Here is a 144,179-nt window from a genome sequence, read left to right as displayed (position 1 = left end):
AAACTAAATCGAAGGAAGATGATTTTGGGTAAAACAAACCAAAGTCTAAAGTATCTTTCAATTATCGAAGAATTTGTTTTACAATAATTAAGTGAGATTCCTTCAGATTAGCTTAAAATCTAGCACATATACAAACACTAAACATTATATCAGGTTGACTAGCAGTTAAGTATAATAGAGATCCAACCATACCTTTGTAGAGCTTAGTATCTACAGTTTTACCATTTTCAACTTTGTCAAGAGAGGTAGTTGTGCTCATAGGATTTCTTCTTGATTTAGAAGAGTCCATGCCAAATCTTTTAAGAAGTTCTTTTGTATACTTGGCTTAGTTAATGAAGATTCCTTCTTCAGTTTGCTTTATTTGAAGTCCAAGGAAGTAGTTCAATTCACCCATCAAGCTCATTTCAAACTCTTCCTGCATAACTTTAGCAAAATCTTTGCAAAGAGAATCATTAGTAGAACCAAATATTATATCATCAACATAAATTTGCATAATAAAAATATTTGATTTTATATTTTTAATAAATAGAGTGAAGTCTACCCGACCTATGGAAGAACTAGATTTTTCAGAAAATTTTGTAGTCTTTCATACCATGCTCTTGGTGCTTGTTTGAGTCCGTACAAAGCTCTTTTTAATTTGTAGACTCTTTCTGGGTATTTCTCATCTTTAAAGCCTGGAGTTTGTTCTATATAAACTTCTTCATTGATGTATCTATTAAAAAATGCACTCTTAATATCAATTTGGTATAACTTAAAATTCACGTAGCTAGAAAAAGCAAGCATCATTCGAATTGACTCCAATCGAGCCACTGGTGTAAAGGTTTCATCTAAATCTATGCCTTTTTATTGGTTATAGCCTTGTGCTACTAGCTTTGCTTTGTTTTGAATGACTTTGTCATTCTCGTCCATCTTATTTTGGAAGACCCATCTCATTACTGGATGATCCTTTGGTCTATCAACTAGATCTCATACATCATTCTGAGTGAATTTGTTAAGTTTTTCAATCATGGCCAAAAGCCAAAATTCATCATCACAAGCTTCATTGATATTCTTTGGTTCTATTTTTTATATGAAAACAAAATTTATAATATATTCTTTCAATTGCCTTCTAGTTTGAACACCACTCTTTATTTCTCCAATAATTTACGCATGTGGATGATTAGAAAGTTCTTTCCAAATCGGTGGAAGATGAATGTTTTCTTGTGAAGTGCTTTTTATCAATGGTTCTCTTTGAAGTATGACTTCTTCTCCTTCGCTTAGAGGTATAACCTGCTCACAATTCTCATCAAATACAATATGTAAAGACTCTTCAATGCAAGAAGTTCTTTTATTAAAAACACGATAAGCTTTGCTTCTACAAGAATATCCAAGAAATATTGTTTCGTCTGATTTTGAATCAAATTTATCAAGATTATCTTTGGGTATTTAATAAGAAGCATTTACTACCAAAATTTTTGAAGTATGAGATATTTGGTATACGATCATAATACAATTCAAAATATGTTTTATGTAAAAATGGTCGAATAAGAACATGGTTTAAAACATAACATGATGTATTTACTGCTTCAGCCCAAAAGTATTTTGGTAAATATTTATCTTGAAGCATGGTTCTAGCACATTCTTGCAATATTATATTCTTTCTTTCAACAACTCCATTTTGGGGAGCTGCTCTAGGAAAAGAAAAGTTTTGAGATATTACATGTAAATCAGAGAACTTTAGAAAAGATTAATTTTCAAATTCTCCTCCATGATCATTATGAACAATAATAATAGAGGTAGATTTTTCATTTGTAATTCTTCTATAGAGTTTAGAAAGTTTAGAAAAAACATCATTTTTGCTTTTCAGAAAATCACCCAAGTAAAACGAGAATAACCATCTACTATAACAAAAGCATATTTACTATCATTCAAACTTTGAATTCTAGATGGTCCAAATATATCTAAATGTAAAAGTTTGAGAGGACGATTTATTGAAATTATATCTTTTGCTTTAAAAGAACTATTGATTTGTTTACCCATTTGGCAAACATCACATAAATGATTCTTTTTATATGATATTCTAGGTAGGCCTCTAACAAGATCATTCTTGGATAACTTAGAAATTAATTTGAAGTTAACATGTTCAAGTCTCTTGTGCCATAACCATTGAATTTCATTTAAAGCAATAAGACATTTTTCATTGAAGGTGGGTAACTCATCATGATAAAGTTCATATACATTGTTCTTTCTTTTTCCTTTAAAGATAATCTTTTTAGAACAAGAATAAAAAATTAAGCATAAATCAAGTTCAGAAGAAATGAGAAAACGTTTGTCACATAATTGACTAATAGATAACAAATTATGCATTAATTTATCTACTAAAGAACATTTTCTATCAAGAAAAATTTTGAATTACCAATATTACCAATACCGATTACTTTTTTATTACTATTGTCACCAAATGTGATGATTCCTCTATCCTTACTTTGAAGGGTGAAAAATAACTCCGGCCTTTCAGTCATATGTTTGAAACAACCACTGTTCAAGATCCACTTGTCCCTTATTTTGTGTACCTACAAAAAAATTGGAAGACAAAGCATTTGACCCCTTTTTATTTTCGGGTCCATGAGAGTTAGTCTTAGGAACCCAAATCCATTTGGATTTTGATTTTCTTCGAGAATAATTATTCTTTCTATCATAAAATGATTTAACATTTCTAGAAAGATATGATGGATAATCATGTCTAGGCTTATATGCATTGGAATTACCATGATGTGATATGTTTCTACCATGATATACATGTCTAGAAAAATGAGTTCTTTAAACCAATGATTGAGAATTTTGACTTTAATTTTTTACCACATAGTTTGGTCAATTTTGAGTATCAGAGAAACTATATCCCAATCTCGTTTTGTTAATCGAGCATCTTTGAGAACCAAAAAGTTTTTCTAGATTTTCTTGACCATTAGTGAACTTAGTCACTATAGAGAGAAGATCATTAGATTTTTCTTTCAAACTAGATATCTCTTCTTGTAAGACATTGGTTCTAATACCAATTTCTTTTATCTTAGATGCTTGAGAAAAGTTTTCCTTCTTGAGATATTTCATCTCTTGAAGTAATAAATTGTTCTTAGAGTCAAGAGTCAAATTTTTTGTTTTCAACTTTTTGTTTTTAAAACTTAGACTCTTAAATTTAGCATATAAATTATTAAAAGCTTCTAATAAGTCATCATAATCAATTGACTTACCGAGTCTTCTTGTGCTATAAAGCACATGTTGGTGACTTCTTCATTTGATTCTTTATCAAAAGAAGAGTCACTTTCAGCCCAAGTTGCTTGAAATGCCTTTTTCTTCTTGAATTAGTCCTTAGGCTTGATTTTGAGAAGATGACAATCTCTTTTGATATGTTCAACCTTTTTACAGTTGAAACACTTAACTTCATCAAGATTTAATGGTTCAATTTTCTTCACCTTTCTTTGGAATCTCCCATTTTTTATGAATCTTTTGAATTGCCTAGTGATAAGGGCAATATCTTCATCTTCATCTGAATCTTCAAAGTCTAAAGTGGCTTTGAATGCAAGAGATTTCTTCTTTGGTTCTTCTTCTTGTCTATCTTGAAGTTGAACTTCATATGCCATCAAATTACCAGCTAAATTTTCAAGAGAAAGGGTGTTTAAATCATTGGCTTCCTCTATTGCTATGGTATTTCTCTCCTATTCAGGAGTTAAAACCTCAGGACTTTTCTAACTAAATTCACTTGCGAATATTCTTTCTCAAGGGATTTGAGAGTATTAATAATATTGGTCATTCTAGTTATCATGTCAGAAATTGACTCATTTTGCTTCATTTTAAATAACTCAAATTTATGAAGTAAAAAGGCAATTTTAGATTCCTTTACCTTTGATGTATCTTCATAAGTCATGATAAAAGTATGTCAAATTTTATTTGCAGTAAAACATTGAGAGATACGATTGAACTCTACTTTGTCAACGACATAATATAGCACATTCATAGCTTTGGCGTTGAGTGAAGCAGTCTTCTTTGCTTCATCGGTACATAGGCTGAAATCAGTTGATGGTGCTTGGTACTTTTCTGAAATGACTTTTCAAATTTCAAGATCCATGGATTGTAGAAATATTGTCATTCTTACTTTCCAATAGCCATAGTTTGTTCCGTCAAAAAGAAGAGGACAAACTAAGGAGCATCCTTCTTTGTACTGAGAAGACAATGTTGTCATGCTAGATGATGGTAAGATCAAAAGATAGCAAACCTTGCTCTGATACCAATAAAAGTGTTGTACGATCGATGCAACGAGCACTAAAGGGGGTGAATAGTACTTTTAATCTTTGTCCTTAAAATTTGAAGGAATTTAAATACTGCAAAGCAATCACACACAAAGAACACAAGAATTTTATCTTGGTTCGGTATTCCAGACCTACATTTAGTCCCTAAGCAAAACTCGCTTGAGATTTCCACTATCACACTTGTGTCACCACAAGATCAACTAGACCAAAACTGGTCTCACTTTCAGCAACAACCCTGCTGAAAGTAAACTTCTCCTTTAAACCAAGGAGACTCTGTCCTTTTACAAAAAAATTAAAATAATCAACTTATGAATCTTTCTTATGAATGCAAATGGAGTGGAATAAACTTCTAAGGTTGATGAAATCTCAACTCACAATTTCACTAACTCACACTTGGAGATGATCCGAGTCTTCTTTGGCCCCGAGGGTCTAACTCATCCATTAGTCTTCAACTTGATGATGATTGAGAGATCCCTTTTGCAGATAGTTAATGGCAGCTTGAACGATTGAAGAGATATTGAGATTGAGTGGATTCTTTTTATCGCACGGGATATTTCTCCTACCTTATTACCAGAAGAATGGTCTTTAAAAATGTGTCATAGTTATGATTAATATCAGTTCACTTATGACTTTTCAACATCATTGAATTTTTCTTTACCGCTCATATCGAGTATTTTTCTTTATCCTTTTGGTTGACCAACAGAAAAGCTTTGAATTTTGGTTCTTTTTTCGCAAGAGATTTATCCTTTTAGAAAGAATACTGAAGGTAATTTGAGATAAATCTTTGTGCAATAAGATTTTTTTGAGATCAACAACTATTTTTTATAGCAAATTGGCAAAATATTCTTGAAATCCTTGGTGAAAGAAATCGCTTGACATCCGATTAACATATCGGTTACTAGATTCTCCTCTCTTTTCCCCAAAGAAGAGACTTAGGCTTGACCCTTACCTGAACGGGTAATAAAAGATGCTTCTTTCTTCCTTGAAGAGGAGGTATTTACAAAATAAACTTTCAAAGAAAAATTAAGTTTTCATCAAAACTCCCTAACTTTAGGCTTCTCTTATGGAAAGGTGGTTGATTGGATAAGATCGATGAATTGTCATAGAGGAGTGAGTCCATTATACTCTCCCTGAAAAAGGGTCCTCGATGACGGGATAGACTAACAAAAAACATTGTGGGGCCACAAGAAAAATGAGCTTTCATCGAAACTCTCCCTAGAAATAGGGTTCCTTGTGTGACAATAAAGATTGTTTTGCAAACTGTTCACAAAGATATGAGTCCCTTCAAACTCTCTCTAAAAAAAGGTTCAGCGAACAAACAATAAAAGACATGTGAAAGGAATGTGCTCCCTTGAACTCTCTGTAGAAACAGGTTCCCTTGCAATAAAGATGATTGATAACTGATATTGAGCTAATTGACAAATGAGTCTGGCACGAAGGTCGAATCTTGGATGACCATGATTGGCGCAAGTGACCCATGGGTCAGAAAATGATTGATTTTGATAAAATTGGTAACTCAAACGCTTGCTTGATAAAATTGGTTGACCCAGAGGTCTACCTGACAAAATTGATTGACCCAGAGGTCTGATTGATAAACATGGGTTGGAGGTCTGCCTGATAAAATGATTGACCCAAAGGTGAGAAAATTGGCATTGAGTCTGAATCTTGATGTGAGACCAGTATGAGGATTGAATTTGAAAGAGCAACCAGTACGAATACTGGATTTGGTAAAAGAACAAACACGAAGTCAAATTTTGTAAAAGGACCAACTTGAAAGCTGGATTTGATAGAAGGACCAACTCGAAAGCTGAATTTTGTAAAAGGACCAACTCGAAAGCTGGATTTTGTAAAAGGACCAACCCGAAAGCTGGATTTTATGGAAGGACCACTGTAAAAACTGGATTTGGAAGTACCAATTCTAAGCTGGATTTAGAAGGACCAATGTTGAACCGAGTTTGGAAGGACCAACTCGCAAATTGGGTTTTGAAGGACCAATTCAAAAATTAGATTTTAAAGGACCAGTGTTAAACTGGATTTTGAAGGACCAACTTGAAAGCTGGATTTTGAAGGACAAATTTGAAAATTGGATTTTAAAGGACCAGTGCTAAACTTGATTTGGCAGGGTCAGTGCTAAGCTGGATTTAGAAAGACCAGTGTTGAATTGGGTTTGGGAGGACCAGTGTTGAACTAGGTTTGGAAGGACCAATTCAAAAATTGGGTTTTAAAGGACCAGGGTAAACTGGATTTGGAAGGACCAGTGCGAAACTAGATTTGGAAGGAAAGTTTGAGTCGAAACTCGAATCTTCAAAGTAAAACTCGAACGATTCTTAGATTTGAAAGGAAGGAAATTCGAGTCGGAACTCAAATCATCAAAGGAAGCTAAAAAATTTGAGTCAAAACTCAAATCTTTAATGGAAAACTACACCAATTCAGATTTAAAGAAAAGAAAATTTGAGTTGGAACTCGAATCCCAAAGGAAAATTAAACCAATTTGGATTAAAAAGAAAGAAATTTTGAGTCAGAACTCGAATCCCAAATGAAAATTAGACCAATTTGGATTTAAAGGAAAGAAAATTTGAGTCAGAACTTAAATCCCAAAAGAAAATTAGACCAATCCGGATTTAAAGGAAAGAAAATTTAAGTCAGAACTCGAATCCCAAAGGAAAATTAGACCGATTCAGATTTAAAGGAAAGAAAATTTGAGTCAAAACTCAAATTCCAAAGGAAAATTAGACCAATTCAGATTTAAAGGAAAGAAAATTTGAGTCAGAACTCAAATCTCAAAGGAAAAACTAGACCAATTCAGATTCAAAGGAAATTTTTTTTTAGTCAGAACTTGAATCCCAAAGCAAAAACTAGACCCACTCGGAGGTTGGGTTTGAAAATTGGCTTGAAAGCTGAATTTTGAGAGCTCGATCAGTGTGAAGAATGAATTTTAGAATAGTTTGAACAATATGAAACTAGATTTAGAATAGTTCGACTAGTGAAAACTGGATTTAGGTGGTTCGACCAGTGAAAACTAGATTTAGGTCATTCAATCAGTGAAAACTGGATTTAGAAAGTTCGACCAGTGACAACTAGATTTAGGATGAGCTTAATTTGAAGGTTAATTTTGATATGACTGGCAAAAATAGTTTCGATAAAAGACTCGACCCGAAGGTCAAATTTGAAAAAGACTGGTGTTTTGAAAGTGCTTGATGATTATAATGGGAGATTTTCAATCTTCACCCTCACGGTGACTTGGACAACTGTCGGGGTCTCAGGATTATCCCTTATCCTGAATGGGTAATGAATTTGATGCAAATTAATGCAAATGGATGCATATGAATGCAAATAGATGTAAATAGATGCGGATGAATGCAAATGAATACCAATGAATGGTGGGAGATTTTGTTTGATTCTGCTTGCATACAAGACGTTTTGAAGTAAAGATAAATTTTTGAAATAATGCCCCAGTGTAACTAGGGAGTAAGATGTTGGACAAAAGGATAAATAGTTGATATTTGAAGAGTGCTCTCTAAAGATAATAAGAGAAAGATTGACGATACACTTCTTGAATGATTCGGGAGGCACTCTGAAAGAGGTCACTCCTCACAAGAAGATATTTTGCCAAGAAGGAGAAGTACAAAAGATGGTGCCCAGCTAAAAGGAAAATTTATTTATGCATTGAAAAAGAGGAATAACAAATCGACAAGAGAACTGAAACTACATTGCCCCTTCAAAATGATAAAAGCAGAATGAAAGAAGTGATATAACATTGGCATCATCCTTCCTCTTTGCATCTAGAAAGGATGTTGACAGGATAGCCGATTGATTCTCTAATTTGCCTCAAGCAAGAAGTCCTTTGTCGATGCAATCCTGCATGATATTCTTGAAGTCAAAGCAATATTTTATGTCATGCCCCAATGCTCGATGGTACTTGTAGAATCGATCCTTCCATTTTTCCAGAGTGACAAAAGGATCAGCGGCCTTCGGAAGTCTGACCATATCTTTTGTGAGCATATATGCGAGAATATTCTCAAGTGTTTGATCTAATGGGGTAAACTTGTGATCATGGCTCCAATCGTTGCGTTGTATATTTCGCTGAAGGCTTGATTTCTATTGTGGCTTGGTAAGGATAGCCAACTGGTCTTCTTCTTCATCTTCGACAAGGAGATCCTTGTCAATGCAATCTTAAACGATATTTTTGAAGATAAAGTAGTGGTCGGTGTCATGTCCTACTATTTGATGGAATTTACAAAACTGATTCAAGAATCTTCCCATGAATGTGGAAGGGTTTGTGGCTCTTGGGAGCTTGACAAATCCCTTGGTCAACATATATCCAAGGACTTCTTTGAGCGGTTGCTCTAAGGAAGTAAACTTGCAGTCATAACCCCAGTCGTCATGCTTTATCTTTTTTCTGCAAGGATTTCTGGTGAGAACTCAACTGGAAAGGCTTGTTGTCTTGCTTGAAGGTATCTCCCTTTTTGCTTCATTCACTATTTTTGTCTAGCTTAGAACCTCACATGTTGTTGCTCTTGCTAGTGATATTTTTGGAGAAGGTGATAGATGCCTTCTTCTTGATGGGAGCCTTTATGGGGTTGTCTTCAGCTTGCTCAGACATCATTTTAATCATCATTTTCTTAAACAGCTGATATGTGGCGGGATCGATGTCATCTCTGTCAGTCTAACTCTATTCTCTGGCAGATCTTAAAAAATTCATTTTTTCTTACTCGCTATTGATATCACTGATGCACTAATATGGTGCAGTCTTCTTGCTTGATCTGGTTTGAACCACTCAAGAATACTGATGCTCTCTGCAGAATGAGGTGGATGGTTAGAATTTGAGGATAACGATTTGGATGAAAATGAATAGAGGGAAAATATTGGGCGAGAATCAGGTTGACAATTTGAAAGATATTTCATTACCAGGAATTGGGTCATCCCTGAAATGGCGATAATTGCGTTGCCATTCTTAATAAAGAAGTGATCAACTAAGATGTGCCTTGTTAACTAGGCGAGGTCATCAAACCATGATAAAATAAGAATTATTGAAAGAAAATGATTTTATTGTTAATAAACTTGACAAAGAGGAGGTGGACAAACAATCTGCCACCACTCAAGATAATTAGAGGACACTCAAGGATCAGGAAAAATAGTAAAGACGACAAAAGAATCCCAGTCATATTTAGTGAAATGGTATGTTTCGGACCACTGAGTAGACTTTAGATCAAACTCTAGAACAATGCCTGATAGTAGCTGAGCATCAATACGCTTCTACCTTCGCAAGAACTGTTTGATGCATCGCTTTGGCTGGTAATAGACTGAAAAGAATGGACCGAGTAACTTGAGTCGCTTGCCATGCGCATAAGTGTATCGAAGGGGTGACTTTTGACGGTCGAAGTAATCCCACACAATTTCTTCTTCATAAAGGCTCTTAATCAAGAATCTATACTGAGGAGTAGGTAGTGGCTCCTTGCCGTTATATCTAAAAGAACTTGCTCGAGTTGGCACATGCCTGAAGAACCAAGACTGTAATGCATAGATGCGCCCTTCTACTAAGATTGAATCTTTGAGCATGAAGTGGTTCAATCCACAGTATAGGAAGGCAAGTACAACCATGGTGATCGAGAGACGGTTGGTCTACCGACTTTCCAATCTTTGCAAAAGTTGTACTATTCTGATGTCGGCGTAGTTTTGTCTGTCTTGGAAGAAGGCTAGTCCTACTGTGCAGAGAATCATTGCATGTTGAATCCTTTATCGCGTTGCTCAGGATAAGGAATTGACTTTTTCAAATTTTTCATACTATCAATATAGCTCAAACAAGTCGACATATTGACTCTCATATACATCTATCAGCGGCCAAGATTTGCATCTAGTCATACGAACTAAAGCGTCTCGGGGGTCGAGTCCCTTGACGTTGATAAAAAATTGTTGCTCTAATGGATCTTCAGGCTGACTAGCTGGCTTAGGTAGACCCATAATCTCTGAAAATTCATCTAATAGTAGAGTCATCTCGCCCCATGGGAACTAAAAGGTACAGGTGTGCAGATTCCACTACTTTGTCAGTGCTTGAATCAAATTGTCATTGACGATCTGCTTGTCAATTGTTGCTACCAGCACTAATTTGCAATCGCTCAGATGGTCTGGGAAAATACGGAAGAAGTTTTTGAGCCAGAAATAGTACCACCGAGGAATGAAAGGTCTGGTGTTCAGAATTTGAAGATTAGAGAGACCTTACCGCACCTTGTAAGAGATATGGCCCTAAGGAAAGACTGAATCAAGTTGACTGGATGTCATCAAGATAAACTGAAAACAAAGAGGAATTTAGGACAAGACGACACAATTTTTTGAAAAAATTGCAAGCAGGATCAAAACAAGGTTGGAATTCGAGATCCAGATAAAGGAAGGAAAAGAAAATCGCCTGGAGTTTTGAAGAAAAATAGGGGATTTTGAAAATCGTATAGGGTTTTCAAAAAAAATATTGGAAAAATATAAGAAAATAAGGAGAAATAACTAAAATACATTCAATCACATCATGCACAATCAAGTATGCGCATACAGCATTCCCTAAAAGGTTGACTTTATATACACAAATTTTGAAATGGTTGTAGGACCCTAACCCTAACTCTAAGGCTCAAATCATCTGTGTCCAATCATGCTATGCCAATTTACCCAAGACAAGGCTCGATGTACGTGGAATAAAAATAAATTCTTTGATTCTAGGCTTGTGTTTTCCAACATCCTTGAGTGTCTGCCGATATACTTTGGACTATGGCCCTTAGTATGTGGCAGAGGGGATCAACCCAAAGAGGTAGCCCAGTTGTGAGGCTTTGTCCCGAACTACGGTTCTAGAAGAAAGCCCATCAACATGGTGGCCAGGTAAAGATAGGTAGGGTTGTTTTTGAAATATGATCAACATGCAAGAAAACAGAAGGCTCTAATGACCTAAAGAAGTAGAATTTTGATTTTTTTTAAGAAACAAATATTGTTTTCAATCAGATCTTAGATTGAGGAGGATTGTATTTGACCTAGGTCTAAGTGAGCATGAATAATGTCTCCTCAATCGGTCCTACCAAACGATGCCTAAGTCTATATGCAATCCATGTCAGCTGGGTTTGATTCTAGGCTCCTAGGTTCACAAGATATAAAGCTAACATTATAGAACACAATTTTGACAATTGAATACAGCCAAGCATAAGATTGATCATGCAAAGACAGGTCCCATCATGGTCGCCAAACCTGTTATCATTGCAAAATTTTACTTTTGTAAGTCAAACTAACCTTTTGAAAAGGATTTTGAAAATAACTCGCCTCCATTTTAAAATATGATAAAATTCTGAAGAATGTGACTTGCCTATCGGTATGAGGTCCAACCGTTCTTGGCACCATAACCAGAGGTAATTGATCCAATGATCAATCTAGTGTTTTGCTTTACTCAACTTGTCTAAATTGATGTTCTATTCCTAAATGCACAAAGAATCAGGCATGTGTTATGACTTGAAATTTTTTTGATTAAAAACATGATGTATGCTTCGAATATTGAAAAAAACTTGAAAAAATGACACTTTGAAAATCATGAATCACGTTGAAAAAATACTTTTGAAGAAAAGGAAAAATGATTTTTGAAGAAATCTTGATGTTTTAAGAAAATTGATTTTGAAAAAAATTCAAATAACTCTAAGAAATTGATTTCTAAACTTGAACTCTGAAATTGGAAAATATTGAAGCTTGGAAAATAGTGAATCTAGACTTAGAAAAGTAATTGAAAAGGGAAATTATTCTGAGAAAATTTATTTCTGAAGAAAGCTTGGATAATTTTGATGTTTTGGAAAATTTGATTTCTGAAGAAAATCTAGGTGACTAAGAAAATCAATTTTTCTGAGATTTGTTCTAAAATGAATCAACAGGGATGGGTGTGTGGCCCTATGAAATATTTTCATGATGTGATCTAAACCTAGATGATGCATGGATGCAATTTGAGAAAATATTTAAAAAAAAAATTATAGAAAATCATTGATAAAAAGATTTTTGTGCCTTAAGAATTTAGATGAAATAAATTCGCCATATATCCATGATTATGGCCACAAATATATATTGAATATATCTCATTTGGTTCTAAAAGAAGAAAATACTTAGAAAAGTTTTGAAAACATTCAATGATTTCTGAAAATAGCCTAAGAGTGTAGGTCGTTTGTAGCTTAAAAGAATATGATAAATCTGAATATTGTTCGTATTCTGTATATGGCCACAAATACGAACTCAATCGAGTTTATTAACTCCTTAGAAGCGAGTGCATGTGCCATTCGTGTAGACCATAGTGAATTTGAATATGCATGAATCATCATCCATCACACGATTAATATTATAAAAAATAAACTATATGCAATGCAGCCCTAATCTAAGCAGAAAAGGAAATTTGTATTCCAATGTTTATATTTACAATTTATATCAATAATTGAATTAAAATCAAGGAAAAATAAAGGAAAATCTAATCTTGAGTGTCCCTGCAAAATTACCAAACTTGTTAGTGGACAAATGTCAGCTTTTCGAGATTTATCCAATAATATCTGGAATTGAGGGATTTATCCAGATATAAGCTTTTTTCCATACTTTTGTAAAATAAACATAATACAAAATGATGCAAAATTGAATAAATAATAAAAATAGACAACTTTAAAATTTGGAATTTTGAGGAAAATAGCTAAAATATCCTTAAAAATTGACTTCTATTACAAAACAGGGTTAAAAACAGGGGTTTTCAGAAAAAATTATCAAACGAATTCCAAACAAAATCAAATCGGGTGGAGAGCACCCTGATATGATTATGAACATGATCAAACTCTAAAAATATAAGACTTTTCCTAAAAAAAATAAAATCTTAGAAAAATATCAAATTTTGCCTGTGTTTCAGTTGAATTAGGACTCTGCGGGCATCCTGTTTTTATAAAATAACTAAATAATGCATCAACTAAATTTCAAAATTCATAAAAATTGACATGGACACTTATAATAACCCTAAAATTAATATTCAATTGAAAAATATAATTTTTGAGATTATTTTGACATAAAAATTAAATAAAAAGATGAAAATATATGATTTTACCTATGGTCACATACCTATTACGGTGTCAGACCCAAATCAGATATCAAACTACCATATAAATTTATATTTTTTGACAGAAAAAAACTAGACAAATTAATTCAAATAATCATTTTTAGAGATCTAGAATATGATCTTTGGTTAGGGAGATACACCTCCGACAATACGTACATGATTCTGGTCTATGCATAACAAGGTAAAACAGGCAGATCCGATTTTGGGCTCAGAAAAATACAGCAAATCAGCATAAAAACTTATAAAATTTCACAGAAGCAAATTAGAAATCATAACAAGGATAACTTATTTTACGAATCAGCAAAACAATATCAGGTGAGGTAGAAATCACTCCGGCAAGTTGAACCATTATTTGAATCAAGATTTTTACTCAAGAAATATAGGTTCTGATTTAAAGCTTCATAAAAATATAAATCCACAGTGAAAATTTATAAAATTTATACCACAGAAAGTAGACATGCATATAAATCATTGGATTTTTACGGATTATCGATACAATCTCCGGTTAGGGAGAAATCATTTCGGCAAGTTGGCCCAGGCCCTAAATCAGGTTTGTTAGTTCAAGAAGTATAGATGTTCTTGTTGGATCAAAAAAGCATAAAAATCTACCATAGAAATTTATAAAAATTTCACAGATTGAATTAAAAATCATGAACAGTATGCTGCTTTTTACGGATCATCGATCTGATCTTCGGTGAGGGAGATATGACCTCGGAAAGATGCTCCTAAATTTTTACAGCGTTTTCCCGACTCAGAAAACCGGTTTCGACTTTGATTTTTGAACATAGGGTTACAGTCTAAAAATCTCAAATTTTTTATTAAAAACTTTAGGCACATTCATGATTTCAGCATAAGAAATTCATTTTTTATTAATGCACGTAAATTGGCAAAATAATTACATTAACCGATGGCCAGATTTGCAAATAGCAAATCTAAAACCTTAAAATGAAATAAAATTGATTATTCATGCTAAAAACATAAAAAAACATATAAATAATGACATGAATCATGATTTGATGCTTGAACAACTAAAATAAGCATGAATATGATGAAATAAATAAATAAAATCAAGGAAGCATGGCTGAGATTTTGATTTAGCCATTAAAAGAGGGATTTGACCTATAAAAAGGTCGAATCTTGATATTTTTTTAGCATTTAGCATAATAATTGAATCACCAACGGTTCTAACGAATCAAAACTTGAAGAACACCTTAGATGATCAGCGGGTCATCTTCTTGAACCGTGAATCATGATTCTTGGATGGGAAGAAAAAAAATCAACAAGAGAAGGGCGGCAATAGGGCGCTAATGGAAAAACTAATAAAAAATTAATTAAAAATAAAAAAAGGAAAGAAGGAACTTACCTTGAGCTGCATTGGGGGCTGCTGGGGAGAGAGAAGCAATGAGAGAGGGATGAGAGAGATATGCTCTGGTCGAAATCCCCATGGACCCTTTTTATAGATTTTCAAAAGAATATTAATTAGGGTTAATTAGAGAGTTTGATTTTTCGAAACTCTCTTAATTAATTCAATAAAGGGGGGGAGATTTCTACATGAACTTCTAACATAAACCAAATACTAATTAACTAACCTAATTGAATCCTAATTAAACTCTAAAAATATCAAATGTGGCACCACCTAATGTGGGCCCACATTTGGTTTTTTAAAACCCTAACTAGAAGTTAAAAACCAAGGTTAAAATGCTAAAATAAAGGTAGAGTTTTAAAATCAATTTTGACTTTTTAAAACTTTTAACTTGAGTAAAATACTAACTAAACCTAAACACCTTCAAATGTGGTGCCACTTAATGTGAGCCCCATTTTATTTTCAAAAAAATGATTTTTAAAACTTGAAAATAAAGGGGTTAAAAACATTTTTTTTCGAAAAACTTCAAAAGGACACCTAGACTCACTAATATTTTTGTATTTTTGAAATGTGTAAAATGTGAAAATGAAATGGAATTGGATAAAAGATGAAAAATTAGGGTTTGCACCCCTGCAGGGTGGGCCCCACTTGAAGAAAATCATAAAAATTGGAAATTGATTTGGAAATCAAGTTTAAAACAAATCCAGATATTTTTTCTAAGGAAAATGTTTTTGAAATAAGGAATGTAAATCCATGGGGGTTAGCCAAATGGCAAATGTTGATTTAAAACCCAGGTTTTTTTTAAAATTGATTTTGAAATAAGGTTTTAAAACTCGAATCTGGATTTGAGATCTTGAAAGACTAGAGTGTTGGATCTCGAGGATGACATGCAATGCGATGAAATGCAATAAAATGATATGACATGACGAGAAATTCTATGAAATTGTATAAAATGATATGAAATGATAACAAAACATAAACTCTGGGAGAGGGATTTGAAGTCTCGGACCCCTGGCAGGAATAAGGAATTAGAAATTCTTATTCGAAGGCAAAAATTGATAATTGGATATCAGACATGCTATTGGATCCGATCCAAATGTGAATAGAGTCACGAATATGGCTAAAATTTTAGAGAAGGAACTGGTCCGAGCTTTGATTAATGGTTGTATCAACTGAGAGGAATGATAAAATGAAGTTTTGGGCAAGAATGATTCGAGAAATTATTTTGCCCCTGTAGGGCATGGAGTGACACTGAAGACTGAGGTTTGAACTGGTCTCTAGGATTTTTAAACTTAGAGGAACTGAAATAACATTGACTCAACCAAACTCCTTAACTAATTGACTGAGAAATGGTGAGAAATGACCACTGGAGGTGAAGTGAGTAACGAAATTGCACTGTGTTTGAGCTAGAATGAAGGTCAGTAATACTGAGATGAACTAAATCTGAAGCTCAAACACCAGCTCAACTGACTGGATTTAGCTCAATTTCAGCTGAAATGGGCTAAAATGGACTCAGACACTATGAAAAATGGATTTAAACTGAAACGGAGCCAATTGAACTCCTAGCGAGCTTAAGTTAAACTCAGAGAGACAAGATTAACTAGAATTTACTAACTCGAAGACAATTGGCTGGGATTCGAGCTAGAAATGAGCTCATTCTTCAAGAAATGAACCAATTTTAGCTGAAATGAATAAGATTTACTCATCATGAGCTCAGGTGAGCTAGAAATGACAGACATTCTAACTATTCTGAGTTTAAAAATGAGTTGGGTCGACTCTGACTGACAGAGATCTAGGGTTGCCTAGGGGTAAAATAGGAATTTTACTGACAACATGCAATGAAATGACACCTGAACTGGGACTGACTTAGGGTTAGACTCCTATATTGACCTATAGAGGTTGGCATTTGAGAGAGAAGGGTTGTCAGAATAGATAAGGAAAATTTGGAGTGTTTACAGTTGTCCAAAAAAAAATTATGAGGTAGTCGTGTAGTCCCCTTGTAGCTCTTCTCAGAAGCAAGTCACCCCATTGGGCATTTAAGGCTGCGAAAAACACAAAAAGTAGGGTGTCAGAATCTAAAGAATCTTGTGTACGAATCCCTCTAATAAAACAAATAAGTAAAAAGAATATAAATAATATTTATGCAATATTTTAGAAGAATGCAATTATGACAAATTCATATATTAATTAAATATTCATGCAATAGGAAACAATTATTAAGCATGAGAGAACACTTAATAAACCATAAGGATCACAATTTAATTAATATAAACATTTTGTATGCATTAAGGAACAACATCATGCATTCACCAATACATAACAACTAAGTGAACAAGTAAATATACATGATCTAATGCATAGCAAGAATATGCATGATTTTAGTGCAATGCATGAATAAATTATTATCTTTTATCATAGTTTACATTTCATATGCATGTCTCTATTAAATGCATACAATTTAAGTTCATCTTTTTATTATTATTGCCCGCGGATACTCAAAACGGATAAGAATTCGCGAGGTCAAGTATGGTTCTCAGGGTAACTTAGCACACAAGTTATATTTTATTACTGGGTTTCAAACTTAGCCCTCAACCGATATCAGGAAACCACATCATCCATCGAAATATTAGAAATCAACATCTAATGTCGAGACACCAGGAACATCAGCATCCACAAGTGTCACTTTCTTGGTATACCAAAATAACAGTTGTGTCTACACACCACCCCCAAGCAAAGTGACAGATTCTCCCTAAAACCGTAGCTAGGAGAAGAACCTCAATATCAGGTTTAAGGGAAACAGCAATACACACGAAGTTTTAGTGTCTTCACGGTCTCCAAACCGCTAAACCCAAGATTACCTTTTCGTAGAAGAAACATCAAGAAAACATTAATTACACTATTTTCTTTCTTATCTTATTGTTAATATCAATTTCATAAATTTGCAAATCAACATGCAAACATAAGCTCGCAAATCAGCATGCACAACTCTTCACGGTCTACCACCCGTGGCAACAATAGAACAGTGCAATTAAAACCATAATATCAAATATGATCTTTGCAATGCATAAGCAGTAAAGCAATGAGAACACCAGCCCAAGGCATCCCACATCCCATGATTATCCACTTTGATCACCCATGTATTCATATGCAAAAATCATTAAGAATATGCTAATGCATTCATTTCATATCGCATGCTTTTCAATGCACAATCATGCATGTCAATTCAAATATATGCATGAAACGATAATATTCAAATGCATGTATTCACTTTTCAAATGCATGTGTTCTCATGATCATGCCCAATGCATATTTTCATTCATGAACAAATTCAAGTATATATGAGAACCAATGCATGCTCTTATTCATGAATCCTTTCAATTAAAGCACATGAATACTCATGCAAATATTTACATGCATTAACATATCAATTTCAAGAATGCACGTGCACACAAGACTGATTGTGTATTAGCACTTCAATTAAGCATGATGTACTAATATGCAAGCATACAAAATTTCGTTGTTTTTTATGCATAAAGCCAAGCCCAATTTGAAATAACAAATCTTGAGATTAACATGCCAATTTAATGTCATTTTTAGATTCAATAAAGCATATCATACGAGCATCACCAAAAATTCACATATACCCATCTGAACCTAGATATGCTAACCATAAACAAAATATATATGATTCTTTTTCTTTGAAAGAAAGAACCCACTATTTCCAGTCGGCTAGGGCTCGGATCTAGCCCAGCCAACACAATCGATTGGTCTGGCAGCCCACTGCACACGCCCAACTCGGGCCTGTCAGGTCAGCCAAAAATATATTGCAGCCATAACTTGTACAAGTAGGATTAATATGGGATTCAAACTTTTTATTAAACCAGACTTCAAAAAATTTTATTGGAATATATAGATTTGGTAGCAAGATGTTGTAGTATAATAGATTTACTCTAGACTTGGTTTGGCTATGTGTGATACCAGTACTGTGCGATTTTCTTCCCTACTCATGAAAAAATGAATTGGCAGAGTTGTTGCACCATCCAAGGAGATCATCCAGACACTGGTAATTGTTGGATGCTATGATGTGGAGACCTTTACCAAGAATCCTGGGTGGTATTTACTCTTGATATATCTTGGTTAAGTCTGGTCCCAATAATGTTATGTTTATTCAAATGCATGACAAAATGGTGAACATTGTAAGTCTATCACATTAATGTTAGTAAAACCTACTGGTCACGAATTCTGTATCAACTTGTATTTCAAGTTCCCTTCTTTTATAAATTCTCTTCTTTTCTTGATTCACCTCTGACACAGTTTGCATATAAGTATATAATCATGTGAGTGCAATAACAATAAAAATTTTGTGATTCATGTTTTCAATACATGCACATGTTCATACATTCACATGCACGAAAAAAAAATAAATCTTTAACACATGTAAACCTTATATCAGTGACCCAGTCGACCCAATCAGCTGGGTCTGGCACACAGCCAAACCCAACCCAACTGACCCAGTCGGCTGGGTCAGTTCTCCCCGCCCAGCTGACCCAGTCGGCTAGGGGCTGACTACCCCACGACCCAAAATAAATAAGTTTTTTTTTTAAACTAAAGACATATTTAGTTGCATGCTAAGAATAACACAAATATGGATTTAATAGGGGTTGCACATGTATATGGAGATTTTCATTTGGTAAACACATATGAACAAATAACTTATAAATACGCATGCGCATATTGATTTTTCAATCAGCTTTTACATAACCCCATTACACAACCATTTGTCATGAAATATGTCTTTCAACATACCATCATATCATGGTAAAAATTTTGTTTTAATATAAAAACATCGTGGATAGCAAATATGCGTAAAAGAATACGTCTACATGCAAAATGGCAATGAAGTTTGCTTTTCAAAACATCGGCACCCTAGATCAGTGTCATATATATATATATATATATATATATATATATATATATATATATATATATATATATATATATATATATATATATATATACATATGCTTCCACACATATTTTTGTTCCAAAATAAATTCGAAGAGAAAGAAATACTTTGATTTCCACCATGAATCTTAGAATAAATATTCAGATTTACACTTTCTCATGGATTTCTATCAAAAATATTGCATGGCGTACAAATCCATGCTCTTTTTCTCATTCAAACCAAGAGAGGAACCCATACCTTTACCGTAGATTAAAAAAGAAACAAGATTAATGGTGAAAATGCCGGATGATCGAAGAAGATAACCCTCTTCTTCTTCCTCCTCTCATTTTCTCTCTTTCTCTCTCTTCCTCTCTTTTTCCTTCTCTTTTTCTTTCTTTCTCTTTTTTTTAATCTATTTATAGAGCTCTAGATGGGCTGGAGAAGAGAGTGCAGCTCTAGCTGGAACTCTCTTCTCTCTTAGAGTTCCGAAAATTTTGAAACTCTCCAAGTGTTGATTTTTCAAATTTGAGAATTTTTTAAAAAAAAAAGTCTTTCTTAAAGCTTCTAAGGCATGAACAAGGGCTCTATAAAGAGTCTTAAACTCTCTAAAAATAAATCTCAAAATTAATTATAATTATAATTATAATTATAATTATAATTATAATTATAATTATTTATTTAATATTTAATTAATTATTTATTTATTATTTATTAATAAATAAATATCAAAAAGCTTCCAAAAATCATATTATTGAACTAGAACACTTCTAAAGTGATTTTATATGAGTTTAAGGGCTCTACTTAGAGTTCTAAACAATTATCAAATTAAATTTTTGGAATTACATTGAATTAATTATTTATTTAATAAAAATAAATAAATAAATTTTTAGAAGCTTTCAAAATTACCAAATTAACCTGAGAGGCTTATTAACATTAATTAACTTTAATTTAAAGGTTTTTGATGAATTTAAAGTTGAAAAAATCATTGGGCATGGATTTAGATTTGGATCTAGATCTGGATCTAAGATCCAAGATCAAAATCCATTTCAAAATCCAAATAGGTCTTGAGCTGGATCAAATCTAGATTAATATGGATCTTGGATAAAGTTCAAATCTATATTAATTTGGATCAAATTCATCAGATCCGGTCTGATCCAAGTCCAGATATGAACTGACAAACTGCTCAATTTTTTAAAAAATGTATTTTTCGGGTCAATCGTAGCCCGAATCAAAGAAAATAAAATATTGTTGCACTCGAAATTTCGAGACACATCCAATGATATATAGCTCGAATTTCGCTTCCAAAATTCGCCCAAAAATAATTCGAATTTTGCTTGAATTTTGCATAAATTTAAAGGTCAAAAATAAAACTTTTTCTTACATTTTGATTGGCTCGTTTAGGCCTTGCCAATGAGACCTGGGCCATGCTCAGATTACAAAGCATCGGCCAAAAATCGAGAATCAAACGATTCTTCTTCTATATTTAGTCAAATTTTTGAAAATCTTAAATTTAATTAAGTGTAAAAATAAGTGATATTACACAATGAACCTCCCGTGATTAAGGCTGCTTGTCTGCAAGAGATCAACTGATGCACCACTTTCCTAAACCGATTGAGCTAAGACCTTGAAAAGAATCTTATATGGGGTGTTCAAAAAGTGATATAGGCCTGAATGTATCAATATCATTAATTACCAAATCATTGGGGATTAGGACTAGCAACGATTCACCCCATCATCCCGGGATGGTTTCGTTTTGATGGAACTCCAATAACACATGCATGAAGTCAAGAATGCTGCAATCCCAAATAGCTCTGAAAAAATCTGCCGGAAAACCGTCCACTCCCTGTGATTTACCCGCGGCAACTCCTTGATTAATGTACCCAGCTCCTCCATTATGAATGGAGCACACAACGAGTTTTGCCCTTCTTCATCGAGTCGCTTGAACTCCATATCCCGCATATCAAAGGTGGTGCTGACTAAATTTGCATAGAACATTTTTTTTATTTTATAACCCGAAGAAACCGGCACCCGGCACGAAGACCTGGTTGCGCTGGCTCAGCTGCCATGCTTGCCCAGAGGGGTGATGCCCATGGGAATGGGACCTTGACTGCCCGTCTAGCAGCCAAGGCCCTCCCTCACCCCATTACGCCAACACCCATGGGGCATTTGCATAGAACTTGGAATTGAAATATTCTGAAACCTTCGAAACAATATTGTCGTGCCGTTAATGGTAAGAAACGAAAGAAGTTCACCCTCCTACGAGCAAATGCAAATAGATGAAAAGACTTACTGTTCGCATCCCATATCTCATCCAATGAGCCCTCGATCTCTATTTCCAACGAATCTGTTCTTCTAATCTTCACTCAATTCGTGTGATGGTTCATTTACATATAGTGGGAGCGACTCAAGTTTTGTGTAGTAGTAATTTGTATGGATTGTGTAGGTAGAAACAGGTTTGTTCCTCAGTCTATAGTTCAGTTATGGTCAGCTGACTCATTATAGATAGGTTGTACAAGAACAGGCAATACTGATATGAGGATTGGGTGATGATGGTGTGAGAGCTTGATTGGTTGGTTAAAGGTTGGATGGACACACTGATGACATTTTGTCTGGTGGATAAGTGGTTAGTGGAGCCGTGTTAAAATGTGTTATAGGATCTTTAATAACAATATCAGATGTGTTTGCTACTAAAGGACTGGAGTGTTAAGAGGTTTGACATATCGCCATCGGTCCAATGATGGATGGGCTTGTTTGTTGGTGCTGCTGTAGCGGTTTGGTCCCTTCGATATTTCTGCATAAGGAGAAATTTGTTCATGAAAAATTACATGACAAGAAATAATTAAACTTTCCTGATTCAAGTATAAGACATCTATATCCTTGATGCATTAGACCATACGCAAGAAATACCCTTCTTCAACAATATTCCCACTTGTATGAGTTGTATGGTCACAATCATGGGTAACGTGTTAAGATCATAGACGGATCGGGCACATCGACAGTTAGCGATAGGATCCTGCTAGTAAGATCGTGTCCGCAGCAGCAAAAACCTGAAATATGAGCTATGAGCAGCGTTGGTAGGCCTAAACAGAGCAGCCACACATGCAGCAGCAGGGCTTACGCATCGTAAGCGAGCGTGCAATGGATGCGCAGAGGACGGAGTGTGTTCCCAAGGCGAAGAATGCGTGTGATGCATGCACAAGTATTGAGTGCAGCAGATGGAAGCCCACAACACAGAATTCTGCAGCAGTAGCGTACGTGCGTGCGAACAGGGTCACACGTAGTGCTGTTACACAAGTAGCAGAGCAGCAGCGGTTAGGGGCACACGTGGTGTGCAAGCATTACGGAATGTTCATAGCAGTGGCGACAGTGAGCGGGGTAGGCGTATGTGTGCACAGCATCGACACACACAGCAAGAGGTGCGTGCAGCAGCCTCACAAGTCACAGCAGGACACAGGCACGCGACAGGGCCTGTTTGGGCTTTCCAGCGAGCTTCTGGTCGAATGGTGCAGATTCGCCTGAGCACAAGGGGCTCCGTTCAATTCTCCCGATAGTTGTGAATCAGGCAGATGTAAAATCGTCGAAAAATGTCACCGGAGCTGGCCTGAATCGCAATACAAACGTGCTGGACTGTAAATGCCTTGAGCGCAGAACAGAGAGTCACCGGCGGTGGCTTTACGCATGCGCTGGGCTACTCGACCAGGACCTGAAAGGGTGCTACAGACTTGCAAAATCACACTGACGGTAGTCTCACCAGAGGAAACTCCAGCGATTGGGCAGAATCAATTAGGAAATGCTAGAAAAGAGCCTGAACGACCAGCTGATGCAGGGAATGCCTTCCGGCACTCAATCTGATCTGAGCACGGTGAATTACCAGGGATTTGTCTCTAGAACTTGAGTTCTGATCTGTGTTCTGCACAGAGAATTGTACGATTAGAAGCTGAATTGGCCAGGTTTGCAACAGATTACACGATCAGTTAGAGGATCTCTACAATCGGTCACTGGCAATGATGCTACTGCAATCTATAGGCTCGGCAGTGCAGAGATTGGGCTCTATAGGTGTTGATCATACCCAATTTAATCGGATCGTGATCTGGAGATGAAGATCTACCAGATCTGCAGTTGAATTGCTGGAGATGATCGATGATCAGGAGCCAGGATCAGGTGCCATCACATGGTGTGCCTCTGCACCTGGCTGCCCTCCATCTGCTTTTGGGGCCCACAACTAACAGACTGTCAGCCGAAGATGTGATGGCACCTTATCCTCTCTCGATGATCAGCCTCTTGTGCACAACTGGCTAGGAGATGCTCAACTAGCCGAATCCACCATGCACAAGCCGAATGGAGAGACGGTTGCCAGGGTAAACATGGTGGAGCTCTACGGACTTCAGATCTCACTCAGATGTAGGGTGGAAGAAGAAAATTTTAGAAGAGAAGAGATAAGAGGAACTCGTTATTTTATATATGCTTATCCCTTTTGGCGCCTCTTGTGAGCTATTTAAAGCTCACTACATGGGCCATGGATCTGTCCTTTACAACACAGGACTGAGCCCCAAAACCCCTTCATACCCTTTATCAGCCCATTACAAGTCAAAAAAAGACTGAATTGAGCAAGGGCTCAAGGCCGCTATGAACAAGCACACTCCAGGCGAGTTCTATCAGTAGGTCCAAGCATAAATTAGTCATAGCTCCAAATCCAATGGCAGCTGATGACAAGGCTTGACAATTTGAGATCAGAAGAGAAATCAACCTGCTTCCAAAGAGGAAAAGGCAAATTACCAAGCTTAGGAAACTAGTTAGAGAGTTATCAAAACGAGTAGAAGAATCACAAGATAGTAATCTTGAAATTTTTTGGAAACTCCCAATCTCGTCATTCTGTAAAGAAATCTCCATCTTGTAGTCTGAACTTAAAAACATCACCCAGGTAACCAAGAATAGGGCCAGACCTTCACTCGGAATCAATAAAGTGGCAACACAAACATTTTCACGACTTATAAAGAGGCTTGTAATCTACAAAGAGAGTTAAAATATCCCCCAAGATGATTAATGATACTTGCCCACCCAAATATGTTTATGTATCTGGACTTCATGTAATTGTACCTCTACAACATGCAATGGATACACATCACGTTCAAAAATGGATCAAAGAATCCAAGATTACCCAAAGATATTTATATTAATTACATGCCATCAAAAGGAAGAAAAAAAGACGGATCAGAATTAGAATGGGCGAAGCTTTTTCATCAACCATCTCTTTCTTAGCTCCGCATTCAGTGCCAAAAAAGTCCTAGCTTTCCTTTCATCCTCCAGAAGATCACACGCAGCTAGAAAGAGATCCTGATCCATGCCCGGTATGTCACTGAGAGCAGAAATATACTTCTCCACAAGTTGAGAGTTTTTGACCTCTTTAAAAGCACTTGCTAAGCCATTAACTGCAGCTGCCATCTGCTGAAGAGCTTTTACCACATCATCTCCAGTAACTGCTTGGGTCTTTCTGGAACAATCTATGCTTGATGGTGTCACAGATAGATGTTTCCTTCGTTTGTTTGGTATATCTCTATCCTCACCCAATTCTGATGAGTCCTGAACACCGTTGGCTGGATGTTCATGGGCAGTAGATATGGGTGAAGAAAATGGATAGGATGCAGCTCGAACAGCTTCCACTGCTAGCACAATTTCTTTGGCGTGAAAATTAGCCCCTGCTGCGCTATATCTTCCATCAGCAACTGTGCATGAAAATATAGAACATAGATCTTCATAGTATGGCAGTGCTTTATCTTTGTATTCACACGCTTCAGGGTGTACCTGTATACATCATGTGTCAGCTACATGCAATTCTATCCTCTTATGTCACTGTTGATTCATGGAATATGAGAAAATAACGCACCTTGATGTAGTCGTCCCACAAACTCTCATCATTAGCTGTAATCATTTGGGTTTCATGGTTCCAACCAAATCCTCTTTGCTCACACAGAGTCTTGATGCCATCATATTGTGTTCTTAAGATATTTAACCGATTTTTCATTGAGTCCCTATGAAAGTGAGTGCCAAATCTTTTTTGGAATTCCCTCTCCATTCGGTTCCAGCCATGGCTGTTGAATGAGTCATCAACCTTGGTGCCTCTATGAACTTCTTCTACCATGAGGCTAATGAAATACCGGTCCATAAGTGGTGTCCAATACATTTTCTTTTCATCATGACTGTTCATGGCTTGGTTTTCTGTTCCTTCACTCCCTGTATAAACATCTATGCTTGCACATAAGCGAGTGAAAGTAGATAAAAAAGCATAAATGCATTACTGAAACAACTAAGTAATCCTTAGAACTACAATGCAATAGTGAAGACAAAACCTAGGTTGCATTAGAAAAGATGAGTTATCTTCACTACTATGTGTAGGTAAAACTGTTTCTGTATTTATTTTCCTGTCCACCCCAAACAGTCCAATCATAGATGCGATCTACATTAGATATTTAGTATTTTAGTAAAAAAGGGTTTTGGATCATGTGATTGCAATGTGCAAGAAGGATTTTAAAGAACTTCAAAAATCAAAAGCACAAAATGTACCAGAATTTTATGACTCAAAGAATTGCTATTTTACTTTCGAGAAACATGACCCATAGTTTGAACCATATCAAAGAAACCATGCTAACCTGATCAAAGGTGGGCGCACATGAGTGTGTACATAGTTACCGTAAGACCGCTTTTAAAGTGGGAAGCGCCACACTTCCACAAAGAGTGGGGAGTGTGGGGAAACTCGCTTCTTAATTCGCTTCCTTATCATTCCCCCTTCATTTCCTTCTGGTTTCCTCTTCATTTCTCTCTCGTTTCTCCCTTGTTTACTGTGTTTTTCAAGTTAATATTTATTTTTTTGCTTGCTCCTTGTTTTCCCATCATTTTCCCCTTGTTTCCTTTTTCGCTTGTCACACACTTCCACAATCGCTTTCACAATGAAACCCCATTCACACTTCATGTTACTTTTTAACACTAGCTTCCCCGCTTCCGCTTCATGCATCGCTTCTTGTATTCATTTTGCTTCCTAGTAACTATGGTGTGCACACTTACCAAACACTATACATACGTGTTTGTGCATGTGTGCGTATTCTACTTAATGAAGGGCAACTTTTCTTCTATTAGAAACTACAATGAAACCCTAGCATCTGGTTTCATGGCATCAGAAGTTGGGGTGCCAAACATTATTCAAGTTAAATCACTCTATAACCGTATGGGACCTTGCAATGGACCACCAATTAAGTCATAGGAAATTATTCAATCCAGCGAGCTAACATCAAAGATGTCAATGTCTCCTCTAACTAATGAACATTTGAAGGATTTTTCTTTTCTCAACTCTGCTAATGTACATTAGGTTATATCATTTAATATTTTTAATGCCCTACCTAGGGGCACTTAGGGACAGGTCGTTAGTTTAACTACAAATAGGTTCTTCAATGTTATTGCATTCTATAGCATAGATATATTTGGATAGGCCCTAGACACCCTCAATTGATGATATGAAGGGTGGTTAAGCCAAGAAAACGGGTGGTGAATGAGAAGAAAGAAGAGAAGAAATATAGAGAAAAAAGAAGCTTGGTAACACAAGAAGATGAGAGGACTAGCAGCCAACCCCTACTTCCATATTACACACAAAAGTGAAAAGATCACATACAAGTATGTAAAATACATTCTTCAGAAAGTAAAACTGTAATATCTTGTGTTTTTTCATAGTTTTAAATTCTGAAATTCTGAAATTTTGGCTAAGTGTTTTATAAAGTTGATAAAAAAACATGGAAAATATCCTCAATTATAGGTGACATCAGCTGGGTCTGGGAGTGGCCCAAGAACCACTGACAAGACCAAAATGAGGCAAATAATATTTAAGAAAACTTTTTGTTTTAACTTTTAAAATCAAGCGAAAATCGAGCAAAATTCAGGTTAAATTCAAGCGAAATTCAGAGGCGAAAATCAGGTAAGTATATCGTTAGACTCATCGTGTAATTCTGAGAACATTGATATTTCATTTTTCTGAAATCGGGTTACGGTTGGCCCAAAATTGCGTTTTTCAAAAATGACCCGCCTCTATTTTTATCATTTTCTGGATCGGATCGGATTTGTTTCATCCAAGTTGATATGGATCTGGACCCAGTACAAGACCTATATTAACTAGAATCTGGTTTAAGTTGAGATCTATATAGATTTTGGATATGGATTTAGATCTTGGATTCAGATATGAAATCCAAGAGTAACCAATTTAAAACTTTAAATTTAATCTAAAGGTTAAATTGAGTAAGAGTTCTACGTTGAGAAGACTTCCAGAGGAGGGAACACCCTCTGGAATATTCTAAAAAAAATAATTATTTAATAATTTAATATTAAATTATTAATTAATTAAATTTCGAAATTATATTTATTGGATAAGGTGGAGTAGAACTCTACCTAGATAGGTGTTCTAGATAGATCTCAAATTAGTTAATAATAAAAAATAAAAAATAAAAATATAAGAGATAATAAGAGGATAATTAAGAGTAGTTAGAGAGAGATAGAGTTCTATATTTTGTAGAACTATATCCTATATACAAAGGACTTAAGAGGGGACGTCACCCTCTCTCTAGAGGATCCTAAAAAAAAAAATTATAAAAGGGTCTAACTCGTCTCTCTCTAGATTTTGTTTTCTATAGAGAGAGTGTAACGCCCCGAAATCTTACCCCAAAATTTTAAGGATTTTTTTTTTATAATTGCGGAAACAGGTCATACTATAAGTAAACGCCCCAAAATTTCGACTTGTGATTTCGAAAACCTTATCGAAAAACCTTTCAAAGATTTAAAGTTTAATATTTAAAAACAACAGCGGAAGACATTTAGAAAGGAACACAAGTCAACAATCTTGGGTACGTTAGCTGAAAAACCATCATTTACATGTACAACATCTTAAAGGAATTAAGAAATAAGGCAATCGATTAAAATCTGCAGTTTATTACAAAATGAGCATTTTATTCCAAAGTTCAATAAATCTAAGAAAAACTCCAAAAAGTCTTAGAGCCAAGCCGCCAGCAGAAAGAAGACAAATCTTGATCCATGTTGCACCACGCCATCGGCTGCCAGTAAAGTCCTACTCCTCACCTGCCCATGAAATGGGTCAGTTTCATAACAAACCAGTAGGTGCACGAAACAGATAAGTAGAATAAAACAAAACAGGGCGTTCATGAGATAAGCAGTTATGATATTTAAGCAATTAAAGCAGTTGTAGTCTATTCTAACAAATGTAATAAGTGCAAAGAGAAGCAGTGTAAGTCTCAGTCATCTATATCTATTCCTGAATATATTCTTTAAGTTCTGATATTAACTGGCCTGTGGGTACGCACAGACGCGAAACGTAGAAACAGCCGAGACCGATCCGGGGGTTTATTATGTCAGATATTTTCATTAACCCGGATGGCTGACTGAGTCCGCTCCTAAGGGGACGGTCAGTGACCAAGAGAGTAAATCCCCAAAGGCATTCGTGGCCCATGGATGCATCCAACTTCTGCAGAAGTGCCTGGGAATTACCACCTAGGATAATTTATGGTAATCCCAATTCCCCTAACTCTGATGACTGGGGAAAACCGAGTCTTTTGCTCGTGGGGTGGTTGTTACCAACCTGTCCATCGGAGTCTTTGTACCATCCATCCTCTCCCTTGATGAACCGTGAAGATCGGATGGGTACGACGGGGGTTTCTTAACCGCCACCCCATCCTACATGCTCTGGTCCATTAGACCCACTCGAGCATCTTGCCTGTGAAGGCGAAATGGTCACTATTTATGTGATCTCAGCAATGTGCTAATTGCACTTATCGAGGTTGCTACAACCTCATCAACCCACCATCGTAACCCACATGGGACGTACTTGTCCAAAAGTATGATCATACCCTCCTAGAGGTACAACTACGATAATGTTTTATGATTTCTTTGGTTCCTACATGACATGTTTTGCTTTTCTGAGCAATTGGCCTGTGGAGGCCGATATTATCACATTTAAAATCAATAAAGTGTAAATTTCACACTTCAATACACTCCATGATCTTACATAAAATTCATACCGTACCTGCCTTAAGGTTCGATTACAATAGCAATTGCAGTGCATTCTAAGTCTATTCACAAAGTCTACCTTAAGTATGCAGTTTCAAAGGAATAAGCATACAAAATAGACAATTATCAGTTAAGTAATCTTACACGTAAACAGGCATGCCAATTAAACTACTTGATGAGTCTACCCAAAGAATTTACATTATGCAATTTCAAAAGAATCACAAAGAGTAAACTTTGACCAGTCAATATTTCTTCAGATACGCAAGTATGCAAAATAACTATTCTATCTCAGAAGTCTTATTTTATTTTGTTCATACATACTATTCGTGCGACTTTCCCCTACCTCGGAATGTCGTGCAGCTGCGTACGTGTACGCGTGTAGATGATACGAGGCTCGGGCCGCGGAGCCAGACCAGGGGTCCGATGCGAGGTCTGCAACAGTGCTATGTTAATTATAATGCGGAGAAATAGAAAAACAAACCTGCTTATAGGAAAAAGAGAGGCAACAGGGGTGTGCCCCTGCTGACCGAAAACAGACAAGCGACGGGGGGACAAGCCCCTGCCTCCGACCATAGCGGCGCGACAGGGGATGAGCCCCAGCCAAAACATAGCGTGGCGGCAGGGGGCCAACCCCTGCCGACAGCCACCAAGTGGCAGGGGCTGAGCCCCTGCCAACAGCATGAAATGGCAGGGGCTGAGCCCCTGCCGACAGCACACAGTGGCAGGGGCTGAGCCCCTGCCGACTGCAAGAAGATGGCAGGGGGGGGCAACCCCTACCAAAAGCACAGGTCGGCAGGGGCCAACCCCTGCCGACAGCAACAAGTGCCAGGGGCTGAGCCCCTGCCGACAGCAAGAAGATGGCAGGGGGCCAGCCCCTGCCAAAAGCACAGGTCGGCAGGGGCCAACCCCTACCGACAGCAAGAAGATGGCAGGGAGGCCAGCCCCTGCCAAAAGCACAGGTCGGCAGGGGCCAACCCCTGCCGACAGCAAGAAGATGGCAGGGGGGGCAGCCCCTGCCAAAAGCACAGGTCGGCAGGGGCCAACCCTTGCCGACAGCAAGAAGATGGCAGGGGGGCCAGTCCCTGCCAAATGCCACAAGGTGGCAACAAAGGAAAAAAAAGGGGGGGGGGGGGGGGGTCGCAGGGGCCTCAGGTCCCCTGCCGGCACTCCGGCGATCCCCAACGAGAGAAAGGGACGACAGGGGCTGCGTAGGCCACCTATCGGGGCCCCGATGGCACAGGGAGGCGATGGGAGGCCGCGGCAGCGGCTGTGAGCCTGCCGGCCTCCCGGCGAGGTGACAGGGAGGGGGTGAGGAAGAGAAGAGGGAGGAGAAGAGGGGGTACTAACCTGGGAGGCGGTGGCCGGCGTCGGCGACGTGCGCAGCAGGGAGGAGACCGGCGTGGAGGGGGGGCGAGGGCTGCGAGAGGGAGGAGAAGAGAAGAGGGAGGCGTGACCCCCCCCCCCTCGCCCTCCATCCTCTCTCTTAAAGGCGCAGGGGGCACCCGAATGGGGAAACCCTCGATGGGTTTCCCTATCCAGCCCAGAAACGAAGGGGGAGAAGGGGGGTTGCGGCGCCCGACTGCTCGGGTTTTTTGAAAACCCTAAAATAAAAGAAGGCCCGGGTCGGGTCCGGACCCGACCCGGGTCCAAACCGATTTTTTTTTGGGGGGGGGTTTACATCCTACCCCTCTTAAAAGAATTTCGTCCGCGAAATATGTATTAGCTTGAAGAATCAAAAATACAGGTCAGGATATTTTTCCCTAATATCGTTCTCAGGTTCCCAAGTACATTCGTCAATTCCATGATGTTGCCACCGAACCTTTACAAAGGAAATGGTTTTTTATCTTAGCACTTGGTCACGACGGTCGACGATCTCCACTGGTCTTTCTTCGAATGTCAAGTCCCTTCTAATGTCCATATCATCATAATAAATGATATGCGATGGATCGTGAACATACTTCCTCAACATGGATACGTGAAAAACATTATGGATCTGAGCATACTGCGGAGGTAACGCCACGCGATAAGCTGCTTCACCAATCCGCTCCAGGATTTCGAACGGTCCGACGTATCTAGGACTTAGCTTTCCCTTTTTCCCGAACCGAAATACGCTCTTCGTCGGAGATACCTTAACAAAAACCATCTCGCCAATATCGAAGGTAAGCTCTCGTCGGCGTCTATCTGCATAGCTCTTCTGCCGACTTTGAGCGGTACGGAGTCGTTCCCGAATCATCTGCACTTGTTGAGTATAGTGTTGCAAGACTATAGGTGCCTCCAATTTTCGCTCGCCAACCTCGTCCCAGTAAACAGGTGATCGACATGGCCTCCCATACAAAGATTCGTATGGGGCCATCCCGATGCTCGCATGATAGCTGTTGTTATACGCGAACTCCGCCAAACTGATGTGGGAATCCCACTCTCCCTTCCAGTCCATCATACAGGCTCGAAGCATGTCTTCCAAGGTTTGAATCGTAAGCTCCGACTGCCCGTCCGTCTGAGGGTGAAACGCAGTACTAAACTTTAACTTTGTGCCCAACGCCAACTGAAGTTGTCCCCAAAACCTTGAAGTGAATCTAGGATCACGATCGGAGATAATTGAGACTGGAACACCGTGCAATCTCACAATCTCTCTAACATAGAGATCAGCGAGACTATCCAATGATTGGTTGAGACGGATAGGTAGGAAGTGAGACGACTTGGTGAGTCTATCGACGATCACCCAAATCGCGTCATGCTTCCTCCGCGTCCTCGGAAGACCGACTATAAAGTCCATGGTAACATCTTCCCACTTCCATAGAGGGATCTCTATCTGCTGCATGACCCCACCGGGTCTCTGGTGCTCGATCTTGATCTGTTGACACGTTAAACACTTCGAGACATACTCAGCCACGTCTCGCTTCATACCGTTCCACCAATAACTGCGTTGTAGGTCCTTGATCATCTTCGTGCTACCCGGGTGAATGGTGTATCTAGACTTGTGGGCCTCCGCCAAAATTTCATCTCGAAGAATCGGGTCGTCAGGAACCCAAAGGCGCTCCTTCAACCATATACTTCCATCCTCCTTCAGACGAAAAGGTGTATCTGCCAAAATCGCTTGAGCCTTCAACTTCTCGTAGCGCGCATCAGTTTTCTGCCCATTGATGATTCTCGCTAGTAGCTCAGGTTGAGCAACAAGGTGGGATAAACCGATTGAACCTTGAGTGATTGCGAAAGGTTCCCATGAGGCTAGGTCTTCGACCAACCTCCATCCAGCAAATAAAGCATTAATCAAAACTTCCGGTGCTTTGCGGCTGAGGGCGTCAGCCACGACGTTCGCCTTTCCTGGGTGGTAGGAGAGGGTGAAGTCGTAATCCTTGAGGAATTGAAGCCAACGCCGTTGTCTCATATTCAATTCTTTCTGCGAAAATAGGTACTTAAGGCTCTTATGATCAGTGAATGCCTCAAATTGCTCCCCATACAAGTAATGTCTCCATATCTTCAGTGCGAACACCACCGCAGCTAATTCTAAATCGTGAGTTGGGTAGTTCTTCTCGTGAATTTTAAGTTGTCGAGAAGCGTAAGCGATCACCTTCCCATTTTGCATCAGCACGGCCCCTAGGCCTGACCCAGAGGCATCAGTATAAATCACGAATCCGCACTTACCAGAAGGTAAGGTCAAAATAGGAGCACTGGTAAGTCGCTCCTTCAACAACTGAAAACTCGCCTCGCACTTCTCGTCCCATAAGAATTTAGTCTCTTTCTTCAGCAACTTCGTCAAGGGTAACGCAATTTTAGAAAAATCCTGAATGAATCTTCTGTAGTAACCCGCTAGTCCAAGGAAACTTCTGATATCACGCGCGTTCTTTGGTTGCTGCCAACCAAGTACAGCCTCCACCTTTGCAGGGTCCACGAACACTCCTTTAGAAATAACGTGTCCCAGAAACATGACTTCCTCGAGCCAGAATTCACATTTAGAGAACTTGGCATACAAACGTTCCTTTCGCAAGGTCTTCAACACAACTGTTAGGTGCTCTCGATGTTGCTCTCGACTTTCTGAGTACACCAAGATGTCATCGATGAATACGATCACAAAGGTATCCAAAAATGGCTTGAACACCCTATTCATCAAGTCCATGAAAGTTGCGGGGGCATTGGTCAGTCCGAACGGCATGACTGTGAACTCGTAATGTCCGTATCTCGTCCGAAAGGCCGTCTTAGGAATATCCTCATTCCTAATTCTGAGCTGATGGTATCCAGACCTAAGATCGATTTTCGAGAAAACCTTGGCCTTCTGCAACTGATCGAACAAGTCTTCGATACGCGGCAATGGGTACTTGTTTTTTATTGTGGCCTGGTTGAGCATTCGATAGTCGATGCACAAACGCAAAGTCCCGTCCTTCTTCTTTACGAAGAGCACAGGAGCTCCCCAAGGAGAAACGCTGGGGCGAATGAATCCCTGATCCAACAACTCCTGCAACTGCTTCTTCAGCTCCTCAAGCTCAGCTGGCGCCATTCTGTAAGGTGCTTTGGAAATTGGTGTTGTACCTGGTAGCAATTCAATATTGAATTCTACCTCACGAGACGGTGGAAGTCCCGACAACTCTTTAGGAAAAACGTCGGGGTAATCGCGAACAACATCTAGCTCACTGATGGGAATGGGCATTGGATCTGACTGGATAACACTAACCAAAAAGGCAGTGCATCCCTTCCGCAAGAAGTTCTGTGCCTTAAGCGCCGAGATCATCCGGCTTGCTCGAACAGGTCTGGGGATTCTGAATTCTACTCTCGAAGAGCCTGGAGGTGATAAAACGATCTTGCCATCACGGCAAAAGATCTTGGCATGATACTTGTGCAACCAATCCATGCCTAGGATGACGTCAAATTCAGTCATCTCCAGCAGGATAGCACAAGCAGGCAAGTGCCGCTCTGCCACAACTACGTCCAATTCAGGTATGAAAGTGGTGCAAACTGTGTTCTTCCCAACGGGGTTATACACGTCTAAAGCATTATCAAGCGTTTTTACCGTTATATGCAATTGTTTTACGAATTTTTCTGAAACAAACGAATGTGTGGCACCACAATCAAAGAGTGCAAAAGCTGCTTGATCGGCAACAAGAATGGTACCTTGAACAAGGTCCCCTTTGGTCAATTGATCGACCGTGGCTGCATAAACTCGACCCGGCTCTCTGCCACTGCTTGATTGTGGTCGTTGTTGCTGTTGATGAGGTGGTCGAGGAGGCTGAGATACGTTGCCAATGCTTGAGGTCATATGCTGCTTTCTTCCGGCAGTCGCGTATGAAATGGCCCATCTTGCCACAGTACAGGCATCCGCCAGTGTCCCGCGGACAAGATTGTCCCACATGAGGCCTCTTGCACCTGGGGCAGTTATCACTCGACGGTTGCCTGGGCGGTGGAGGGCCCTGTTGTCGCTGGCGTTTTGCTGGAGGAAACTGTTTCTTCCTTGCTTCAGTCTTCACTGGAAAAGGTGGTCGTTGCCCTGGGCCGCCGGAAAATGTCTTCTTCTGCTCACCACCTGACGCGGTTGACTTCTTGGCTTGCACACTTTTTGAACGCTCCCAATCCTCGTTCAGTAGGGTGGCTACTGCTACTGCCGCAGAAAAAGTCGCGGGCATGCTGGTGAGAACCCTATGCCTGAGTCCTTCCTTCAGTCCGCGAATAAACTTCCCGGCCCGCTCATGATCATCCTCGAATAGGTGAGGACAATAGCGCTCCAACCGTTGAAATTTGGCGATATATTCGTTCAAACTTAAGGTGCCTTGGCACAGCTCCAGAAATTTCACCTTCTTCTTTTCCCTCGCATGAGAAGGGAAATAGTTTCCGAGAAAAACCCTTCGGAAGGCCTCCCACGGAATCACCTCAGCACCCGGAAACTGCACCTCCCGCGTAGTGTCCCACCATTCGCGAGCGTCGTCCTTCAAACGAAAGGACCCAAACATCGTCTTCTTATCATCAGAAACGGACAACACTTTGAACACCTGTTCCACCTCTTTAACCCAACTCTCCGCCAAGTCAGGATCAACCTTGTCAGAGAAAGTAGGAGGGTCCAGCTTTAGAAATTTTTCATATGTGGCAGTTGGTGCATTCCCAACAAGGGAACCTGGATCCTGATGGGGGCGACCCTGGTTACGAATCGCCTCAGCTAAGGAGTTGAGGGTATCCATCATGAATCCCCTCTGTTCACGCAACTCATCGGCCATGCTGTAGCTTGAGTTTCCCGCCATCCTTAAAAAGCAACCAAGATTAAAGTCAAAAATACTGAAGACGTACAAGTAGGCATAAGTATAGAAGCAAAGGCAAAAACATAAATCTTTATTACGAGAGTCAAATATTTAGAATCCAGCTGTGATGGTACATAAGCAAAAGTTATATTCCGCAATTATAAATGAGTTCACAGACTCCAACAAAACTGGGTGCGTGCTAACTCCCCTTAGGGACGGTTAGAGTACTTCCTAAGATATTCCCTTCTATTGCCTGTGCGCCTGAATCTGCGCTTAGGGGTGAAGGGGAGTGGCTCCTCGTAGGAGGGCTCCTGCCCGTAAAGGGGCGTCGCCGGAGTATATTCCGGTGAGCCAAGACTATAATCTGAAGAATCCGTCGCAGGTGTATATGTGGGTGATACACCCCACTGGGTCTGCCGGAGGTCGCGGTTGCTCGCCGGCAGTCGAAATTGCGATTTTGTCGTCATGCACGGCCTTGTGGAGGCAAGCATCCACGGTGTGCCCAATTTCTCCGCAGAAACTGCACTCCTCAGCTAACTCAGGGGGAACAAAATCTCCTGATGACTCCTGTGGTGTCTGATGGTGCACCCGAATGTGTGAAGGCGCGAAACCACCTTCTCGAGCATGCACTTCAGCCCACGCTGCTGCCAAGGGTATCTGGTAGGCGATCGGTAGTGAGAAGCCTTGCTCATCCGTAAAAATGGGTAGAGGAGGGCGGTTAGCCCAGTAACCAGCCCCGAACATCTCACGTCCTCCCCTCTCCCTTACGAAACGGCCACGTACACTACGCGTGCTCCTACCGCGACTACCATTAGAACCAGTAACCGGATCCATATATCCAACGGTACTACGAATAAAACAAGAATATAATTTAGTCTAAACATGCTATGAAATATCAAAGACTTACTTACAGCGCGATGGGATGCTCAATAGTCAAGATTCACTTCTTTCTGATCTAGCTCTGATACTAAGTTGTAACGCCCCAAAATTTCGACTTGTGATTTCGAAAACCTTATCGAAAAACCTTTCAAAGATTTAAAGTTTAATATTTAAAAACAACAGCGGAAGACATTTAGAAAGGAACACAAGTCAACAATCCTGGGTACGTTAGCTGAAAAACCATCATTCACATGTACAACATCTTAAAGGAATTTAAGAAATAAGGCAATCGATTAAAATCTGCAGTTTATTACAAAATGAGCATTTTATTCCAAAGTTCAATAAATCTAAGAAAAACTCCAAAAAGTCTTAGAGCCAAGCCGCCAGCAGAAAGAAGACAAATCTTGATCCATGTTGCACCACGCCATCGGCTGCCAGTAAAGTCCTACTCCTCACCTGCCCATGAAATGGGTCAGTTTCATAACAAACTAGTAGGTGCACGAAACAGATAAGTAGAATAAAACAAAACAGGGAATACATGAGATAAGCAGTTATGATATTTAAGCAATTAAAACAGTTGTAGTCTATTCTAACAAATGTAATAAGTGCAAAGAGAAACAGTGTAAGTCTCAGTCATCTATATCTATTCCTGAATATATTCTTTAAGTTCTGATATTAACTGTCCTGTGGGTACGCACAGACGCGAAACGTAGAAACAGCCGAGACCGATCCAGGGGTTTATTATGTCAGGTATTTTCATTAACCCGGATGGCTGACTGAGTCCGCTCCTAAGGGGACGGTCAGTGACCAAGAGAGTAAATCCCCAAAGGCATTCGTGGCCCATGGATGCATCCAACTTCTGCAAAAGTGCCTGGGAATTACCACCTAGGATAATTTATGGTAATCCCAATTCCCCTAACTCCGATGACTGGGGAAAACCGAGTCTTTTGCTCGTGGGGTGGTTGTTAACAACCTGTCCATCGGAGTCTTTGTACCATCCATCCTCTCCCTTGATGAACCGTGAAGATCGGATGGGTACGACGGGGGTTTCTTAACCGTCGCCCCATCCTACATGCTCTGGTCCATTAGACTCACTCGAGCATCTTGCCTGTGAAGGCGAAATGGTCATTATTTATGTGATCTCAGCAATGTGCTAATTGCACTCATCGAGGTTGCTACAACCTCATCAACCCACCATCGTAACCCACATGGGACGTACTTGTCCAAAAGTACGATCATACCCTCCTAGAGGTACAACTACGATAATGTTTTCTGATTTCTTTGGTTCCTACATGACATGTTTTGCTTTTCTGAGCAATTGGCCTGTGGAGGCCGATATTATCACATTTAAAATCAATAAAGTGTAAATTTCACACTTCAATACACTCCATGATCTTACATAAAATTCATATCGTACCTGCCTTAAGGTTCGATTACAATAGCAATTGCAGTGCATTCTGAGTCTATTCACAAAGTCTACCTTAAATATGCAGTTTCAAAGGAATAAGCATGCAAAATAGACAATTATCAGTTAAGTAATCTTACACGTAAACAGGCATGCCAATTAAACTACTTGATGAGTTTACCCAAAGAATTTACATTATGCAATTTCAAAAGAATCACAAAGAGTAAACTTTGACCAGTCAATATTTCTTCAGATACGCAATTATGCAAAATAACTAATCTATCTCAGAAGTCTTATTTTATTTTGTTCATACATACTATTCGTGCGACTTTCCCCTACCTCGGGATGTCGTGCAGCTGCGTGAGTCTACGCGTGTAGATGATACGAGGCTCGGGCCGCGGAGCCAGAGCGGGGGTCCGATGCGAGGTCTGCAACAGTGCTATGTTAATTATAATGCGGAGAAATAGAAAAATAAACCTGCCTATAAGAAAAAGAGAGGCAGCAGGGGTGTGCCCCTGCTGGCCGAAAACAGACAAGCGACGGGGGGACAAGCCCCTGCCTCCGACCATAGCGGCGCGACAGGGGATGAGCCCCAGCCAAAACATAGCGTGACGGCAGGGGGGCAACCCCTGTCGACAGCCACCAAGTGGCAGGGGCTGAGACCCTGCCAACAGCATGAAATTGCAAGGGCTGAGCCCCTGCCGACAGCACACAGTGGCAGGGGCTGAGCCCCTGCAGACTGCAAGAAGATGGCAGGGGGGGCCAACCCCTGCCAAAAGCACAGGTCGGCAGGGGCCAACCCCTGCCGACAGCAAGAAGTGGCAGGGGCTGAGCCCCTGCCGACAACAAGAAGATGGCAGGGGGCCGGCCCCTGCCAAAAGCACAGGTCGGCAGGGGCCAACCCCTGCCGACAGCAAGAAGATGGCAGGGGGGGCAGCCCCTGCCAAAAGCACAGGTCGGCAGGGGCCAACCCCTGTCGACAGCAAGAAGATGGCAGGGGGGGCCAGCCCCTACCAAAAGCACAGGTCGGCAGGGGCCAACCCGTTCCGACAACAAGAAGATGGCAGGGGGGCCAGTCCCTGCCAAATGCCACAAGGTGGCAGCAAAGGAAAAAAGGGGGGGGGGGGGGGGGGGGGGTCGCAGGGGCCTCAGGTCCCCTGCTGGCACTCCGGCGATCCCCAGCGAGAGAAAGGGACGACAGGGGCTGCGTAGGCCACCTATCGGGGCCCCGATGGCACAGGGAGGCGGTGGGAGGCCGCGGCGGCGGCTGTGAGCCTGCCGGCCTCCCGGCGAGGTGACAGGGAGGGGGGTGAGGAAGAGAAGAGGGAGGAGAAGAGGGGGTACTAACCTGGGAGGCGGTGGCCGGCATCGGCGACGTGCGCAACAGGGAGGAGACCGGCGTGGAGGGGGGGCGAGGGCTGCGAGAGGGAGGAGAAGAGAAGAGGGAGGCGTGACCCCCCCCCCCTCGCCCTCCATCCTCTCTCTTAAAGGCGCAGGGGGCACCCGAATGGGGAAACCCTCGATGTGTTTCCCTATCCTGCCCAGAAACGAAGGGGAGAAGGGGGGTTGCGGCGCCCGACTGCTCGGGTTTTTTGAAAACCCTAAAATAAAAGGGGGCCCGGGTCGGGTCCGGACCCGACCGGGCCCGGGTCCAAACTGATTTTTTTTTATTTATTTGGGGTTTTTACAATAAGGTCAAGCATTCTGAAACATTACATGGGAAGCAAGCCAAAACGTTAATTGCATTTCATTATCAATGAATAATAACATCAGAGTTTCTCAAACTATCCCTAGAACACTAAATCCAAAATCTCGATCTGATGCCTCATCCCGCAGCCGCTTATAAACTCTACTTTTCACTTGAAAAATGATAAATTTATAGGAATTAGACTACAATTATCTAAGTAGGAATTATTGTAATTCTTCTTGTAGGTATATCATGTGTCAAGTATGTGATGCGGGTGTCGAGGGTGATTTTCAGCATATTAAAGAATAAGTAAAGGTCTACGCTACGACAGTCAATAATGTATCAGAAGCTAATTGGCAGGTAACATCAATAGCAGCATTTAAATATCTCATAACCACATATACGAGTTCATGCAATAATTCAGAGGAATGCAATTATGACAATTATATAATTCAGGTAAGCATTCATGCAACATGGTCCATCTATTAGGCATAAAATAACATTTAATCAATACCCTGATCCACAATTTTAGTAAACAGAACTTTTATCATGCATTAGAAATTAAATATCATGCACCCATCAACATGTAACAATTATGAGAACAGATATTATATGCATGTTCTAATGCATAGCAGGAATATGCATGATTTATGTGCAATACATGAACACTTTATTATCTTTCCTCAAGGTTTTCCTTTTCCATATGCACGCCCTATTAAATGCATACAACTTTAAGTTTCCTCTTTTTAATTATTGTTGCTCGCGGATACACCAAACGAGTACAGTCCCCGAGGTCAAGTTAGGTTCATAGAGTAGCTTAGCAAACAAGTTGTAATTGATTTACTAGATTTCAAACTTAGCCCTCGACCGATATCAAGAAACAACATCATCCATCAGAACATTAGACCTCTACATCTAATGTCGGGGACACAAGGGACACCCCACGCCCACAAGTGTCACTTCCTTAGTACAAAAAACAACAACAGTTGTGTCTAACATATCACCCCCAAGTCAAGTGGTGGATTTTCCCTAAAACTGTGGCCAGGAGAAGGAACCTCAATATCGGGTTCAGGGGACAAAATAAAGCACACAGAGTTTTTGTATCCTCACAGTCTCCCCAAGACCGGATCTCTAAGATCCTCATCCTCCAGATGGGAGATTCCAAAACATATATTGCATTGTTCTTAATTATTATCTTTTATTAAAAGCCAATTATTGAGTTTTGCAATTCAGCATGCAAAAACAAGGCAAAAGCTCGCATCTACCCCTGCGAGAACCATCACGGAACTCCAGCCCGTGGAAACACATTGAACAGTGCAATGAAATTTCATTTGCAAATCAATATGCAAAGTTAATAACATAGGCTTGCAAATCAACATGCAACCATAAGTTCGCAAATCAGCATGCGCAGCTATTCACGGTCTACCACTCGTGGCAACAATAGAACAGCGCAATTAAAACCATAGTATAAATGTGATTATTGCGATGTATTTAAACAATTAAAGAAAGAGCAAACCAAAGCTCAAGGCTCTCCAGACCTGTAGTGATTCATTTAGACTATCGATGCATCGTATGCAAAAATCATAACTTGCAATGTATGCAATGAGGTCAACATGCCTCTAAATGCACATCCATTCAAACTAATTTAACAATGTGCATGAGTTACCACAGTCATATGCATGTGTTCACCATCCATGTGCAAGTGCGGTCATGTAATCACTTAACACACATGCATTCATTCGTAATTCATAAGTACTGAGAACATTTATGCATGATTGTACATGCCAAACACACATCGATTTCATGTATGCACATGTACTTGAAACCAATTCATAAATGCACGATAATTAAACATGTCTCATAGTTGTAGGCACATGAAACTTTTCATTCATAACATCTGTTAACATCCACACACATAAATATAACCCGGATCTAGAAATTGAATTTTAGGACAGCACACATTCATATCATGTATGCACCTGTACCAAAACAAACTTTGCCATAACATGTTAACAGGCATGCATTCATATCCAACATGTCGTATAGGAAATAAACCGCATGCTTTCTAAATGCACATCCATATATGCAAACCTTTATCATGCATATGAAACAAAAATATTCATTAGCATGTATTTACTTAATTCATGTGCAACTATATCAAGTGCATGTTTTCATTTTAGTATAACACGTATCTACTTTGGTGTATGCACAATAGTGTGTGCAGCAAAAGTGTGAGCAGAAATTTTGTTCTTATTACTTAGTCTCAATACCACGCAGCTCATAGGTCCACATAATCTGAAATTTTACTGTCAGATTGTTTTCCCACAGACTTTACTTATACTAGAATAAAATCTCCAAATGGGTCAGGACATGATAACAGACTAAAAATCGCAATACGCACAAGACCAAATAACAGTAACAAGTTCCAATGATGTATGTTGGTGCACGCATGCACTACCTATGGTTGATCAGTCACACAGAGATGGTGCATAATTTATAAACTAAATAAATAACAAAGAGTCTGAACAAGAACTTTAACTTACAATCTTGATATTACCCAAACCACTAAATATCCCGAGAATCGGTGACAAAAAGAGAAATCAGCAGAGATTATGGATATCTTTTACAGTATGCATGTAGTTAATTTTCACATATTCAACATGTAAGAATAGGTGATACAAGGAAAGGCAGCATGAATACAAGTCACTATACAAAATCGTTTACTTAACGAATGCATACAGATTTTTATTCAACTGATATCTAACCCTTCAGTCGATAACAGAGTGTACAAAGAAACGAACAGAACATAATCCAAATAATAAATTTTTGCATCAATAACAGAACTTAACACAACAATTTACAGAAAGAATAGCACCCAACAGAAAAAGGCACACAAATGTCCCCATAAGAAAGCACAAAGCTTCATCCCCCTCAAGTCCACAAAAGGTAAAAGCAACAAAACAGGATCCTAACAAGAAGCTGGAGCTACGAGGCAACTGTTCAAGAGAAATCCATTTTTCTAAAGAGTTCTTGATGACCAACCAGTACAAATTCCATTTTATTAGGTAGCAAATCAAGTTCGATCTGGATTCATATACAAGAAGAATCTCAAGTATCATTTTTCTGACAAGTTCTCCAAGTTTTCGCAATACCATCAATCACAGTTAACAGATTTGCAGCGCTCGAAGGATACCCCTCCCTGCAAACCGTCCGATTTGGGGTTTCAGACAACCCACACCTCACACGAGACCATGATCAACTTGAAAGAAAAAGTACAGAAACCCTACCTGTCCCTGCGATTGAAGGAGGAGATGGCTGCAGCGAGAGGGCGTCGGTTCCTTGCTGTGAGAAGGAGGTCGCCAGCGATGGCGGCAACAGCAACAGTTCTGCCGGCGTGCACAAGAACGCCAGAGAGGGAAAAGAGAGATGAGAGGTGAGAGAGCGAGAATTTCCCCCCCTCCCCCCACCTCCTTTTAATGTTGCGATCTCACCTCCTCTCCGAAAGAGATGGAGGAGAGTCGGTTACGATTCGTAACCTCCCCCCTCCCCCCCATTCTTGATTTTTAGCAAGAATTGTGCCCTAGGCACGATTCTTGTAATCGGTGCTTTATTAATAGAGGGTCGGGTCCGAGCCCTGCGATGCCGGATCCACTCTAACGTGGATCCGGGTCGGCCAATAATGAGGGATCCACATGGATCCGGGTCATAAGGGAATGGTGGATCCACATATTGGATCCATTTGGGTCCAACCCCAATTACCCAATATTATTACGTATATATTTTTAATACCCATTTATATATTTCCTTTTGGATCTGGGTAACGGATCCCGAGCCCGATATGTATAAAATCACTCGAATTTTTTGGGTATTACAGAGAGGGAGAGAGAGAAGAAAGAAAAGAAAGAAAGAGAAAAAAAAAGAGAAAAGAGAAGAAAGAGGAAGGAAAAAGAAAACGAAATGAGGAAGATCTATCATTTCCACCGTTTATCCGACGATTCTTCAGTCTATTTTTCAGTTCAAACTAAGGTACGGGTTCCTCTCTAGATTCGTAAAGAAAGAAAGGGTTTTAAATCAGGTCCACGTAAAAGTTTGGGTGGAAAAACAAAATCTGATTCTAAAAACATGTTAAACCCATGTCTTGAGTTTCGATTTCGTACATTCTTGGTTGATGTAACCATGCCAATGATTTTCCTGCTTAAACATGTATTCAACATTAAGTATTCTTCGATTTACATACATGATATCGATTTTTGCATCCAATCCCTTTTTTTATGTTGAATATGTATATATATATATATATAAATATATATATATATATTTGACCCTGTTGATTTTGGCATTGGCTGGGTTTTAATACTCATGTTAAAAAAATATATATGTATATGCTCATGATATAGATTCGGTTGTTACATCTGAAACATGCACTTCACTTACATGTATAATATTTTTTTTCATATGAAATCAACATATACTTGTTCTATTATCTTTTTGACAAAAAGAAATTGGTTTAAGTTCATGATATCAGCCTCTTTTTGTTAATGGATCTTACAATTCATGCATGCAGCCTATTAGATACTTTTTATGTCCTGTTGTCACTTACCCTGCAGCATATGTATGCAGATCTGGAACAGATCTGCAGCATGTAATTATGTTTGCAGATCTGCAACATATATACAAGTATGCAGATCTGACCCAGATTTGCTAGTTGTTTCAAGCATGCAAATCTGGAACAGATCTGCAACATGTAATTATGTTTACAAATCTGGTTCAGATCCGCAACATATATACATGTATGCAGATCCGACCCAGATCTGCTAAGTGCTCCAAGCATGCAGATCGGGTACGTCTGCCGATTTTCCTCTCGTGGTCAGATCTGACTGGATATGTTGTGATCTTGAACATGCAGACCTGGACTGTGTGATACATTGGCTGAAAATCAAATTCATACCTACACCTATGGACTATTAGTAAACTCTGATTTTTTTTTTTGCTTTGATCATCAATTTGTTTTGATGTTGTTTGATGATTGACATCAAACTATATTGATACAAACTGTTTTAGATGTCATGAATATCAAAATTGTTTTTGATGATGTTATGCATGTCAAAAATGTTTTGATTTAGTGTTGAATTTGGTTTTTTTTTATGCTGACATGTGGATAGTTTTAAATGTTGAAAAATATGTTGTACATACCTGTTTTGTGGATTGTTGTTGGGTGTTATGGTGTTGCAAATTTTCGTACATCACTGTTTCGCTGTTCGCAGCACGTTGTTGTATGTTCCTGCAACAACATGCTGCCAGCAGCATGCCAATGCCCAGTGGTAGCATGCTGCTGCGCATGTGGGGCAGCTTAGGTATGGCCTGTCAGTTGGAGCTTGGTTCGATAAAATCTGGACCAGATTTGCCCCTTCTCGACTCTTGCGCAATCTGATTTGATTTTTATGATGTGTGGCACATGGATTTTGATCAAATTGGTAATGGTTGGTATGTTATATTTTTCTGAACAATGTAGTTATATTCAGATTTGATTTGTATGGACTGCAGTGTACTTGTGCTGAATATGTTATCCATTTAATTATCATGTTATTTTGTTGTATGCATAAATATGATCATGTGCATGTTTGAGAGTTTATGAATAAAATGGATCATGATAACGTAGGTTGCAAGCATTTGTTCGCATGCGTACGCAAATTGTTTTATATGTGCATTCTTGTGGTGCGTGATGGAATGTGCATTGTATACATGTTTTGAACCAATGTGTGCATATTCACTAAGTTTTTATAAATTGTAAAATTCGTTATGAAATTATTAGCTTTCTAATTTAATTACACTGTTAAAAACGGTAGCGGGTCAGGTCCCGAGTTGGGTTTTGCATGTTGATTTGCAAAACGGTTATTGTGTAAAGAACTTGAAATTTGTTTAAAAAGATAAAAGAGTGTAATTAATTTTTTTTCGGGATGTCCCTTCCACAGTGTAAGAATCTTGGATGGCGGTTTTGGGAAAACCGTGAGAATACTAAAACTTCGTGTATGTTTATGCCCTTGAACCCGATGTGGTGGTTCACCTCCCGGCCACGGTTTTAAGGAGATTTCAGCCGCATTGTATGAGGGCAGAGGTGTTGACACAATTGTTGTTATTGGTATACCAAGAAAGTAACATCAATGGATGTTGATTTCCGTAATGTCTAGACATTAGATGTTGATTTCTAATATTCTGATGGATGGTGCTGATTACTGATATCGATCGATGAACAAGTGTAAAACTCAGTAATAAAATAAAAATTGTATATTAAGCTACAACTGGGAACCTAATAATAAAATGTGTTCTTGATGTCATCGGATCTAGATCTGATCTAGATCCGTGCGTCTATTCATATTAAGAATGGGTTTCTTTATGTAATGGTAATTCTGTAAATTATTTGTATTTTAAACCTATTATAATATTTGATTTCATATATGGGATTAGGGCTAGGCATCCTTTACGGATGGCTGCTGATTTTTCTACTATGTATCTCCCTCTCTCTTTCTTTTTCCGTCTTCCAACTGAAATGCATTTGTGGTATCCCACACGAATCTGATATACCTTTTCTTATACCTAACTTGGACTTCAAAAAAAAATTTGCCCATTTTGAGTATCCACAGGTTTAATGAAAAGTGAAACTAAAATTATGTGTATTTAATAGGGACTTACATGCAAAAAAAACTCTGATAATAACTTAATAAGTTATTCGTGCATGTATATTGAATCATGTATTTTTATTGTTCTGCATTAATTCATGCATTTATACTTATTTTGTCTCATATGAAAATTGTTATTGCATAGTACTTATTTTAAATACTTGAATGGTAAATTGATTATGAAATTGTTGTTATATTCTTCTGAATCTATGCATGAATTTAGTTTATGCTCTTTTCTTTCTGTTTGGATTTTTAGAGGAATTCATACAAATAATCTCTGGTTCTTACCCTATATTTCAAAATGTTTTTCAGGACTTAGAGCTCAGTGATGGGAGTGACTGTTACATGGATCCTATGAGTTTGCGTGACCTGTTTCTGATGTTTTTGACAGAATGGCTCTATGTTACAGACTTTATTTATTTGTGTTTTTATAACATTCATTATATTGGTTAATAAAGTTGGTTATCCTTTGTTGATTCAACGCACTATCTCTATGGTTTGGTAATTATTAAATCCTTGAGACCCTCGCAATTGGTTTAAGAAAAAATTCACTGTTCATTAGGATAAGTTGGGGTCGTTACAAAAACACCCTTGACTCAATCAACACATGTTGGGAACAAGGTTGCCAAACTGGGAAGTGGAAGCGAAAAATGATACAGGAAGCAAAAGCGAGAAGTGAGGCATTTGAAAATTTATAAGCAGCAGGAAGCGAAGTATCAATTTGAAAGCAAAATATGAATAAAAAATGAACCAATATGGTAACTTAATAGGAATCAAACAAGAAACAAATAAAAATAAAATAAAATTGATCATTCTTATATTTCATGATTTTTCACTAAAAGAGTTAAATTTTTGTTAAAATCTAACAATAATGGTTACCAATTTAAAGAAAGTACATGGGAAGTGAGAGGAAATACATGAAAAGAAATGTGAGAAAAGCATATAGAAAGCATAGACCATGTATGTGGGAAGCATAGAAGAAGCATGGGGGAATCGAGATTCCCATGAAATTTCGAAAGCAAGGAGTATCGCGCTTTCGAAGCGAGTTTCCAGAAAGCGAGCTTCCAACCTACCTAAGAAGCTTATGGTAACTCTGGTTGGGTCTTATATAACACACCCTTTCAAATTGGGTTAAAGATGTTCATCCTCCCCAATTCGCCCATTAATTCTCGGAAGCGGATCAGGTCATGCTAAACATGAGCGTTTTTTCTCATGCTGACATCATGGCCGTCCGATTTGCATTTTAAAAAGCTCAAAAGTCAACAAAACTACGTGGCATTCATCCAAAATGCAAACAGACGGCCACGATGTCCGCATGAGCAAAAATGCTCATGTTCAGCATGACCTGCTCTGCACCCTTAATTCTCTATGTGTAGTTCTCAATTTGTCTAGTAATTCCATACGTGTAGCTCTTCCTAAATTGCCTATTAATTTGAATGTGTAGTTCTCAATTTGTCTAGTAATTTCGTACGCGTAGCTCTTCCCAAATTGCCTATTAATTCCATATGTGTAGCCCTATTCAGACTTTGTAAACACATCAGCAAATTGATTTTGAATCATCAAGGAACTTCAATGATCGCTTGTCAATCTTCTCATGCCAAGTAATGGTGGGTGTATGAAGCCAATATGTGCATGCTGCAAGTCATCGCCATATGCAAGACGTCTTTATGGCGTTGAGATACTTTAAGAAGAATCCCAAAAAAGGGAATTTTATACACTAACCATCATTATTGCAACCTATGTCACATAGACTCACCTAAAGGGTTGCTACACCCATGTCGACGGGATGTAGGTGTGGCTTCGGTGTGGCTGGACGTGGGGTCCAGCCGCACCCAGTGTGGTCAACGCACAACTGGGATCATTTTGGTCTAAAGTGGACTCTATCAACTCTGACCCAGTCCACTTTTGTCCAAGATCAAAACTTCAAAAAAAAAGAGGGATGTCGGATTAGTGCACGATTTCCCCTCCCCCCCCCCCCCCCCCCCGCTCCTCTTTCGCTTCTCTTCTCCTGCGTTGTCGCGCTGCTCCCCATCCTTCTTGGTAAGTCCCATCTTGCGCTCCCTTTTTTATTCTTCCTTCTCTACTCCTTCCTCCTCCTCTAGGTTCGGTTGAACCCATACAGCCTTAGGCTAGTGGGTGGGGTTCGGTTGAACCCACTATTGGGACATGATATATCTTGGAACCATATTTGGATCCAGATCCATTGTAAAACATGTTATGATCATTGTATTTTATCTGTCAATTTTACTGGGGATGAAGGTAAATTTTGAAACTTGGTCCCTTATTTTGGAAAAGATAGTCATTACCGAAGATGGTACTCGACATCCCATCATTAGCATTGGAAAAGTCGTTGTTCCCATGTCTAATTCCAATCTTCAATTGTCAAACATATTCTTTGTTCCCAACATTAAAAAGAATCTTGTCGTTTCCAAATTAGTTGATGATACGAACTCGTGTTATTTTTATGTCTTTTATTTTATGTGAAGGATCTTCATATGAAGAAGGCGTACACTGAAGGTCAAAGACAAACAAATATCTACCTCTTCAAAAAAGACCTATCTATCGAAGACAGGAATAAATCTGTCGAAACGTCTAAGAGTCATCCTTTGTCCTTTATCTTTTAATGTGTCTGAGTTGAAAAACTCAAATATTTGGCATAGTTGTCTTGCGCATTGTAATAAAGCCTTTCATTAGAAAGCTCAATTCTAGTAACTTAATTTTTGTTTCCAATGTAGACCAAGAGTTGAAGAGTCATGTTTGTCCTAGTTGTCAAGTGTCTAAGAGTCATGTATTGCTCTTTACTTTTAGCAATAAAAGAGCTTTAAAATTGTTTAAAATTTCTTTTTGCAATAGATGTTGTCCACTAGGGACAGTTTTGCTTTTTTGTTTTTCTTATTTTATTTTTTATTTTTTATTTTTCCTTTATTGCATTGTAGGGGTTTTATGGTCATTGGGACCATAGAGTCGGGAGCCCCAACGGTCACATTTATGACCATTGGGAGCTCCCAATGGCTTTAGGCCTTGGATCCTTTTGTATATAATGGCACTACTTGTGCCCATATTTCTTAATGCATCTCTTAAAGCATTTATGCGCAATAAAGATAAATATTTTCTATGTTTTGTGTTTTTCTATTTAGTTCTTTGACGTCTTGTATGCACTTAGTGCTTGTGATGTTGTCTTTTGTTGGCTATTGTAATGTCTCATAGTGGACTTGTGCTTATGCATATTGTGATTGTGATCTTGTAAGCCCTTAATGGCATAGGTTTATGCATGTGCACTTTTGTGATTGTGATCTTGTAAGCCCTTAGTGGCATTGTTCTTGCATTTTCCGTTATTTCATTAACTCACCTAGCCTTGGGCTCGGTTCAAGTTGAACCCAACCAGCTCCGAATGGGCTGGGGTTCAGTTGAGCCCATCTAACCCTAGGTTGGTTTCGGTTGAACCCACCTAGCCCTGGACTGGGTTCGATTGAGCCCACCCACAGGTTGGGTGGGATTTGGTTGAACCCACCCAGCCTTGGGCTGGGTTCAGTTGTTAAACCCACCCAAGTTGGGTTGCTCTGGGTGGGCTGGGGTTCAGTTGAACTCATCCAACTCTGGGCTGGGTTCTGTTGAACCCACCCAACTAAAACACTTTAATAAAAAAATTATAGCTAAAAAAAATTTAATTTTGTTAGAATTGAATAAAAAAATTATTTTTGTTTGTTTTAAGGACAAATGGCGGATAAAGGGAAAAGAATCATGAATAAAGGGAAAAGAATTGTCTCATCTTCATTTGCACGTACAAGTTCTTCTGCTAATGTTAGTGCTCATTCTCCCAGTGGTGCTAGTGCCCGTTCTCAACCTTCAGTTGCATCATGTGAGGATGAGCCACTATAAACAAAAGTAAAGAAGCTTGATAAACCTGGAGGAGGTGGTGGTGGACATATGAGATTTAAATGCACCCTCTTTTAGGCAATTTTTGTTGGGTCCTATACGCAAGTCAAAGCTCATTTTTTTAAGGTGTTCGATATGGCATTTTGGCATGTAAAAAAGTTGATGAGGTAACACAAAGACAATACCGATAAATGTAAGATGAATATGAGAAGAGTAAGGGAATGCCTGATTCTTATGCAATCAACATACCTCTTTCAAGTCACAAAGAGGGCACTCAAAAAAAAGAAAAGTGGAGGTAGGAGGTAGAGGAACAACACAACGACCATTAATACATATGGAAAGGAGGAGATTGATAGAAAAAATAAGAAGCTACTTTTATTCTAGTTCACTTTCATTTAATATAGCTAGAAATTCTTATTGGAAGGACTTAATTACTTCACTAGCAAATTGCAATTTGATTGGCAATGTACCTCCAAGTTTAAAAAAAATACGTACAACAATTCTTGCAGAAGAAAGGGCAAATGTTTAGACACTGCTAGAAGTTAAGAAATTTTCATGACAGCAAAATAGAGTCTCTATTGTCTCTTATGAGTGGACGAATATTTAAAGGCGCCTACTAACTAATTTTATTGCTTCTTCACTTAGTGGATCAATATTCTTAAAGGAAGTTGATGCATCTAGGCAATATAAAAAATGTTGAGTATTCAAAAGGGTTGTTTATAAAAGTAATAAAAGAAATAGGTGATGAAAAAGTAGTGCAAATCATTACAGACAATGCTCAAGTTTGTAAAAGTGCAGCATTGAGTTTGGAAAATGAGTTTCCTCACATTTGTTGGACTCCCTATGTAGAACACAACTTGAATCTAGCCCTCAAGAACATTTGCAACCCAAAAGAGAAAGAAGATTCACTTGTATATATGTAGTGCACGTAGTGCACGTGGATTGAAGAATTAGAGAGATATATAAAAAATATTAGAAGTTTTGTTGCCAACCACCATCAAACTAATGTCAGATTTAATGTCATTCTGATTTGAGAGTTGAAGGTTGCTGAAACACATTTTGCGTCTATCATTGTAATGGTGAAAAGAACTAAGTCAGTCAAAAATGTGTTGATTAACATGCTAACTGATGATAATTGGTCATATTTTATCATTCAAATGATATTGCCAAGACCCAAGAGAGTAAAAAATGCATTATTAATGATGAGTTTTGGGATAGAGTTATGCACTTCATTGAGTTTATGCAACCTTGAGGGAAGTTGACAAGGATGAGCCCATGCTTTACAAAGTTCATGAAAAGTTCAAGATGTAATTTTTAAGCATGAGGGAAAAGATCCTGCACTTGATTATTTAAAATTTTTAATCATATACATTCAATTTTAGTGAGAAGATGGGATAAATGCAACACTCCTCTACAATGCATAGTGTATTCTCATTCAAAATATTATGGCAAAAAGTGAGTCATATAGATTTGAAGGGGCACGACCAGAACCTCTTGACTGTCACTTTTTTTCATAATATTTTGTATTGAGAGAATGTGTCATACATTGCAGAGGAGTATTGTTTTTATCCCATCTTCTCAATAAAATTGAATGCATATGATTGAGAAATTTTGAATCATCAAGTTTAGTCTTTTCCTTAATGCTTAAAAATTATAGCTTAAACTTTTTTATAAACTTTGTGAAGCATGGGCTCATCCCTGTTAACTTCTCCCTCAGTATTTCTCAAATAGGTTGCGTAAACTCAAGAAAGTACACAACTTTATCACAAAACCCATCATCAATAATGCATTTTTTAATTTATTGGGCTTTGACAACATCATCTGAATGATAAAATGACCAATTCTCATTAGTTACCATGTTAATCAACATATTTTTACTTGATTATTTTCATCATCACAATGATAGACGCAAAAATGTTTTCAACAACTTTAAATTAGAATTTTATTAAATAAGGCATTATCTTGATGATGGTTAACAACAAAATTCCTAATATTTTTGACATCTCTCTCTACCTCTTTTATCACTTCCATAAATAACCCCTTTAAATACTCAACATTTTTCTATTGACTAAATGCATCAACTGCTCTCAAGAATATTGGCCCACTAAGCGAAGAAGCAAGGAAATTAATTAGTAGACGCCTTTGAATATCCGTTCACTCATCAGAGACAATAGAGACTCCATTTTGCTCTCATGAAAATGTTTTAACTTCTAACAATGTCTCAACATTTGCCCTCTTTTTCTCAAGAATTGTTTTACGTAGTTTTTCTGAACTTGAAGGTCAATAGCCACTCAAATTACAATTTGTCAATAAAGTAATTAGGTCTTTCAAATAAAGCTTTCTAGTTGTATTAAATGAAAGTGAACTAGAATAAAAGTAGCTCTCAATTTTTTCATCCATCACCTCTCTCCTATATGTATTAAATGATCCTTGTATTGTTCCTCCACCTCCTACATCTATATTTTTTTTAGTTTCTTTGTGGCTTGAAAGAGGTATGTTGATTGCACATAAATCAGACATTCCCTTATTCTTCTCATAATAATCTTGAGTTTTTTGTAATGTCTCCATGTTGTCGCATCAACTTTCATGTCCCAACAACTTTAAAAATGAGCTTTAACTCGCATGTAAGATCCAACAGAAATTGCCTCATAAAGGGTGCATTGAAATCTAACATTTCCATCACCACCTCCTTTTGTTTTTTTTTTAAGTTTCGATTGTGGACAAAAGTATTAGAATACGGAATGGATATGGATCCAGTAAAGGATCCATATCTGATACAACACCCACATGTTTATATTTTAATGTAATATGTATTACTAATACAGGGCAATTTCATCCATGTAAAAAATATTGTAACCCTATTAAGCTTAATGATCTATTAGTGCAATCAAGAAGAATTAGAGTGGCTGCCGATTCTCCAGAAAAGTTTGTTCGCTCTCCTCACTCCTTTATCGTTTTCTTCACAAAATATACCAGTTCATTGGCAGTTTTCACATGGTATCAGAGAAGCAACATCTTTGGGCGTAAACAGGTCACTTTTATTAACTTTGTCTTTTCGTTTTTCTCCATCTTTAAAAAAAACAGAAACCGAGTTCTTCTCGAGTTCTTCCACTCTGCAGTTCTGCATCTCTCATCCTTTTTTTTTCTCTTCTCGTTTCACGCAAAAACTGAAGTCGAGTTCTAACTTCTCACGTGATCTGCCCTAGTCACGTGAATCTGGTTCTTCTCACTTTTCACGTGATCTGCCCTAGTCACGTGAATCTAGTTCTTCTCCTCTCGTTTCTTTTCTCCACTTGTATCACGCAAAAGCCGAGTTCCTTTTATTTTCTCTTCCTGTTTCCTGCAAAAGCCGAGTTCCCCCTTTTAATTCTAATATCACATTTTTTTTTAATCTTTGGTCTGGAATCTGTTGGTCACGCCTACTCATTTCTCGTTCTTTTTGCCTGCACGAGCTCCGCCATTCGTCTCACATATCTGAATACTATTTCAGATCTACCGTGCGCCTTACACAGTTCTGAACTAATATCTAAAATCAGTTGTTTACGTCTTCCTTTCATTTCTGTCAAGTTTTTTTTTTTAAATCTCTTGTCGTGACATTGCTTTCTCTGTGCCGATTTTTGTCATAAAGTTGTGTCAGTTTATGATAACAGCCCAGTTTCAGCCACTATTGCCTTTCTGTCATAAACCCGATTTGTCACAAGTCTGCAAATGGATACTTCAGCCAATTCTGGTCTTTCTTCCAATTTTCTAGGGCAGTTAGTTTCGGAAAAGTTAAATACAAACAACTATTTTACTTGAAAAAGGCAGATTACCCCTTTTATTCAAAGTCAAGATCTTTCAGGTCACTTGGATGGCTCCACTCCAATGCCTCCGGAATTTATCACAACAGAAGCAAAAGAGGATAGAGGATTGCCAAACATCATTCGCAACCCTGCATTTGTTACTTGGATGAAGCGCGATCAGGCCCTCGTCGCGTACATCACTTCCACATTGTCACAAGAAGTATTGATTTCTATTCCTGGTGATTGCACATCTAAAGTTTTGTGGGAGAATTTAGCCCAGACCTACTCTCAGATATCAGAGGCTAAAGTGTTGTTTCTTAAGTGTGAATTTCAGCTTTTAAAAAAGGGGGCAATGACCATTATGGAATTCTTGAACCAAGTCAAAAGCATCACAGATCAATTAGCCATTGTTGGATATCCAGTGTCAGATAAAGAAAAGGTGCAGCAGACACTGAATGCCCTGGGATCAGAGTATCATGTTTTTGTCACCTCTTTATTATGCTTGCCTACATTGCTCAGTTTTGAAGAATTATGTGCCAAACTCTTCCAGTACGAGATGTCTTTGAAAAACATGTTTGATGCTTCAGCAGGACAATTGTCTACGCATGAGGTTCTTGCCACAGGAATGATCGTTGATCGTGCACGAGGAGGGCATGGCAGAGTCAGGGGAGCTCCAATCCAGGGTGGACGTGGGTTACTACCTACACCAAATTCCATCACCAGTTTTTCAAAGAATGTTCCCACGTGCTACCAGTGTAACAAACGCGGTCACATCAAAGCCAATTGTTGGTTCAAACCACAAAATCGGAATAGAACGCAAAACAATAGAAATGTTGCTACATCAGGAACTGCAGGTACATTTCGGGTCAGTGATGATGCTAAGGATCTTCTCTTATCTGCTATAGCCAACTTGAATCTGAAACACAATGATGATGGAATATGGTATGTAGACTCTGGGGCAGCAGCTCGTCACCGGCAATGCAGGTAAGTTCTCTACTTTGACTCTCTATTTTGGTAAATCTAATATTGGAACTGGAGATAGGACTCACTACCCTATTTCAAATGTAGGCAACGTCCTCATTCCTTTGTCTGAGTCATCCATTCCTTTATCTGATGTTGTCCATGCATCAAATATAAAGAAAAATATTGTCTTTGTTTCTAAGCGTGTTGACTCTACCAATTCATCTGTGGAATTTACTCCTACTTCTGTCTTTGTCAAGGATCTTCAAACGAATGAGATGTTCGCTAAAGGAGAGCGACGTGAAAACATGTATATCTTCAATGAAGATCCAGCCTCCAGTGTCTTGAAGCCTAAGCCCGATCATGTCTCTAAAAACATTCTAAGTATATCCAAATGTAATAAGCCAGATCTTTGGCATTCCGGTCTTGGTCATTGTAGTCAAGTTTTTATTGAAAAATTAGTGTCCAATGGTTTCCTTTCAGAGTCAGTTTCACCTTTGTTGAAAGACAAAGTGTGTCCCAGTTATCAGGTCTGCAAAAGTCATGTACTTCCTTTTCATCAAATAAATAAAAGAGTTTTCATGCCTTTTAAGATAATATGTTTCGATGTTTGGGGCCCAGCCCCCAATCCTTCCTCTTCTGGAAGTAAATACTATGTATCTTTTATTGACAATTTCTCTCGTTTTACCTGGATATTCTTCATGAAACATAAATCAGAAGTTTATCTTATTTTTCAGCACTTTCATGCCTACGTTAAAACTCAATTCTCCCAAAATATTCAAAGTCTCAAATGTGATGGAGGTGGTGAGTATTCCTCTAAAGAATTTTTAGATTTCCTCCAAGATAATGGGATACATCGTAGAGTTTTTTGCCCGTACACTCCACAACAAAATGGAATTGCCGAACGTAAGCATAGACATATTGCGGAAAGTGCAATGAGTATGATGCATGGTTGTAACTTGCCTATTAATCTTTGGACAGAAGCTTTTCATACTGCTATTCATGTGATAAATCATCTTCTTATGCATATTCTTGAAAATCAGTCTCCCTATTATGCTCTCTTTGGTGTACATCCCGATTATGATGAGTTACGAGTTTTTGGATGCACATGTTATGTACATATCGATAAATCCATGAGAACTAAATTTCAGGACAAAGCCTCTATATGCCAATTTCTAGGTTATGCAAATGAACACAAGGGTTACAGGTGCTATGATCCTGCCAGTAAGAAGATCAGAATCTCTAGAAATGTTTTTTATAGAAATAGTTTTCTGGGGAATAAAGCAAACAATCGTAAACATATTGACACAGCTGCTAATTGGTATGATCCATGGCTCAATGCTGGACTTATTTCACACACTGCAGAACATACTACTTTGGCTCCTGAAGGCATACATGATGAGACGACATCAGATAAGGTATCGAAAACAGAATGTTTGAGATACAAAGGAAATGTCTATACGAGGAGATCCAGAGAGTAAACAGATGTACCTGCTGGAGAACACGTGGCATTGCCCAACGACAGAGAAGCACTAAGAAGATCAGGCAGGATAAGGCATCCTATTGAAAAATGGGTGAATTATGATAACTTTTCTATGGATTTTCAGCTCTTTCTATCCAAGATTGAAAAACACGAGGAACCACTTGGGTTTTGTCAAGCTATTCAATCTAACAAATGAATTGAAGCGATGAATGAGGAGATCGAAGCACTTCATAAGTGTCAAACATGGGAGATAGTTGGTCGCCCCCTAGATAAAAATGTTGTTGGCTCAAAATGGGTATATAAAATTAAATATAAACCAGATGGTAGCATCGAACGATATAAGGCATGTCTTGTTGCCAAAGGTTTTACTCAAGAATATAGTCAAGATTATGATAAGACATTCAGCCCCGTAGTGAAAATGGGAACTATTCGTATTATTCTTGGCCTCGCTATTGAACATGGGTGGACCCTTAGCCAGCTTGATGTTAAAAATGCATTCCTTCATGGAGATCTAAAAGAAGAGGTCTACATGGAGCAACCTCAAGGTTATGCATAGGAAGACTCAAAAGAATATTATCAAATTAACCAGAGCATTGTATGGTTTAAAACAAGCCTCCAGGTCATGGTTTGAAAGCTTCTCCTTAGAGATTCAGAACCACGATTTCTTTCGCTCCCAGCTGGATCATTCTCTATTCATATACAGGGATGGAACCACTATGGTTTTCTTACTTATATATATTGATGATATTGTGATCACTGGTAACTTTACTAAGTATGCGGTTCAAGATGAAAGATCTTGGGGAACTGAGATATTTTCTTGGTACAAAGGTAGACAAACAGGATGGAAAAATGTTATTAACTCAACACAAATACACTCTTGACCTTCTGGCCAAAGAAGGAACGACAGATTGCAAACCTCTGCCAACACCTAGTGTTGTCAATAAAAAACCCAGTCTTTGTAATGGTGAATTATATCCTGATGCAGACAAGTATCGCAGTTTAGTGGGCATGTTACAGTACATCACTTTTACTAGACCAGACATTGTATATTTTGTAAATCAAGTATCTCAGTTCATGCATGAACCGAAAACTAATCATATGGATGCCGTCAAACGCATTCTTCGTTACTTAAAAGGCACAGTGGGTGATGGACTCACATATATACAATCTTCATGGGAAACACCAAAACATGACATATTGGCCTATACAGATGCAGACTGGGCAGGGGACCCAGATGAGAGGTATGTTTCAGGATATTGTGTTTTTATTGGTGGAAACCTTGTTTCATGGAGTAGCAGAAAACAAAAGGCTGTGGCGAGATCTAGCACAGAGGCAGAGTATAGATCTATGGCAACTACCACAGCAGAAGTGACCTGGATTAGGCATTTACTTACAGAGATGGAAGAGAATATCTCAAGTTCGACTCTTATGTGTGATAATAGAAATGATATACAAATTGCGTTCAATCTTGTTCATCACAGTCGGACTAAGCATATTGAGATTGACTAACATTTCATCAGACAAAAGATAGCGGACAAAGAGATTGAACTGGTTTATGTGTCTTCAGAAGACCAAGTCGCTGACATGTTCACAAAAGGTCTCACAAGTAACCGTTTCTGGTATCTGAAGAACAAGTTATACATGGTTCAACCCCATGCGGAACTTGAGGGAGGGTATTAGAATACGGAATGGATATGGTGTAAAAGTATCTCCAACAAGATACTAAGATCAAGACCTTAATATTCTTGAGAATAAACCCGGCACAAATGCACAATAAGAACACTTTAGAATACTTGTGCACAAAAGCACAACTCACAAATAACTCACAAATGCGCAAAGGCATAAAAATAATGGAATCAATTTATTGAGCACTTGGGCTTTGACTCAAAGCCATGAAGAAATACAAAGGGGAGAACCCCTATTTATAACAACACAAAGGGGGCCTTGGAGGGGCTCCACTCATAGACGTTGGAGCCCCTCCAACGGTCACAAATGTGACCGTTGGAGAGGGCCCAACGTCTATGTTAGTGGGCCCCCCAAGGTACCTTTTGGTACTTACATAAAAGAAATAAAAGAAATAAAAAAACAAAAAGAAAGAAAAACAAAAATAAATTTACAATCACATTCATAAAGTGAACGTGCGTAAAACAGAGGAAAAGACTAAACTACCCCTACGGCTAAACAAATAGAAATATATATTTTATATATATAATAAGTAGATACATATACATATATATTAATATATGTATATGTATTACCTTATATATATATATAATATATATATTACATTATATGATTATGTACATAATTTAACACCCCCCCTCAAACTTAGGGCAGGATGACCGAGAGTTTGCTAAGAAGGAAGTTGAAACGCGGAGCACTCAAGGCTTTAGTGAAGAAATCCGTCAGCTGATACTCGGACGTGACATAGGGAAGTTCAATGATTCCTTTGAGGTACGCCTCCCGAACATAGTGACAATCCATCTCTATATGTTTGGTCCGCTCATGAAAAGTGTGATTTTTAGCAATATAAATCGCACTTTTGTTGTCACAGCACAGTTTGGTAGGCCCTTCAATTGTGATTCTCATGTCTTCCAGCAACTGATGAATCCAAACAATTTTCATGGTAGTAGTCGCCATGGCACAATATTCAGCTTCAGTTGATGATAGAGACACCTTTTGCTGCTTCTTGCATCTCCATGAGATTAATGAGTCTCCTAAGAATACACAAAAACCAGTGGTGAAGTGACGGTTATTTGGGTCACCTCCCCAATCAGAGTCAGTATAAGCAATTAATTTTAACTCAGAAGAGGAAGACAGAAAAACTCCCTTATTAATAGTGTGCTTTAGGTATCTTACGACACGTAAGATAGCACCCATGTGAACAGAAGTTGGTGCATGCTGAAACTGACTTGCCGTATGCACCGCATGTGAGATATTTGGTCTGGTGATACTTAGGTACATCAACGATCCTACTAGTTGCCTGTAGGGAGTAGGGTCGGAGAGAGGAACACCATCATCAATCTTCATTTTAGCTCCTGCTATAGCAGGAGTTTCACAAGTTTTATCGTCTGTAATACCTGACCTGTCAATAATCTCAGATGCAAGCTTAGTTTGAGACAAAAAATATCCTCTATGAGAGCATGCTACCTCAATACCCAAAAAATAAGTTAAGAAACCCAAGTCAGACATTTCAAACTTATCCTTTAAAATGGATTTTATGCTTTTAATCCCTTTAGAATCGATCCCAGTTATAAGCATGTCATCCACATATAGTAGCAGAATAACAATCCCTGCATTAGATTTTCTAACAAACAAAGCAGTATCAGTAAAGCATGATGAAAAACCATTTTCTAACATTACGGAGTTAAACCTATCATGTCAATCCTTGGGAGCTTGTTTTAAACCATAAAGTGCTTTCTGAAGGCGAAGCCCTTTTCCTTTAGGGGACTCCATTCCAGGAGGAGCATCCATATAAACTTCTTCGTTTAGATCTTCGTTTAAAAAGGCATTCTTAACATCCATCTGATAGATGTTCCATTTATTGATTGAGGCAACAGTTATAAGACATCGGACGGTGACCATCCGAGCTACCGGGGCAAAGGTCTCATCATAATCAATCCCATATTTTTTACCATATCCTTTTGCAACTAAACGGGCCTTATATCTCTCAAGAGACCCATCACTCTTAGTCTTGACCTTAAACACCCATCTACACCCTATTGCTTTCTTGTCTTTAGGGAGGTCTTGAAACTCCCATGTCTTTGCTTTCTTTAGAGCTTCAAGTTCATTGTTCATAGCGACTATCCATTTCGGACATTTTTGTGCTTCCTCGAAGTTCCTAGGTTCTATGTAAGAGTGAATGGTGCTTAGACAGGCTCTATATTTAGGCGAAAAGGACTCATATGAGATGAACCTAGAAGGGGGTCTTCTTGGTCTTTCGGTCCTACGAAGGTTTTCTTCACTCGAAGGAGTAGACTCATTATCATATCTTTCCAAGGCACTTCTGAAAGTATTCCTATCTCTATGAGAGTAGGTTATGGGATCTCTATGTGGTTCTTCATTGATATGTTGATGAAGTGTTGAGGACTCAGAATGGGTTTCACTATTACTTAAGTCATTTTCATCATCACTGGTATCATCATCTTCAATCAATAAATCAAACAAAAAGGAATAGTCCATATTCTCGTCATTAGTTTCAAGTTTTTCGAAACCACTAATATTTTCCAAGAAACTTACATTTCTGGAAACATATATTTTATCACTTTTAATATCATAACAGCGAAAGCCTTTTTTGAGTTTCAAAATAACCAAGAAAGGCATAAGGAATGGACTTAGGGGAGAGTTTGTCATTTTTATCAATAAGGACAAAACATTTACATCCAAAAACCCTTAACCCTGTAATCAGGTTCTTTTTCGTATAATTTTTCAAATGGGGAAATCTTGTTCAAGTTTTTAGATGGAAGTCTATTTATGAGATAGACAGATGTAAGGGTTGCCTCAGCCCAAAGTTTTTTCGGAATATTTTGTGAAATGAGCAAAGTTCTAGTTGTTTCAATAATGTGCCTATGTTTTCGTTGAGCCAACCCATTTTATTGGGGGGGGTTAGGACAAGACTTTTGATGGAGAATTCCATAATTTTCAAGATAATTTTTGAATTCATTGGAAAGATACTCGCCACACGAATCGGTTCTAAGAATTTTTAAATTTCCATTGAATTGATTTAAAACCATCATATGAAATGTTTTAAAAGTTGAGAAAACTTCATGTTTATGTTTAAGAAAATATATTCAACTAAACCTATTGAAATCGTCCACAAAGATAACATAGTATGAGAAACCTCCCTTAGATATCACTGGAGCCGGACCCCATACATCAGAGTGAACAATTTCAAAAGGTTTTGTTGTAAACATGGATCTTTGAGGAAAAGGAAGACTTCTCATTTTTCCAAGAATACATTCATTACAAACAAAATTTTCATTACAAAGTTGCTTAATAAAAGGCAAATAAGAGATTTTAACAATGTTGGGATGACCCAATCTCTTATGTCATACATGAATATCTTTGTTTTGAGCAACATTACAAAATTGATTCTTGGGAATTTTAAGAAAATCAACATAGTAGAGGTCTCCTCTCCTAGAGCCTTCCCCAATCAACTTCCCGGACTGGCGATCCTGTATCCAACATTTATCAGAAGAAAATTTTATATCGCAACCATAGTCCGAGAGTTGAGAAACGAAAAGTAAATTTAAGTTTAGTTTTGGTATAAGACGAATTTTTGGGATAAAGAAGTCTTGTTTTTCAAAATTGCCCATTCCTTTAATTTCAAGAGGTGTTCCATCCGCCGTTGAGACAAAAGATGGAAGAAAATTTTTAGAATAATCAGAAAGAAAACAAGGACTTGGAGTCATATGAAATGAAGCACCGGAATCAAAGAGCCAAGATGACTTACCGAGAGAGAAAGATGATGACATAGCGGCTCCAGAAATGCCTCCTTTGAGAAGAGGTTGAAAAGCATCCATAATTTGATGAAGCGAAAGAGACTCATTTGAAGACGAAGGTCGTTCCTCTGATTGGGATGCTAAAGCCGCGACAAGAAATTTCTTCCATTTGGGACAAATGAGTTTGATATGCCCCGGTTCTTTACAAAAATGGCAAGTTAATTTGCTATAATCTATCTTGCCATATCGATCATTTTGCCCTTGATTTTTGAAATGGGGTGGTTTGTAGGTCTTCAAATTATTTCCGGGTCTTGATACAACATTAACCACTTCATAATCAGTTTGAGAAGGCGTAGCAAGAATGCTTGGGTTATTTTTACTAATCCCCATACGTGTTTCCTCACCACTTAGCTTGGTGATGACATCTTCAATAGAGAGAGATGTGAAAGCGGATAGAAGAGAGGACCGAATTTGCTCAAATTCGGGTCTAAGACCATTTAGAAAGTTGAAGAATCGATCTTCCTCTAGTTGTTTGTGTCTTAATTCAATAGCTTCTCCACTCCATTTCGGTTCGAGCATAGCAAGCTCGTCCCAAATAGATGATAGTTCGGCAAAATATTCCCGAATAGATAAATCGTTTTGTTGAAGAGTCAAAGCTTTCTTTTGGAGATAGTATTTGTGAGATAAGTCCCTTGAAGTATATATTTTTTCAAGGTACAACCAAGCTTCGGAGGCCCTTTTAAACTTAATGATGTTGGCATTGATCTTGGTTTCAACGGATGAAAAAATCCAAGACAATATTTTCAAGTTACTTCATTTCCCACTCATCATGCTTTTTGGAATATTCTTCTAGGGCCCTTTGTCTATCTTCTCCTTTCAAGAATCTTAATATCCCCTTTCTCTATGATAGAAAGTTTGGGTTCGGGTTCCGATATGGAACCTTGAACGTATCCCCAAAGACCTTTCCCTTTGATATGGACTTCCATATTGCCGGCCCAAACATGGTAGTTCGAACCACTAAGTTTAAACCCAAGGGAGAAGTGGGAGTCTTTTTCACCCATTAGAGAGGAAAGAAGATAGAAAATAATGCGTACCTTAAAGGATTTTCAAACTTTTCTTGACAAAAGTTGCTTCTAAAATATTGCCCGAAGTAAATGATTTACTCAAAAACTTCACTAACTAGAGGGCACGTTTTTCGAGGTACTTCACGAGTGATGAGATGCACGATCCTCCTCCTTCAACGAGGCTCTGATACCATATAAAAATATCTCCAACAAGATACTAAGATCAAGACCTTAAAATTCTTGATAATGAACCCGGCACGGATGCACAATAAGAACACTTTAGAACACTTGTGCACAAAAAGCACAACTCACAAATAACTCACAAATGCGCAAAGGCATAAAAATAATGGAATCACTTTATTGAGCACTTGGGCTTTGACTCAAAGCCATGAGGGAATACAAAGAGGACAACCCCTATTTATAACAACACCAAAGGGGGCCTTGGAGGGGCTCCACTCATAGACGTTGGAGCCCCTCCAACGGTCACAAATGTGACCGTTGGAGAGGGCCCAACGTCTATGTTAGTGGGGCCCCCAAGGTACCTGTTGGTACTTACATAAAAGAAATAAAAGAAATAAAAAAACAAAAAGAAAGAAAAACAAAAATAAATTTACAATCACATTCATAAAGTGAATGTGCGTAAAACAGAGGAAAAGACTAAACTACCCCTATGGCTAAACAAATAGAAATATATATTTTATATATATAATAAGTAGATACATATACATATATATTAATATATGTATATGTATTACCTTATATATATAAAATATATATATATTACATTATATGATTATGTACATAATTTAACATATGGATCCAGTAAATGATTCATATCCGATACAGCACCCACATGTTTATATTTTAATATAATATGTATTACTAATACAGGGCAATTCCGTCCATGTAAAAAATATTGTAACCCTATTAAGCTTAATGATGTATTAGTGCAGTCAAGAAGAATTAGAGTGGCTTCCGATTCTCCAGAAAAGTTTGTTCTCTCTCCTCACTCCTTTATCGCTTTCTTCACAAAATATACCAGTTCATTGACAGTTTTCACAAAAAGTGGACCCGGTCAGTGCTCATCGAGTCCACTTTGAACCAAAATGGTGGCGGGTGTGCATTGACTACATCGGGTGCAATGACACCCCGCGTCCAGCTGCACCGGTGTCGCATCATGTCGACACGGACGACCCTTTAGGCGAGTCTATGTGACATAGCATTGAACTAATCAAATATTTGCTTATATTTAAGAAAAAAACAAAGAATCAAATCTAAAATCTTATGAGATGCTAAAATATTCATTTATTTTCATTTATTTATCATATAGGCATACATGCTCAGTTATTTAATTTTAAGTTATAAATAGTATTATTATATATAATAACACATATAATTATATGTTTATCATTTACTTTTATTAAATTTAATAAAGAAAATGTTTACTCGCCAGAGTCACCAAGTTGACTAGCCCAAGTCGCCGAATTCACTGTGGCCACCTTGAAATCGAGTTCCGAGAATACCAACCATGTATAAACCCCTAGTTTCTTGCTTCCGCTTTCCCCAACACTTTTGGATTTTATGTCCTTTGACAACTTTATTATTACTCTTAAGGACACTTGAGGATTGTTTATTATTTCTCACTTGTCTAACATAAAGTATATTCTATTGTTGCATTTGAGACTAGGACATTTGCCTTTCTTTAAAATATGAGTTTTATATCTTGGTGAGAATATTAAGAGTGAATAGGCATTGTGAGACTTGTTAGAAAGCCAAGTCGCACAAGACCTTCTTTCAGTTAAGAATTCTAGGAGTCTTGTACCTTTCTGAGCTTGCCCATTCTGATGTATGAAGCCTAGTGTTTTTTTGCTACAAATATTTTTTATCACTTTTGTTTTGGATGATTACATAAGAATATTAGTTGCTTATTTTTCAAAAATTAATGATGAATTGAGTTTTTTGTTTCTGGTTTATTGTGAAATGATTAAGAAACAATATCATGCTCCATTAAACATCTTAGTTTCAACAATGGCAGAAAGCATATCTCTCAAGGTTTATAGAACTGTCTTTGTTATCAAAGCAAGAAGACGAACTTTAGAAGAGAGAAGTTACGTGGAAGCACAAAAGGAAACTTCATTAATTAAAAAATGAGAGAGACAACAATATAGGAGAGACTTCCCTCTACATCACTAGAAGACAGTTGACTTTACTCCTAACTATGACAAAATACAAGAATACCCCTATAAATAATGAAATGTACATATATATAGAAAGAAGGGTAGTACACAAATAGATACACACATTACATCAATTTTAACACTCTTCAAACTTGAGATGATGCAAGAGGAATCATCCCAAGTTTGAAAAGGAAAGAGTTAAAATAAAAAGGAGCAAGACTCTAAGTAAATACATGTGCAATTTGATCCTTAAAGCTCATGTGCTCAAGAGAAATGACTCCATCTTCATAAGCTCTCCTAGTAAAGGGGCAGTTTATCATAATATGCTTATTCCTTTCATAAAACTATGGATTCTTTGTGATATGAATGGCACTCATATTGTCACAATACAAGGAGATCCAACCACAAATGGGGACCCCTAGTTCCCCAAGCAGCCATCTAATCCAAACAATCTTAGTTGTAATCTGTCACGGCTTTGTACTCTACCCCAGCTGTATATAAAGAAACTCGTTGCTTTTTACTTTTCCATGAAATTAAAAAACTCCCAAAAAACACACAAAATCTTATAATAGAGAGACGATCTCGAGTAGACCCTCCAAAAACTGCATCACAGAAGGCTCTAAGATCTGTGGAGGTGGACGAAAAGAACATCCCAAAATGAATAGTGTTTCACATATCTAATGATCTGAAGTACAACTACAAGGTTTACTAACCTGGGAGAACTCATGAACCGGCTAACCACATGAACTCTATAGGTGATATCTGGCCTAGATATGGTACACAATTGGATCCTCTAGCTCTATTCCATCTGAAGTAGTCAATTTTATATTTTCTTCCATAGGAGAACTAACATTTTTATAACCATCTTCTAGTCTCACCTTTAAAACAAAATCAAACAAGTTTTCTCTTTGAATATGCAACTTCCAAAACAAGGAAATATTTTAGATATCCTAGGTCCTTCATTTCAAAATAATAGCCTAAGAAGCAATATAACGAAATATGCAAAAATACAAAACAAAGGCCTTTAAGGGCTTACAAAATCATAAACACAAAGTGCCCAAGCACAATACAAGTCCAACTAAGGAACAATACAACAGCACAAAAGCACTACACAAGCACTAAGGGCATTCAAGACAACAAAGAATTTAAAAGATAAACACAACATAAAAATATATATATAATATTGAGCATGAATGCTTAATAGAAGCATTGAAGAACGTGAGGGGGTTACCTCTTATTTATACACAAGAGGTAGTTTCAAATAGAGTTGTTGGACTGTTCCAACAACTCTATTGACTAGGTCAACTCTACGTTGACTAGTCCAAAAAGAATCCAACGACACTATTTGGTCTTTGACTAAATAGTCCTTATAAAAACAAAAAAGGACAAAAAGAAAAATAAGGTAAAAGTACTAATGTGCCCCCTAATAGGCACAGCTTATTACAAAGACTGAAATGACCAAAATACCCCTAATAGGTATTTACCTATTACATTATTATAAATGCATATATGTATATATATATATGTGTGTGTGTGAATAAATACAAAACACATATATAGAAATATATATATACATGCAACCTAACACTCTCCCTCAAACTTACAGTGTGATATACCAAAAGTTTGAAAATACAAAAAAAATGAATGGGAAGGATCCAAGGCTTCAAGTGTCTTCAATGAAAATCTCCATCTTTATGACATATCATTGAATTTTGCAAATACAGTTCTTCAAATGTCTTAATTGGTGATCATCCCCAAATGCCTTCATTGATTATCTTCATCTTCATGATGCATCGAAGATATTCCCTTCTCAATCCATCGCATCTTTAAGAACCCGTAAAGAGAACAAAACAAAGATCCCAACTACACAAAAGAAGGTATTCTGACTAAATAGTTATGAAGTTTCAAAACAAATATATATATTTTAAACAAGAATAACACTCAAGTAGAAATTTTCAAACAAAGTAGCAATGATTTTTAGACAATCATTAAGAAAGATAAGAGGAGCATACCTCAAAGATAAATTTTTATGAAATCAATTTTAGACAATCATAAACCAAAAACTCAACATATTTTTCAAGAAAACATAAATATTGATCATAAAGAAATTTAATCACTAAAGAACATATAAATTATCAAGAAGAAATAAACAATCATGTATTATAATATCCCAAGTTTTTAGAAAAACACTTCAAATAAAACAAATCATCAATTTATACTAAAAACAACATGCATATAAAGAATAACATTTCAAAAAAAAACCTCAAGAAAAAGAGGAGTTAATTAAATTTATGCATACAACAATGTGAACAAGATAATCAATATGAAATATATATATAGCAATCTCATAAATCGCAACCCATTAGAATTCACACACAACTTAGAATGGGTTTAAATACAAGCAACCAAATAATAATCTTTAAAACATATATATGTAATTTATCACTAAACATTTTTTTTCATACAAGAAAAAATAAGTAACAAAAATTTAGAAATTTCATTGAGAGATTTTAAAAATTCCACAAATATCAAGAAATGATATTTTGCAAATCTCGATAATAGTTCAACAACCACAAGCAATCACCTTACTAAACATTTAAACCTCAAAATTCAACTGTATCAACTACTAGAACAAGAGCACAATCATAATGTCACATATGGGCTTAACAAACACACAAAAAGTGTGAATAACCAATGAGTGCACATAACTCCCCACATTAACAAAACATCTTTTGTCTACATAAAATGACACTTAAATAAAAGACAAACCTTAATATTCAAGTGTATCATCTACTAGAACAAGAGCATAATACAAACACATAAAAAGTGTGAATAACCAATGGGTGCATATAACTCACCACAAAATAACATCTCTTGTCTACATAAAATGATACTTAAATAAAAGACCAACCTTAATATTCAAGTGTATCAGCTACTATAACATGAGCATAATACACACAAAAAGTGTGAATAACCAATGGGTGCACATAACTCACCACAAAATAACATCTCTTGTCTACATAAAATGACACTTAAATAAGAAGCATAATAGGACAAAACACATGGGGTAAGAGAGCTTGTAATGAAAACAAACAAATGTCACTAAGAAGAATAAGGATATCAATTTTAATGATATTTCAAAACACCATAATTTCAAAAATAGATAGTCATCAGAGACAAACATGATTATAAGCATTCAACATAATAATAGTGGCCAAATAAACAAAAGAGTGATACAACGTACTCATAGAACCAGAAATCAAACAACCGTCAGTTAGAACTGAACTATAAGCTAACAATCTAAACTAACAAAAAACGAGGGGCACACAATTCACCTCAACAAACATACTTGTTTCAACAAAGCCAACATGGATCCAGAGGTCAATCACCTATCAATCAAACCTAAGATGTAATATCGCATATTTTCATACTTAGTCATTTTAAGATTTTTCAAAAAATTTGCTAAATATAGAGGAAAAATCGATAGATTCTCGATTTTAGGCCGATGCTTTTGAGTCTGGGCTTGGCCCAGGTCTCATCGGCAAGGCCTAAATGAGCCACTTAAAACGTAAAAAAAAAAGTTTTATTTTCAACCTTTAAATTCATGCAAAATTCAAGTTATTTTTGGGTGAAATTCAGAGGCAAAATCCGAGTTATATATCGTTGGATGTGTCTCAAGATTTTGAGCGTAACGCTATTTTACTTTTCCAAATTCGGGTTACGATTGGCTCAAAGATCGTGTTTTTTCAAAAAAGGACCGCCTTGACGGGCCGGGGGCGGATTTGGATCAGACCAAATCCAATGCATTTGATCCAAATTAATATGGATCTGGACTCTGTCCAAGACCCATATTAATCTGGAATTGATCCAGCCCAAGATCCAATTGGGGTTTGGATATGGATTTAGATCCAGATCCAAAACTCATGCCCAACGAAAATATAGCTTTAAAATCAGTTTTTTCATTTAAATTGGAGTTAACTAGTGTTAAGAAGACTCCCAGAGGGATAAGATACCCTCTGGAAGTTTCTGGATATTTAATAATTAATAAATAATTAATTCCAAAATTTAATTTTTAGGGTTGTTTAGGACTCCTTGATAGAGTCCTTGTATATGTCTAAGAAGGCTAAAGAAGGTTTGAGAAATTCTAATTGAATTAGGAAATAAGCTTTGAAAAGTCAACTTTAGAATTTCAAAATTTTTGGAAAGTGAGGGTGAGAGTCCCAATGGGGAGAACTCGCTTTCTCTCCAACCCATCTGGAAGGGGTTGGAGAGGGGGGGCGTCACCCCCCTTTGAGGCTATATAATGATAAAAAAAAACATCAACCCTAGAAAAGGAGAGAAAGAGGAAGAGAGGAAAAAAAGAGAGAGAAAGAGAGAAAAGGAGGAAGAAGAGGAGGAGATCGTTCTTCTCCAATCATCCGACGTTTTCACCATCGATTCCTAGTTTTTTTCGATCTACGGTTAAGGTACGGGTCTTTCTCTTGTTTTGAATGAGAAAAAGAACATGAGATTAATTTTCATGCAAGATTTTGGTGAAACTCTATGGGAAAAGGGTAAATCTAGATATTTACTCTAGTATGGGTTTTATGTTTCTCTTTTTCGGGGTTTAGTTTGGAAAAAATACATATATCAATGCTTGTATTCGTAGATCCCTAATCGGAACAGATTTGCAATGTTTGTAACATGCACAAATCTGGCTCAGATTTAGTGCATGCATACCTAATTGAAAATCTGCATATCATCATTATTGGTTTATGAATCTATGCAAATATGAACATGCTTATATTCTTGAGTGTGATTATGCATATGAATACATACTTGAAATATGAATTTGTACATACATGCAAAACTGAGAGAAACCATGTATCTATATGCATACTTGAGCGATGAAATTGCATATACATTATAGCCTAAATCTGAATATGCATACGCATGCATATCCTACGGAAATCTTTCTTTCTATAAAACTTTTGTTGAGTCTTGACTGGTTCGGCAGGGGAAGACCTAGGCCCAGCCAATCAACTGGGCTGGTTCAGTCCTGGCAGACCCTGCCAGGCCAGCCAATGGGCTGACATACGGTCAAAACAAAAAGAAATTAATTATTTTTCTTACCTTGGGGGTTCGTGGTCTGGTCGACGGACCAGCCAAGCTCGGCTCGGCTGGCCAGACCTGGCAGTGCCTAGACAGGCCTGTCAGGTCCAGCTGAACCAAGTTCAGTTGGCCTGGCTTGGCCTGTCAGGCCTGCTGAGCCCGTTGGGCCCAGCCGGGTGGGCTCGGCTAGGCAGGCACCTTTTATAAAAAAGAAAAAGAAAAAAAGAGGGTTTCGAGCTGCAGTTGGGCAACCTGTCAGCCCAGCCGAGTGGCTTGACTGGGCAGGCTAGGGGCCACTGGTGCAGGCCTGGCAGACCCTTGCCAGGCCAGACTGCATGTTACAAAAAAAAAGAATTTGTTTCAAAAACAAAAGTTCCTAAAGAGAGGTTTTTATGCGTATTATACCTAGTCTGGGAAATATCCAGATTTTTTTATGTGCTTTGCATGATCAGTTATGTATAGATGATTTCATATTTTTGTACATGACGAAGTTTCATTCCATGTAAGCTAGTGAGCTTAATTGAGCTCGGATAAAAAATTTCCAGTTTGGTACCAGAGTTTTTCATATTTGTTTATGATAATAGATTTGGTTCTATGCATGGTAAGAATGAAAATTTCCACATGCTCAACTTGATAGATTATGCTTGATCAAAGTCTTAGTGCATAGTTGCTTTCATGTACATGTGCATACATGAAATTGATATGTTTTTGCATGTAAATAATTGCATGAGTGTTCACATGTTTAATTGAAAGGATTCATGAATAAAGGCATGTATTTTGTATGATTATGTGAACGCATGAATATGAATATTGAACACATGTATATGGATATTGTTGTTCCATGCACATCTCTAAATTAACATACATGATTTGCATTGAAAAGCATGTGAAATAAATGCATAGTGGCATGTTATTTATGATTTTTGCATGTGGATGGATCGACGATCAAAAGTAAATCATCATAGGTTGTGTGAGCCTTGAGCATGTGTTGCTCTTTGTTTTAGTTATTTCTATGAATCGCAAAAATCAAACTTAATATTATTGTTCTAATTGCACTGTTCTATGTTGCCACGAGCTGTGGTCTCGTGATAAGTTTCGCATGTTAATTTGCGAACATGTATTATTAATTTTGCATACTGATTTGCAAAATAAAGAAAATAAATTAATAACACGATAAAAAAATAGAACAACGTAATCACACTACTTCGATGTCCCTTCTTTAGTATAAGAATTCTAGATATTGCGGTTTTGAGGAACTATGAGGATACTAAAACTCTGTGTGCGTTGTTGTGCCCCTGAATCCGATATTGAGGTTCTTCTCCTAGCCATAGCTTTAGAAAGATTCTGTCGCTTTGCCTGAGGGTGGTGTGTAGACATAGTTGTTGTTTTGGTATACCAAGAAAGTGACATTAGCGGATGTTGATTTTCATAATGTCCCAACATTAGATGTTGATTTTTAATGTTCTGATGGATACTGTTGATTCCTGGTATCGATCGAGAGCTGAGTGTAAAACTCAGTAATAAAATACAAATTATGTGTTAAACTACAATTGAGAACCTAACTTGACCTCGAGAATTTTTACCTGTTTTGAGTATCCGCGGGCAAAAATAACAAAAAAAAAACTAATGTTTGTGTGCATTTAATAGGGACATGCATATAAAAGTAAACTCTGATAAAAGATAATAAATTATTCATGCATATTCCTGTTATGCATTAGATCATGCAGATTTACTTGTTCCCTTGTGATTTATTGGTGATTGCATGATAAATATCTTTATTGCATAATTGATGTTCACTATTGATAATAATTATTCTCTCTTGTTTAACAATTGTTCCTTATTGATTGAATAATTATTTGAATTGTGAATTTGTCATAATTGCATCCTTCTAAAATATTGCATGATTCTCATATATGTTCTTTTTGTTTATTTGTTTTGTTAGAATGACCTGTACGCAGGATCTTTAGATTCTGACGCCCCTACTTTTGTGTTTTACAGTCTCAGGCTCAGTGGAGGGATTTGCTTTTAGGAGAAACTACGAAGACTATGCAACTACTTGACAGACTTTTCTTGAGACAACGTGACTCCATATTTTATGCTTTATTTATATTAATTTGTTTATGTCTTTTGGATTATATAAATTTAATTAATAAAGTTGGTTTGATTTGAAAGATAAGTATAAGATCCCTTGTGGTTTTGGATGTGTTATAACTCTAAAGGCCCCGGGTCTCTGGGAAAGTTTCTGCAATTATTTTAAAAAAAATTGCCACTTTTTCATGAGTATGAGTTGAGGTCGTTACACAAGACAAGTGACAACACGTCACTAACCCTTGAGAATCTAGACTGATAAGATTACATAAGGTGCACATATAACTCACCTCAACAGCTAACCTTGATCCAATAATAACAAGGCCAAAAAGAAATGAAATTTGTGATGAACAAAACAAGTGTCATAAGAAGGCAATTCATACTCACAAAAATCAATTTCTAAAAAATATTAACCAATTTGAAAAAACAAATTTTCAAATCAAATCCAATAAAGGTAAATGAAACCTTAGAATGGATATAGTGCAAGCACAACAAGATGTCAATTAATGCAATCATATGCATGGTCGATATAAGCAAGTCTCCTATGAGACAACAAAGACACAACATTACAGAGGGGCAAAACATATATAGAGATTCTCAAAAAACCATAAAAGAAATCAAAAGTGTTGAGATTAAGAGGTTTTAAGTTTAAGTTTTCTTAGATTAGAGGTTATTTGATATTTTAATTTAATGAGGGACTTATCTGTAATTTCTCCTTTTGGCCTCTCTCTATTTAACATAGAGATTAGCCCTAATAACAGTTAACGTGTTCTCTTATTTTTGCAATTCTCTCTCTCTCTCTCTCTCTCTCTCTCTCTCTCTCTCTCTCTCTCTCTAGGAATCTGCGCATCTCATCTAACTTCTACATGGTATCAGAGCCATTGATCTCGGGAGCGTGATCAATAGTGATTGATCTACACCAACGAAAAAAAATATTGAAATCATGTTTGTTGTTTTTTTTTCTATGTAAGATCTGATAACAGATCTGGGATTTGACCAAGGTCATGACCCAGATCTGTCATCAGATCTAAGGGAGCAGATGTGGATGCGTGTCTTTGGTCTGGTAGCCGTAACCCTTGAGCTCCTCAGTTTTGGATTTTTTTTCTGCCGTGATTTCCTGTTGTTTGGGAGCAGCGGCAATCTCATTTCCTGTGTTGTTGCTCGTGATCGAGATATGACTAATTTGTTTAACCGTGCCCTGAAGAACTGATATTCTTGTTGGTTGTCGAGCTTTATATGTATGGGAGCAGCAGCTGTCATGATTCCTTTTATGCGTCTGCATATTATCGTTGGTCGTGATTCCCTGGATTTTAGTTGGTTGTTTTATTTCAGTTGGTTGTTTTATTTCAGAATATGGATTTCAGCAGTCGTGATTCCCTGTTGTGTCGTGGTTTTTTTTTAACATGCGTGCTGTGAAAGAAGCATGTTAGTATCAGTTGTCTTTCTGTCGTGGAAACAGCAGGCGTGATTCCCTGCTGTGTTGGAAAATATCTCTGTTTGTGGGCTGTTGTTCTTTACTGTCGTGGGATTCTGTGTTGGGTACAGCTGCTGGTTGTCATATTGACTGATGCATGATGGTAACACACGCTATTCCCTGTGTCGCTTGAAAACTGTCCAGATTCTATCTCTGGTGTGGAAAACTATGTAGTCGTGGACTTGCCTGACGCGTGATTATAAAACTTGTTGTTCAAGTGAGTGAATCTAATTTTTTTTTTTTGCAACTGAAATAGAATTAAATCTTCAGTATGGCTGAAACTTCGAAATGTGATTCCAAAATTGAACATATTGGGGAGTATAAGGCTTTTGTCAATCCCTTCTCGTACGGCTCTTATGTAAGGTTGAATGAAACTAATTATGACAGGTGGTCCAGAACTTTTATGATGTTGGTATCTGGACATCGTAGAAAACATATTTTGTTGGAAGACGAACCCACTGAAAAAATGGGAAAATATGTTACTTGGGATGAAGATAATGACATAGTTATGTCATGGATCATGAATAGTGTTGAACCCCATATTGCAGATGGTTTAATTTACTATAATACAGCCAAACAGATGTGGGACAATCTTCGAGATACGTACTCACAAGAGACTAATGTGAGTCGTATCCTGCAAGTCGAACAGGAGATATATAATTTACAGCAGGGAGATCAGACCTTGGCCCAGTACTATGCCTCTGTCAAAGCTGCGTTTGAAAGACTCAATGCTCACAAGCCTCTTTGTTGCTCGAAGCAAAAGGATCATCAAGAACAGACTATGGTTGCACGGTTTTTTACAGGTCTATCTTCAGAATTCTCTGTTGCAAAAGTCCAAACGTTGACTGGATCAGATGTACCTACTCTTGTTGATGCATACAATCGTCTGAGTAGGCTTGCGATCTCTCTTCCACAATCTCAGCCTGTGACTCAGTCATCTGCTCTAGTTATTTCATCTAGTTATAGGCGTGGAAATATTCAGAATATCAGAGGACGAGGTCGTGGACGAGGTATGGGAGGCAGAGGAAAGCTTCAATGTACATTCTGTGGAAAATCTGGACATTTAGAAAATCGTTGTTGGGATAAGCATGGCCGGCCAACCACTTCTTCATCAAAGCCATATGCTCCTAAAGCAAATGTTACTACACTAGAGGCAACAAATGTACATGATAATATCTCTGCAAGTGAGAGTATCACCCTCAGTCGAGCTGAATATGATGAGTTGATAGCTCTTCGCCCCTTGAGTTCTGCCCCTCCTGTAGCTGGTGTTGCCTACTCAACAGGGAATCATCTTCATCTGAATGACAGTAAGTGGATTATTAACTCTGGTGCATCCAGACACGTGTGGAAATTCGCTTGTTTTTCAGATCTAAAGGATATTATTGTTCATCGAGGAGTCTCATTAGTCGATGGGAGTTCCTCACCAGTTGTTGGACAGGGAAACATTTCTATATCCTCCTCCTTACAGTTGAAAAATGTTCTTCATGCTCCCAATTTTCCTCAAAGTTTACTCTCTGTTAGCTGTCTTACAAAAGCATTAAATTGTAGAGTGATATTTGATCCGATGGGTTGTCATTTTCAGGATTTGCTAACGGGGAAGAAGATTGGTGGAGGCTATGAAGAAAATGGAGTCTACTACCTACATCATCCAGTGGGGATTGTTCATGCTGCAGTGGAACACTCATCCAGTCCTGTTCAGTGGCATCGGCGTCTTAGTCATCCATCATTGTCAAAGCTTTGGTCTATCTTTCCTCAAATTCCTTCCACTACATCATTTCAGTGTGAAGCATGTCAGTTGGGCAAGCATCATCGAAGTTCGTTCCCTTCAAGTCAGAGTCAGTCTAGTCATAAAGTCTTTGAACTTCTTCATACAGATGTATGGGGTCCTAGTAAGATTCCTACTAGGACTCAGTGTCGATATTATCTTGTTATTGTTGATGACTTCTCTAAGTTGTCATGGGTGCTTTTAATAAAAGAACGATATGAAGTTCCAAGTATTATCAAATCCTTAATTCTTAAAATAAAAACTCAGTTTGAATCTATTGTCAAGATTGTTCGCACTGATAATGCTCTTGAGTTTAAATCAAAACTTCTGTTACAATTTTACCAAGATCATGGCATTCAATCACAAACTTTCTGTGCCTATTCATCTCAACAAAATGGGGTGGCTGAGCGAAAACATCGGCACCTGCTTGATGTTGCCAGGACCATTATGATTCAATCCAATGTTCCTGCGTTATATTGGAGTGATGTAATTACCACTGCTTGTTATCTGATCAACCGCATGCCTTCATCTTCTGTGGGTGATCAAATTCCATTACATATCCTAAAACCTAATGCCCCACTCTTCTCTTTCTCACCAAAAATATTTGGATGTGTTTGTTTTGTACACAAACTTGGTCCTGACCGTGATAAATTATCTGCTCAAGCTACAAAATGCATATTTATAGGTTATCCAAAAAATCAAAAGGGATATCGATGTTATGATCCTATTTCTCGCCGAGAGTATGTCAGTGCGGATGTATCTTTCTTGGAATCCACTCCATATTTCTCTAGTATCAGTTCCCCGCTGCATATTGGTCCAGCTGACCCTTTTCCCTTACCTATACCTCCTTTTCCTTTGGAATCTCTGCCCTTGGTACCGAACCAAACTTCATCCTCTTCACGATTTAATAATCTTCCATTGGTATATGTACGTAGAGCTCCACCTCTGCCCGTGCCTCCATCCTCTTCTTCTCCTGAGGTAAGTACTACTGACAATAGTGATCTTCATGATGATGATAACAGGCCTATTGCTATACGCAAGGGGACACGACAATGTACCTTATATCCCATATCTCATTTTGTCTCCGATGTTAGAATTGGAAATCAGATGAAAAATTTTATTTCAGCCTTATCTGCTGAAACGATTCCTCTGAACTATCAACAGGCAGAGCTAGATAACTGCTGGAAGCTGGCTATGCAAGAAGAAATGGATGCTTTAGTGTCTCAGCATACATGGGATTTAGTTGATTCCCCAGTAGATGCTGACATTGTTGGATGCAAATGGGTATATACAATAAAGTACAAATCAGATGGATCTGTTGAACGGTACAAGGCAAGATTAGTAGCAAAAGGATATACTCAGACATATGGTATTGATTTCTTTGAAACCTTTTCTCTTGTTGCACGGATGGGCACCATTCGTCTTGTTCTCTCAGTAGTTGTTCATCATGGTTGGAGCTTATGTCAATTAGATGTGAAGAATGTGTTTCTATATGGGGATCTATCTGAGACAGTTTACATGCAACAACCTCCAGGTTTCGAGGTTGAGGGGGAGTGTTAGAAGGTGTGTAGATTGAAAAAGGTGATTTATAACTTGAAACAAAGTCCTCGTGCATGGTTTCAAAAGTTGTTTGAAGTGATGTCACGCTTTGGCTTCAACAGGTCAGCTGCAGCTCATACACTATTTATCAAGAAAACTAACTCAGGCATAGTTGTTATGGTGGTATATGTGGATGGCATCATTCTTATAGGAGACGATGTGAAAAATATTAAAGCCACAAAGGCTCATCTTCAAAAACACTTTGTTACAAAAGACCTTGGTTCACTTAGATATTTTATGGGTATAAAAGTTGCCAGGAACCGTGAAGGGATGGTTTTGTCTCAACGGAAGTATGTTCTTGACTTATTAAAGGAAACAGGAATGTTGGGAGCTAAACCAGCAAATATTCCCATGGACCATAAAGTTCAATTGTTTGAAGAAGGGTCAAAACCGGTTGATAGCAAAAGCTATCGCTTACTAGTAGGGAAGCTACTGTATGTAACTGTTACCAGGCCGGATATTGCTTTAACAGTAAGCAAAGTTAGCTAGTTTATGGACAAACCAACCGAGGTACACTGGAATGCAGCTATAATGATTCTCAAGTATTTAAAATCTTCTCCTGGAAAAGGGTTATTGTTCAAGAAAGGTGAAAATCTGGAGATAGTGGCCTATTCTGATGCTGACTATGCAGGATCTATAGTGGATAGAAAATCTACCATAGGATTATGTGTGTTTCTGGGAGACAACCTGATTTCATGGAGAAGAAGCAAAATGTGGTTTCTAGATCGAGTGCAGAATCAAAATATAGGGCTATGGCCCAAACAGCTACTGAATTGATGTGGGTCCGTACTGTTCTTCATGACCTTCAGGTGAAGGTTTCCTCTCCTATGACCATGATGTGTGATAACAAGGCTGCCACATATATAGCGAACAATCTTGTCTTTCATGAGAGAACAAAGCACATTGAGGTTGATTGCCACTATGTAAGAGATATGGTTCAAGCTAGTTATATCTCTACCAAATATCTAAAGTCGGAGGACCAAGTTGCCGATATGTTTACAAAGCCTCTTGCTAGACCAAATTTCTCAAAATGTTGTGACAAGCTGAGCATGATTGATATCTATGCTCCAGCTTGAGGAGGAGTGTTGAGATTAAGAGGTTTTAAGTTTAAGTTTTCTTAGATTAGAGGTTATTTGATATTTTAATTTAATGAGGGACTTATCTGTAATTTCTCCTTTTGGCCTCTCTCTATTTAACATAGAGATTAGCCCTAATAACAGTTAACATGTTCTCTTATTTTTGCAGCCGTCTCTCTCTCTCTCTCTCTCTCTCTCTCTCTCTCTCTCTCTCTCTCTCTCTCTCTCTAGGTATTTGCGCATCTCATCTACCTTCTACAAAAAGCATACACAAGTACAACTAATCATGAATACTAATAAAAAGATTAAAATTCATATATATGCAATAATCTTAATAACTTAAAGTCACATAGCCTATACAAAAACTATGAAGAATCACATAAGATACGTAATAAGACCGCATTTAAGCATATATGCAAGTAATAGATTACTCTAATGCAAGATATATATCAAAAGTAACATATGATACGTGGCATAATTATCCACAAGGGATGATCACAAGGGCCACAAAAGGACCAACAATAACATAACTATTTTTAATAATTTTAAAAACATTCATAAAAGTGAATAACTCCCATAAAAAGAATTCATGCTCAATACCTTATACACAAGGATCATATATCAATATAAAAAAAATTTATTCAAATCTCAAAAGTAACAAAGTATCCATGATCACTAAGATCTTGACCACATAATTTTTTTTTAATATTTCATAAAATATTATATGTTTCACATAATAATACATCAAAGCAATATCTCATAAAACATACTAGTGAATGACACACCAAACCATTTTAAAATAAATATTTTAAAGTATTTGACAATTTTTCAAAAACAAACAAATTTCAATATAACAATAAATATGAACATGATTTGACATTTATAACCATGAAGTGTTCGAATAAAACATTTAAATGCTAACAACACATGCTTTTTAGAATACTAGATCATATGCATACATTTAAAACAAGTTCAAAAATCTAAGGTTCAAACTAGATCTCATAAAAGCATATATATATATATATATATATATATATATATATATATATATATATATCATTTCATAAAATCAAACAAAATTTATAAACCTTATAAATATTTAATAAGAATAAATCCAACAATAATTTTGAAAAACATTTAAAGATTTTAGTTTTTAACAAAAATAACCAATAACTTTTTAAATATAAGAAAAACGAGTGTTTTATCATCCATATTGCATGAGATAGATAACTCAAGTAACACTAAAGATTGAAGATAAATATTGAGTCAAGATTTTCCTTTAATCCAAGCTACACAATGATCACGAAGCACAAACTTGAACCAAAGAATCCCAAGACCCAAAAGACAAAATGCCAAGAAAGATTTTTTTGTTTTTGATACCATGTAACGAAATATGCAGAAATATAAAACAAGGGCCTGTAAGGGCTTACAAAATCATAAACACAAAGTGCACATGCACAACACAAGTCTAACTAAGCGACAATACAAGAGCACAAAGACACTACACAAGCATTAAGTGCATTTCAGACAACAAAGAATTTAAAAGAGAAATACAGGATCATAAAAAATATATTTTTTATTGAGCATGAATGCTTAAGAGAAGCATTGAAGAACAAGAGAGGGGTTTCCCCCTATTTATACACAAGCGGTAGTTACAAATAAAGTTGTTGGACTATTCCAACAGCTCTATTGACTAGTCCAAAAAGAATCCAACAACATTATTTGGTCTTCAACTAAATAGTTCTTATAAAAATAGAAAAGGACAAAAGAACAAAATAAAGTAAAAGTACTAGTATGGCCCTAATGGGCACAGCCTATTATAAGGATTGAAATGACCAAAATACCCTTAATGGGTATTTACCTATTATATATATATATGTGTGTCTGTGTGTGTGTGAATAAATACAAAACATATATATATACAACTTAACAACATACACGTCCTTCGAGAAGTAGATGAAACAAACAAGGTTGGATCATAATAGCTCTGCTCAAAACCAAGAGATCTAACAGTTGAGCTAAACTTCTAAAACAAAGCCTGAGGTGCATGTTTGAATCCATATAAAGCTCTCAATCTAAAAACTCTACCCTCAAATTTAAGTACCTATGTGGCAATTCCATATATACCTTATCATCCAAATCCTCATTCAAGAAGGCATTTTTTTACATCTAATTGCCACAAATTTCATTGTCTTACTGCAACAATCCTTATAGTGGTCATATGAGCAACAGATGCAAATGTTTCAGCAAAGTCAATCCCAAACTACTAAATGTAACCTTTTGCTACCAACATTGCCTTGTATCTTTCAATGTATCCATCTTCCCTAGTCTTAATCATGTAAACCTATTTACATCCCACTGCATTCTTTCCAAATGGGAGTTTCACAAGATCCCAAGCATGCATTCTCTCTAAAGCGCATAAGACTTAGGCTCAACATAGGAGTGAATTAAAGCCAAGAATACATGATGATTAGAAGAAAAAGATTTATAAGAAACAAAATGAGGAACAAAAATTCAAGAACTACGATGAACATGAGTAGGAGAGGAAGGTGTAGGATCTTGAATTACGTGGTCAGAATTAGCCGAAAGGGAATCAGAATTGGCCTCTAAAATCTTGTCTTCCTGCACAATTTAATCTATGAAAGGTATACTCGAGACACCCTCTTGTCTTCTATCATAGGTTTGACCAAACCTATTATCAGGAGTTTAAGACCCAGGCTAAATGTTAATATTCCTCTCAACACCTTTTTCTATTGGAAAAGGCATCAAAAATGAAAACTCAACCTCACTCTTCTTCTCACCTTTAGGCTGAGAAAAATATGTTGTATGCTCATGAAAGACCACATGTCTAGAGACCCACATCTTCTTTCCAAATGAATCATAACATGTACAACCTTTATGCCCATTAGGAAAACCCAAGAAGCAACATTTCACCACCCGAGGAGAAAGTTTATCTCTATATTGCTCAAGTAACAAAATAAAACAACTGCAACCAAATATTCTCAACCAATGTCATAAAAAGCATTAAGGCAAAGCAAGGCGCTCCACCAAAAAATAGAGGCGAGGCGTAAGCCTCAAGGCGTAAAGCATAAGCCTCAATTTTTTTTTTGAAAACTTAAAAAAAAACTATAAAAATATCTAAAATTACAAATAAATAAATAAAATGCTTCTTACTCTTACTCTTACTCTTATTCTTCTTATTATTATTATTACTATCACGCCTTAGGCTGGCGCCTTGAGGCATAGAGGGCCTCGCCTCAAGGCGAGGCGCGCTTTTAACAACATTGTTCTCAACAATTTGTAATTGGGTGCAACACCATACAACTTTTGATAGGGAGAGACACTTTTAAGAACTCTATATGGAATGTGATTAATCTAATAGATTGCCATACACATCAGGAGCCCAATAAAATCTTAGACACACAACCAGAAAACAAGAGAGCCTTCCTCTCTGCAACTCCAATTTGCTCAGGCATATATGGACATGATTTTTTATGAACAATTATTTTCACTTGCAAGAAATTTTCGAATACATAACTAATATATTCTTCCCTTGAATCTAACCGAAGAATTCTAACCTTAGCAAAAAAATGTCGCAATCATAGCACAGAACTTCTTGACAGCTAAATTATATTCTTCATAAAGTAAATTCAAGTAACTCTTGTATAATGATCAATAAATATGACAAAAATAGGCAGAACCACCATTAGATAAAACTGGTGAGGGACCCCAAACATCTAAATGAATAAGATCAGAAGTTTTATCTGACTCTATGTCCCTAGACCCAAAGGGCAAGGCATGACCCTTTGCTAGCCTACAACTCTCACACTCCTTATAGAGCCTTTAGGTCCACCAAAACTATTAGAATAAATATTATTCGAAGTCTGGAACTAGACATATGACTAAGTTGTTGATGCCACAACATAGACTCATCCAAAACTACGGCTCCTGGGCCACCACCCTCTTTTGAGAACTCAAATCTAATGAGTCTAAGTAATATATGTCCCGGCTTTTATGGTCAATCCCAATCTTCCTTGAAAGTTGATCATGCACAACACAATCCACAGGAGAAAAGATTACATTGCAATTATATTTAGTAATTTGGCTATAAGATTTATAGCTAAAGAAGGGACATGAAAAACTTGGGAGATTCAGGTTGCTCCCAGGACAAGAGATGGGAATCACAGATCCAACTTTAGAAATTCCCATAGAGGACCCATTTGCAGTGCTGAATAAACCACTACAAGGATGACAATTGGTTAGAATAGACTCATATGACATGATGCACCTGAATTTATTAACCATTCTGAGAAACTACTCAAATAACCAACAAGCGCAGTACCAAAAGTAGACAAAGAAGAGGAACCATCAATCTGAGCAAGAAGTTGTTGAATCTTCTCCAAAGTATTAGACTTGACAGAAGACAAAGAATCTAAAAAGCTTCCTGCATAAGGCATACAATGTACACTAGTCACAATTGGAAAAGTATCCTTCGACTTTCCTGCCTCTTCAGCACAAGGAATTATAAGGGTCCCACACTTTTTTTTCCTTAACATAAGGCATGACTTCTGTTAAAATATGATGTATATTTATATATATATATAGATTACGACACATACACATATATATGATATATATATGTCTATGTGTCTATCTACATATATAAATATATATATATATATATATATTTATTTTGTAATACCCGATAGGGGTAATTCTGTCATTTCACTTGTACACGCATATCATTGATATGCTTTCTTTTCTTTCTTTTTCTTTTATTCTTTTTCCTTTTACTTTTTAGCTTTTCTTTTTTTTATTTATTTAAGAGGGGTCCACATAGAGTCGTTGGACCCCTCCAACGGTCATAAATATGATTGTTGGAGGGGCGCCAACGACTCTATGGGAGCCCCTCCTTGGGTCCCTTGCTGTGTATAAATAAGGGGCATGGCCCCATGTATTTCTTAAGCTTCTTGTGAAGCATTCTATGAGTGAAATATATTTTTTTACCTCTTTGTGTGCTTGACCACTTTTGTGGTTTATTTTGCCCATTTGTGGCCTCTTGTGTATGTGCGTGCTTCCATGCAATCGCTTGGAGACTTCGCCTCTTTCATTTGGCACTTCATTACATGGTATCAAAGCCTTGGTTAAGAAGGCTTCATCGGATCCTCTCTTGACAAGTAATACCTCTCCTCTCTCTTGTCTTAAAAATTCTTTTTCTATAAATGGCCAACAAAGATGCAAAAATCGATCTCTCATTCAAATTGGATGGGACCAATTACGCATGTGGGCGGCCGCTATGGAAAATAATCTCAAAGGTAAAGAGCTTTGGGGTTACGTATGTGGAACCATTCCGGAACCACAATTGAAGTTAACTAAGTTTGAAGGAGATGAGGAAAAAGCTTTGAACGAAGAAGAAAAATAAAAGGCTATTCTTGATTACTCTTCTAAAATGAAAGATTGGGAAAGTGAGCATGCTAAAATCTTAGCATGGTTCATGAATAATGTCGAATTGAAGATTTGTGCAAATTTTGCAAAATTCAAAAAGGCTAATGAAGCATGGTTTTTTATGAAAGGCATGTATACCCAAAGAGACCTTGCTAGGCATTTTTTTCTACAAGAAAAGGTAAGAGCTACCAAGCAAGGTGATATGAGTATTAGGGACTACTATAGTGCCCTATCCTCTTTATGGGATGAGCTTGTCCTTCTCGAACCGCAATGGGAAGGAAGTGCTATTGCCATGAGACAAGAGCAAATGGAAAAAGAGAGGTTATTTCAATTTATTCATGGGCTTCGTCCCGAATTTGAGCAACTTAGAGGATCTCTTCTTCATAGGGCCTCTACTCCTCTAAGCGATATTTTGGCCGACTTATGTCAAGAAGAAACCCGTTTGGCCTTGAAAAGAGATGTTGATGAAGTGCATGTCGTGTTTAGACCCGGCAACAATGTAAGATCATATAAACCACCACATTTTTGGAAGAATAATGGTGGTGGAGGAAGAAAAATTATTTGTCATAATTGCAATGAACCGGGCCATATTCGTCCCGATTGCCCTAAATTCAAAAAAAAGGTGGCTTCCGTGGGGGAAACTCCTCCAATCATCAATGAAGATTCAAAGAAGGATGGTGACATAAAGGAGTCCATCACTCATCTAACCGAAACTCTTCAACAATTTATAAAGATGAATGCCTCTACATCATCCTCTTCACCTTTCACTTCTGGTGCCGCCATCTCCTCCTTTCTAGGTATGACTTCTTGGATTCTTGACTCGGGTGCCTCTTTCCATATGACTCCAAATGCATCACTTTTGTCAAAACCAAGTCTCAATATATTCAAATCATATGTATTCACCGCCGATGGAACATCTTTGAATGTTGAAGGCATTGGAAACCTTGAGAAAACTTATGACCAAAACAAAAAAATTTTTGTTCACAAAATCCGAATTATTCTAAAACTTAATCTAAATCTTTTTTCCATCTCTCAAATTACCGATTTTGAATGTAATGTCTCGTTTTCACCAACCCATTGCTATGTGCAGGATCTCCGGTCAGGGAAGCGGATTGGGCAAGGCCATAGAAGAGGGGACCTTTACTATATAGATTTTTTGTCTTTGCCATCCAAATCATTTTGTAATCATGTTCAATCCAAAGATATTGAGACTTGGCATAAGAGACTTGGACACCTTAGTATTTCCAAGTTGTACCTTCTTCCGTTTTTTGAAAAAATTTGTAATACAAATACATTTACATGCAATGATTGTATTCTTGGGAAAATTCACTCTCTTCCATATTCACATATTAATTTTATGTCAAAAAGGCCTTTTGAACTTGTGCATTCCGATGTATGGGGACCGGCACCCGTTATGTCCAAAGGGGCTACTCTTACTATGTTTCTTTTATTGATGATTTTACTAGATACACATGGGTTTACATTATCAAGAATAAATCCGATGTCTTCACTAATTTTAAAGAATTTTACGCTCTTGTTCAAAACCAATTCCAACACAATATAGTCATTTTTAGATCCGACTCGGGAGGTGAGTACATGTCTAAAGATTTTCAAAATTATTTTAAAACAAATGGAATTTTGCACCAACGATCTTGTCCTAAAACTCCGCAATAAAATGGTCTTGCGAAAAGGAAACATAGACATTTAATCGAAACTACAAGAACTCTTCTTGTGTCTAAAAATGTTCCTAAAAGCTTTTGGGCCGAAGCTCTTCTTACTGCAACATATCTTGTAAATTTGTTCTTTAAAAAATGTTTCACCCTTTGAAAATTTATTTAAAATTACTCCAGATTTTAATAGACTAAGAATCTTTGGATGCAAATGGTTTGTACTTAGTCAAGGACAAGATAAGTTGTCACCTAAAGCTCTTGAATGTGTGTTCATTGGCTATGGTGAGAATCAAAAAGGCTATAGATGCTATTATATTCAAAACAATAAACTGTATGTGTCGAGAAATGTAAACTTCATTGAAGAACAAAATGGTTTCGATATCCACATATCTAGGGAAGACATCGATTATTCTTTTCTATTCGACCTTAGCTCCTAGAATTGAGTCCCCTGAGGCAATTATTTGTGATACTACTTGTGATGCATTTTACATTATAATGATATACCACAACATGATAATGTTTCCCAAAATGAAAACCTTAATGATATAAATGTATATACTCGGTGGTTAGGAAATGAGCATCAACCTGCTATTGACAGATACTCTCAAGACTTCTCTTTAGAAGAATCTATTGACAACAATCCACCTAGGAGATCTTCTCGTACTAGTAGGCCACCACAAAAATTTGTGTCTTATGAATCTTTTTCTCCGAATTATAGGGCTTGTCTCATGTTAATACATTTGTATCATGAGCCTACCTCATTCAAGGAAGCTAAAGAACATCCACATTGGATTGAAGCTATGAAAATCGAATTAGAGACTCTTAACAAAGCCCAAACCTGGAGCATTATTCCTCAACCTTTAGGGAAAAAGGCAATTGGGTGTAGATGGGTATATAAAGTCAAAACCAAATGTGATGGGTCTCTTGAAAGATACAAAGCTCGCTTGGTTGCAAAAGGCTACGTCCAAGAATATGGGATTGATTATGAAGAAACCTTTGCTCATGTAGCCAGAATGACTAGTGTACGAACCCTAATTGCTTTAGCATCCATCAAACAATGGCCGATATATCAACTTGATGTTAAAAATGCGTTCCTAAATGGAACTCTGTGTGAAGTTCTTATGGACCCTCTGCCGGGTCTTGAAATTGGGAAAGACAATATTCTAAAATTAAACAAAGCTCTCTATGGTTTAAAACAAACACCAAAAGCTTGGTATGATCTTTTTAGCAAAGTAGTTCTTGATAATGGTTTTTCCTCATGTTACACAGATACTGCTTTGTTTGTTAAATCTTCTAATGAATACATAACAATTTTGTTGTTATATGTTGATGACATGATTATCACAGGTAATGATAAGAAAGGTATTGACCTTATTAAAAATATTCTTAAGAAAAATTTTGATATGTCTGATCTGGGTTTTCTAAGGTATTTCTTAGAAATTGAAGTCGCATACTCCCCGAAGGGGTATGTCCTGTCTCAGATGAAGCTTGCCTCTGACATTATTGCTAGGTCTGGGCTGACAGATGACAAAAGGGTGGAGACTCCAGAAGTGATCAATGTCAAGATGAGAGCCAGTGATGGCACTCCTTTAGCAGACCCCACGCCTTATCGTCAATTGATTGGATCTCTAACATATTTATCTATCACCAGGCCTGACATTTCACATGCAGTTCATAGTGCAAGCCAATTTCAGACTGCTCCTACTTCTACTCACATGACAGCAGTAATGAGGATTTTCAGATACTTAAAAAATTTCATAAGGGAGTATTCTTATCCACTTCTTTACCTCTTACTTTACTTGCGTATACTGACTCCGATTGGGGGGTAACCCCGATGATCGTATTTCTACCACAGGTTATTGTGTGTTTCTTGGTGAGTCACTTATCTCCTGGAGGTGTAAGAAGCAGCATAAAGTTTCTCTCTCATCTACAGAAGCAGAATATCGTGCGATGGCCACTACCACAACTGAGATTATGTGGTTAAGAAGCTTACTTAAAGATATGGGTGTCTCATTCTCAACTCCTTCAAAGTTGTGTTGTGACAACAAGAGCACTATTTATATTTCTAGCAATAACACTTTTTTCATGAACGAACGAAGCATATTGAGATGGACTGTCATTATGTTCGTGATGAGTTCATACGGTGCACCATTCAACTCCTATATGTTCCTACCGAATATCAGTTGGCGGACTTCTTCACCAAAGCTTTGCCATCGCCTCGCTTCTACTTCCTCCTTAGCAAACTCTCGGTGATTTCACCGTGTGTTTGAGGGGGGTGTTAAAATATGATGTATATTTATATATATATATATATATATATATATATATATATATATAGATTATGACACATACACATATATATGTCTATGTGTCTATCTACATATATAAATATATATATTTATTTTGTAATACCCGATAGGGGTAATTTTGTCATTTCACCTGTACACGCATATCATTGATATGTTTTCTTTTCTTTCTTTTTCTTTTATTCTTTTTCCGTTTACTTTTTAGCTTTTCTTTTTTTTATTTATTTAAGAGGGGTCCACATAGAGTCGTTGGACCCCTCGAACGGTCATAAATATGACCGTTGGAGGGGCTCCAACGACTCTATGGGAGCCCCTCCTTGGGTCCCTTGTTGTGTATAAATAAGGGGCATGGCCCCATGTATTTCTTAAGCTTCTTGTGAAGCATTCTATGAGTGAAATATATTTTTTTACCTCTTTGTGTGCTTGACCACTTTTGTGGTTTATTTTGCCCATTTGTGGCCTCTTGTGTATGTGCGTGCTTCCATGCAATCGCTTGGAGACTTCGCCTCTTTCATTTGGCACTTCATTACAGACTTCTTCATGTGACCAAGCTTCTTACAATAGAAGCAATGACTAAGGATCATAGCACTTATGGATTCTTCAGAACTAACTCTTCTAGATGCAAAAAACCTTCCAACTGTCACCCTTAAAGCCTCACCAAGGTGATATTTTTTAACCCAATTTGACAGTTCAAAGACTTGTGTCAAATAACTCCAAGAATCCTTAACAGCTTCATACTTCAAAATATTTGCATCAATATTTTGCTCCACTAATCCTAGAAGCTATGATTTAACCTTAGTGTTTTCCTTCTCTCATTCTAATCACCATTTTTTTGGCTTCACTTTAGTGCCATCCAAATATCCTCTATAATCAAAAGCTCAATAGCACCATTCTCATAGAGTTCGCCCAACAGACATAGTTAGTGCCATCAAACTTGGCCGGCATGACTTGAATAGTCTCTTTTTTCTCCATCTCACACCAATCGCCAAACTACAAATTTCTCAACAACCCTGCACAGAACCAATATGCACAACCAAGCAAGATCAAATATATGTGGTATATATAACTACTATAGCACACAAAACATACAGGAAAACTTAATCAAACAAAAACTTAAACAAAAACCACAACTATGATGATGCTGATAACAAGATGCTTCATTCAACACACCAAGAATACCTCAAACGATGCAAGCACATGCAAAACCAGCCACAAATCACTTCTCATAACAAAAAACTACCAAAAGCCAGCATATTAATGCACCCACAATCAACCGATTGAACCAATAATCCAAAAATAGGGCTACCGCCTCAAATAAGCAAATCCTCAATAAAACTAAACAAATGCCAAGATTCATGCAATAAATACTTTAAATAGATAGTTGACACCAAAACGACTCAAATGCATCTATACCAAGGTTGCCAAACTGGAAAGCGGAAGCAGGAAACAATACGGGAAGCGGAAGCGAAAAGCGAAACATTTTAAAATTTATAGGAAGCGAGAAGTGAAGTATCAAATTGAAAGCGAAATAGAAATAAAAAATAAAGCAATATGGTAACTGAATAGGAATCGAACAAGAAGCAAATCAAAACTAAAAAAAATTGATTATTCTTATATTTCATGATTTTTCAGTAAAAGAGTTTAATTTTTTTTAAATCTAACAATGATGGTTACCAATTTAGAGAAAGTACATGGGAAGTGAGTGGAAGCGTGAGAGAAAATGCATTAAAAACATGAAAAGAAACGTGAGAAAAGCATATAGGAAGCAAAGACCATGCGTGTGGGAAGCATAGAAGAAGCGTAGGAGAATCGAGATTCCCATGAAGTTTTGGAAGCGAGTATTGCGCTTCTGAAGCGAGTTTTCGGGAAGCATGTTTCCCACATACCTAAGAAGCTTCTGGTAATTTTGATCTATACAAAGACAACAACAACCACTGATTGGCTTTGTGTGAGCAGATTTCTCGAATCTGGTCACTATTTCACCCAAAATCTTGAAAATTCATAGAAAATTTAATATTGCTTTGATTGGCGTGATTTTTTATTTGGACTCCTAAAATTGAGTTCTATCAAGCCCTTACCTCAGAAAAAGCAAATCTGAAACTTCGTTCTAGCAAGATGATATCAGAACCTTCTCCATGTCACAAATCCCAATGCAATACCCAGATTACCAATGAATGGAGTCTCCTTTCCATTATGGTCACAATCTCAGCCCTCTCTTTCAATCTGACATGGCTTTGATACCATATCAAAACAAGAAGATGAACTCTAGAAGAGAGAAGTAGAGAAGAAGCACAAAAGGAAACTTCATTACTTCAAAAATGAGACAGATACAACAATATAGGGGAGACTTTCCCTCTAGCTCAATAGAAGACAAAAACAGCTGACTTTACTCCTAACTATGACAAAATACAAGAATAACTCTATAAAGAATGAAATGTACATATACATAGAAAGAGGGGGGCAGCACACAAAATAGTGATATATATTACATCAATCTTAGCATTTGTGAAGATAAAATTGGAGCTCAATCTTACTATTCTAACAACCCTCAACAGATGTTAAGAGAAAAAATTAGACATCTATTAGAGGGTGACCTGTGCATTATTGTTTGAAATGAATGTTGTTCCAATAGGTTACTGGTCTGAGACACTTCTTATTCCAACTTATTTGATGATAGGATGCTTTTATACATTCTTGAAGGAAAATATCGTTGTGAAATGCTAAACCCTAAGACATCTTGCATTTCCTCCCTTTGTAACATTTTGGATTGTATTTATGAATGTGTACTGGTATGACTGGTATAAGAGCATATTAATAATTATACATTTGAGATATAAATAATAAAAGGACTCTCTCTCTCTCTCTCTCTCTCTCTCTCTCTCTCTCTCTCTCTCTCTCTCTCTCTCTCTCATTATTAACATGGTAACGAAGTGATTATTCAACAAGGTAAGGTGACAATCCAAAGCTACACTATCCTCCATTCAGGTAATCACTACTAATCTCCTTTCGATTTTCTTTTTCCTCTTGTTTTCCTGATTTCCAAAACCTATATATTTCTCTTTCTTGTGACCTGTTTTTTCTCTCTCTATCTTAGTGCATGCCAAATCTATAAATCCATAGCATATCTGTTAAAGGGGAAAAAACATCAATGTCAGTAGTTGTACTATTGATGCCAGCAGGCATAGGCCAATCACTAGATTGTGATGCTGATCTTCCATCTCTGTAAGCTGTCCACACCAGCCTTTCTTTTTCTTCAGCCTTTTTCTTGCAATTTTTCTTATTTTAATTCCAGGAAAATTGAAGTCTATAGCTGCCATCATACGTTCTTTTTCTACAACATTAATGGCATCCACCAGCAATTCACTTTCTTCGTTATCCTCATTCAGCTCCTTTTTCTTTTAGAACTCGATTTGTTCCTGAAAATTCAATAGCTAATTTTTTTATTTAATCAGTAATGATAATCAATAGCCCCCCTTTATTTAAGGCCATAATCTTATGGATCATTTAGGAAGAGGGAGTCTCACCTAGTAACATTTAAAAGTGGGGTTAATACGAGTCAGATAGATTTTTTAGAAAGAGAGATAGGGGTTGTTGCATCGATTGTAAGGTTATACCAGGAGAAAGTGTAGCTACACAACATAGAGTCTTAATTTTAGATCTTAGAATTAGACAATCCCGCAAAAGGGATAGACATAGGATAGATCCTAGAATTAAGTGGTGGGCACTGAAAGGAGCTAAACAAGGAATATTTGTAGAGCAGGTAGTTAAGGAAGCTAATTGGTGTCTCGAGGAGGATTCAGAATCAATGTGGAATAAGATAGCGGGTGGCATGAGAAAAGTGGCTAAGAAGGTATTGGGTGAGTCTAAAGGTGGTGCACCAATAGGTAAGGATACATCATGGTGGTATGATGATGTCAAATTAGCTATTAAGGTTAAAAGAGAGTGTTATAGAAATCTAAGTAAGAGTCGTGATAATGAGAATTTGGAGAAGTATATGATAGCAAAGAAGGAAGCTAAAAAAGTAGTTCGAAACGCGAGGGATAAGGTACATAAGGAGGTTTATGACAAGTTGGATACCAAAGAATGCGAGAAGGATATTTATAGGCTTGCAAAGATGAGAGATAGGAAATCGAGGGATTTGGGTATGGTTAGATGTATCAAAGATGAAACGCAAAGGGTTTTAGTCAAAGATGAGGAGATTAAGGAGAGATGGAAAGATTATTTTGATAAGCTATTTAATGATAGTCATGCTCAAGATCTTGGAGACTTCTCCATTCCTTTTCATGAGATAAATCGTGACTTCATGTGCAAGATTCAAAAGAAAGAAATTGCAGAGGCTTTGAAGAAAATGAAATCAAGTAGGGCAGTTGGCCCAGATGGTATACCTATCGAGGCTTGGAAATGCTTGGGAGATAAAGGTTTAGAATGGTTGACAAATCTTTTTAACTTGATTTGGCGAACAAATAAAATGCCTAATGAGTGGAGGAAGAGTACTTTGGTGCCTTTATATAAGAATAAGGGTGATATACAAGATTGCACAAACTATCGTGGTATAAAACTCATGAGTCATACTATGAAACTTTGGGAGAGGGTGATTGAGTCTAGGTTGAGAAAGGTTGTCATGATATCGGATAATCAATTTGGTTTTATGCTTGGAAGATCAACTATGGAAGCTATACATCTTCTTAGACAACTTATTGAAAGATATAGAGAGAGGAACAAAGATTTGCATATGGTTTTTATTGATTTAGAGAAGGCATACGATAGAGTACCTAGGGACGTTCTCTGGTGGACAATGATGAAGAAAGGTGTTTCTCTCAAGTACATTAATATAATTAAAGATATGTATGAAGGAGTAGTAACCAATGTCCGCACTTGTGGAGGGGTGACAACCAATTTTCCGATAACGGTTGGGTTACATCAAGGATCTGCTTTAAGTCCTTTCCTATTTGCGATAGTGATGGATGAGCTTACGAGACCAATTCAAGAAAATGTATCGTGGTGTATGTTGTTTGCTGATGATATTGTTTTGATTGATGAGTCTAGAGCTGGGGTTAATGCTAAGTTAGAATTATAGAGACAGACATTGAAAGCTAGAGGTTTTAAGTTGAGTAAAAGTAAGACTGAATATATGAAATGTCGGTTTAGTAAGCAACGAAGTAGTGATGGGAGTCTAGTGAAGCTTGGTGAGCAAGAAATACCGGTGAATGATTATTTCAAATATTTGGGATCCATCATTCAAAAGTATGGATAAATTGATGGAGATGTAAATCATAGGATAAAGGTTAGGTGGATGAAATGGAAAAGTGCAACTGGAGTGTTGTGCGATCGTAGAATGCCATTGCGGTTGAAGGGAAAGTTTTATAGGACGACTATTAGACCCACTTTACTATATGGTACGGAATGTTGGGCTGCCAAGAGACATCATATTCAAAAAATGAGTGTAGCTGAGATGCGGATGCTTAGATGGATGTGTGGAAATACAATAAAAGATAAGATTCGGAACGAGGAGATACGTAAGAAGGTAGGTGTTGCACCCATTGAAAATAAGATGCGAGAGAATCGTTTACGGTGGTTTGGACATATTCGGCGAAGGCCTAATGATGCTCCAGTTAGAAGGTTGGAGAAATGGGAAAATATATTAGTTAAAAGAGGTCGGGGTAGGCCTAGGAAAACTTGGATGCAGATGATAGGAAAGGATATGAATGCTTTGAACCTCACCGAGGACATGGCATTGGATAGAAATGATTGGAGGAAAAGGATTCATGTGGAAGACCCAAAATGAATTTCTTTTTTGGTTCATATCGCTGACCCCAATTGTTTTGGGATGAAGGCGTAGTTGTTGTTGTTGTTGTAATCTGATGGATCATATCACTGGACTATAGAATTGACTCCCCTACTTTCTGATGTAATGCTGTAAGAAGATGACACACCCAACAAACCTCTACTGTTACAGCTGACATTGCCCTGTATTCTGCTGCCTTACTCTAACGCACTGCAGTTCTTTGTTTCTAGATGGACCAAGAGACAAGAAGTGAGTTCAGATATACTCCACAGCTTGTCACAGGTCTCCTTGTATTTGGTCCCCTACCCAATGTACATCTCTAAGTAAGCTATGACAACAAGCTAAGAATGTGAAGACATTCCTAACCGCTTTCGAAACCAATGCATTTGAAATAGTCACCTTAATATATTATAAAATTCTTTTAACTTCCTCTGCAAGTTGAGTCCCAAATTAATCAGATTTGACCCACTAAAAATAACACATTAGTGGTTATGGTTGAATCCATCCATTGCCTACAATGGATGGCCCTAGCTAGTTCCATGTGAAGCCCAAACGTCACTTTTGCTAACCAAGCTGAAGAAGACTGGGCTATGTTGTAGGCACATTGCATAATAGTTCAAACCTGGCAGATCTAAACCTGAGACAAGCCCAACTTAGACCTAACCTAAGCCAGTTAGGATTCACTATCCTCATGACTGGACATGTTGAGCTAAGTTGGGCATTTAGGAAAAAATACCAGTTGGCAAATTCAGCAAATATGCTAAAACATGTGGCATGGACACTTATGCCCAGCCCAAGATGCATTAGGCCGGGAAAGCTCACAGCCTATGTCACAGGGATTCGGCCAGACAGGTACCGCACCCGCGTCGACGAGACGCGGGTGCGGCACCCGGTGCAGTCAACCCGACCCTGGGTGCGGTCAACACACCCAGGGTCATTTTGGTCCATTTTTGGATTTATTTATTTTTTTAAAATTTTGCCCTATGAAATGGGCTACGGAATTTTAAAAAAAAAAAATCTTGGGGGGGGGGGGGGGGGGGGGGGGGGGGGGCTGCCCCCCTATAACCCCCCGCCCGCTGACCGCGCAACGGGGGGAACCCCCGGACCCCCCCCCCCCCTTTATTTATATATATATATATATATATATATATATATATATATATATATATATATATATATATATATATATATATATATATATATATATATATATATATATATATATTTTTTTTTTTTTTTTTTTTTTTTTTTTTTTTTTTTGCCGCCCCCACACCCATGTGACATAGCTCACAGCACATGTGGTGTTTGTGTGTGTGCATGCATGTGTTTGTGTTGAAGGATAAAATCTTGAGATTGTGTTAATAGGAGGTAAATGTCAAGAGAGCCTGCCCAGCCGATGTGAACTTCACAGCAATTGTACAATTTTCCTTCAAATGGTTTTCCCTTAAAAATCCACTGGCTAAGCTGAAAACCTTCAAACATAATTTTCCAGTAACAAATTAATAAAAAATCTAAAGATGTGAGGACAGAAAAGGATCAGTAATGATAACTTCAAGATAATAAGCTTCAACAATATCACAGATCTTATTTAGAAACTTTCACTATAATTGATCCATGTCTAAACTGATGCAAATCGGCGCATGTAAATCTGTGTTTGCACCTGATTTTGATGAGGGTGAACCTTGTGCATCATCAAGTAGATATTCATGAGCATCAGATACAGGTGAAGACTGCAGATCTGTGGTAGCTTCCACGGCCTCCTCCTCTAAGACAATGCCCTTCGTGCCAGCATTAGCTCCCACATTATTGGCTTCTCCATCAGCAGGGGTACATGAGAATATAACACACAAATCTTCATAATATGGTACACACCTATCCCTATACTTCTGTGATTCAGGATGATCCTGCAATGCTTAGTGTCAACTACTGGCAATTATACTCTACTATATCACATGCAATTTGTAAGGTAAGTGACACACCTTTATATAAGCTTCCCACACAACCTCATCATTAACCACTACCATTTGAGACTCGTGACTCCAAACAATCCCACTTTGCTCACATAAGGATTTTATAATACTGTATTGCTTCTTTAAAGTCTTCAGACGATTTTTCATGCAGTCCTTGTTGTAGAGAACTCCAAATTTCTGTTGAAACAACCTCTCCATGTGGCTCCAACCATGTTTAGCAAATGAATTTTCTATCTTTGTGCCTCTACCGACCTCTTTTACCATGAGGTTAATAAAATAGTGGTCCATAAGTGGTGTCCAACTTATGTTCTTTCTGTTACGACCAATAGCTGTGAGCTCCATTACTTTCCTGCAGATTCATGCATGTATATCTGTAAGAAAGCATATGTAATTCATTGCAATACCTACAAGAAACCTTAATCACAATAAGAGGTACCCAACCAAAGGATGATCAACTATTGGCAACACATGATCTACAAGTGGTACGTCTTCCTTATCACCCAACAAGGTGAGATCAATGTAGTGTAATAATATTCAAGATAGTAATGAATTATAGAAATTTTAAAAAGTGTTTTTGTTCTCTGTATTAAGTACTTATGAATATATTTGCATTTAATAATATACAATAATAGCTCACCTACAAGGGCATTTCTCTAACATATATATAATTAAAATAAACTGTTTTATATTAATATAAAATATCTTTTAATGTTTTTTAAAAAAACTTCTCTTTGTATGAAGTATTTACGAAAATATTTTTATATTAACAATATACAATATTTTATATAGCTCACCTACAAGAGCATTTCTGTAAATATTTATTGAGATGAGAGTGGCCCGCTTATCTCTAATGATGGTGACCATGTCATCCTCTCTCTCTCATTTCTGTAACATATATATAATTAAAATAAACTGTTTTATATTAATATAAAATATTTTCTACTGTTTTTTTAAAAAATTGTTCTTTGTATGAAGTATTTATGAAAATATTTTTATATTAACAATATAAAATAATTTATATAGCCCACCTACAGGGCATTTCTGTAATATTTATTGAGATGAAAGTGGCTCGCTAATCTCTAATGATGGTGAACATGTCATCTCTCTCTCTCTCTCTCTCTCTCTCTCTCTCTCTCTCTCTCTCTCTCTCTCTCTCTCTCTCTCTCTCTCCACAACAAGGTTAATTTGAATGAACCAAGGACACAAAGTCAAACACATTTTGGACCATGTGATCAACATGTCGAACTTTGTGTCCATGCCACTCTGGCATAGATGTTATGTTAATTTCTACAATTATTTAAAAGTTCACCATCACACTGTTAATGTAAACATATATGTATGTATATGTTTACATATGTATTTTTGTACATTTATAGTTCACGGGTATTTTTGTCTTTTCACATGTACATCCAAAATAAGTATATTTTTATTTCTTTCTTTTTTATTTTTCTTATTTCTTTTTCTTGTAATTATTCCCAGCCAAGGTGGTATTTTGGGAATTAGGTAGGGAGTCATTGGACCCTACCCAACGGCTAGAATTCTAGCCATTGGGTAGGTCACAACGGCTCTATGAGCCTCCTCATGTATATAAAGGGGTCTGCCCCCTCTCTCATTTTATGTATTCTTCAAGGGTTGTTCCCTAATAAAGATCCATATTTTTCATGTGTTCTAAGCCCCTTAAGTGGCTTGTTCTTGTATGTTCTTTGTGTTGACCCATAAGAGGTCTTTTTCTCAAAGTGTATTCTAGCCCATAAGTGGCTCTCTAAAGCATAACATCAGTTCGTGACATGGTATCAGAGCCTAATCGTCTCTTTGGTGATATTCAACTCTTCTTCAAATATATTTGAAGTGGTGCAAAGATCAGGCCTTGCCTTGGGAAGCATGCCGACCAACTTTTGAAGGATTGATCATCTCTTTAATGCATAGAGGCATTGGTGCTTCAAAAGGAGTTGAGAATTGTTTCAAGTATTTATTCCTCTTCTTTTCTCTACTCTCTTGCTTTACATTTTTTGGTTCGACAAAGAAGTAGTGACAGTGGTTCCAATCAAATTTTCTGGAAAGAACTACAATTTATGGGTTATCACCATTAAAAGAATTCTTATTGGAAAAGGTTTATGGGATTATGTTGATGGTTCTGCAACTGAACCTCAACTTACTTTGACTCTTGATAAAGGTGGTGGTATGCGGACTTGGGTTAGGATTAATGAAGAGTCTAAGAAACGCAACTAGGGAGTCTATACAACGCCTCTAACCATTGTGAAGCTTGCTTGATTATCATTTGAATTGGAGACTCCATGGGAATTAAAGGTTAGCTTCCCCTTTTAAGTGAAACCAATTGTGTATGTGTGTTCTGACTGTGTATGTCTGTTGTGTAAGCGATGCATGTGTGTTGCACTGTTTGAGTGTATTGAGTGCACTGTGAAGGAGGTAGTTGATTGCACAAGGCCTCTCGATGAGACTCATTTGTTGCTGCCCAATGATCGACTCAAGCCATACCACTGTGGAGGTTGCTCAAGGACGTAGAATTCCCAGGATCGCCAAGACTCCAGCCTCAGCAAGCTTGTGCAAGAGAACGGGTTTTACTCAAGAATGACAAAGTGCACTTCCTTCTTCCCCATTGTTTTTTCCATGCTTTTACCTAGTGACTAAACCAGGAAATGGTTAGTCTGCATTCACCCTGAACCATCACCAATAGACAATGATAACCTTGACTCACCTAGTTCAGTGTGATCCCATTACCTCAAGCAATGTTAGACATAATTGTGCCTAGTCTTCAGCCAAACCACCCTTGTCTGAGCCCCAGTTACACATTAGGCTCACTACTCCTGAGCTACCCTTTAACCTAACACACTGAGTGCCATTTCCACCACAACATAGACTTGACCCATTGCACCACCATTTCCCACATTTATTGTTGATTCAAAACCTGTTGCAACATCCCTATCTGTCCAGCCATTGCAACACAACTAAGGATCTATCCTAAAATTAGGATCCATGTCTTCGGCCCTTCTAGCTATGTTAACCTCCGCTTCCAATAATCTAACTAACATTCAAACCCAGGACCCAACATGCAACTTGATACAACCCTACACAGGGCATGTGGTTGACGTCCAACCTGAACTTTTGATCTGCATTAATCCATCATTGTACCAGAAGCCTCAACCTTACCTAACCAATCCCATACAAATTTAGATATACCTGTGTTAATGAGGTCCTGTACATAACGTTGTATTCATAATGTATTTATAATGTGTACGTGAAATGTTATTCAATGGTGTGTTAAGGGCAGTTTGGTAAATTTTTTACCCCATGCACATGTAAAAGTTAATTGTTAGGTACCTATGACTATTTCAGTCATAAAAATTTATAAGACAAAGGGGTCAACCCTTATATACTTGTAACATTTCCCTATTTAAACTAATAAAGTATTCTATGAAACTAACTTTTCCCTATTGAAACTAACATTTTCCTACACGAGCAATGCCATGGGACACCCACCGGGGTTACATTCGAAAAAGAACTCCTAAGGGAGTTTGGACCATGGTTGCCAGTCGAGGAAGCGATACAGGAAGCGAGGCACTTTCAAAATTTTAGGAAGTGAGAAGCGTGGGACGACTTAGAAGCGAATCACGAACCGTCTCAGAAGCGACCTAGGAAGCGAGGGGAAAGCGAAAAAAGAAAAAAAAATCAAAAAAAGGAAAGCGTGGGAGAAGCGTACTTCCCATAAATGGGAAGTGTGTTTCCCATAAAAGGGAAGCGCGCTTCCCAAAAAAAGGGACGTTTCCCCCACGCGTTTCGAAAGCGCAATGTTTCGCGCTTCCGAAACGTGTATCGGGGAAGCGTGCTTCCCCTACTACATAGGCGCTTCCGGTAACTCTGGTTTGAACTCTCGATTTGCAAAGGCCCATGTACCGTGCACGAGGATTGGCCCAAACCCACCTCGGTAAATGCATTCGGGAAAAAGTCTAGGAAAAAATACAAGACAAGTTCATGGCTAGAGATCATCAAACCTTGAAAGGATATTTTGCCAAGTCTTGGTAGAGGAGGAACGACAAAAAAGGTCAACCTTCATAAAAAGACCTAATCAACCCCTCGATTTACTGAAAGACCACAACCAAACAAGAAAGAGGAAGCCAATTTACGGTTGGCTCAAAGGTGAAACCCAAATTCACTTGGAGGACTCAAATGGCGAAAAGAGAAGCAGTGAGATCTGTTAAGGCTCTCAAAACCTCTAGAGTCATCCAAGAGGCCTCCCTTGTCGTGCTCAAGGCGGAGGAGTAAACGGGTAATGAAGAAAGAGGTAATTTTTGTCAAGTTTGGGAACATATTCACCTCCCTATACTCCCAACGTTTCCAAAATCATCATATCACCTCGGAAGAGTGTAAGTTCATGGCCCTTTGGACCCCCTGCAAATTTTGATACCCTATAATATCCTATCGTGTTGTGAACAAGCAAGGCAAAGGTGCAAAATCTGAGAATAACGAGGCCATGACCAGAGTTACCGGAAGCTTCTTAGGTAGGTGGTAAGCTAGCTTCCCGGAAACTCGCTTCAGAAGCGCGATACTCCTCACTTCCGAAACTTCATGGGAAGCTCGATTCCCCCACGCTTCTTTTATGCTTCTCATACACATGGTCTATGCATACTATATACTTTTCTCACGTTTGTTTTCATCTTTTTCATGTATTTTCTCTCACGCTTTCACTCACTTTCCATGTACTTTCTTTAAATTGGTAACCATCATTGTTAGATTTTAACAAAAATTTAACTCTTTTACAGAAAAATCATGAAATATAAGAATGATCAATTTTATTTTAGTTTTTATTTGTCTCTTGTTTGATTCCATATTACTTCATTTTTTATTCATATTTCGCTTTTAAATTGAAACTTCGCTTCCCGCTTCGTATAAATTTTAAAATGTCTCGCTTCTCGCTTCTGCTTCCCGTATCGTTTCCCGCTTCCGCTTCCTAGTTTGGCAACCTTGGCCATGACCTCTTAGCCTAAGCCTGCACCCTTTGAGGCCTTGAGAAGGCTCCTTGGACCCATCATAGAGGATCACGGATGCAATGTGGATGATAGAAACATGCCAGCGCCCTTGGAAGCAATGTTGGAAAGGAATGCCCTTGTTTGGTTAGAAACTTAGAAGGATTCAGACTCACCCTTGTGGCACTTAAGCAAGCCATAAGCAAGGTTTTCATGCTCACCTTGCCCAAAATCTCCAAGGTGTTCGTTTCAAAGTTCGAGGTGTGACATTGGGAGAAGAGCCCAATTAATGCTAAAACATCACTCAATGGATTTTGTGAACCTCGTCAACCGTGTCAAAGTCTCACCGATGAACATGAAGGAATTGATCGTCTATGAGTTGGCACATGAAAAAAGATGATTGGATCCTCATGGGAGGCGCTACGTGAACTTTCAAAGTCTCATGGATTGACGTGCCTCAACCCCGCTCCAAATAAATTGGATTGCCAAGATACTGGAGCGCTATCACAAATTCCAATGCGAGGAGGGCCCAAGAATCCATGGCACCAATGCTTTATCCTAGCAAATGTCGAAGGCCAATTTGAAAATTCGTTTTTGTAATTTGGAAAGCAAGACATGTAAGATAAAAAAATAGAAAAAAATTGCAAGAGTGGAAGAGGACCATTGAGGACCTAGCTCCTATTCCAAATAGCAAGTACCCAGTCTTGGGAGATCCAGATCCAACCTCAATGGCCCAGAAAGTGCAATTGGATACCCTGCAGGACAAACCATATCCAAGATCCAAGCTCCGGATGCTCTAAGCTACCTTAACCACCATGGGGCCCATGACACATCAGGCCGCCGCCTCATCCATGAGGCCACCTCAGCATGGGATCCACCCTTAGACGCCCCCTATGAAGGCCTTGATGGCAAGTGGGGCCCACAAGGAGTGCCCCCTCTGAAAGCACCATGGAAGGACATGTTGGCCTTCCCCCCTATGCGCATCCCCCAAGAGCCTTAACTCCCCAAAGGGAAGTCATGTAGTTGGCAAACCCGGCGAGTCGACTAAGGAATCGCCCAAGTCGACCCGGATTGGACCCCAACTAGATCACGATTCAGGATTGCCGATCCAACCTATGAAATAAATTTTGTTATCATTATTTTATTATTTTAATGCATAATTCTTATATAAAGTCACTTGTTATGAAGAATCTAATATTGTTCAATGAAAAAAGTTAATAATCATGTATAATTATATGTTTTTGTAACTTAGTTATTGATATATTAGCTTGAAGTTTAGTTATTTTCATGTCTTATTTATGTGCTTACACTATAAAATATAGAATCCTGACTCGTCTGAGTAACCGAGTCAACCCGCTGACTCGGTGACCCATTAGGGGTCTGATCCGAGCCCGAGTCATGAGTTTGCCAACTATGAGTCGTGTAACCCCTTGGGGTTCTTTCCTTGGTAGGCAAGTATTGCTTAGGGTGTTGGGTCTCCTTAAGTGACTTGGGAGTTGTTTTTGCTTAAGATAGATTAGGTGTTTTGGTTCTTGCATTTTGAGTTTATTAGGCTTAGAGTGTTGTGCTTTTGCATTAATATTTCTTGTAATTGTAGATGTCCATTATGGAGCTCCCCTTGGCCTGTAAAAGGGGTTCCATATTTGTGTTTTGATCATCATGAAAAATATATTGAACTTGCCCTTAGCAAGAAATTATCTTGATAGGATGGGAAAGAACTAAAGAATGTAAATGAACCCAGCACGGATGCACAATAAGAACACTTTAGAACACTTGTGCACAAAAGCACAACTCACAAATAACTCACAAATGCGCAAATGCATAAAAATAATGGAATCACTTTATTGAACACTTGGGCTTTGGCTCAAAGCCATGAGGGAATACAAAGGGGAGAACCCCTATTTATAACAACACCAAAGGGGGCCTTGGAGGGGCTCCACTCATAGACGTTGGAGCCCCTCCAACGGTCACAAATGTGACCGTTGGAGGGGGCCAACATCTATGTGAGTGGGCCCCCCAAGGTACCTTTTGGTACATTAAATAAAAAGAAAAATGAAAAATGAAAAAGAAAGAAAATAAATTTACAATCACATTCAAAATATGAATGTGCGCAAAATAAAGGAAAAGACTAAACTACCCCTACAGCTAAACAAATAGAAATATATATTTTATATATATAATAAGTAGATACATATACATATATATTAATATATGTATATGTATTACCTTATATATATAAAATATATATTACATTAAATGATTAGATACATATTTTAACACCCCCCCTCAAACTTAGGGCAGGATGACCGAGAGTTTGCTAAGAAGAAAGTTGAAACGCGGAGCACACAAGGCTTTAGTGAAGAAATTCATCAATTGATATTCGGACGTGACATATGGAAGGTCAATGATTTCTTTGAGGTACGCCTCCCGAACATAGTGACAATCCATCTCTATGTGTTTGGTCCGCTCATGAAAAGTGTGATTTTTAGCAATATAAATCGCACTTTTGTTGTCACAACAAAGCTTGGTAGGCCCTTCAATAGTGATCCTCATGTCTTCCAACAACTGATGAATCCAAACAATTTCCATGGTAGTAGTCGCCATGGCACAATATTCGGCTTCAGTTGATGATAGAGACACCTTTTGATGCTTCTTGCATCTCCATGAGATCAATGAGACTCCTAAGAATACACAAAAACCAGTGGTGGAGTGACGGTTATTTGGGTCACCTCCCCAATCAGAGTCAGTATAAGCAATCAATTTTAACTCAGAAGAGGAAGACAAAAAAACTCTCTTATTAATAATGTGCTTTAGGTATCTTACGACACGTAAGATAGCACCCATGTGAACAGAAGTTGGTGCATGCTGAAACTGACTTGTCGTATGCACCGCATGTGAGATATCTAGTCTGGTGATACTCAGGTACATCAACGATCCTACTAGTTGCCTGTAAGGAGTAGGATCGGAGAGAGGAACACCATCATCAATCTTCATTTTAGCTCCTACTATAGCAGGAGTTTCACAAATTTTATCATCTGTAATACCTGACCAGTCAATAATCTCAGATGCAAGCTTAGTTTGAGATAAAAAATATCTTCTATGAGAGTATGTTACCTCAATACCCAAAAAATAAGTTAAGAAACTCAAGTCAGACATTTCAAACTTATCCTTTAAAATGGATTTTATGCTTTTAATCCCTTTAGAATCGCTCCCAGTTATAAGCATGTCATCCACATATAGTAGCAGAATAACAATCCCTGCATTAGATTTTCTGACAAACAAAGCAGTATCAGTAAAGCATGATGAAAAACCATTTTCTAACATTACGGAGTTAAACTATCATACCAAGCCTTGGGAGCTTGTTTTAAACCATAAAGTGTTTTCCGAAAACGAAGCATTTTTCCTTAAGGAGACTCCATTCCAGGAGGAGCATCCATATACACTTCTTCGTTTAGATCTCCGTTTAAAAAAGCATTCTTAACATCCATCTGATAGATGTTTCATTTATTGATTGAGGCAACGGTTATAAGACATCGGACGGTGACCATCCGAGCTACCAAGGCAAAGGTCTCCTCATAATCAATTGACCATATCCTTTTGCAACTAAACGGGCCTTATATCTCTCAAGGGACCCATCACTCTTAGTCTTGACCTTAAACACCCATCTACACCCTATTGCTTTCTTGTCTTTAGGGAGGTCTTGAAACTCCCAGGTCTTTGCTTTCTTTAGGGCTTCAAGTTCATTATTCATAGCGACTATCCATTCCGGACATTTTCGTGCTTCCTCGAAGTTCCTAGGTTCTATGTAAGAGTGAATGGCGCTTAGAGAGACTATATTTAGGTGAGAATGACTCATATAAGATGAACCTAGAAAGGGGTCTTCTTGGTCTTTCGGTCCTACGAAGATTTTCTTCACTCGAAGGAGTAGACTCACTATCATATCTTTCAAGGGCACTTCTGAAAATATTTTTATCACTATGGGAGTAGGTTATGGGATCTCTATGTGGTTCTTCATTGATGTGTTGATGAAGTGTTGAGGATTCAGAATGGGTTTCATTATTACTTAAGTCATTTTGATTTGATTCATCATCACTAGTATCATCATCTTCAGTCAATAAATCAAACAGAAAGGAATAGTTTATATTCTCGTCATTAGCTTCAAGTTTTTCGAAACCACTAATATTTTCCAAGAAGCTTACATTTCTGGAAACATATAGTTTATCACTTTTAATATCATAACAGCGAAAGCCTTTTTGAGTTTCAGAATAACCAAGAAAGGCACAAGAAATGACCTTAGGGGAGAGTTTGTCATTTTTATCAGTAAGGACAAAACATTTACATCCAAAAACCCTTAACCTGTTGTAATCAAGTTCTTTTTCGTATAATTTTTCAAATGGGGAAATCTTGTTCAAGTTTTTAGATGGGAGTCTATTTATGAGATAGACAGATGTAAGGGCTGCCTCAGCCCAAAGTTTTTTCGGAATATTTTGAGAAATGAGCAAAGTTCGTGTTGTTTCAATAATATGCTTATGTTTTCGTTCAGCCAACCCATTTTGTTGGGGGGTTTTAGGACAAGACTTTTGATGGAGAATTCCATAATTTTCAAGATAACTTTTGAATTCATTGGAAAGATATTCGTCACCCGAATCGGTTCTAAGAATTTTTAAACTTCCATTGAATTGATTTAAAACCATCATATGAAATGTTTTAAAACTTGAGAAAACTTCATGTTTATGTTTAAGAAAATATATCCAACTAAACCTAGTGAAATCGTCTACAAAGATAACATAGAATGAGAAACCTCCCTTAGATATCACTGGAGCCGGACCCCATACATCGGAGTAAACGATTTCAAAAGGTTTTGTTGTAAACATGGATCTTTGAGGAAAGAGAAGACTTCTCATTTTTCCAAGAATACATTCATTACAAACAAAATTTTCATTACAAAGATGGTTAATAAAGGGAAAATAAGAGATTTTAACAATGTTGGGATGACCCAATCTCTTATGCCATACATGAATATCTTTGTTTTGAGCAACATTACAAAATTGATTCTTAAGAATTTTAAGAAAATCAACATAGTAGAGGTCTCCTCTCCTAGAGCCTTCCCCAATCAACTTCTCGGACCGGCGATCCTGTATCCAACATTTATCAGAAGAAAATTTTATATCGCAACCATAGTCCGAGAGTTGAGAAACGAAAAGTAAATTTAAGTTTAGTTTTGGTATAAGACGAATTTTTGGGATAAAGAAGTCTTGTTTTTCAAAATTGCTCATTCCTTTAATTTCAAGAGGTGTTCCATCCGCCGTTGAGACAAAAGATGGAAGAAAATTTTTAGAATAATCAGAAAGAAAACAAGGACTTGGAGTCATATGAAATGAAGCACCGGAATCAAAGAGCCAAGATGACTTACCGAGAGAGAAAGATGATGACATAGCGGCTCCAGAAATGCCTCCTTTGAGAAGAGGTTGAAAAGCATCCATAATTTGATGAAGCGAAAGAGACTCATTTGAAGACGAAGGTCGTTCCTCTGATTGGGATGCTAAAGCCGCGACAAGAAATTTCTTCTATTTGGGACAAATGGGTTTGATATGCCCCGGTTCTTTACAAAAATGGCAAGTTAATTTGCTATAATCTATCTTGCCATATCGATCATTTTGCCCTTGATTTTTGAAATGGGGCGGTTTGTAGGTCTTCAAATTATTTCCGGGTCTTGATACAACATTAACCACTTCATAATCAGTTTGAGAAGGCGTAGCAAGAATGCTTGGGTTATTTTTACTAATCCCCATACGTGTTTCCTCACCACTTAGCTTGGTGATGACATCTTCAATAGAGAGAGATGTGAAAGCGGATAGAAGAGAGGACCGAATTTGCTCAAATTCGGGTCTAAGACCATTTAGAAAGTTGAAGAATCGATCTTCCTCTAGTTGTTTGTGTCTTAATTCAATAGCTTCTCCACTCCATTTCGGTTCGAGCATAGCAAGCTCGTCCCAAATAGATGATAGTTCGGCAAAATATTCCCGAATAGATAAATCGTTTTGTTGAAGAGTCAAAGCTTTCTTTTGGAGATAGTATTTGTGAGATAAGTCCCTTGAAGTATACATTTTTTCAAGGTACAACCAAGCTTCGGAGGCCCTTTTAAACTTAATGATGTTGGCATTGATCTTGGTTTCAACGGATGAAAAAATCCAAGACAATATTTTCAAGTTACTTCATTTCCCACTCATCATGCTTTTTGGAATATTCTTCTAGGGCCCTTTGTCTATCTTCTCCTTTCAAGAATCTTAATATCCCCTTTCTCTATGATAGAAAGTTTGGGTTCGGGTTCCGATATGGAACCTTGAACGTATCCCCAAAGACCTTTCCCTTTGATATGGACTTCCATATTGCCGGCCCAAACATGGTAGTTCGAACCACTAAGTTTAAACCCAAGGGAGAAGTGGGAGTCTTTTTCACCCATTAGAGAGGAAAGAAGATAGAAAATAATGCGTACCTTAAAGGATTTTCAAACTTTTCTTGACAAAAGTTGCTTCTAAAATATTGCCCGAAGTAAATGATTTACTCAAAAACTTCACTAACTAGAGGGCACGTTTTTCGAGGTACTTCACAAGTGATGAGATGCACGATCCTCCTCCTTCAACGAGGCTCTGATACCATATAAAAATATCTCCAACAAGATACTAAGATCAAGACCTTAAAATTCTTGATAATGAACCCGGCACGGATGCACAATAAGAACACTTTAGAACACTTGTGCACAAAAAGCACAACTCACAAATAACTCACAAATGCGCAAAGGCATAAAAATAATGGAATCACTTTATTGAACACTTGGGCTTTGACTCAAAGCCATGAGGGAATACAAAGAGGACAACCCCTATTTATAACAACACCAAAGGGAGCCTTGGAGGGGCTCCACTCATAGACGTTGGAGCCCCTCCAACGGTCACAAATGTGACCGTTGGAGGGGGCCAACATCTATGTGAGTGGGCCCCCCAAGGTACCTTTTGGTACATTAAATAAAAAGAAAAAAGAAAAATGAAAAAGAAAGAAAATAAATTTACAATCACATTCAAAATATGAATGTGCGCAAAATAGAGGAAAAGACTAAACTACCCCTACGGCTAAACAAATAGAAATATATATTTTATATATATAATAAGTAGATACATATACATATATATTAATATATGTATATGTATTACCTTATATATATATAATATATATATTACATTAACTGATTAGGTACATATTTTAACAGTATAATTATATGTTTTTGTAACTTAGCTATTGATATATTAGCTTGAAGTTTAGTTATTTTCATGTCTTATTTATGTGCTTACACTATAAAATATAGAGTCCTGACTCGTCTGAGTAACCGAGTCAACCCGCTGACTCGGTGACCCATTAGGGGTCTGATCCGAGCCCGAGTCATGAGTTTGCCAACTATGAGTCGTGTAACCCCTTGGGGTTCTTTCCTTGGTAGGCAAGTATTGCTTAGGGTGTTGGGTCTCCTTAAGTGACTTGGGAGTTGTTTTTGCTTAAGATAGATTAGGTGTTTTGGTTCTTGCATTTTGAGTTTATTAGGCTTAGAGTGTTGTGCTTTTGCTTTAATATTTCTTGTAATTGTAGATGTCCATTATGGAGCTCCCCTTGGCCTGTAAAAGGGGGTCCATATTTGTGTTTTGATCATCATGAAAAATATATTGAACTTGCCCTTAGCAAGAAATTATCTTGATAGGATGGGAAAGAACTAAAGAATGTAAAACTTCATAGGAGTATGGTTGGAGCTCTATAGTATTCCAAAATTATTAGACTTAACATTACCTATGCCATCAACCAAGCATGTCAATTTATGCATTGTCCCACTGATGTCCACTTGGAAGCCTTAAAAGGAATATTGAAATCTATCAAAGCTAGCATTTTACATGGGCTCATTTACGACAAAGTGAAGCTAGATGACATGAAAATTAGATTCACTATTTAGATCCTCAAATAGTGATTGGATAGGGGACTTGATTCGCATAGATCAGTTTATAGTTATTGTATTTTCATGGGGCACAATCTAACATTATGGAAGAGTAAAAAGTAGAAAAGTGTGGTTAGGTCAAGCACAGAAGTTGAATACAGAGCTTTAGCGAGGATTGTTTCAGAAGTTGCATAGCTTAATAACCTCTTACATGATCTGGGAGTTTGAGTAGGGTGTTCCACCATCCACTGTGATAATAAAAGTGATTTGGCTTTGGCTGCCAACCATTTCAAGACAGATCAAAACTTGTTAATATTAAATATCATTTCATTCGAGAAAAGGCAGAAAATGAAGAGGTGAAAGCAGAATATGTTAGATGATAAGTGCAAATAGCATATATAGTTACCAAGGGTCTTTCCAAAGATAAATTCAAGATAATTTTAGATTTTTAAAAAGCAAGTTGTGCATGTTAGAACCAGATAAACAACTTGACGGGGAGTGTTAAGGCATGCATAACATTAGAACAAGGGCATTTTCATCATTTTCTGTTACTGTGCACATACAAATTTGCACTAACTACACCTCAGTCCATGTATTTTAGTTTTAGCTTATGTCACATGGGTATGGGTATGGGTATGGGTATGGAGGATATGTCAAGAAAATTGTTGAATGTTGTAAAATGGCAATGCCAACAATTACTTTGATATGAATGAGGCAGAAATAGGGTATGCAGAGCCCTGGGATGATATGTATTACGAAGATGAGCTCCCTACTTTTAATTCTATAGCTCATAGCATAGGATCAAAAGTAGAAAGTTCTAAAGATAAAAAAAAGGTGTGGCTGGTATCAATAATAGTGTCAAAGAAGAGGAGGGAGTTCTTCAAGAGGAGGACCAGGACGTAGAGCTAGAGGCTCTATTAAGAGCTTTTTTTTCTCATAGGATTGCCCCTAGGGTGCAGCCCAACATTCGTACTATGATGACTTCTTAATATTTAGTCGAGCAAGTGGATGTCATGGTTGGGAGTGTTAAATTATGTATCAATTGTAATCTCGTATATATATTCATATATAAATATATATATATATGGATATATTTACTTATTTCTTTTTTTGTTTCTTTTTACCCGAAAAGGGTATTTCTGTAAATTCCTATTTTACGCATATTCCCCTTGGAATATGATTGTAATTCTTTTTTTTCTTTTCCTTTTTCTTTTCTCTTTCTTTTCTTTTTTTCTTTTTTTCATCTTTGGTTTTTGCGCCACATAGGGAGGCTCCCCAAAGAGTCGTTGGGGAGCCTCCAACGGTCACATATGTTAACGTTGGGGGCTCCCAACGACTCTCTTGGGCACCTCCTTTTGTGGCTCCTTTGTGTGATTATAAATAGGGGTTTCACCCCTTTGTATTTTTCTATGGCTTTGGGTCAAAGCCCAAGTGCTCAATAAAGTGATTCCAATATTTTTTATGCCGTTGTGCATTTGTGAGATTTTGTGAGTTGTGCTTTTGTGTACAAGTGTTCTTATCGTGCATATGTGCCTAGTTTGTTATCAAGAATGTTAAGGTCTTGATCTTAGTATCTTGTTAGAGATACTTTTACATGGTATCAGAGCCTCGTTGAAGAAGGAGGATCATGCATCTCTTCATTTTTGAAGTGCCTCGAAAAACGCGTTTTCAAGCTATTGGAGTTTGAAGTGGATCATCTTCTTCGGGCAATATTTTAGAAGTCTCTTTTCTCAAGAAAGACTTGAAAATCTTTTGAGGTACGTGTTATTTTTTATCTTCTACTCTCTCTAATGAGTGAAAAAGACTCTCAGTTCTCCCTCGGTTTTAAACTTAGTGGTTCGAACTATCATGTTTGGGTCGAAAATATGGAAGTCCATATCAAAGGAAAGGGCCTTTGAGGATATGTTCAAGGTTCAATACCGGAACCCGAACCCAAACTTACCATCATTGAAAAATGAGATATTAAGATTCTTGAAGGGGAAGATAGACAAAAAGCCCTAGAAGATTATTCAAAAAAGCATGATGAGTAGGAGATGAAGAACTTCAAGATCTTGTCTTGGATTTTTTTCATCCGTAGAGACCAAGATCAACACCAACATCATTAAGTTCAAAAAGGCCTCCGAAGCTTGGTTGTACCTTGAAAAGATATATACTTCAAGGGATTTATCACACAAGTACTACCTCCAAAAGAAGGCATTGACCCTTCAACAAAACGATTTGTCTATTCGAGAATATTTTGCCGAACTATCGTCTATTTGGTACGAGTTAGCTATGCTAGAACCAAAATGGAGCGGAGAAGCAATTGAGTTAAGACACAAACAACTAGAGGAAGATCGATTCTTCAATTTTCTAAATGGACTTATACCCGAATTTGAACAAATTCGGTCCTCTCTTCTATCCGCCTTCACATCTCCCTCTATTGAAGATGTAATCACTAAGCTTAGTGGTGAAGAAACCCGTATGGGGATTAGTAAAAATAATCCTTGCTACATCTTCTTCTCAAGATGATTGTGAAGGGGTTAATGTCGTGTCAAGACCCGAGAATAATATGGAGGCCTACAAACCTCCTCATTTCAAAAATCAAGGTTAAGGAAGAAATGATCGATATGGCAAAAGAGACTATAGCAAATTAACTTGCCATTTTTGTAAAGAACACAGGCATATCAAACTCATTTGCCCCAAATGGAAGAAAATACTTGTTGCGGCTATGGCATCCCAACCAGAGGAACGACCATCTTCATCAAATGGGTCTCTTTCCCTTCAACAAATTATGGATGCTCTACAACCTCTTCTCAAGAGAGGCATTTCCGGAGCCGCTATGTCATCTTCCTCGCCTCCCGGTAAGACATCTTGGCTCCTAGATTCCGGTGCATCTTTTCACATGACTCCAAGTGCTTGTTCTCTTTCCGATTTTTCTAAAAATTCTCTTCCATCTTTTGTCTTAACGGCGGATGGAACACCTCTTGAAATTAAAGGAATAGGCAATTTTGAAAAACAAGACTTCTTTATTCCAAAAATTCGTCTTATACCAAAACTAAACTTAAATTTACTTTCGGTCTCTCAACTCTCGGACTATGATTGCGATATAAAATTTTCTTCTAATAAATGTTAGATACAAGATCGTCAGTCCGGGAAGTTGATTGGGGAAGGCTCTAGGAGAGGAGACTTTTACTATGTTGATTTTCTCCAAATTCCCAAGAATCAGTTTTGTAATGTTGCTCAAAACAAAGATATTCATGTATGGCATAAGAGACTGGGGCATCCCAACATTGTTAAAATCTCTTATTTGCATTTTATTAAGCATATTTGCAATGAGAATTTTGTATGTAATAAATGTATTCTTGGGAAAATGAAAAGTCTAACGTTTACTCAAAGATCCATATTTACAACAAAATTTTTTGAAATTGTTCACTCCGATGTATGGGGTCCGGCTCCTGTGATATCTAAAGGAGGTTTCTCATACTATGTTATTTTTGTAGACGATTACACTATATTTTGTTGGATATATTTTCTTAAACATAAACATGAAGTTTTTTTCAATTTTTAAAACATTTCATATGATGATTTTAAATAAATTCAATGGAAGTTTAAAAATACTTAGAACCGACTCCGGTGGTGAATATATTTCAAATGAATTCAAAAGTTATCTTGAAAGTCATGGTATTCTCCATCAAAAATCTTGTTCAAAAACCCCACAACAAAATGGGTTGGTTGAACGAAAACATAAGCATATCTTTGAAACAACTAGAACTTTGCTCAATTCACAAAATATTCCGAAAAGACTCTGGGCTGAGGCAGCCCTTACATCGGTCTATCTCATAAATAGACTCCCATCAAAAAATTTGAGCAAAGTTTCCCCATTTGAACGATTGTATGAAAAAGAACCCGATTATAGCAGGTTAAGGGTTTTTGGATGTAAATGTTTTGTCCTTACTGATAAAAATGACACTCTCCCCCAAGGCCATTCATTATGTCTTTCTTGGTTATTCTGAAACTCAAAAGGGTTTTCGGTGTTATGATATTAAAAATGATAAACTATATGTGTCCAGAAATGTAAGTTTTTTGAAAAACCTCAGTGGTTTCGAAAAACTTGAACCTAATGACGAGAATATAGACTATTTTTTTCTATTTGATCTTTTAACTAAAGGTGATGAAACTAATGATGATGAGTCAAATCAGAATGACTCAAGTGATAATGAAACCAGTCCTCTTCATTTCATCGATATGTCAATGAGAAACCGCATAGAGATCCCATAACATATACTCATAGAGATAGAAATACTTTCAGGAGTGCCCTTGAAAGATATGATGATGCCGGTGGGACTGCTCCTCAAAGTGAGGAGAACCTTTGTAGGACCGAAAGACATAGAAAAATCCCTTCTAGGTTCATCTCATATAAGTCTTTTTCACCTAAACATAGAGCCTGTCTAAGCGCCATTCATTCTTACATAGAACCTAGAAATTTCGAGGAAGCACGGAAATATGCTGAATGGATAGCCGCAATGGATAATGAACTCAAAGCTCTGAGAAGAGCCAAGACATGGGAATTTCAAGACCTTACTAAAGGTAAGAAAGAAATAGGGTGTAGATGGGTATTTAACGTTAAGACTAAGAGTGATGGGTCCCTCGAGAGATACAAGGCTCGTTTGGTTGCAAAAGGATATAGTCAAGAATATGAGATTTATTATAAAGAGACCCTTGCCCCGGTAGCTCGAATGGTCATTGTTTGATGTCTTATAACTGATGCCTCAATTAACAAGTGAAACATCTATCAAATGGATGTTAAGAATGCATTTCTAAACGGAGATCTAAATGAAGAAGTGTATATGGATGCTCCTCCTTGAATGGAGTCTCCTAAAGGAAAGGTGTTTCGCCTTCGAAAAGCACTTTATGGTCTGAAACAAGCCCCCAAGGCTTGGTATGATAGGTTTAATTCCGTAATGATAGAAAATGGTTTTTCATCCTGTTTTATTGATATTGTTTTGTTTGTTAGAAAATCAAATGCAGGGATTGTTATTTTACTTTTATACGTGGATGACATGCTTATAACCGGAAGCGATTCTAAAGGGATTAAAAGCATAAAATCAATTTTAAAGGATAGGTTTGAAATGTCTGACTTGGGATTTCTAACTTATTTTTTGGGTATTGAAGTAGCATACTCTCATAGAGGGTATTTTTTTGTCTCAAACTAAGCTTGCATCTGAGATTATTGACAGGTCGGGTATTAGAGATGATAAGGTTTGTGAAACTCCTGCTATAGTAGGAGCTAAAATGAAGATTGATGATGGTGTTCTTCTCTCTAATCCTACTCCCTACAGACAGCTTGTAGGATCGTTGATGTACCTGAGTATTACCAGACAAGATATCTCACATGCAGTTCATACGGCAAGTCAGTTTCAGCACGCACCAACTTCTGTTCACATGAGTGTTGTCTTACGAGTCGTAAGATACCCAAAGGGTACTCTAAATAAGGGAGTTTTTTTGGCATCTTCTTCTGATTTAAAATTAATTGCTTATACCGACTCTGATTGAGGAGGTGACCCAAATAATCGTCACTTCACCACTGGTTTTTGTGTGTTCTTAGGTGATTCACTGATCTCGTGGAGATGTAAGAAGCAACAAAAAGTTTCTCTCTCTTCAACTGAAGTTGAATATCGTGCCATGGCAACTACTATCATGGAAATTATATGGATCCATCAGCTGCTTGAAGACATGGGGATCACTATTGAAGGGCCCACTAAGTTATGATGTGATAACAAGAGTGCAATTTATATTGCCAAAAAACATACTTTCCACGATCAGACTAAACATATTTAAATGGACTGCCATTATGTTCGTGAAACCTATCTAAAAGGAATCATTGATCTACCTTATGTTACTTCAGAATATCAGTTGGCAGACTTCTTCACCAAAGCTTTATGTGCACCACAATTCAACTTTCTCCTTGGCAAACTTTCGGTCATCATGCCCTAAGTTTGAGGGGGGTGTTAAATTATGTATCAATTGTAATCTCGTATATATTTATATATATATATATATATATTAAAATACATATACATATGTACTATGTATATATGTATATGTATATGTATCTCAATATATATATATGAATATATTTACTTATTTCCTTTTTTTGTTTCTTTTTACCCGAAAAGGGTATTTTTGTAAATTCCTATTTTACGCATATTCCCCTTGGAATATGATTGTAATTCTTTTTTCTTTTTTCTTTTTTCTTTTTTCTTTTCTTTTTTTCTTTTTCTTTTTTCATCTTTGGTTTTTGCGCCACATAGGGAGGCTCCCCAAAGAGTCGTTGGGGAGCCTCCAACGGTCACATATGTGATCGTTGGGGGCTCCCAACGACTCTCTTGGGAGCCCCCTTTTGTGGCTCCTTTGTGTGATTATAAATAGGGGTTTCACCCCTTTGTATTTTTCTATGGCTTTGGGTCAAAGCCCAAGTGCTCAATAAAGTGATTCCAATATTTTTTATGTCAGTTGTGCATTTGTGAGATTTTGTGGGTTGTGCTTTTGCATACAAGTGTTCTTATCGTGCATATGTGCCTAGTTTGTTATCAAGAATATTAAGGTCTTGATCTTAGTATCTTGTTAGAGATACTTTTACAGGGAGATGGTTCTATGATGCATGCATTCCTTTCAATATGGCAAATTCCTTTCATTTTCAGATGCCATGACCAGTATCGGGATTGGATATAAAATGCCTTCATATCATGTTTTGAGAGAAAAAGTTTTAGATGCTCATGTGAAAGAAGTGAAGGCACATTGTGATGAGATGAAGCAATCATGGGAAAAAAATGGTGTAGCATCGTGGCAGATGGATTGACTGACACAACAACCTTGATAAATTTTCTTGTTTATTGCCTCAAAGGAACCATGTTTTTTAAATTAATTGATTTTTCTGATACACCCAAGACAGCAGATGTATTGTTGAGGGTTTTTAACCAGGTTGTGGAAGAGGTCAACCTCAAAACATTGTACAGTTATTATTGCTAATGCAGCAAATTATAGGGCATCACGTAAAAAAAATGACAAAAATCTTGGGACAGTCTTTTGGACCTCATGTGATGCCCATTCCATAGACCTCATGATTGAGGACATCGACAGCATGGATAAGGGACATCAAATAGTTGAATGCTGCCAAGAAATTACTAAATTTATTTACAATCACGAGGGGTTTTGAGCTTAATGAGAAAGTACACTGGTGGTGCTGAGTTGATAGTACAATTACTAAATTTGCTATGAATTTTTTTATAATGCAAATTCTAATAAAGAATTGATTTGCACTATAAAATGTTTTTATCATATGAGTGGAATGCATATCCTTATGCACAAAATAGAAATCCTAGAGAAATTATAGATATTGTATTCAGAAGTGAAATCTAGGATTCATATGTCAAGTTGTTGAGAATAACTATACCTTTGGTGAAGGTGCTTCGATCGATTGACAGTGAAAACTGACCAACTATGGGTTATCTCTTTAAGGTCATGTATAAGGCAAAAGAGGTCATTAGAGATAATTTAAAGGGAAGAAAAAATTATGCATACCTATATGGAACATCATTGATCATAGGTAAACTCGACAACTTCACCAACCTCTTCATGTTGCAGCATATTATTTAAATTATGCATTTAGATACTCTTTTACGTTTAAAATGGACAGGGAAGTCAACAAGGGACTTTTGGACTGCATCGAAAGGTTGAACCCTGATTATAACATTCAAGATCAAATTCATAAGGAAAAAGAAACTTATGATAATGCATTGTATGATATGAGGAGACCTGCAACAGTGTGAAACTGTGTCACGATGCATCAAGATACTTTATTTTGTCTATTTTAATTTTAATTTCAAATTGCTATTTAGTTATGATGTTTCGTATGATTGTATTTGTTATTGTCTTATTAATTTCTCATTTTCTTGTTTTTTTCATACATGTGGTATGTTAGGTTTGGAAGTGATGTTTGAAATTTGAGAGCTTTTGTCATTCGCATTCTTAGTAAACATGTAGTGCAAGTGGATGTGAGAGAATTGTGGTGTCCTTGAGCAAATCCATACCAAAAGAAGAAATAAATTAGAGCACAAAAGGCTCAATGACCTGGTTTACGTTCACTACAACTTATGATTGAGGTAGAGGTATATAAAATCATAAAGTTTATTTGTTATTTTCATTCAAAACCCAAATAATTTTAATTTTTTTATGTCATCATTTTAGGCAAATCGAAAAGTTATCAGTAAAGAAGCACAAAGAGTAATTCGATCATATTAGTTTGAAATATTTTGATTAATTGAATGCATAGGTTGGAGAAGCAGAAACTCTTTTGAATGAAGAGGACATTCAGTGGATTAACATGGAAGGAGCACAAGAGGTAGATGATAAAAATCCCATGTATCTTGGAGACGATATGGATGTCGAAGGAGGAGAAGAAGAAGATAATGATGATGAAGATGATTATGATTATTTATGTATCATGTTTTATTAAAAAAGTTGGTTATTTAACATTTAATTGTTCATAAACTTGGTTATTTTGTTTTTTTATATAATATGAAAGTCTGAGTCTTGTGGTATGTTCTTAATTGCAAGATATTTAATATTTTGAATTGTTCTTGTGAGATATGCATGCAATATTATTTATGATTCTATATTAGTTGATGTTTGATGATGTCTTATGCGGTTTATAGAGACATAAATGCTTTATATGTGATTTTATGGTTGTATTTTATGCAATTCATCATTATTTCATGTGATTTGATTTTTTTAGAATTTTTACTATTTTTTCCTGAATTTTCTTTATTTTTTTATTTTTTTATTACAAAAATCATGATACATTTACAATACAATACGATATGGTGATATTATTGGGCCGACCGATATGGATAACAATATGCTACTTACAACCTTGATGGAAACGACTTCTTCAGCAATGACCATCATACAATGTCGAAGGTTGTCGCAATGTCAATTAACATATATAGAGAGAGAGAAAAAAAAAATGTGTAGCTTCCCGACCATTTATCTCCTAGACCGTCTTAGACCACTTTAAAAAACATACTTGTGTGTGTTTTTTGCTTAATCCAAACCTATAGATGTATTTATCATTGTTTATTCATGAAAAACAATGCTTTGTAAAGAATCAATTTAACAAAAATTCTTGAATTTTAGTTATTCAAGCTTTTGGTGCAATATGAACCATTGATTTTTTTTGTTTGAGTTAAAAACACATCTAAATAAACATTTAAACTAATACATTTTTTTGAATAAATAAAGCATAAAGATTATATCTATGGGGGTAATGTTTGCTACCCTCGTGGGTAAGGAACCCTCTAGTGAAAAAATGTAATATTTTTCATTTTCTCAATTTTTTGCACATCTGACCCTCCGTATGTGATTTACATATTAAGTTTAGTAGAAACTGATCTTTGCATCATGTTTTTCTGACGTATGTCAGATTTTACAAGGGTTAAAAAATCAACGGCTTACAATATACCAAATTTTCAAACCTCAAAAAAACATATTTTTACATCAAAAAACTATGATCCAAGGGTCAATTCCAACTATTTTGACTATGTTGAGCACATCCATGGGGTCAGATTTGGTCAAAACAACCAACCCTTATGAGTTCCAACCAGGGGGTTCCTTACCCACAAGGGTAACAAATGCTATCCCATATCTATGGGTTTAGATTAAGCAAAAAACATATGCAAGTATGTTTTCTAAAGGGGTCTGGGAGATAAATGGCATGGAAGTTACACACTAATATATATATATATATATATATATATATATATATATATATATATTCACACGGGCACACACACACACACATATATGTGTATATGTATGAATGTACGTATGTAAGAAAGAGTCCATATAGCAACCCATAATTCATCCTGAATGTAGGTGAGGCCATCAAATTCAAAAGGGTACAACGATTGAAAAAGTACCTCATCAACTTTTTGAATACATATATAGGGGTTGTCATTTTGTATATTTGAGTCATACAACTTACTAATGTGGTACAACAGAAGACAGTTGCTCAACAAGTACACATGCATGCAAACACACACAATTGATATAAGTTCTCATAATGAAAATACTTGGGTTTTTTTTTCTTTCAATGTTTCTTTTTATTATGAAATTGAAGTATCAGTTGTTAATAAATACTAAGGGTATGTTTGGTAACGTCTCAAGAGATTCACTCTCATGCAAAGGAGAGAATGAATCTCATTTCCTCAGCTAACGAAAGATCAAAAAATGAAGCATGAGAGACAGAATGTTATTTGAAATCACATTTTGACTGAATCTATTTACATCTCATGTGACAAAATCACATATTCCACCTTGTGATTTGGAATCATATGATTCCAAATCGCATGAGATGCAACGAAACATGCCCTAAAAGTTTAAGTTTATGATTACTAAATTGTAAATATTTTTATTGAAAATTGATTCATATGCATTTCATAAGTTGTTTGTTATTATTCTTAATTATTTAACTTGTTTTTCAATCTCATTATTTGTGATACATTTGCTTACTGCCTCAAGGTTTCTGCTTTTCCTAGCAAGTGTTATACTGTCTTACCTCATCTCAGCATCTTTTGCAACATTGATCCTTCTATTTTCTTCCTCAAACAGAAACTGCTTGGTTAATAAAACCCTTAGTCACTAGAGGGTTTAGTACATCATATTTTGAGAGCCGCATAGGTTACTAGGTATCTTTTGAATCTTTAGATACAACCAGTAAAAGCAAACCATTCAAGTTTACAAGGGGAGATATCCACAACCCATAAAAGCCAATTTCTCATCATAGCTTCTTCCATAAATGCCTTCTCATATTGATGCATGCCTCTGCCTATAATCATGAAAATTTCACTCAGAATTGTTTGTTACTTACTCAAAGTATGAAAACAAAAAAACAGAAAAACAAATAGGGAAAACAGGATATTTGTTCCAAGAAAAGTAAATAAGAGCAACAGGGAAACATGTATCAAATTGAAGGACTTTAAAGAGAATTGGAAGGTTATTCTAACCTTGTATTTCCTTTATATTTTCATGTACCCTCCTTCTAACCTCGTATTTCCTTTATGTTTTCATGTACCACAAACAATTAGACTATACAGCTTCCAATGCAGCGATAATTCTGACAGGTGACATTTTCTCCGACCAAACTAATTAACAACGCTTGAACAGAACAGGTCGTCAAACGATAGAGCTGAATTGGATGCTTCGTTCTGATGAAAAACACCAAATTATGAAAAGAATTAGCGAATTCAAATAGGCTACGGGGGAGGCCCAAATCCACCTTCAGCACCATGGTTCCGAAAACCTCGATTCCTAGCTCTTCAACACTATGGTTCCAAAAACCCCTTCAACAAACGGAAAATGAAACTGGGGAAACGAAAAGTGAAAAGTGTCCCCGGCCAGAGAAATTGCAAAGGGAAAAGAAAAAAGACCCTAGAAACGAAGAACAAAAACCTTCAGAAACCCTACATCGACTGAGGGTTTAACACTGAAAGGCACGAGAAAACCCTCCAAAATGGGTTTCCATCAAAACCCGTACAAATTTTTCAGTCAAAATCAGGAAAAACATAAAGCAAAAACAACATAAGATGAAATCAAAAACCTTAGAAATTGGGCGTACCCGAGAGAGAGAGAGAGAGTTTACCAGAAGGATTCTTCCCGCTAGTCTGCTCACACGGCAACCCGTCGAAGCTCTGAGAGAGGGAGGGGGCGAGGGATGGGGTTAGGGCTTGCGTTTGTGGACGCGGAAAATGATGATTTTTACGCGGAAAAGGACGGAAAGTGGGAGCATTTCCTCGTCGTCTTAAATGGGGGAAAATATTTTTCCCGTTTCCGCGGGGAATCATTTCCCCAGATTCCGTGTTCATCGTCTTATTCGTTTTCCCGTTTTTCTTCCTCTTTTTTCTCTTTTCCTCTTTTCTTCTCTATTGGGTTTCTGCAACTCACGCAACGCGAGGCGCATGGGTTCGGGCAATGCGCAGCCAACGTCTCTACCCAAACTCAGCCCCTGTTTGTTTTACGGGATAAATACCAACCGTACCGACAAATGCTCAGACACGTAGGCGTCTTCACGTGATTTCCAACTTCTAGTTTTTTTTCTGGCATTTTTATCGAGAAGATTTGACAAAAGTGCAAAAGTTTAAAAATAAGAAAATAAATAAATAAAATCTTTTTTTTTGTCAACGAGTTGGTATTACCCGATCTGGACCCATAATAGATCTGATAATAAGGAGGGTCATATCAAGAACTTGTGTCAAAGCCATACAATCTGAACAGTACATGCGACAAAGTATGATTTATAAAATGAACGTACTATACAAAAAAAAATGACATTTGTTAGAATGCTTTTTAAATTTTGAAATATGCCTCATATTCAAATTTCCAAATGCTTGACTTTTTAAGATCATTTTACCCTTTGCACGAGCAAACTTCCTAAAGTTCTTCTGAAATAACGCCCTCCAAGTATAGCAAACTCTCACTAAAGTAGATTCGTACTTTTTTGTAGACCATACTAAATCTGCATAACCAAATCTATGAATTTTCTATAACGGAAACCTATCGAAACTTCATAATTATTTTTACTAAATTCGCATATATAGATAAAGTTTGCATAACCAAATCTGTAAACTTTTTGTAACTGAAACCTATCGAATCTTTGCAAACTAGCTTCGTATATATAGTACAAAATTCGCATAACCAAATCTGTGAATTTTCTATAACTAAAATCTATTAAAACTTTGTAAACTAACTTCGCATATATAGTGCATAGTTCAAGTAACCAAATGTGCAAACTTTCTGTAATTGAAACCTAAAAGCTTCGCAAGTATTCTACTTGTAAAATTTGATGTTTTTATAATAAAAATTTTGAGACATTTTTTTCATGACTATCATGTGTCTGGTTGCATTCTTATGCATTTTTCGAGAACAGTCTTTATGTTATCGAAAATAGAGTTAAAATGAGCCCAAAGCAAGCCCAATAAGTTTTAGGGGCATTGTGGGCATTTAGGAGGTATTGCAATAGTGTTTTGGTTCCAAGTTTCAAAATTGTCTGACTTTGAGTTGACTCAGTGGGGTCAAATGTAAGGTCATTTTAAGCCATTTTCGGTTAACTCAGTGGCATGTCATGATATTTTTGAACTTGTGTAAGGGTCGAATCTTTTGGCATGCAAAGGCAAAATAGACCTTGAAATGTGTAGAATGTTACCCAGTCTGGTCAACCCCAACAGGGTTGACCCTGCCAAGGTCAGCTAGAACCCATCATAGGGTATGGTCCAGCCCTAGTTGGTCTAACTGGGTTGGACCCAGTTAACCCAACTAGGAGACTTTTTGGGTCGATGGGGTAGGGTCCAAATGGATCTTGATTGGATTTGGGCCAGACTTAGATCCACCCCCATTTTAAACCCTTCCCCTCTCTCTCCCCCATGACATCACCCTCTCTCCCCTTTCTTTTCTTCTTGCCCTATCCCCTCTCTCTCTCATCCTCTTCCACTCTACCACCGTATGGTCAACCCTCCACCTAGTTTCTAGTGTCGTTGGTGGTGCGCCACCCTGTCCTCCTTCGTTGTTGCGTTAAGAATACACTTGTTCGAGGTGTTTGAAAGGGAGGTCGACCTTGGGAGGATGGTCAGCGACTGCAGAAGTGCCATAGGGAATTGATCATTTTGCCTAGGGATTGTGCCTTTTAGATTTGCAAAACAAGGTTGGTACTCAACCTCTCATTTCTGCGAATAGTGGCATGCATAGGTGCGGTAAAGTGGCCGAATTCGATGAATGTGTGGCTGAGCACGATATGTGTTATTTTTTTGTTGTTATTAACCATTAAAAACAAAAACCAAAAATAGTAGAGAAAAAAAAAAGAAATGTGTGGGCCTAGTATTGTTGGCATTTTTTTTCTTGCTAATGAGATTCTAAAATAGTGTATTGGATGTGTGTATAGACTGTTATGCAAAAAAAAATAGTTTGGTTCATATGTGTCTAAAACAATTTACTATATATAAACCCTGCCCTACAATTTTTCTGTTTTAGATATTTTGAATGAAATGGTGATGGATTATATGTTGTTCAAAAAAAATTTCAGTTTGGATTATTTATGATTGAAATAAATTTTATTTGATATAAATTATGAATGGTAATTTTAAGTTTTGATGTTTGAAGCTTCAAAAATGAAATAATGATGAATAACATGTGTCATGAGAAAACAAAAACAGTTTGGATTATATGTGACTCAAATAAACTTTATTTGATATAAATTATGACCTGTGATTTTCAATTTTGATGTTTTAAGCTAAAAATGAAATGGTGATGAATAACATGTTGTTTATGAGAAAAAAATCAGTTTGGATTATATGTGATAGAAAAAAATTTATTTGATATAAATTATAACCTGTGATTTTCAGTTTTGATGTTTAAAGCATAAAAAATGAAATGGTGATGATTAACATGTTTCATGAGAAAAAAAAATCAGTTTGGATCATATGTGACTGAAGTAGTTCATTTACTATAAACTATGCCTTGCGATTTTTCTGTTTTAATATTTGGAACTTCAAAGAATGAAATGGTGATGGATTATATGTTGTTTATAAGAAACAAAATTCAGTTTGGATCATATGTGATTGAAATAGTTTATATACTATAGATTATGCCCCAAGATTTTGCTGTTTTGATATTTGGAACTTCAAAGATTGAGATGGTGATGGATTATATGTTGTTCATAAGAAAAAAAAATCAGTTTGGATCATATGTGACTGAAATAGTTTATTTACTATAGACTATGTCTTGTGATTTTGCTATTTTGATATTTTGGACTTTAAATAATGAAATGGTGATGGATTATATATGTTTATAAGAAAAAAAATAGTCGGGTTCACTGAAACAATTTATTTATTATATACTAGGACCTAAGATTTTAGTATTTTGATATTTAGACCTTAAAAAAAAGAGAGAGAAACGGTCATGGATCATATGATGTACATATGATTTTTTTGAAATATACTTTTTGTCAGGAACTGATTGTTGCCTTAGTCATACTTTTTTGAAAAAAATTCTGACATGGAGTGATTGCTGACCTGTTTATATGACTTTTTACTCTTTTTTTTGTCAAAGAATGGTTGCTTCCATGTTCATATATCTTTGGAAAGAAAAATTGTTATAAAATGGTTGTTGCCATGTTTAGGTATCTTTGAAAAAAAATATTTTTTGAATATGTTATGAATGCTTGAGGGATTTTTTGTTAAAGACATAATTTTTTTTGTTTGGATATGTTATGAATGCTTGAAAATTTTTGTCATAGAATGGTTTTTGCCCTAGTCATGTATCTTTGGAAAAAAAATTTGTGTTACCTTGTTCATGTATGATGTCAATACATAGATTGTATATATATATATATGGTTATGTTGCCCTATTCATATTATCCTTTTAAAGTTTTTTTGTTATAAAATGATTTATGCCCTGTTCATATTATGAAAAATATTTCTGTCATGAACTAATTGTTGCCCTGTTCATGTGATTTTTGAAAAAAAAATTTGTCATGAACTAAGTTGATATGTATATGCATTTTTAAAAGAATATGTATTAGCCTTATTGAATTTGATATATATATATATATATATATATATATATATATATGTATATATATATATATATAGTTTTAAAAGAGTACATATTCAACCCAGTGGAGTTAGATAACATATTTTAAAATGGGTACATATTCAACCATATTGGGTTAAAAAATAATATATTTTTAACATATATGTATCCAACCCTGTTAATATAAGAAACTATATTTGTGATATGATATACGTATTGATGCCTATGCGAGGTTAGAAAATTTTTATTGTTATTAGAACTACGTATTTGATGCCCGTATACGTAGTTGACATAATTTTATGTCGTCATATGTAAACCATTTGATATGGCAAAATACGTAGGTATATATATGCATATATGCACGTATATACATGGGTTGAACCTAGTTAAGGTAAGTGGTTGTTCGTTGAATTTTTGTATGGATCTTCATGTATGTGGGCCTTAATAGGTCACATAAAAAGTCTCATAAACTTGAGGTTTATGAAGTTTCTCAATTTCCTCGTAAATTAGACCTTGGGAAATGATTTTCTCAAGTTTAAGCCTACTGTTGTGTACAATAAGGACTTATTGAGCTTAAGGCTTCGGGCACGAAGGTGATCCAAGACTGTAACGTGGTGGTTGCACTAGATTAAAGAAAGATAATTTTCTCTTAAGTTATAGATTTCACTATAGCTTATTGGGCAAGGCCTTGCATACCTAGAGGGTACAATGTAAATAAAAATTTAAAATAAATTTTAATTAAACATGAAACAAGTTACATGAATTAGTTTAGTTATGCCTTGAAAGATGGGGTAACTTGTTACCTTGAGTGACTTTGTACTCACCTTGAGAGCGAGTTTGTACCAACCTCGTGGGCTATGCTGAGTTGACAAGAAACTTTTTCTCAACTGACAATGGCATGTTGTTGTGGTGGGCCCCACCTTAGTCAACAGGGTGTATCAGTCCCCAACCATGGTGGCTTAGGGGACACAAACTCCTTTTTGTTGGAGGACTAACTACGTATGCTAGCAATAGTGCACTATGACCTTTTTTCAAGAAAATAAATGCTTTGACGAAGACTTTTGGACCTTGGTGCTGGTATAACTAGTTCTCTTGGGGCTAAAAATAAAATATGCAAAATACATTGGTTCAAAATATACCCCCATGTAGACCGATGAGCCTATAGTGGCTCAAGCAATAGTACCCTCGTGAAAACAATAATGTTATCATAACTTAAATAATTGTTTGTGTGCATTTGGTAGAAAGCAAAAGATGAACTTAAATGAAGAAAGAAAAAAAAGATATGCATGCATCTAGGTTGTGCATGGTTCATAGTGTTACCTCTTAAACTAGAAGTTGTGTCGAGTCAAATCACTTTAGGAGTCCAGATTTAGACTTGTGTTGAGCCTTGGACTTAATTGGAGTCTAGTTTGGCTTGTGACCTATCCATGTTCGCTATCGTGAGATGGGTGATCATGTTACCTACTGAGACATGTTATTTGTCTCACCCCTTGCATTCTTTCCTCTTTTTATGTACCCATGAGTAGACGGGCTTGGAGGCGACCGATACAGTGAATTGGAGTATACTTGAAGCGGGAACATAAACTCTTCTATTCCTTGGGGCTTTGTGTGTGTTTTGGGTTTTCATTAGAAATATGTATAGTGTAATTTTTTATAAAGAATTATTGAAGTTCACCACTATAATTTTGTAAACTTATCATATGCATCAATAAAAACATTTTTTTGTGAAAATGTATTACTTTCACTGTGTAATGAGCTCCATTCAAAATGATTTCAAAGATTTGAAAATTTGTTTGTCCGTTGTATGCTCTATTAAAAAAAGTGGTTCAATTTGTTGGGGTGTTACAAACTTGGTATCAGAGAAAAGTTCCCAAAATGATCTAAGATTCGATCCAGAAGCTCGAGTTTTATATCATGTCGACTATCTAATCTTTTAGTGTGGGTAGAGGTTTGGTAAACTATGTTTTAGTTATTGCTTGACTTTGTAATTGCAGTAATTGATTGTTTGTTTAATGCATCGTAATATAGCCAAGGGTTTTTGTGATGATTTGTGTATTTAATTATTTTTCTAGATGTTGTGATATCCGAGAGATTGGATGAGCCAGAGGGACTTCATTTTGAAAGCCCTTGCTACACTCACCCAGATGGTGCAGACCTAGACTCAAGCACAAACACAAACAACTCATAGAGTTACGTATAAGAAGTTCTTACACTTGGATCCCCCTTTCTTTATGGGAAAGTCAGACCCAAAGCGGGCCAAGTTTTGGATTCATGTGATTGAGGGAGTCTTTGAGATCCTAAGTGTGTCGGATGAGAAGACCATTTTTGGGTCATACCACTAAAGAGATTTGATTTAGAGGAGTCACTATCATTCTGTAGGAGTTTAGAGTTTGTATTTGTAGCCATAGTCAGAATACAAATGATACTCATATTTATCATCTTCTTTTAAGTTACAAACAACCTACACTCTTAGGCTAACTTCAGAACATATTGCATATTTTCAAAAGCTTTTCCAAGTTTTTTCACTTTTAGAAATAAATGCGACATATTCAATATGTATTCATGGCCATAGTTAGGGATACATGGCAAATTTATCTTATTTAAATTTTATAAGGCACAAAATCTCTTTTATAAAAGATTTTCTCAAATTCTTCATAAAATATTTTCACAAATTATATCCATGCATCATCTAAGTTTAGATTACATCATGAAATGGGTTCACAGGGCCACACGCCCATCCTTTTTTATCTATTTTAGAATTCCATCTCAGAAAAACCGATTTTCTAATTTTTCCTCAAAATCGATTTTCAAGGTTTTTTCTCTTTTCCAAATATTTTTCTAAGTCCAATTCACGATTTTCAAGTTTTTCTTTTCTTCAAAAATATTTTCCAAGTGTGGCTCACGATTTTCAAAGCATCTCTTTTTCCAAGAATTTTCAAAATATTTCAAGCATGCATCATGTTTTCAATATGCATTCTTTTCAAAGTTCATAGCACATGCTTGTTTCTTTGTGCATTTAGGAATAAAATAATGATTTAGACAGTTGATCGAAGCAAAGCATAAGATTGATCCTTGATTCGATTACTTCTGGTTATGGCTCCAGAAATGATTGGACCTCATACCGACAAACGAGTCTCTTTCCCGTAATTTTTAAAAAAAAAACGGAGGTGAGTTACTTTCAAAACTTTTTTAAAAGGTCAGTTTGAATTGCAAAAGTAAAATTTTGTAATGATAATAATTTCTCAACAAACCCTAAAGGATATTTGATCATCAAAAGATTTTCAATCGAAGCGACAACATCATTAAATTTAATCCTTGGGGACAAGGAAGGCCTTGATCATCTTCGAGTTGAAGGAGTATGTGACCTATTCTTTTAGGAAAAATCAGAACATCTCCAAGATGAAGGATGATGTGATGAACTTCTCATCAACCCCCCAAGAGATATCAATTTCTAGGTCTCAAAAAAAATGCAAAAAGATCATCATGGGAAAACCCTAGATATCAAACTGCCAAAATTGTCAGGAATCGTCTTTCCTATGTGGAATTCTTTCATCAATGTCTTTTCATCATTTGGTTTTATGAAGCTGAGAATAATTCCTCTCTTCTCATATCAAAAAAATGGATAGCTTCCTTGAAAAAAAACCCAACAGTAATAAAATTCGAAATTGACTCTTGAATCAATATAGTTAACCTCGTTGGAGGAAATACTTTAGGTAAAAGAGGGAATATTTCTTGCACATACGTGCACATTTTTCAACATTTGAATCAGCTACAGTTTTATCTTATTGGCAATACTTCCTGACTATCTTGACATGAAATAAGAACTTGATCTCCTTTGATATATCCTGGCATTGCTTCACTCTTTTTGTATGGTCAAAAGAGTTGCTTCATCCTTCTTTAGGACTTGATAACCTGAGTTCTAAAGATCTTTTCTTTCTTTTTTATTTAAGCACCTAGGCTCTCAGATCCATGCATTTTCTTTGTGTTTCCCACTGTCCCGTCATAGACGGTTATTTTCAGGTTCTAGGTCAAGCTTGGTTTTTCGCAGAAGGTCATTTTAGTCTCAGTCATGAGATGCTTCATTTGCTAATCCCCTTTCAAGCTTTAGGGACCCCATTTTCTTACCTTTTGCAACCCCTTTCGGATTCTTTGTGCAAAATCTGGAAGTCCCATTATGGTTTCTTCATTTGAGGATTCTATATTTTTTATCCCCGTTCAGATAAGGGTTAAACTTAAACCTCATCTTACGAGGTATTTTCCTCCCCACTCAGGTTAAGGGTTAAACATGAACCTCATCTTACGAGGTATTTCGTCCTCACTCAGGTTAAGGGTAAAACCTGAACCTCATCTTGCGAGGTATTTCGTCTCCACTCCGGTTAAGGGTTAAACCTGAACCTCATCTTGCAAGGTATTTCGTCCCCACTCAGATTAAGGGTAAAACCTGGACCTCATCTTGTGAGGTATTTCATCCCCACTCAGGTTAAGGGTTAAACCTGAACCTCATCTTGCAAGGTATTTCATTCTCGATCAGGTTAAGGAATAAACCTGAACCTCATCTTGTGAGGTATTTCATTCCCCGTTCAGGTAAGGGTTAAACCTGAACCTCATTTCATGAGGTATTTTCATCCCCATTCAGGTAAGAGTCAAGCCAGAGCCTCATTTCATGATGTATTTTTGTCTCATTCAGGTTAAGGGCTATAACCATATTTTTTTGTAAAAAGATCATTTCAAAAGCTTACTTCTTCTTTATCAATGTCTCTTTTAAAGCTTTGAAGATCTCATTTTCTTCACCTTTTGCAACCTCACTTTGTGAGGATCATTTTCACAATCAATTTTTTCATACCCAGTCAGATTCTCCTAACTGGGGTATTTTTATTTTTGAAATTTGATGTATTTTTTTTTACTATTAAGCTCGGCTTTCAACCAGCTTAGCAGTAAATAGGGGCATCTGTAAGTACCCCAATTTTTGTAGGTCTGTTCTGAGCATCTCCCTTCACATATGCCAACCCATGCATGGCAGTGTAGAGTCTTACCCTAGGTTTATCCTAGTCTAGAGTCAGTTTACCCACATTTTGATAATAAACTTACCATTTTACCCCTAAGTCACCCTTAACCCTTTTCATCAGCCAGACTTAGCCAAGTTATTTGATTCATGCAAATTCATTTTAGCCAATAAAATTATGAGATTTGATCTTTTATATTCAATTAGCCAAATTAATCTCAATTTATGCTTCAATACTTTGATTATGTTTATGAATGTATTTTATCTTAAATTTTTATCATCCATGCATTCATTCATGGTTTGAAGCATTAGATCTCGTGATTCAGCATCCAAGCACGTGTAATTTGCTTTTATCATGTTCAATTGCCTTTAAATGACATTTTTAATTATGGCCTATTTTTAGATCTGTTAATTTGTCTGCAATTAGAACTCATTTTGATCTAAATGTTTTACTACAACTTTATGCATATGTTTTTGGGATGTCCACAAAAAATTAGATCATTATGAGGTAGTTTGATCAACTTAAAAAATCGGGATTCAGAACCTATTTTCTGCGTTGTCACAATGATGTCTAGAATCAGGGCAGACTTACCAGAGTGATTTCTTCCTAACCTGAGATGATCTTTCCATTCCGTAAAAATTGATGTATTCATCATTAAATCTAATTTGTTCATATCAATTTTTAGCAATTTATATGGTCATTTCATACCTGTTTTTGATTAGAAACTAAAATCATGTCACTCTATGTCATTTTAATTGCTTAGATTTTAATCTATTTTGTCAGTCATATCTCCCTAATGGAAGATCATTCTTTAGATCTGTAAAAAGGTTTTTTTTAATCAGCGTGTTTAGTTCATCCCTGCAAATTTTTATCAATTTTTATGGTGGATTTTTATTTTATTTGTATTTAAAACCAAGACCCTGTCTGTTTGCAATCTTAGGCATTGCTCAGACCCAGGATCGACTTGTTTTAGTCATATCTTCCTAATGGGAGATCATTTTATAAATCTGTAAAAAGTAATTTCTTTCTTAAAATGTCTAGTTTATGCATGCCAATTTTTATAAACTTTTATTGCCATTGCATATTCTATTTGGATCGAAAACTTGAATCCTATCATTTTTCTTTATCGAGCTTTGCATAGGTTTTGAGACAACTTGCTTGGATCAGATCTCCCTAATGTGAGATTATTTTTAAGATCTGTAAAATGGATTTTGTTCCTTTGCACGTCTAGTTTACCTATGCAATTTTTTAGTCATTTCCATGAATATTTTATATTCAATTCTGATTGAAAATCATAACCCTGTTAGTTTGCATCACTAAGCATTGCTTAGATTTTACCATATCTTGTTTATATTAGCTCTCTCAAATGAGAGATCATTTTCAAAATCTGTAAAAAGGGTTTTCTTTTATTATGTGTCTAGTTTATCCCTGTCAATTATTATAAACTTTCATGTTCATTTTTTATTTTAATTTTGTTAAAAACCAAAACTGGTTACAGAACAACAGGTTATGTAATAGGTTCATTTTCTGTGATGAAACAATGACTTCCCAAAGTCATCATTTCCAAACTAGAATTGATTTTTCATTTCTGTGAATTGGAGTTATTTCTTGGTTGTATTAAACAATTTCTCCCACAAATTTGAGATAAATTGAGTCGGTTTAGCCTTTAAAACACCCAAATTACAGAAACTTGTCTGCTAAAATTCAACCTCCTGTTTCTGAAATTAATGTTCTGATGTTTCATTCATATCTTAAGATTCAAAAATGATTTTAAAGTTCTATAAAAAGGAGATGTTTTTTTATGTGTTTTAAATCCTTGGATTCATTTTTAGCTTAATTTGAGTTGTTTTAAACCTCCATTTGCCCAAAATGCTCTAATAGGTCTCTTTGTAAATCCTGGTTTTATAATTTCCTCTTTTAACTGGATAAAAAATCCTAATTTACTTTTTCTCCAATATTTTCTTAAAATTTTCAATTCCAGAGTATTACTAAGGTTGTTAGGGGTCTCTACATCAATTTGCATAAATTGTTATGGTCATTTGACCTTTCATTCATTGCATTTTTCAAAATCGGTTTTATAAAAAACAATTTTTTTGGTAAATTGAAGTTAAATTGGGCATTTAAACATTTTAAAATTTAATTTTCAAATATAATTCAAATATTTCATAAATTGAAAATGTTTTTCATCAACTTAAAATGCCCTAGCTTCATTTTAAAATGCCCTAGCTTGGAGTTTATTTGCTTTTTATTTCAATGATTTTCAATGTCTCTTTTATAAAATCTTCAATTTCAAAGTTAAATTCATTTTAAATTCAAAATTTAAAGTGAATTTATACATTTTAAGTCTCAATTTCAAAAATTTAAAACTCTAAAATACATTTTCAAATGCTTTTGTAAGGTCATGTATCATTTGCATTTATTTTGTTTAATTTTCCTTTATTTTTTAGACATAAAAGACTAATTTTGGTTTTTTTCTTCAATTTTCTTATATATGAAGGAAAATCCATAAAATCCTACATTTATTTCTAACAAGTTTATTAATTTTGCAATAAATTTTCTTTTATTTTACCATTTATTGTATTAATTCAAGGGTTGTAATTGAACAATTAATGAGAATTTTATTTTATGCTTAGTTTAGGAATGAATGAGGATATAGTTTAATTTTAATTTTTCATGATTAATCTGTTTTATTTTTTTTATTTCAATTACACTATGGTGAAACACGAATGACACATGCACTACTTTAATAGAGGATAATAAAAAATAAGTAAAGTTTGTATTTGTGGCCATAGTCAGAATACGAATAATACTTAGAATTATTATTCTTTATTAAGGAAAAATTTGACCTACACTCTTAAGTCATTTTCAAAAATCATCATATTTCAAATTTATTTATTTTCTTCCTTTATTAAAATTCAAATAAAGATTAATTCAAAATATATTTGTGGCCATAGTCATGAATAAAAAAAAATCTTGTTTAAATTCTATAAAGGCACAAAACTCTCTTTTAAAATAAAATTTTGAATAATTCAAAACTTTTACAAAATAATGCATTCATCATTTAGGATAGAAATGCATCATTTCATTTTTCAAAAATCTGAATTTTCAAAATATTTTCTATATCAAGATGAATATCAAAGTGATTTTTGAAATATTTTTCTTTATTTTCAAAACATTTTCAAGTCTATTTCAATTTATTTTCAAAATATTTTCAAGTTTATTCTAACTCATTTTCAAATCATTTTTAAGTTTATTCCAAATCATTTTCAAAATATTTTCAAAGTTATTTTGAAATACTTTCAAAATATTTTTTAAAAGATTATTTTCTGAATATTTTGAAAATATTTTCAAAGTTATTTTGAAATATTTGTTAAACATTTTCAAAATATTATTTCAAATTATTTTCTAAATATTTTCAAAGCATTTTTAAGCTATTTTTGAAATTATTTCAAAGCATTTTCCAAGATATTTTTGAAGTTAATTCAAAGCATTTTCAAAATAATTTCAATTACAACTTCAATTTTAATTTCACTTTCAAAATAAATCCAATTTCAATTTCCATACAATTTTAAATTCAACTTCAATTTCAATTCAGATTCAATTTCAAAATAATTTCAATTTCAATTTCAATCTCAATCTCAATCTCAATTTCAATTTCAATTTCAAATTTAGATTTAATTTCGTTCTACTTCAATTTCAAATTTAAGTTTCAATTTCAAAATCATTTTAAATCAATTTTAATGATTTTCAAGATAATTTTCCAAGTAATTCTAAAAAGCAGATTCTCAAAATCTTTTCATATCAATTTTAGGATATTTTTAAATAATTTTCCAAAGTAGCTTTTCAAATCAATTTCGAAATTTACTTGGAATTCAATTTTTGAAATATTTTCTAAGTATTTTTCAAAACAAAATGATTTTCAAAGCATGCAGCGTATTTTCAAAATTAAAATCATAACACAAGCATGATTCTTTGTGCATTTTAGGATTTGAAATAATTTCTTAGACAAATTTGATCAAAGCAAAGGCATAAATTCGATCATTGGTTCAATTACCCTTGGTAAAAGTGTCAGGAAGAGTTGAACCTCTTACCGTCGAGCGAGTCCCATCTCTCAATTTTCCTGCATATTTTAAAAAACGGAGGCAAGTTTATTTTTAAAAGGTTAAGTGGACCTTGCGAGAGTTCTCTTCTTAAAAAGATTTTTTTTTTTTTGCAATGGTCACAATTATAGCATGTTATTTTGTTTAATTTGGATCTGTTTTGAGGAAGAAACTTTGCTGCAACATAGCACAATTTTCTAGCTCTGGTTAGAGGCTTATTTTGACCAGTTATTTTGAAATTCCCAAAAAACCTATCAAAATAGATCTGATAAAATTAGGAAAAATCTATGATAGATCTTACATATAGTAGAAGATACTGTAAAAAGGAATTTGCAAAAAGAGTTACCAGTAAATCCACAAAAAATCCTCAAGTTGGGAAATTTTTTATAGATTGCAGAAACTGGTTTGTCATTTTTCTGAAATAATATGTGGTTACAAAATTTCTATAATTTTTATATAATTGATTTTCAAGATCTATTTCTTGAGTTGTTTTTCTAATATATTAAGGCATACTCACTAAAAAGATAGAAGTTGAATATATTTTCAGTAAATTTTGGTTGATTTTACAAAAATAGGCAAACGAGGTTCGAATTTACCTCACTTGTTTACGCATATGCCTAAGTTTTTTTGAGTTGATAATTCATGTTTAGCAATACATAAAGCATAAATTATGATATTTGTTGCAGGAAAACTGATTGTACATCAAGCCTAGTGAGGCATGAAATTGACAATGTTTGAATGTACTTGTGTCATGAGTGATTGCATGAAACTTTGCAATTGATATGCCTGTGATTGAATGTATGCACAAATTGATACATGATATACTTGAATGATAGCATGATCTGAAAATACATAAGTGCATACATAAAGTGAATTGTGAATTCTTGTCATGTTGAATTGTGTATGCATAAATATGAATGCTTAGTCTACCTTGACTGTATAAATGCATAGTGATTGCATTGTTGTATAAATTTTATGGTAGAAACTAATCAAAAGCATGCATAGTATCATGGACCTATTTCTTCAATAGGCCAGTGCGGCACGACAGTCCTTCCTTACCGCCACACGCCTTCAGGTTGCTTGCTTGCCGCTGTAGAAGCTTTGATAATTGAGAGTGCAAGAGAGAATAGTGAGAGAGAGAAATCACAATCACTTGAAAGCAATCACAACGAGGCTGAATGTAAACACCCCAAATTTTCCTCATCCATTCTCAAACAACCCTCCTCGTGCAGTGCCAACTCTGTTAGGTCAGTGTAGGAGTCAAACCCCGAGTCAGTTTAAAAAAACTACCACTTTACCCATTTTCATTAGGAAAATTACCATTTTACCCCTAGGACATCCCGGACCTCAGTCAGTCGGAGTGAACCAAGCTCATTGGTCAGTTCAGAACAATTAGAATATCAGTCATTTCAAGCTCATTTGAGCTCACAGTGAGAAGGTCATTTTCATTTCTGACCATTCCTGCCAAAATGGGATCATTTCTTCAGAAATGAGCTCATTTCTCACTCAAATCCAAACCAATTGTCTTCGAGTTAGTCATTCACAATCAATCCTATTCTCTAGAGTCTAGCTTGAGCTTACCAGGAGTTCAAGTGCTCCAGTTTCAGTTCAAAATCATTTCCAAGTGTCTAGGAGCCCATTTTAGCCTGTTTCAGCTCTTTCAGCTGAAATTGAGCTAAATCCAGTCAGTTGAGCTAGTGTTTGAGCTTCGATTTTAGTTTATGTCAGTATTACTGATCTTTGTTCTAGCTCAAACCCAACTCAGATTCATAATTCACTTCAGTCTAGTGACCATTCTGTACCGTTTCTCTAAAAATGGCAACTTTTCTTGAAAATTTAGTCAGAAAGGTCAGTTGAGTTAGTGTCTGATCAGTTCATTTGAGTTCTGAAACTCTAAAACCCAGCTCAATCTAGCTCATTTCAGTTCAATTCAGCTCAGACCCTAATTTTCAGTGTCACTCTGGCTCGGTAGAACCCGAAGACCATTTCTTGAACCATTTTGCAAATTTTATCAATTTTAACATCTTTTGAACTGGTACAATTGTCAATCGGGGTGTAAAATCCAAAATTCTTCATTCAGGGTCTGCATTTCACATAGCACTTCATGTCATTTCTCATCATTTCATATCGTTTCTCAGCATTTCATTACATTTCATCATATTTTATTTCATTTTCGAAGTCCAGAATTCCAGTTTTATAAATTCCAATCCAGACCGAGTTTTAAAAGTTTTCAGAAATCAATTTCAAACCCTAGGTTTCCAAAATTGACATTTTTACCCACGAAATTCTAAATTTGGAAATATTTTCTCGAGAAAAACAATCTGGATTTGTTTCAAACTGAAATTTTCAAATTCTACACTGGATTTGCTTTGCAACGGGGTATTGAACTTCAAAATCCGAGCTCATTTCAAAAAATGCCAAAAATAGCTCGTTTCATTTGGAAATTTTCTGAAAAAACTATTTTACCCCTCTAACCTTCAAAATGAATTTCAAAATTAGAATTTGGACCCGCTCTGAGATGGCCCATCCATTTGCATTTGCCTTTTTAATTTTTATATAAAAATAAAAAAAATTTATTAGATTTTCTTTATTTTTTTATTTTTATTTTACCTAAGGCAGGACCCACAAGGGGGTCGACCCCCTTAGCCCCCCTCTTTCCTTTCTTCTTTCCTTTTCTTTCTTCCTCTCCTTTCTTCTCCTTCCTTCTTTTCCTTCTTTTCTTTCTTTCTTTTTTTTTTTCTTCTTCTTTTTCTTCCTTCCCTTTCCTCTCTCCTTGGTGATTCACGTACATCACCTCTCCCAGCCCCTCCTTCTTCTTATTTCCCTCTTCTTTCTTTCCTTTTCCCTTTTCCTTCCCCTTTCCTTTCTTCTCTTCCTTTTCTTCCCTTTATTTCCTTCTTCCCTTCCTTCACTCCTTCCTTTCCCTCTTTCCCAGCCATTCACGTAAAGGGTTCTCTCCCTCTTTCATGTTCTCATTAAGCCCTAAGTTGATAATTTTTTTCCTAAGTTCAACAAGAAAAAAAGAGGAGGGAAACGTTGGGCTCTCACGGCTGGGCTATTTCCCCCTTCACGTCTCTCTCTCTCTCTCTCTCTCTCTCTCTCTCTCTCTCTCTCTCTCTCTCGGGCTACAGCCTTCATTGCTGCACTTTCAACCTTCTTTGAAGCAACCACCAAAGGGGAGCACCAGCCAGCAGCCATCACAGCCACGTCCTCCCGTCGGTTCACATCCTCCAACCTTCAAGGTTGTACCATACCCAGCCGGTCACTTCAACTCCTTGCTTCAGCCACCTCTTCCAAAGACACCATCCACGCCAACTTCAACCTCCAAGAGGTTCCAGCCACCTTACACTTCCATTAAGTGCATCATCATCATCACCTTCAAAGGTGTCACCACCAGCCGAATCTCCAGCCAGCTACAGTTCTCACTCACCATGCCATAGCAAAAGCCTCTGGACGATCAACATCTTCTTCAACTCTAGGCTTCCATTGCTCCAGCTTGCTACCTTCAGACACACTTTTCAAACAACACTATCCTCTTTGCAGCCATAAGGTTACAATCACCAAGGCAACGCCTTTTGCCTAAAAAAGTCCAGCCACCTCTTTGTCGATCCAAGGTAGGACCCCTTAAGTCTGCTAAACTCTTTCGTTTGATCTCTCTTTGCTAGCAGCCTAGTGATTTCCCCTCTTGATACCATTTAGTATAAACATCATTTTCTTTGGAAGATATGGGCATGACTTAAATCCAACCATAGCAATGTTTTGAATCTATCGTGTCAAGGGTTTAAGATAAAAAAATTTGGATATATTGGCATGTAAGGTCTAAATTTCACTATATACCACGTTATGATAAGGTAGGAGTTTAGATTTAATACTTTAGATTCATTGTGTATTTTTATTTAGTCTCATTTCAAGCATCCCTCTATGTTGAACATATGAGTATTATGTGTCTGGGCTAAATAAGCGATAAGATCCATCCATTCAATGGATTGGATATTCTGTTTTGCAAGCCAACAACAAAAATAGGTTATGCCCCTTATTGATTCTCGTTTTCCATGTCATTTCATATTAAAATGTGCATTTAGGATAGGTTATTATTCATTTTATATGTTTCACTGTTATTTAATTTAGGATTCATAAATTGTCATTTATATATAAAGTCCATGTATTATTTTATGTCAATTATTTTGTCAATAAACTCTGTAAATTTTATTTTCATTAAATTTACATGTTATTAACCCCTTGAAAAAAATTTGGATTCGTTTGAGTCCTAAAACTATGTTTTAAAAATCAAAATTCAAAATCAGATCTTAATCCCCTGGAATTTCCAATTTCTGTTTTAGCAGACAAAAACCTCCTAAATCACCCCTGTGGGAGATCTGAATCCTTTCCTAAAATTACAGTGGATTCACGATGGATCTACTAATTATTTAGAAATTTTGGGATTTTTACAAGCAGATTTGACCTCTGTCAAAAATCAAGTTTCACAGACCCCTGGGAAAAACCTTGATTTCTCTTTGTCAGGGTATAGACCGACCCTAATGTGCTGAGTCCGTTCAATCCATGAATCGTTTGTCAAAACTTTCAACACAAAAGTTGTTCCTAACTCATTCTTATGTTTTTCTCAAAATTTGGGAATTTTTGAAATTATCCAAGTATTTTTACCAAAATTTTCTTTTCTGTCTGACAGATTCCATTATCCAGAAATTCCAGAGATTCGGGTCTCTGATAACAGTGTGCCCATTTCCAGATCGTAACCCGAATCCCATTACTATAAAAAGATCAAATTTTCCTCTGTTTGTGAGAGACATTTTCCCATAATTCCAGACATTTTTCCATTTGTCTACTATTTTTTGCATATTTTCTCCCGAAACCTATCTGTTTGCCCTAAATCCTAGAGTCGCCGGATTCTGATCCGACTTGCCGGAGCTGTACAACTCCGACTATAGGTCAAAACCAGAATACGTAAAAGGAAAAAAATCCTTGCCTTACTGTCCTATGTCACCCTATAAAATTTGAGAAATTTTTATGAAAGTTGGATATCTGAAATCTTATTTAGAATCAACATTTTAGGCAAAATTCTGATTTTTAAGATTTTTTAGCTATTTTCTATATTAAGAAAATAACAAAAAAATAGATTTTTTATTCTATTCTGTTACTAGGGTTAGTCTAGGTGTCCATGTCAAATTTGGCTCAATTCCAAGTTCATTTGCTTTATATGTTAGTTTATCTTTAAATTCAAAAGTGAAAATCAAGCAAAAATCAAGTTAAATTTAATATTTTATGATATTTTTGCCATTTTAGGGTTTTATTCATATAAATAAGCATGTCATATCATATTAGGGTTAATTTCAATTTCATTTTTATTTTAATTTTCTATTTTTGCAAAATTTATTTCAGAAAACCCTGGTTTCAAGGCCATAGTCTTGTTATCAGGAGCATTTTGGTCATTTTGACCATAATTTCGAAATTTCAATCTTTAATTCCATAAATTTTCATGCATATCATTATATTTCATCATATTATGTTTGATTTATTTCATTTGATTTTCAAAATTCTATTTTTTACAAAAATTCATTCAGAAAATCCTGATTTCAAGGTTATCAGGGGCATTTTGGTCATTTTTACCCCAATTTCGAATTTCCAAGTTTATTTTAGAAATTTATTCATTATTTATCATGTTTATATAAAGGGGGTATGAATTTGGGTTTATATCTCAGTAATGTCCGATAATTTCCAATATTTTCAGATAAATTCAAAAAAACCTATATTTTTGTGCTAACAATGTTTTCTAGTTTTGCAGAAACATTCAAGAGGAAGACTTAGCCATTTTATTTATTTGTTTTATTCAATTCAATGTAAAAATCAATGTAATATTTGGAATAAAAGTTACTTTTTAGCTTAGAATAGGATTGCATTGCATATAGTTTAAATTTCTGCAATTTCTAATATCTGTTATATGATGCATATGCACATTTTTTCAAAATCACTATGGTTGACATGAATGACACGTGCACAAGCTCTTATGGAGTTTATAAACTCGGTGGGATTCGTATTTATGGCCATAGTTAGAATACGAAGAAAACCAAGATTTATGATCTTCGTATTAACCACATTCAGCCTACACTCTTAGGCTAGCTTCAAAAATGCACTACATTTCTCAAAACTTCAAAAGGATTTCCCAATTCCTCAAAGAATTCTCTTTCAAATTCATTCATTCATCAAATTTGCATTATTTTCAAACTCTTTTCCCAATTCTATTTCAGAAAAATTGTTTTTCTCAAGAATTTCCAAGTCTTTCTCAAGATTTGATTTTCTCAGAATTCTAAAATTTCAAATGAGATTTCAAAGTATTTTCCAAGTTCAAATTATGATTTTCCAAGATTTCCACATTCTCAATTCTAAGTTTCCAATCTCAAAATCAATTTTCTCAGGTTTTCCATTTTCCTGAGAATCCATTTTCCATTTCAAAAATTCATTTTTCAATGAATGTCCTAATTTTCTCAAGATTCTCAAATATATTTCAAAAATCCATTTCCTCAAAAAAGCAATTCAAAGCTCAAAATCGATTTTCTCAAACTTGTATCTTTTCAAAAATTCATAGCACATGCCTGATTCTCTGTGCATTCTAGGAAAATAGAGCATAATTTAGATAATTTAACTTAGTCAAAGTGCACATTTGATCCTTGGTTCGATTACCCCTGGTAAAGGCGCCAGGAACGGTTGAACCTCGTACTGACAGGCTGATCCCATTCCATAAAATTTTCCCGCAAATTTTCAAAATGAAGGCGAGTAATTTTCAAAATCAATTTTCAAAACTTTGGTCGAGTTTGACTCGCAGAATCGTTTCTTCTCACTATCGCAGAGGGAGAGGGGAAAAATTTTGCGATGATAACAGTAAACAAAAGAAAGCTCACCGCATTTGCATTCATTCACAATTTTTCCTGTAGGCCCATTATAGTTTAGATTTATGGGCTGACCCATCAGGGTATTTATCAATCTGAACCAAAGTGCAAGGGTGGCCCAAAAAAAGTTATAAGTGACTTGACACTTACATCAAGACCCAACCAAAGCAAAACAGACTCTTGACACAATTGTATAAAGTAGGTCACAAGGGAACAAGCCCTTCAATTCATGCACTGCCCTCGGCGCCATCTGCTTCATGGTATGCTTTGACTTCGGTCGGGTAGCGGCTCTTTATCTGGAATGTTGGCTCCCACGTTGGCTCCGTCGGCTCCGTCGGCTCCTCCCACTGCACCTAATACTTCTTTGCTTCGCTCAAATAGTTGACCTTGTGATGAAGGATCTTACTGAGACACTTCTTGGCCCATTGTGTTGTGGGAGGCCTCTACAGGATATGAGCACATTGTGGCATGCTATGTTCTAGATCCCCCTCGTCCTCATAGAATGGTTTTAGGTTACTGATGATGCATGAAATACACATCATTTTTATACTATATTCATGTATTTTTATGTACTTTAAAGGATAAGAACTCATGTATTGGTGCATGTAGGTGCAAAGGAGCTACGATTCAAAGTTTACTCGAATCAGAGTTAAAATAAGGAAAATAGAGCACTTTTGAGGTTTTAGAGCGATTTTCAAGGCCATTTGGATCCAAATCCAACCCAATGGCTCAAGTTTGAATCATGGGCTGGACCCAAACCTTAAATATTCATAAAACCATGTGATCCAAAGTGTAATTCTTAAAGTTTTTCCCAAAACCTCCTTGTTGACAAGCATTTAAGTACTTAGTTGCAAATAACAAAGAATCTAGCTTATACTTAGAATTAATTTTGCATTTAGGTAGCTTTTAGAGTTAGGACATAGTTTAGAGGTATAAATAGTTTAGAAAATTAGGGCTACACGTTTTTGGTTGTTTGAAAAAATTGCCCAACCTCTCCCCTCCTCTCTCTCTCTGATACACCCTCCCTTGCTTGTTTTCTTTTTCCACTTTTCTTTTCCTCCTTTCTCCATTTCTTGTGTTTGTTTTTTTTCTTTGGTGTACTGTTGTGTTTTCTTTACAGGTGATGCAGATTGTGTGGGAGACTTCCTCGATTCGGTGTGCCATTAGCATCAACGAGGATCGATCGTGCTTCTTCCCTGATCGACTCTCTTCTTTTTTTTCACCAATGTCTTCCTCTTCGCAACTCAGCTCTCGGATGGGTGCAACAGCTTGAGAAACACTGCAGACAATCAAAGAACATGCTAGACATGATCTCCAACTCCATTAACCGTTTTTTCTCCCCCCCTCCATCGTCAGACAATCCTAGAAGTGAGTCTTCCTATCCCATTCTTCTAGTTAGATCGAGTCAAGTTGTATTCAGATGGACTATATTTTTCTATTTTTTTTACTAAAGTTGTAGTGTCTGAAAATCACATTTTTATGTATAGGATCGAGTCTTAGCTTGATTTGTCACCTTTTTTCATTTTGCTTTTCCTTGCTAGGTTGTGAAAATCGGCTAGACTATGTCTAGCCATTTTTGAGGTTTTGATTTTTTTATATTCTGATTTTTTTTGTTGATTACAGTAGGTTCAAGTTCTGTTTTCAATCTCCTAAGATCGAATTTAAGTAGTGATTTAATGTAATAAAAAATTAGTTTTTAAATCGTTGTATTTTATTTAGTTAAAATTCATTTTTATTAGCTATTATAAAACCATTTTTTTAGGGGTTGTCATCTTCTTCAAGAAGACGACAACCATTGTTAGTCCAGCAAGGTTTTTAGCAATTTTAGTAAGTATATTTTGTTTAGGTAAGTACTTTAAGTAGTCTAGATTCATTGTATTAGAGTGTTAGTAGGTTTAGTCAATAATTAACTAAATTAGAATTGATGTTTTTAATTTCTAGCTATTTACAAATTTTCCTTGCATTCCAAGTTTACCCATGCATTTAGTAAATATTATTTAGGTTAATATACAGTTAGTTTAATTTAGTTAATATAATTTTAAGAATTCAAATTTTGAATAAAGGGTATTGTTGGCATTCCAAGTGATAGGCGTTTTTCTTTGCTTGGCATTTAAGTGGGCACCCAAATTCATGGGATTCCTATTTGGAAAGTATTGGGTCTTCTTTGAAGATGCCAATTTAGGAGGATTCTTTGAATATCAAATTAAGCAAGGTGATTCAATTTCTGAATCACCTACTTAATTCTTGATTTCATTTGCCTTAAATTTAGAAATTTAGAAATTTAAAAATCAAATGAAATAAAATTAAATACAATATGATGATATGCACGAAAACTTAGAAAATTAAAGATTGGAATTTCGAAATTGAGGTCAAAATGACAAAAATGCCTCTGATAGCAAGACTATGGCTTTGAAACCAGGGTTTTCTGAAATAAATTTTGCAAAAAGTTGAAATATGAAATGCAAATGATATTGAAATTAACCCTAATATGATATGATATGCTTATTCACATGATAAAAACCCTAAAATGGCAAAAATATCACAAATTACCAAATTTAACTTGATTTTTGCTCGATTTTCGCCTCTAAATTTAAAAGTAAACTAACAAACAAGGAAAATGAACTTGAAATTGAGTCAAATTTGGCATAGACACCTAGACTAACCCTAAGAACATAATGAAGCTCAAAAATCTATATTTTGATATTTTTTTCATATAGAAAATTAACTAGAAATCATAAAAATCAAAATTTTGCCTAAAATTCTAAATCTAAACTGAATTTTGGGTACTAAACTACCATAAAAATTTTCTAAATTTTATTGGGTGACAGAGGACAGTTAGAAAAAGATTTTTTCCTTTTACAGATTCTGGTTTTGACCTATGGTCGGAGCTTGACAGCTCCGACAAGTCAGATCAGAATCCGATGACTCTAGGACTTAGGGCAGACTGACATGAGTTTTCAAAGTCCTTTCCTTTTATTTGATCTGAGCGTCTGGGCTCTTGGATCTACATATTTCTCAATTTGTCCCCACTTTTCCGCCATAGACAGTTCTCGTTCAGGGTAAGGGTTAAACCTGAATTGTTTTTGCAAAAGGTTATTATTTTAAAAGTCATTCAGTCTCAACAATGAGACGTCCAAGACCGATCCCTTTTCAAGCTTTAGGGAACCCCATTTTCATCCTTTTGCAAACACCTCTCAGATTTATTATGCTAAAACTCGAAGGTTCCATCATGGTTTCTTCTTTCAAGGATTCTGTTTTCCCCGTTCAAGTTAAGGGCCAAGCCTAAACCTAGTTTTTCCATAAGGTATTGTTCCCCTTTCAGGATAAGGGTTAAACCTGAATCATTTTCGCAAAAGGTCATTTTTAAAAGCTATTTAGTCTCAATCATGAGATGCCCCAATCAACTCCTTTTGAAATCTTTAGGAACCCCATTCTTCCTACCTTTTTTTGCAACCCCTTTCAGATTCTTTATGCGAAATCTCAACATCATGGTTTCTTCATTCGAGGATTCTGTATTTTTCATATCCATTCAAGTAAATGTTATCATCGCAAAATTTCCCCCCTCCTTTTGCGAGAGAGAGAAATTATCCTGCGAGTCAAACTCGACAAAAGTTTTAAAAATAGGTTTTGAAAATTACTCGCCTCCATTTTGAAAATTTGTGGGAAAATTCCATGGAATGGGATCCTCCTGTCGGTACGAGGTTCAACCGTTCTTGGCGCCTTTACCAGAGGTAATTGAACCAAGGATCAAATGTGTTATTTAACTAAGTTAAATTATCTAAATTATGCTCTATTTTTCTAGAATGCAGAGAGAATCAGGCACGTGCTATGGAATTTTGAAAAGATGCACATTTAAGAAATATGATGTTTGCTTGGAAAATTGAGATGTACTTGGAAAATGATTGGAAAAGTGCTTGAAAATAGAATTCCTGGGAAAATC

The 144,179-nt window shown here is 36.6% G+C and overlaps 1 protein-coding gene across 3 annotated transcripts; it reads right to left on the bottom strand.

The window, feature by feature from the left end:
* Positions 1-24,666: 24,666 nt before the first annotated feature.
* LOC149811980 (L10-interacting MYB domain-containing protein-like) lies at positions 24,667-120,535 on the bottom strand. 3 transcript variants are annotated; one of them, XM_089993464.1, is made up of 7 exons: positions 120,294-120,535; positions 119,659-119,859; positions 119,211-119,480; positions 95,672-96,011; positions 95,353-95,596; positions 25,573-25,931; positions 24,667-25,490 (listed from the first exon to the last, which is right to left on the bottom strand). In XM_089993464.1, exons 3-7 carry the CDS (start codon positions 119,213-119,215, stop codon positions 24,906-24,908), a joined length of 1,533 nt encoding a protein of 510 aa, XP_089849590.1. In that variant the 5' UTR covers positions 119,216-119,480; positions 119,659-119,859; positions 120,294-120,535; the 3' UTR covers positions 24,667-24,905. The 3 variants fall into 3 exon arrangements, with proteins under 3 accessions (XP_089849590.1, XP_089849592.1, XP_089849591.1); XM_089993466.1 differs by having other exon boundaries at positions 25,573-25,919; XM_089993465.1 differs by lacking the exon at positions 119,211-119,480.
* Positions 120,536-144,179: the final 23,644 nt, after the last annotated feature.

Source organism: Nuphar pumila, chromosome 17, assembly GCF_984573655.1.
Source record: "Nuphar pumila chromosome 17, dmNupPumi1.hap1.1, whole genome shotgun sequence".
In the NCBI taxonomy this organism is placed as follows: Eukaryota; Viridiplantae; Streptophyta; class Magnoliopsida; order Nymphaeales; family Nymphaeaceae; genus Nuphar; species Nuphar pumila.
The sequence above is the reverse complement of the archived record's forward strand: the minus strand, read 5'-3'. Positions and strand labels throughout refer to the sequence as shown.

Bases quoted from the DNA above. Each gene is read 5' to 3' on its own strand.
- LOC149811980 (XM_089993464.1), bottom strand. The intron at 95,597-95,671 runs GTGTGTCACTTA...TAAGCATTGCAG, and splicing joins TGTGGGAAGCTTATATAAAG to GATCATCCTGAATCACAGAA. The intron at 25,932-95,352 runs GTGCAAACACAG...GTGCAAGCATAG, and splicing joins TTCACCCTCATCAAAATCAG to ATGTTTATACAGGGAGTGAA.